This window comes from Callithrix jacchus, chromosome 4, assembly GCF_049354715.1.
Source record: "Callithrix jacchus isolate 240 chromosome 4, calJac240_pri, whole genome shotgun sequence".
Lineage (NCBI taxonomy): Eukaryota > Metazoa > Chordata > Mammalia > Primates > Cebidae > Callithrix > Callithrix jacchus.
Genome location: NC_133505.1, coordinates 63,587,762 through 63,696,139, shown reverse-complemented (window position 1 = coordinate 63,696,139; position 108,378 = coordinate 63,587,762). Strand labels below are relative to the sequence as shown.

Below are 108,378 nucleotides of genomic sequence, written 5' to 3'. Positions count from 1 at the left end.
TTGGCTTTTGTTGCCAATGCTTTTGGTGTTTTGGTCATGAAGTCCTTGACTACTCCTATGTCCTGAATGGTTTTGCCTAGATTTTCTTCTAGGGTTTTTATGGTGCCAGGTCTTATGTTTAAGTCTTTAATCCATCTGGAGTTAATTTTAGTGTAAAGTATCAGGAAGGGGTCCAGCTTCTGCTTTCTGCACATGGCTAGCCAGTTTTCCCAACACCGTTTACTAAACATGGAATCCTTTCCCCATTGCTTGTTTTTGTCAGGTTTATCAAAGATTGTATCATTGTAGATATGTTTTGCTGCCTCCAATGCCTCTGTTCTGTTCCTTTTGTCTATATCTCTGTTTTGGTACCAGTACCATGCTGTTTTGATTACTGTAGCCTTGTAGTATAGTTTGAAGTCCGGTAGTGTGATGCCTCCTGCTGTGTTCTTTTTGCTTAAAATTGACTTGGCTATGCGGGCTCTCTTTTCGTTCCATATGAAGTTTAAGGTAGGTATTTCCAGTTCTGTGAAAAAGGTCATTAGTAGCAAGAGACCTTTCTCTCTTGCTGCCCTTAGCATTTTCTCCTTCATTTCAACCCTGGAGAATCTGACGATTATGTGCCTTGGGGTTGCTCTTCTTGCGGAATATCTTTTGGTGTTCTCTGTATTTCCTGGACTTGAATATTGGCCTGCCTTGCTAGGTTGTGGAAATTTTCCTGGATAATAACCTGAAGAGTATTTTCCAGCTTGGATTCATTCTCTTCGTCACATTCAGGTACACCTATCAAACATAAATTAGGACTCTTCACATAGTCCCACATTTCTTGGAGACTTAATTCCTTCATTTTTGACCTTTTTTTCTCTAATCTTGCCTTCTCGTTTTATTTCATTGAGTTGATCTTCGACCTCTGATATCCTTTCTTCTGCTTGGTCATTTCAGCCGTTGAGACTTGTGCATGCTTCGCGAAGTTCTCATGTTGTGTTTTTCAGCTCCATCAATTCATTCATATTTCTCTCTAAGTTGTCCATTCTTGTTATCATTTCCTCAAATCTTTTTTCAAGGTTCTTAGTTTCTTTGCATTGAGTTAGAATGTGTTCTTTTAGTTCATGGAAGTTTCTCATTACCCACCTTCTGAAGTCTGATTTTTGTTATTTCATCACACTCATTCTCTGTCCAGTTTTGTTCCCTTTTTGGTGAGGGGTTGTGGTCCCTTGTAGGAGGCGAGGTGTTTCAGTTTTGGGTGTTTTCCTCCTTTTTTGCACTGGTTTCTTCCCATCTTTGTGGATTTATCCACCTGTCGTCTGAGTAGTTGCTGACTTTTCAATTGGGTGTCTGAGAGAACATCAGATTGTTAATGATGAAGTTATTTCTGTTTCTTAGTTTTCCTTCTAACAGTCTGGCCCCTCTGCTATAGGACTGCTGAGGTCCACTCCAGGCCCTGCTTGCCTGGAGAACACCTGTAGCAGCTGCGGAACAGTGAGGGTTGCTACCAGTTTCTTCCTCTTCTATCTTTGTCCCAGAATGATACCCGCCAAATGTCAGTCTGATCAGTCCTTTGTGAGGTGACTCTTTAGATATATGTGCGTCAGGGAGATGCTTGAGGAGACAGTCTGTACTTTATAGGAGCTCAAGTGCTGAGCTGTGAGCTCCATTATTCATTCAGGCTGCTAGGCAGGTACGTTTAAGTCTGCTGAAGCAAAAACCATAAAGTCCCTTTTTATCTTCAAGTGCTCTGTCACAGGGAGTTAGGGCTTTATTTATGAGTATCCATTGCACTGTCCTGCCCAGCAAGGAGGCAGTCTAGTCACTGCCTGCTTGCAGAGGCTATGCTGAGCTGCTCTGGGCTCTGACCTGCTGCCATGGGCTCTGCCCTGCTGTTGTGGGCTCTGCCCTGCTGCTGTGGGCTCCACCCTGCTGCTGTGGGCTCCACCCTGCTGCTGTGTGTAATTCCCTGTAGTCCTGTTTATATGGGTATGGTTAGAACTGCCATGGTGATGGTGGCCTGCCTCTGTAATGGCGGACTCTCGATGTTATGGTGGGTTGCCTCAGCAATGGTGGGTTGCCTCAGCAATGGCAGGCTGCATCACCAATGGCAAAGTACCTCCATAGGGGTGGAGTGCCTTGGTAATGGTGGACACCCCTCCCCCACCGAGCTGCATTGTCCTGGGTTCAGCTGTGCTTGCCATGAAACTCTCAACCCCAAGCGTTTCCAATTGCTGTTTTGTTTGTTTTTGTGGGGGTGGGACCCACCGAGCCTGATCACCTGGCTCCCTGCCTCAGAGCCCTTTTTTTTTTTTTTTAAGTTGAATGGTTGACTCTCTCCCCAGTGTTCCAGTTGCCTGCTGAAAGGGCACCGGGATTTGCGTGATTTCCCATGTAGCAACCCATTTCCCCGGCTGAAACAATGTCACTGCCCGGGACTCTCCTGGCCTGGCTTACTGTTTAAGTCCCATTTAATCAGATGAATGTGCTAATCTGCCTTCACAAATCTCAAATTGTCGGTTTAACAGGGCAACCAGATGAGCGTATTTTGTACGGAGTGCCGCTGCACTGCTGCGCCAGCTGAAACAGCTGTGCCAGCCCAAACAGCCATGCTGGCGGCCCATGGGGCTCCTACACCTGGGAATCTCCTGGTCTGTGGGCAATAAAGATCCGTCTGGAAATGTGGCATCCACTCACCCTCTGCGCTTTCACTGGGTGCTGCAATCCTAAGTTGCTCCTATAGTGCCATCTCATTTTCTGTATTTTTAAAACTTCCTTGTATGTATCATGATCCTACTCTGTCAGACCAGAGTTGTAAAACCATACTCAAGTTATAGTGTAAAAACTGTGGAGGATATGTTACAGGAAAATACCACAGTAGGTAGAAACTTTCAACACTGGAGAAATTGAGGGCAGGCCTGTCCCAAATCCTTCCCAAGATTACTTCCTCCTTCCCCCTCACCATCCCATCCCACCCATGATTGATCCTACCATGCGTTTGTGGTCAGGGAAGAAATGAAGAACGACACTCACACCTATGTAAGTTTCCAGGAAATTCCAGTATAAGAGGGTCTTACTTCTTGCCTCTCAGCAAAGCTGTGCATTGATATTGATTATATTGCCAAATCAGCATGGCACTGAGACTTCAGCAGGAAAGAAGCCATAGCTGAGGGAGGGGCTTGAAGTTAGATTCAACCAAATATGTCAATGTGCAGAGAAAGTAGCTATTTCACTCTCCAGAGGAATGCAGGAGGCTTGAGATCCTCTCTAAAGAGCCAGAAGAGTCATAGACAAAGGAGCCACTGTATACAGAAGCTATAAAACTGGAAGTCATGAGAAGAAACCCTGGTATCAAATTATCAGGGTGGGCGAGCCACTCCTTAGCAGACTTTGCTGCAGTATGACCAGAGAGCAGACAAGACAGTCATTCCATAGCAGAGACCACCAAAGATCCAGAAGGCAGCGTGCACACCAGAGCATGCTCTTCATTCACAAAGATACCCTCTTAAGGAGGGAGAAGAGTAAAAGAGATGAGAGTTCTCCAATTGAAAATTCAAAGTTAAAATAGCTGATTAATTATTCTACAGGGATTTAGTTAATATGAATAAATGTTTAGGTTAACTTTCTTGGTAATTTTAAGATATTTTTCTAATCATCAGGAGCATCAAAGCCTTCTGATACCAGATTATGAATAAATATACAGATAAATATTTGCTATCTTTGGGTACTTCATGTAATATCTTATAAAGTAGTAGTATAATGTTTTGATCCTAATTTTATACATTTCTTTGATTACATAGAACTAACTATCTCAGATGTTCCTGTGTTAGCTAAGTTATAAATTAAATTAGAGCTGCCACTTTAGTAAGTATAGAGTCTTAACAACACACATACACAAAATCAACAAGTAACATATTGGAAAGCAGCAGAAGATGAGAATTTGGTGATATAAAACACACTTACAGAGAGAAAGATCTATTTGTAAAATTATGCTTCTCTTCCTAAAATGTTTACTTAAAATTTTTTTTATTCTTTATACACTGTCCCTCAAAGAAGATAGAAAACTAAAATTGAAACCGGTGGCAAAAGCCAACTCTTCCAAGTGCTGCCTGTCCAAATGGTCATTACTTCAAATACCCCAGATTAAGGGTAGTATTGTTTTACTTTAATGCTTGGTCCCTAATGATTATAATAATCTATCATCAAACTCTGGTTACAGTTACCAAATTTATAAATGTCTATACACAACTATGTAAATTAGTTATAATAGTTCCTTTTCTTATTCTTTCCTGCTCAATGATTTAAAGACACACAAAATCCATTTTGGATGTGACTGAAAAGCAACAATAATTCTTAATAAAACTTATTGTTATATAATTATGAATTTAACCCATGTTCACCCACTGTAGCAGTTGCAAATTTATAATAATTTCTAAATGTTGTTTCTTATTTGTTCAAAACCGATGCATTTCTCTAACAGGAGTTGCACCAGGTATTGCTGATACACTGGTGAGCAAAGCAGAATAGGTCTCCGGCCTCATGTAGCTTGAGGGTGCAGAGGGGAAAAGGGCTTAATCAAATAACCACACAAATATATGATCACACACTTAATAATTGTTTTAAATGAGAGGTATGTGGTGCTAGAAGCGGGGCTACTAGTCACAGATGCCAGTGACAATTTCTCCAAGGAAGTGACCATCTAAATTCTGAATGATACATGGGAATTAACTCGTGGAAGAGAGAAATGAGTATTCTAAATGGATGATAAAGCTAATATGAAGGTTTACTGGTAAAATAATACTATTAGTTGTAAGGGATGAAAACAAATACCTTATGGCTGGAACCCAGGGAGTGAGTTGTAGCCTCATGGCAGATGAGTTTGGGGGAGACAGATGCCAATAATCACATAGAAATTGCTTGAAGAGCAACAATAATAGCTAGTATTTACAGAGCTCTTGTTCCACACCAACACTGTTTTATGCATTTTGTATTTACCAAGTAATTTTATCTTCACAACTTTATGAAAGAAGTACTATGTTATTTCTTTATTATACATAAGCAACAAAGTCACAGTTTAACTAACTTGCCCCAAATCACCCAGCTAATCATTATGAAATAATTAACTTGAACCCCAGGAAGTCTTGCTCTGGGGACTGTGCTTCCAATCACGAAGTTATGCTAGTTTTAGTTTTAGAACTATGGTAAGTAATTTACTCAGCAGCTTGAAAGCACTGAAACATTTTAAGTAATACATGGACAGGTAAGAATAAAATTGTCTGCCATGTGCAGTGGCTCATGCCTGTAATCCCAGCACTTTAGGAGGCCAAGGCGGGCAGACTGCCTGAAGTTAGGAGTTCGAAAACCATCTGGCCAACATAGTGAAACCTCATCTATACTAAAAATACAAAAAAAAAAAAAAAAAATTAGCCAGGCATGGTGGTATGTGCCTGTAATCCCAGCTATTCAGGAGGCTGAGGCAGGGGAATTGCTTGAACCCAGGAGGCAGAGGTTGCATTGAGCCAAGATCGCTCCCTCGCACTCCAGCCTGGGCAACAAGAGCCAAACTCTATCTAAAAAGAATTGTCAGATTGGAGGGACAAGCACATACATGGCCAGAAAAATTAGGGAGCTATTATATTACTCTAAACAAGAAATGGTGAAAACATGACCTAAGTTCCTATTTTAACTAAAACTTTTTATTTTTCTTTAGAAACAAGCACCAATCAGCAGGCCAGAAGAAATCGTTTTTCTTGCTCTAGTAGCAGGCTTTGGAAATGCTTAGTAAACTGAACCTTTTAATATATTGCTGACCTTCAGCTGCCTATTTTCAGTTGAACAAATCCATTATAGCCAACCATAGGGCATCAGAGAATCAGGTAATTTTCATCCATTTGTATTTTCTTTTGAAATAGGATTTTGTATTTATGTTTGAATGTGAGTATCACTTGCAGATTTTCTTTTAGTACTAAGAATAGTGCTTCAAACCATATAATTGTGCAATACCTACAAGGTCACAATTTGCAGGGGATTGGGACATTGCTTGTTTCTCCTTCTCCCTTGAAAACTTCCTTTCTCCTTCCCATGAGGAAAGAAGAATTCATGTCTAATGATCTCTCCAGCTAGGGGCAAGACTGGCCACTCTGAGTTCTTCAGACCGCCACAACATTCCAGCTTGCATTACATCAATCATTCCAAGATCCTTAGTTCACGGTGATTTCCAGGACAAATCCAAGAGAGCTTCAAATGCTACAGGAAGTCTCAGCTTTCCAGACCAACCACTGTTTTGTGCTTATTTCTTCACTTTTTGTTTCCTAGTAGGATCCTGTCTTCCATTCATTCCTCTTTGCCCTTTCAGATTCTGCCACTGGGCTTCAGGAATTTACTCTCTGTTACCTGCAAACTCCCTTACATCTTTAGCCTCTTATGGGTACTTTCTCCTTGCTCTCATTCAATTATTCTGCATCATTGGCTCATGATACAGAGTATCATCTAAATTTCATTTATACAAAGGAAATAAGTTCAAAACGTGTATTTTAAATAAGACAACTACAATTAATAACAATATGTTGAATAATGAAAATAGTTGAGATTAGTTTTTAAGTGTTCTGCCACACACACAAAAATAAGCACGTGAGGTAAAGCATATGTTAAACAGCTTGATTTAGCCTTTCCATGCTGTGTATACATATCGAGACATTGTTATCATAAATACATACAATATTTACAGAAGAAACACAAGAATTGAGTGGTAGACTGAGTCAAACACTGGAGTCATTAATAAGAAGGTATTATAGGAAGCATATTAAGTGATATGGTTTGGCTGTGTCCCCACCCAAATTTCATTTTGAATTGTAGCTCCCCTAATTCCCACATGCTGTGGGAAGGACCCAGTGCAAAGAAACTGAATTATAGGAAAGGGTCTTTCTCATGCTGTTCTAATGATCGTGAATAGGTCTCACAAGATCTGATGGTCTTATAAAGGGGGGTTCCCTTGCACACTCTGTCTTGCCCGCCACCATGTAAGATGTGATTTTGCTCCTCATTTGCCTTCCTCCATGACTGAACTGTGGAACTGTGGGTTAATTAAACCTCTTTCATTTATAAATTACCCAGTCTCAGGTCTGTCTTTATTAGCAGCATAAGAACAGACTAATATAGTAAGTAAAGTAGATAATGAAAAAAAAAATAGCTAACCAAGTTTAATGACATTCTCCTCAATGATGTGGGGTATTTTGAAGTAGCAATAAGGGGAAACATTTTGGAAGCAGAAAAGAAAATCAAGAAGAATATAAAACCCACCTCAAGGTCCTGACATAGATGAGCTGTAGGAGGAAACGCCACAAAATTAATGGGACTATGGAGTGAAGTGTCCAGGCACCAGCCATATTGTAGTTGGCCCAGTGCTATTGTTCTTAAACATCGGTCCTCATCAAAATTACCCTGGGGGTTGTTAAACACAGCTTTCTGGATTCCACTTCCAGAGTTTCTAATTTAATTGGTCTGCTGGGGTAAGAATTTGCATTTTTAACAGCTTCCACATGATACTGACACTGCTGATCTGCAGGCCAAGTTTTGAATATCATTGATTTAGTGACTTTCAACTCTGTCTGCTCATTATGATCACCTGAGAAAGTTTTAGACTCACTGATACCCATGCCTCTTCCTAGACATTCTGATTTAATTATGTGTCATGGTCTAAAGCATTGTGTATTTTTAATCTGAGGATTGACTTCTCTTTATTCCCTTCAATCTCCTGTCTCTGGTAACTACCATTTTACTCTGTTTCTAAGTTTGATTTTTTTTTACTCTCCACATGTAAGATTGTGCAGAATTTGTCTTGTTGTACCTGGCTTATATCTCTACTCTTATTATCATCCTTAATGGATTTAATATTTCCATAGAAACCCTAACCTCTTAGTGCTTGTCCACTTTATTTACATGTAATATTTTTTCTTGATGCGCCCTCTAACTCAGGTGACCATTCTAACACTTCTAGTGACTATAACTTCTGAAATTGATTTTACCCCCATCCCCATTTTTCCAGCTCTCTCCAACTGTTAGCGGTGGAAGAGATCCAAGTTACTTCCAGTTACCAGCAGTGAATCCACACCAGTTCCACAGCAACTTTAGTCCTTGCCTCCTCAGAAGACAGAATTCAACTGAGGGGCGTAAACCAGAAAGATACCAAGGCAAGTTTCAGAGCAGGAGTGGAAATTTAGAAAGGCTTTAGAACAGGAAAGAAAGGAAAATTATTTTGAAAGAGACCCAATCAGACACCTGAAAGTGGAAGAAACAAACAAGAACAAAAGAAGACAGCAAAAACGAGCCTTTAAATTTGATCTTAGGACTTAGAGGCTCACCTCTTCACCATGATTCTTTCTTTAGGATGGCTTTCTGCATGCCGCATGCTTTCCTTACCTTTTCAGATTGAGCAGGCGCCTTGTGTTCAGGAGGTTATATGCAGGCCCCTCTGAGGCTTTCATCCCTTTCCAGTGGAGTGTGCTCCTCACAGAATATACTCCACCATTTTTATCTCACGCATGCCCAAGGAGTGTGCTTTCCCCCAGGGCCTGCGTTCAATTAACATTTTAATGTTAACAGGTGTGGACCATCAGGAAATGGCTTTTCCCTGGTGCTGCCAAATTATCATTTTAGAGAAGTGGACATTTTTACTCGGTGGCAGGAGAGCCCTCTCCTGCCCTGCTCATGCCTAATAACCATCTATACCAAAACCAGCTTTTTCCTTCCAACAACTCTTGATTTCTAGTGAGACCACTATGCCTTGCCGCCCAAATACCTTTAACCATCTATGACCTGTTTGCTGTCTTCCTATCATCCGCCAGAAAGGCTCAGCATTAAACCACACATTTGTAGATAACTTCTGCTGCTGCAGCTTCTTCTCTTCATCAGATTTACTTTGAAATACTCCAGCTGTGGTAATATCTAGCTCTCTGTATCTAATGGAGAAAATCATTCAACTATACTGACATATTTTGTGTTTCTAACTAAAACTCTCAAAAATGTCAGATGATTTGAGAAATTATAATGATTGCCTAGTAGAAAATTCACATACTTGTCTCACTAATGGCTTTATACATATTAACAAAGTAATTCCTTTCAAATCCTGTAAGGTAAGTGCAATTAATTTCCTTCTTAAGGAAATTAACAGGGAATTTCCCTGTTAGTAGAGAAGACTGAGGTTCAGATAATTTGGATAGTTGATCTAAATCATAAATTCATAAGTGAGTCAGTGGGGATTTGAATGCAGGCAGGCTTAGCAATATTGCCTCTCCTATACTCCCTAGTAAAGTTATTCCCCAAGATAACCATTTCACAATCTACCTCTTCTCCCATCTCTAACATCTTCCTCTCAATTCTGTTGATGACCTCATACTTTACAGAAATTCCACATAAACACCCCATTGTAATGGTCCTCTTGAGTGCAAAACTTCTCACAAGACTTGTAAGTATTCATTGCCTTCATTTCCTCATTCCTCAGTCTCTCTTCAATCTGTGGCAACTGGGCCTCTGTCTCCACCACATCAATAAGATCTGTATAAGATCTCAGTGACTTACTACCAAAGCCAAAATTAAATTCTAGACCTTATTTTATTCAATCTCTTGGCAATATCCAATATTATTGAACCTGCCCTCCACCTTGAAAAGCTCTACACTTTTGGCTTGTTTCTGATAGCCTTTATTTCTCATTAGCCACCCATTTACAGTAGCCTTACTTTCAAACTTTCTCATATTCTTCTTCCAGACCACTATGTGTTGGAATCATCCAAGTCATTTTTTGGTCATTTTCCATCTTTACTTACTTTTTTTTATTATGTAGTTTCTTCCATTCTCATGATTTTAAATAACATTCATACACTAATTTGAGGTAGACTTTATTTTTTATTTTTATTTTTAGACAGTCTCGCTCTGTCACCCAGGCTGGAGTGCAGTGGCAGGATCTTGGCTCACCACAACCTCTGCCTCCCAGGTTCAAGTGACTCTCCTGCCTCAGCCTCCTGAGTAGCTGGGACTACAAAAGCCTGCCACCACACTTGGCTAAGTTTTTGTATTTTTAGTCAGGTTGGGGTTTCCTCATATTGGCCAGGCTAGTTTCAAACTCCTGATCTCACGATCCACCTGCCTCGGCCTCTCAAAGTGCTGGGATTAGGGGCATGAACCACTGTGCCCAGCTGACGTAGACTTCATTGTGGGTCTCCACTTTCATATAACAAATGCCAATTAAAAATATTTGAACAATTACATCTACCTTAAAATACAGCTGGATACAAACAAAAACAAAAAAAAGACCAAACACATATTTTCCTTTTCTGCTAGTCACACTCTACTCCAGGCGCACACACACACAAACACACACACACACACACAAATTCTGTGTAACCACATTGAATTCTAGGTTTTCCCCATTTCTTATATCTGTTACATCAATAAGCATTCCTGGCTTTATTTCCCTCAAATATATTTGTGAAGGATAATTGGGTATTAAATCACTAAAAGAGTTGTGCTAAGCCAGGTGCGGTGGCTCACACCTGTAATTTCAGCACTTTGGGAGGCTGATGTGCATGGATCACCTGAGGTCAGAAGTTCAAGACCAGCCTGACCAACATGGTGAAACCCTGTCTCTACTAAAAATACAAAAATTAGCCAGACATGATGGTGGAGTGCTGGTAATCCCAACTACTCAGGATGCTGAGGCAGGAGAATCACTAGAACCTGGGAGGTAGAGGTTGCAGTGAGCCGAGATTGCACCATTGCACTCCAGCACAGGAAACAGAGTGTGACTTTGTCTCAAAAATAAAAATAAAATAAAGAGTTGAGCTAAATGTGTTAGCTGTTTACAGAGCATTCTATTTATTGCCTGTTGCTAACTTTCCTGAGCTTGTTCCCCTCCTGGTAAGAAAAAGGAAAACAAGTTGAAATAAAAGGAAGAAGAAAAATAGAAAAAGATTAATACTGGCCAGGCGCAGTGGCTCATGCCTGTAATCCCAGCACTTTGGGAGGCCAAGGCGGGTGGATCACGAGGTCAAGAGATCGAGACCATCCTGGGCAACATGGTAAAACCCCGTTTCTACTAAAAATACAAAAACTTAGCTGGGCATGGTGGCGCGTGCCTGTAATCCCAGCTACTCGGGAGGCTGAGGCAGGAGAATTGCCTGAACCCAGGAGGCGGAGGTTGCGGTGAGCCGAGATCACGCCATTGCACTCCAGCCTGGGTAACAGGAGCAAAACTCCATCTAAAAGAAAAGCAAAGCAAAGAAAAGAAAAGAAAAAGATTAATACTTATGAAGAAATAAATTTGCAGTATTTCTAAGATGATCAAGTGAATGAATAATTATATAGAACATTTTGTCTCCTTTGTTACCTAGTAGCATCATTAAAATAAGAACAAATACAGTGAAATAGAATACTTCATATGACTCCATATGAAAAATAATTCACTATACAATAAACAATACACCTGTATTTCAATATTGCTGCCAATAATAAGGACTCCCAGTTCTGTTCACTTCTGCTCACAACTACCCTATACCACACCCCCAGTTCCATCAAGTTTCATGCAATCATGAAAATTCTAGATAAATATATCTTCCAATCTATCATTTCATTCTGTCAAACTCCTCAAAGCTTATGTCCATGTTCTTTCTCTGTTATTGAGATATTATGGGAAGTTACACATTTTGCTTTCCTTTTCTACTATATATCTTTAAATTCTAATATTTTATTCCTATCACTTTTTATTTGCAAAGACTAATTTTGATTCATCCAAGAGAATAGGGTATCTCTGAGGACTGTGCCTAACAAAAAACTATTTTATGTTTTCACTTTGTAGAGTTTTATTTTCCATTGTTTACTTTTATATATCGTATCTCATCGTTGGCTTCTAAACACTCCCCTCCTATTCTTAATGGTACTTGGCATATCCTTTTTACTGCCTGGGAACATTTATTCTGTTGCCTTGTCTGAGCTATTAAGAAAAAGATATCTAACCAATAGATGAGTAGTCTAAAGAGTATTTCTATGTGGAATGCACTTCTCAGAAAACAGGAGTGTATTAGTCCATTTTCCTGCTGCTATGAGCATACCCAAGACTGAATAATTTATAAAAGAAAAGCAGTTTAATGGACTCACAGTTCCAAATGGCTAGGGAGGCACCAAAATCATGGTAGAAGTGAAAAAGGAGCAAAGGCACATCTTACATGGCAGCAGGCAGAAGAGTGTGTGTGGGGGAATTCCCCTTTATAAAATAATCATATATTGCAAGATTTATTCAGTACCATGGGAATAGCAGGGGGAAAGCCAACCCCCATGATTTAATTACCTCCCACTGATTGCCTTCCATAACACATGGGTTGATGGGAGCTACAATTCAAGATGAGATTTGGGTGGTGACACAGCCAAACCACATGAAGGAGCAACCCAGACAGTAGTGATTCCTCCACTAGTCACTGTATTCTGCAACTTAACTGTCAGCTCCACTGATTTTAATCTCTTTCTGTCTCAATAAATGAATGATCCACAAGTTTCTGGAAAAGTTTTCATTAAAAGATGATATTTACTTTGTTGACACAAAACAATTTATTTTTAAATTTATTTATTTAACTTTGTTCATTAATAAATAGAAAATCCTAAATTAATGGAGCTTGAGCATTTCCATAGAGGTATACATAGAGAAACACTGTCTCAGCTGTGGACTATTTAGTTCCAAATAACAAAATGAAAAGTAGAACCTAAACCAAAACTAATCTGATTTATTTGTTTGAAGCCATTTTACTTCACAACTAATTGATGAAGGTAATCTAGAGTTTTTTTTTAGCAGAAACTATTGGCTACCTACCCAAAAGCCCTCTCCTGTTCATCCTTGCTAATAGATTTTGTTTGAGAGTCCACCCTTCTCCTAGGTAATTCATGGAAAATTTTTACTAAGTCAATTATAGTAATTTGAATTCCTATGTTTCTATGTCTTCAAATACATCCTGAACTGTACCATCAACTCACCAACTGTAAGCATGGTAGAAAAGAAAAATTTGAGTCCTTGAAGATATCACTCAGCCATTAAGTCAACCATCCCTGGAGATGTTTTGTCCTGGACTTCATGTTATTATTCCAACTTACACATGTGATTCAGATACGTAAGTTAATAAAAATTATATTTAGAGAATAATATTTATAACAGATATTTCTTGGTCCTTTTTTAAAGTATAAGAATTACATAATTACAGCTGGCAGTGGCTGGTGATAGAGTTTAGAAAATAAGATGGAATTTCTGAAATCTGATATATCTGTGCTCAGTTACCAATTTTCTGCTCTGAAGCTTGGGAAATTGCTTAATTTCTTTAATTATCAGGATTTTGTTTTTAATTCTGTAAATAGACAATTGGCACAAAGTTTTTGTCAGGAGTAAACTACATAATGCATGTAAAGTATGTAGAATACTCTTATACAGTTTAGTTGCTTTTACTATTTTCTGGAACCCCATTGATTGAAATAATTATATTGTAACGAGTATGTGATGTTTGTAGATATGTGTTCCACCTTTGAATTTATGACTATTCTTTTTCTTATGTTTACAATGCCCTTTTAATACCTTCTGCTACTCTTAAGAGGCATATTATCTTCCATATTCACTGAATTAGAATTTTCAGCCAGAAAAGTAAAAAATATATTTGTTTCAAAGCATTAAAAGAATGTAACACAGGTAATTAAGCATTCACTAAACATTTAATTATATGGACCTTATAAAAATAGACTGCAAAACCAGTCACATAACTTCTGAAAAACCAGCAAGGAAACTTACATTAGAAAATTTTAGTGAAATCTCAAAAACATTTTAATGTTAATTTTGTTTGTTTGCCATCCTAAATAAATGTTTATTTATTATTTATTATTATTTCTTCCAATATTATTTTATGAAAATTAACAGACGGCTTTTGGGTAACCATGAGAATATATTCTCCTTAACCTCTTTTAATAACATATACCCATAGAAAATAAAACATGTGAGTTTAATGTTAAAAAGCACTAAGCTGTGAATAAAAAACTTTGCTTAATATATACTATATACATATATCCAAAGCAAACTGGGTTTACAAATAAAAATTATACTTGAAAAATGGCTGCTTTATATTTATAGTTGCTTTTACCTAGACATAAAATATTTAGAAAATATTTTCTTTATTGCCACTGGTGTAGATTTTAAAATTATATGCAAATATTAAATAATCCATTATACTCAAGATAGTTATGTATTATACTTCATAACTATTGGATTAACCTAATTATATGCACTAGATGGAGAGTTTTATGAAGTTTTATGACTTTACTACCTATATTTAAATCTGACAACATTGCCAAAGTATAATTTTAAGCCACTGTGTTTTAAAGGCATGTTTTCTTTTTAGTAGAACCAAGATTATAAACAACTGTGTTATGGTAACTCTTATTAAAAATACATTTATGGCAATTGACTTGCCTGAGGAGGTTTTGGAAACACCAGTTCTACTACCCTAAGTTTTGGGGTGCAATCAGTGTGGTCTGAATAGACATTGAAATGTCAAAGAGGCACTTTGGGAACAATTCGAGAAACTCAAGTGCAGTAAATTATTACAGCCCAGATGGTATTCATCTCAGAGTTCTGAGGGGGAACAAGTTGTGAAAGAGCAGAGCAAGCAGACACGGATACGCAAAAATTGCAATGTTGGTTCCCACAGGGTACATGCCAACCTGGTACTGCCTTTATAGCCGTGATACCATCGTTTGACCGTCAGTCACTCAGATTTAATTCTTGCGTTTGTTGACCTCACAGTTTGAAAAAGTTAGAATATTTTTATTCTAAAAAAATAAAAAAGAACTATTCATTCATTTGTATTCATTTCTCTGTACATGACAATGAAAAGGGATACATGTTTTAATAACCCCAAGATCTGTTTCTCAGGATTCTCACAGGAAATTCAAAAGTAGGAACAGATGCAAGCCTCGGCTTTGGCATAACCACAAAGTCCCTGTTTTCCTATGGCCCTAAAGCCCTTTCCGGAGAGACCTTTCTGACTCACCTCTTGGAGTTCCAGCTGGTACTGCTCTGCTGACTCCTGAGTCCCAGGAACACTTGTGGGTGTTTATGGAATGGATTCCAGGAAGGAAAAGAGGCTGTAGGTAAATATGCAGAAGGAGCTAGGGGTACAAAAGCTTATAGAGAAGGAGACCGCTTTGGAGGGAGTTTCATCAATGTTCAAATCCTTCTGCAGAGAGGTCCATGGTCTGTGCCACCAGGTGATCTGCCTATCCTTTCCTACATCATTTGTGGTTTTTGTTTTGTTTTTTTTTTTCCCCAGAAATCACAATGGTAAACTTGCTATCTTATCTGGGATGAGAGAGACATAAGGAAGATATTGGACATCTTCAAATTTAGTGGTTCTAGCTTGATCCCACTTAGCAGTGCTAGAATCATATTTTCCAGTTAACCATTAGGTGACTCAACATGGATTTGTCATTGGTGTTAAGAAGTCAATTGGTCTAAACTTAAAATATTTACCAGTGTCAGGGAACCAGGAAGCAGATGGCATACTCCAATTAGAATAAACTGCAAGTTACCTGAAATTGGATGACTCTTAAGAATGCTTGATTTAGGTAGTCTTTATACAGGTGTGGATAGTTGAAAAACCTCAAGGCAGAGAGTCCAGTAACTCAGGTCTGACAACAACTGAGCTGTTAACATCACTAAGCCTACAGGGAGAAGGACTGGAAAGGTTTATTGGAATCAAGGAAAGATGTGTATAGAAAAGGGCACACTGATAGAAACAATTAAAGGAAACAGCCAGCCTGCGGGGACATCTCAACAAGGATTTCTCCTCCATTTTCTACCATTTCTCACTATAGACTGAACCAAATGGAAGCCTAGGACAAAGGAGCCTATATTGCATATACGTCAGCCTCCTAGGGGTGTGTGAGAGGTGGGGGAAGATTGAAACAGACCCTGAAATAACTAGCATATTGCCCTTTCCCATTCCACGTTCCACTTGTATGAGCCAGTTTTCTAACTGGCACCATGCTTTACCTAATGGCACAAAAGTATATTCAACACTCATTCCTACCATGAACCTTACAATCTCAACTCACACAAGTATCTGACCCCAAGTCTCCACTGATTCTAAATTATGAGATTTATGCAGTGCCTTCCATTCTCTCACATCAAGGCTAAGTTTTCTCTTCACATCACTCTACTATCACTGCAGCCTGTTCACTTCTTTATAGCATCTATCACTTTCAAAAATCACCTTGTTTACTTTGTTTATCAAATTTCCCAGAAGACTGTGCTCAGGATTATGTCTCCAGTTCCTAGTACAGTGACTGATACATAGTATATGCTCAGTAAGTAAGTGTTGAAGGAATAACTTAGTGCAATAAATTAGTGTCTCCAATACGTGTTAGCTATTTTAGTACATTTTTAAGCAGTCTCTTCAACATCAGTTTTAATCCTCTCTAGTCCACCATTTCTATATCTGCTAGCATAACGTTTTTTATTCAAAAATCTTTTAAAAATTATTTTGCAGCACTTTGTAGCATTCCAACTGAAGCATCTCTGTCACTGTACACTTAGTTATTGAGCATACACTATGTGCTAAGGAATAGCAAAACAAAGATGAGCAAACAGACTCAGTCAAGGTGCTTACAATTTACTAAGCAAAAATAATAAATGAAGCCATGGCAGTGAAGTAAGTGTAGCAGTCTAAGTTGGGTGAGCACCGGGTGCTGGGAAGCATTGAACAAGGATCCTTGACCTACAGGGAAGGATAAGTTAGGAAAGGCTTCCCAGGGGACTGAAGAGTGAAAGACAATGAAGATGGGGACCGTGTCCTGAGAGGCCCACACTCTACATTTATAGTGTCACTTTAGCCTGGTATCTTAGTGTCTTAGTCCTGATGTTTACTAGCTGTATGTCCTTCTCAATTTGGACTCTGCTCTAGAGACAGGTGGCTATTCAGTGTGCCCTCAATTCTTCATGCTGATTCCCCCTTCTGAGATTCTGCCTACTTATTCTTGTTCTAAGAAACAAGATTGTGTTTCCTAGGGAAGCCATCCCTTTCACAGTCTGTTCACCCCTTCTCTGCTCAACACAAGTATGTTTCTAGAAGCAACTTGACTTCTTTTCTGAGTTTTCCATAGAACAGTGTGTGTATTCCCAGACATTACCACACCTAAATTAAATGGCAGTGACTGGGAGATGGAAATCCCTGCATTCTCTTTCCTTTAATACTCTGCATAGCCACTAGAATGTACAGAACTTCTTGAGAGCCATCTGTGACTCATCAAATCATTCTTTCCTGTTTTAAAAGATAAACGATGCCTTCTCAATTACTTTGAGTAAACATAGCCAAATGTTAACTTCAAATTTAATTCAATGTAGACTGTTTAATCTGAAGTGTAGTGAATAGCATAGAAATGAGACCAAATGAGCAGAAACCATTTAAATTTTAATTGTAAATATGCCACAGTTATAATATCTTCTGGTTATTGGATATTTGTGCTTCTGTGCCACTATAGATAATGCAACCTCATGGTTATTCTGAGTAACATGCACCAGTATAATTGCAGATGATTGAAAACAAGTATTAAAATTCTAACTAATAAACATATTTTCTAGTAATTTTCTAATCACAGTTATACTCTGATGTCAAACCAGGCTAAAAGTCACAGTATAGGAATATTATAGAAAGTAGCAATGATGGTGTTACTTTATTATTGCAGAAGTTAGCCTAGAAAGATTTAATTCACTATTTAAATTTAATTATCTATCATAATTGAAGTACACATTGACTTTCTTTAAGCCAGTGTCGTTGTTTTACATTTTATAAGAGTAAAATGTAGATATCAAGCTCAAGAAGTAAAAGTCAACAGTATTCAAATTACAAAATTCAAACATGTCACTTCCAATTTTTTAACATTTTTATTTAATCAGATATATGTAGGAAGTCAAAGTCAATGCTAATACGCTAGCGAAGGATTTCAAAATTGTTCAAAATATACAAATAACACAGAAACTGGATATATGTATTAACATTTTCTTTTTGGCAAGTTAATGGGAACTTATGTAATTGATCAAAAAATCTGCTAACAATATCATATTAGTATGTGACTAATTAATATGAGTTTATATTAATCATAAAGCAAATTATGCAAAATGTGACTTGGGATAACATTTTTTGCCTTCAAGGGTAACTTTATTTCTATTCCAGTGTTGTAAAAGATACCTCTGTATATTTTTTCTTGAGTATTAAGAAAAAAGTAACATCACCATACCATATTATACTTAATAAACCAATATTAAAAATTAAAACCAATATTTTCATTTTAAGAAACCAATGATCTCAATAAACCAAAATATTTTAAATTAATGTTTTATCATTTGCCTTCTCGATGATAGATGGAGTAGTGTGTTGCTCAGCTGCTGGACTTGCTTTAAAGAAACTGATTGTTGGCTGGGCTCAGTTGCTCATGCCTGTAATCCCAGCACTTCGGGAGGCTGAGATGGGCAGATTACCGGATGTCAGGAGTTCAAGGCCAGCCTGGCCAATATAGCAAAATGCCATTTTTACTAAATATACAAAAAAATTAGCTGGGCATAGTGGCTGGCACTTGTAATCTTAGCTACTCCGGAAGCTGAGGCAGGAGAATTTCTTGAACCAGGGAGGCAGAGGTTGCAGTGAGCCGAGATCACACCACTGCACTCCAGCCTGGGCAACAAGGGTGAAACTCCCCACAACCAAAAACATAAAAGAAAAAGAAAATGATTGTTATGGGTCCATGACTCCTAATGAATTAGAGTTCTCCAGGTATTTGGATCGGTGAAGGATCTCTTGTTTTATTTGATATCTTGGAAGTTCTGTATAAAAGTAAAAGTAAAAGTTAACAACATGCCATGTTAAGGATTTCACAAATGTGCTTGTGTGTGTGTGTTTGCTGGAGTCTGCACCTGGAGGAAAAAATTAATTAAGTTCCAGAATGTAAAGTCCTGATAGTAAAATATTATATGATCTTTCTAAGGAGCATCACATTTCTAACTATGATGTCCAAGTTATCATTTTTTTAAAAGTCTTTTTTTCACAAATATTTAAAATTTTAGTTGTTTCTCTGCAAACTTCTTTGAAGGCTTATTGCTGTTTTAATATAGCATGAGATGAAACAAATGCAAGTATCTTATTCTTTACAGAAAATAGGTATTCACACAGATTAGGCCTGACTGTCAGGTGAGCGTACAATGTCTGAAATAGCAACCATCTTTCTTTCATTAGGGGGCATTATTGTCCAGGTGTGGGCAACACAGGTTTTGTTGCCAATAATGCTTGTGTTTCAGTTTGTACCTTTTATAATGACTTTAACTTTGGTCTCTTTTACCTTAGGTCTGGAGTTTTCAGATTACACAGTATGGTAAATTTTAAATTATAAGGAAATAAATTGTAACTAAATACAAATATATTTAATTGTACAAATAATTTGCTTTAAAATACACATTAGAATAAATTCAAAATATTTATCCATAATAATGCCCCCAATGCCATCTAAAAAAGGAATATGTCTCCTAAGCAGGTGAGAAAGGAGATGAAGCTACAATGAATACATAGGGAATTATGAGTAGTCAGTCTATACCTTGTTTATTTGTAGCATAACTGTAATATGTAAAAACCAATGGGATATGGAACAGGTGTAAACTTTACACATTCTGTATGTAGTTAAGAAGTAAAGATTGAGAAGCATTAAATGAAGATTTTTTGCTAGGCCAGAAAACTTTCCATATTTCTTTGAAACAATGTTTGCCCTGGAATATCTAGGCAGGCATACTAACTAAACAGTGTTCTCAAGGACTTGAATTCCAAATGCTATTTTTCTCTCTTAGCAATTGTCTCCAATTATTTGGCTTTCAAACCATAACTTAGAACCCATGAAATATCTTCTCATACAAATATGCCTCTTAAGGCCTTGGAAAAAAGGTGTGTTTTGGTACTGGTTTCAATTAACATGAAATTAAATGCTTAGAGAGGTTGGATCCAAACAGTGGATACATTTTGTTTAGCTGGCACTGCATTTAAAAATAGATAAATTAGGATTTTTGTATGTACCTGACCTCTTAGTATCACCATACAACTTCTCATGTCAGTCTTTTATTTGCCTGATTGTCAAGGACTTTTTAAGTCTGAGATCTCTGGAGGAGCGAGATATGTTTACATGTATTGTATAGTTGACTGAATTAATCTTTCTGGGTGTCAAATGTCATGAGGTAAATCTCCAATGAATACTTCTGTTCCTCTGAAGACCCAGTCTTACTGATAGAATATAGTTTGTGTATGTACTTTCATGTATATATGGCCTGATACACACTTATGTATATTTCTTCATTAATATGTATGCTACTCAAATTTTATAGACATGTTCCCATATGTATAAAGAATAAGCAAATGGACATGATTGATCTTTAAATATGAGGTTTTTGTTTTTTTAATTAAAGACATGTCCACACTCCTTTGTGTATAGTTGTAAATGCCAAATAAGTGGAAAAATTTTAAACCCTAGACATTTAGAAATCTAGAGGTTGATGTATATCTCATCTCAATGTCTCACATGCCTGCTGGAGCATTACAACATTCCAGCAATAAAAGCAGCCAAGATTTGGAGAATAAATTAACGTCAGGCAACAGTAATATCTTTCTAATGCACTCTGTGCAGCCTTATTAAATCTCTTTCAATAATTGCCTATTAAAAACAAATAAAATGTATTAACATATAAGAAATTCGAGTAAAGAATACATCTTTGGGTAAATATAAACTCTATACAGTAAACAACAGGTCAGTTATGTGAGCCTATCAATCATGCAAATAATTTGGATAATGAATGCAGCAAAGTCCAATTTGAATTTGGTAGGGAAGCCAAGGGGAAAGACTGATAAGAGATTAATTGGAGGGAACATACAATGCATATGTGCTTATTAAATGCAACATAAAAAAATCTCCTATGATCACATTTCCCTTATGTATGAAGACTGAAAGTAACGTTTCCATGGACCTATGCCACATAAAACTTGATTTAGTATGTCTTAACAGAGAAGATTTCATTCTCAGGCTTTTTGTAAGCTCAGTCATTGTGCAACATACTTTAACACAGCTAAGTGACTCCCTTTCAGCCCTTTCCTCCTGATTTATATTGTTACCTAAGCTTGACCATAACCAAGAGAAGGACTCCACAGGTGACTGTCATGCACATGGCAGCATAGATTACTTCTCCTAATAAAACAAACAAACAAACAAACAAAAAAGATTAAGAAAAAAATAAGCACTGGATTTTTACTGTAAATAAATAATATAAATATGATAAAGGACCAATTTTTAACTGACCATTGAAGGGGGAATGAAATCCAGTTAAAGTGATTTTCTTTGCATGTTTTCTTGTATACAGTGCCATGCCTTTGACATTAGACAGGGTTGGATAATCTGAAATAAAATCATTAAAATGAGATGAAAGCATTTACATATCATACATTATTTTCATTGTATGGGTTACAATTTGCTTCATCTTATAAGGCAGCAATTTATTTCTATTACATTATTTTAATTTGTTAGATTTGAATAAAACTAGAAACAATGTTCTTAAATTTTAATAGCTTGTTTTTCCCTTTTAATCAGATAATTTTCCTTTTGACTTTTTTTTAAAAAACGAAGATTAGTACAATGCCTATATTTTATAATGTAACTCATTGTATCTTATATACAGATGAAAAATAAAAGATAGTAAGTTTAGACCATCCTTTGGGAAATTGAAAAATATCCTTTCGTTATGAGAGTGATTGTTTTAATGTGTTTTTAAGAATATTTCATTTTCCTCAGACTTACTATGTATATAAATTCCCATAAAAGATAGTCCCTAAACCAGTCTCTCCATGTAGCTCTACACTCAGATACTGGAATACCTAGTTTGCTTCTTTCCCCTGTTCTGTCTCCTTTTCTTTTTCTCTCCATTAGCTAAACTGTCAGTTTCTCCTGTTACCTATTTCTGCCTCCCTTCAGAGCATTCCTGCCCATTCTGAGGCGCTAGTCTTCTTGGCCATGTTTCTGAGAAATACAGTCCAACCAGTTTTCAATAGCCTCACAACTCTAGAAATCATACTTGAGTAGCTAGGTCATAAAAAGAAATCCTTCCCCTACGGGCAGTCTTTTCTCTGGCTTTTCTACTTTAAAGACAGAAAGATGCAATTGTTAAAATTAACTGACAGATCTCTTTTAGGTGATTTTTTATTGATAACTTCAAAGTGAAATCACTGCTAGTTTTGACTTAATTGGACTCAAATATGAATTCAAACATACCAACAGTTTAGTAACCAATTTATGTAATGAACATTAAAGTTGGTGTTGAGCCAGTAAGAAAAATGAGATAAAGCTTCCACTTTAGAGAGATTTTGCTGTCTTCTGTTACAGATGTTTGATGCAGTTTTGAGACCTGACTCTGAGTAGACAGTTGTTTTATAAAAGTGAATGTATCAAACAGTAGGGTTTTACATCAAGTGAAAACTGGTGACAACAGTTTCTGAGCAGGAAGGGAGATAAGAAAATCAACAGTCATGCATTGCTTAATGTGGGGATACGTGCTGAGGAATGCATGCTTAGGCAATTTTGTCCTTGTGTGAACATCACAGAGTATACTTACACAAACCTGGATGATATAGGCTACCACAGGCCTCAGCTATATAATATGGTCTTTGCTCTTAGACTGCAAACATGTACAGTGTGTGTTATTGGACTAAATACTGTAGGCAACTTTAATGCAATGGTAAATATTTGTATATTTAAACATCTAAACATAGAAGAGATACTATAAAAATACGGTATTATAATCTTGTGGGACCAGTGATGTATAGTCTGTCATTGAACAAAATGTCCTTACGAGGTACATGATTGTATTACCAAATGTTCCATTCAGTTATCTCTCCACCCAGGGCTGCTGGTGTTCAGAAGACAGCTTACAAGGAGCCAAGATTTGAGCACTATGTTAACAATAATCAGTAGACAGATGGGTTGGAGATTCAGAACAGTAATAAACCTCCCACAGTGGGTCAGAGAGAAGCAGCCCAATATAAGACCAAAAATGTAACCAAGGATTTTGTCATTAGAAAACTCATTCTCAAGCAGTCTGAACTCAAATACAGTTAAGCCATTTTTTTAGTCAAATAGTTTTGGTCTCCAACTTGCATATTGGATTATCATCTATTTAAGAAGCCTCTACCATGGATGATCCCTACAATACCAGCACTTTGGAAGGCTAAGGTAGGAAGATCACTTGAGCCCAGGAGTTTGAGGCCAGACTGGCCAACATAGCAAGATCCCATCTCTAAAACATTTTAAGATTAGCTGGGCAAAGTGGTGCACACCTGTAGTCCTAACTTCTCTGGAGGCTGAGGTGTGAGGATCACTTGAACCCAGGAGTGGGCAAGCTACTATACAGTCCAGCCTGGGTGAAAAAGCAAGACCCTGACTCTAGAAAAAAAAAAGGCATTTCTTCTTAGAATGAAAAATAAACCACCGCATATTCTCACTCATAGGCGGGTGATGAAAAATGAGAACACATGGACACAGAAAGGGGAGTACTAAACACTGGGGTCTATTGGGGGGAAAAGGGGAGGGCCAGTGGGAGGGGGCGGTGGGGAGGGATAGCCTGGGGAGAAATACCAAATGTGGGTGAAAGGGAGAAGGAAAGCAAAGCACATTGCCATGTGTGTACCTATGCAACTGTCTTGCATGCTCTGCTCATGTACCCCAAAACCTAAAATCCAATAAAAAATTTAAAAAAAAATTTTAAGTGCCATATTCATATAATAAAATATGTTAAACAAAAATCAAGAAATAGGAAAAAAAAAAAAAAGAATGTAAACGTCACTTTGGGAAGCTGAGGCAGATGAATCATGAGGTCAAGAGATTGAGACCATCCTGAGCAACATGGTGAAAGCCCGTCTCTACTGCAAATACAAAAATTAGCCAGGCATTGTGGTGCATGCCTGTAATCCCAGCTACTCTGGAGGCTGAGGCAGGACAACTGTCTTGAACCCGGGAGGCGGAGGTTGCAGTGAGCCCAGATCGCACCAGTGCACTCCAGCCTGGCAGCACAGTGAGACTCCATCTCTAAAGGTAGAGCTTGTGAATTATTTTTACTTTTGTGACTGTAAAATAATTTTTTATTCACCATAAAGTTGAAATTAAAAAATTGAGAAATTTTAAATAATACTTTTTAAATAAGAGGTCCTTTAAAAATTAATTTTATCACATTGATTATATGGACTTTTAGCAAAACAAATAATCACAATAAAATTATATATTTAAATCAATTCAGAATATGAAGAATCAACAGTTTTACTTTTTTTAAGTCCTATGGCCTTTAAAAAAAAAAAAGTTGTGGCTAGATTTATAGCCTAAATATATATTAGATGATTATTTAAATGATACTACAGCTTTTCATTATGAAATTCTATCCCTAAGTACATTTAGTCTGGTTGGGTGTCACAGTTCATCTTTGCAAAATAAAAAAATTATTATTTGAAAAAAAAATAGTTCTTTTTAAAAGATATATAACTGCCTTAAGTGATTGTTAAACATTCACCTAGCACAGTTTAGAAAGAATCATCTCATTTACTAAATTCCTCTCACATGGAACTCATTAACAATGTTATAGTAGATCAGTGACAGAAATGTTAGCTAATGATCCCAGTGAAAATTTAAATGTGTCTAGCAATCACTCCACAATCTTAAATATTGCACCCTAGGAGGATACCGAATATCAGTGAGAGAGATTAATGTTACTGAGGGTTTCTTGGCTACTGAGGCCCACTGGGGTTCCTTTCCTGCCTTTTATAAATAGTGAGGTTTACAGCATTTTATAACCATGAAATTAAAGTCGGCAAAGTTGATAACTAACCTCAGTCCTACACCATCTGCTATATTTATAGATAAACACTGTCAGTGACTTGTTTATCTTAACTTGTACCCTGGAGAAATTAAACACGATTATGAACTATATTGTAAAATCCCTGCACATTTCATGGGAAATCAAGATTAAATTAAATCTTGCATTAGGAACAAATTTAGATAGTATTCTCCTCAAATGAGCTATGGAGAGGTGAGCATTCGTATTTTTTTTTTTTTTTTCAAAATCCTGTGCAATAGTAGTTGAGAGTTCATGGAGACTGAAACGCTGCTTGTATAATTGATATGAAAAGGTAAAAGCATTGTAAAAGTTATGGTAGATCAGAGACAAAGCAGTGATTTAGAAATAAATGTCAGAATACTTGAGATAAAATTTGAAATAGAGATTAAACATATCACCAACTGCAAATTTACAGACCTTCATTTCATTTTAATTAAAACATAATTTAGAAGAGTCAGCCTAGGGGGAAAATGCCTGTATCTAGAATGAGTTAAATGGGAAAAAAACTAAGTTCACAAAATTGATCAGTAATTTTTACTTAGAATTATAAAATACACAAGCACTAGGCGAGCTTCTAATAAATAAGATGAATGAAAATAGTTTGTACTGTAATTTATAAATTTCAAAATTTTATATTTCACATGTGGAGATTTTCAATGTATGGAATATTTTTACCGAAAAAATATATGTAAGTGACAGTACCATTGTAGATAGGTTTTGATGCCTTCATTTGACATTGAGTAACTCACTAACGACTACCCTTTGGAAAATGTTACCGGGCTGGCTTACATATATACATTTTTTTCATAGGCTGATTGAAAACAATGAAGGCAAGAGAGTTAGGAAAAATAAAAGAGATACCTTTTGGAGAGTCTTCATAGTCATTTGGAACAATGAGATAATCCAGAAAGTTTTATAAATTACTGAATTTTGAAATGGAAAAGAAATGTATAATTGCATTGTCTCTTCCCTGCACACATATTTGCAAATCTACATGAGAAAGCTCAATATAATGTATGAAATGTGTTGTTAATTATCCTTACAAAGTAAGCTTTTTGTGAATTGATACTATGTCTGTCTAATGTACAATATAATAAGGCTATCACAATACTGTGCTCATGCAATTATCTAGGAGGCCAAAAAGTGTATATTTGCAACATTCACATTTGAAATAGCACATCTGTCACCGTGTAGTGTATGATTGTTTATGTTTAGTTTTTTCTTATCTTTAACTGGCATTAGTCAAGTGTCTTCACATAACTTGGATATTTTTCACCATTTCTTAAAATGTAAATTTAGTCTCCCAGCTGCAGTCCACATGGTCACCCAATTAGCAAAAATTTGTTAAGCAATTATTTTGCCTAAGGTTAATTCTTACGATCAAGTTTGTTTACTGATGTGCAAAGAATTAATCATCTTGGCCACTGGGCTAGAGATATCTAAAATAATTAAAAACTTTTGTGAATTCTCCTGAGCCTTGGTTTTCATATATATAAAATAGTATTACCTATGTTTGCAAGATTGTTTTGAGGATTAAAATGTATTAAAATTATTATTAGGCTAAAAGCTCTTGGGGAACTCCATCAGTAAGAATGCACAATTATAAGGAAAGAAGGGAAACGAGGATAAAATATGGGATTCCCTTTTGGTTCTTTTTCTCATTTTTCTTCTTTTCCTCCTCCCCCTCCTTTTCTCTTTCCTATCTTTCTTCAAAGTATTTAGTGAGCATTGACTATTAACAGACAGTGGAGATTTTTAAAAAAAGGTCCACATGCACTTTTTCAGTATTGATGAATGTGGTGTGAAAATACACCAGATTGGATGTTTTTGCGGTCACTACCCAAAGACCATTCAAAAGCTGAAGGCTTAGAAAACATTTTGTTACCTCTAGTTCTCCTTCCTTTCTCATTAGTACATTTTCAAGCCATCTTGAAATGATCTCATACTACTGCATTAAACTGTCAATATGACAATTACCTTTTTCCTTTTGTGACTATCTTTCAATAGCCAAATGTCTTGAAGGAGTTGTCTCGATATTTGTCTCTATTCCTCAACCCATTTCACTTTACAACCCTTCCAAACAGGTTTTTTGCTTCACTATTCCACTGAAATTATTCTTTCAAGATCAGTTAAGGCCTACCTGGCTATTTCAAATATTCGTCTTCATTGGCTTATCCTGCTGTCTTCAACTTCAAAAGTTTTGAGTTCAGCCCTGGCCTTTCCTTTTAATAATATTCAGTCCTGCCCCTCCCCTTTAGTAAGAAGAAACCTAATAATCTCACTGAGTGATGTCAATTTTCCAATGATTTTAAGTGAACTACAGATTCATATTCAACTACCTTCTTGATATTTTTGCTTGTATATCTTATAATCATCTTAAATTTAACAAGTTGTAAACTAAATTTAGGTTTCCTCTTACTATACTAACTTCTCTCACTGTGTTTCTTTCTCATCTCAGTAAATGATACAGCCCATCCACATCATTCCAATAATCTGGAAATTATCCTAGATTTTTTCTTCTTCTTTCAATCGCATATCCTGTTAGCCAATTTGTCTTGTTATCTTTATGTAAATAGATATCTTTATTCTTCCTCATTGCAAACTCCACTGAACTAGCTAAAGTGATCCTTATATTCCAACAGAGGTGCTTCAACAAATATCCCCAATAATCTCAGTGTTTTTTTCTGTTTTCACTTCTGCCTGCCTCCAGTGAAAGCAATCAGGGTGATCTCTTAAACATCCAAATGAAATCATTTATATCCCCTACTTCAGATTTTCAAATGGCCTCTCACTGAACTCAAATAAAAACCTAATGCCTCTACCATGTCTAGAAAGTCTTACATGATCTAAGCTCTAGAAATCTCCTTGTTACGTTAAATCTTGTCTTTGCCCATTTCATTCCAGCCACCAAAAGGCTTCCTTCCTCCCTCCTTCCCTCCTGCCCCTCCTTCGTCTTTCTCTTACTTCCTTTTAGTTTACCAAGCATATTAAGTATTTTCTTTACTGCTGGAGCACTTACCCCTTATTATTACCTCTTTCTAAAGCAAACTCCTTCTCTTTCTTCAGGTTCTGCCTAAAGACCACCTCCTGGAAAAGATTTTCCCAGGCCATTTTACTAGAGTAGAACCCTCTGTAATCTTCTGTTTTCAAGGGGACACAGTAAATTCCACATTTTTTTTAGAAAAGGCAGAGTTTTTATGCTCCATAAAACACTAGTTCTGCAAAATACTTTTATGGGTTAGGCAATCAAAAGAACCCAGAAGTAAATGAGTTTAGAAAATTCTGGGTTAGACATAATATATGAATTTTTGCTGCAAGTGTTTTTCAGTTTTTTTAACATAATACTGTTGTATAAATTACCTAAATTCACTTTCTCCAGGGGATATATTTTAGAGTCCAAGAAAACAAATTAGAAAACATGGATGTATGTGATTAAATGGCAAGGATTTATAAAATTTGTGCAGGCATAAGATGTTCATTGAGGATCTTTATTTTTGCTTAGTCAATAAAAGGCAAGAGAATGCCATGCTGAAAATAGTGTGTTGATAAATTTAAGTACTAATTTATAATCTTTACCTCTACTGCATACACATATACAACTGCCAAGCACCACAATTTCTCTTCGTCTCTATTTCTGGAAGCCAAGCAAATTTTTCTTTTTCTTTTTTAGTTACTTATGTTATTCTATTGTTAAAAAATTTTTAAGTTCAAGGGTACATGTATAGATTTGTTACATAGGTGAACTTGTGTCATGGAGATTTGTTGTGCAGATTATTTTATCACCCAGGTATTAAACCTAGTACCCATTAGTTATTTTTCAAACCTTTTCTTCTTCCCACCCTCCACCCTCCCGTAGGCCCCAGATGTGTTGTTTCCCTCTATGTGTCCATGTGTATTCAAGCAAATTTTTCACCCTGTGGTTTGAAAGATGCTTGACTTTTCAAACGCTACTCCTATTGTTCCTTAGAGAGCTCAATGTTATGCAACATCAATCCCTTTTGCTGCCAGTTAATCTGACGTTCTTCAATTTCTCAACATGACTCCATGAGATATGGAGAATTTAGAATCTGCTGTCTATTCAGGAGACCCATTACAGCAGAACCAGAACTGAATTCATGGATCATTTATTCCAGTTACCTGTAAATGTCCACAGAACCATGTGATAGTTTTTGGCACCGCATTTGGACCCAAGTAAAGATTTCCTATGTAAATAATTACTTCCTACTTCAAAGCTAGCATAATGACAATCAATATGGGGAAATATTCATAAAACGATATATGAACTTGCTGTCATAAAGTTCTTGATCTAGTTTCCAGTAAGGAGAAAAATGAATAAAGCAAGTTTGAATTGATAAGCGGCAACCAGGTAAATGGTACATTTTGAGACCTTGTAAGAAATAAGAATAATTTGCACTCTGGGTGCCTTTGGAAATCAGATGAAGGAGTTTAGATGAGGGAAGGATGAAAGTAGGAAGAAATGAGAGCAATGAATATCTTCTATACACAAAAGTGACCAAGGCAGAGTTTAAGAATTAGTCTAGTCATGATATATAGGATGTTTGAGTGAGTGAAATCTAACTAGAAAGCTACAGCAGAAATATAGACACAGAAGACAAAAACTAAAAATAGGCAACAGAAGCTGGAATCGAGAAGAGAGAAAGTGCAGGTTATATTTAAAACAAAGAGATTTTCATTGGAAAGCAAAATGATGCAGAGCATAGTAGCAGAAGTGTTAACATTGATATGAATGAAAAACCAGCTCTACTTCACCCCCACTCAGTCATTTTCGGCAAGTTATTGAGATTTTTCCCTCATGTTTTTATCTTTTTTATTGAGATAAGATACCATCTCATGCCAGTTAGAATGGCGATGTTAAAAAATCTGGAGACAACAGATACTGGAGAGGATGTGGAGAAATGGAAACATTTTTACACTGTTGGTGGGAGTGTCAATTAGTTCAACCATTGTGGAAGATAGTGTGGCAATTACTCAAGGATCTAGAAACAGAAATTCCATTTGATCCAGCAATCCCATTACTGGGTATATATCCAAAGGATTATAAATCCTTTTATTATAAAGACACATGCACACATATGTTCATAGCGGCATTGTTTACAATAGCAAAGACCTGGAACCAACCCAAATACCCAGTGATGACAGACTGGACAAGGAAAATGTGGCATATACACACCATGGAATACTATGCAGCCATAAAAAATGATGAGTTTGTGTCCTTGTAGGGACATGGATGAATCTGCAAACTATAATTCTCAGCAAACTGACACAAGAACAGAAAATCAAACAGCGCATGTTCTCACTCATAGGTGGGTGTTGAACAATGAGAACACATGGACACAGGGAAGGAAGTATCACACACTGGGGTCTGTTGGTGGGGACTACGGGAGGAACAGTGGGGGGTAGGGAGGTTGGGGAGGAAAAAAAGGGGGAGAAATGCCATATATAGGTGACAGGGGGATGGAGGCAGCAAACCACATAGCTATGTATATACCTAAGCAACAATTCTGCATGATCTGAATATGTACCCCAGAATCTACAGTACATTTATATATATATAACCTTGCTTTGTTGCCCAGCTTACACAATCATACTTCACTACAACTTTGAACTCCTGGGTTCAAGCAATCCTCCTGTCTCAGCCTCCTTAGTAGCTAGGACTACATGGCCATGTCACTATGCCCTACTTACTTTTATTTTTTCTAGAGACAGGGCCTTGCTGTTATTGCCCAGACTGGCCTCAAACTCCTGGTCTCAAGCAATCCTCTTACCTTGGCCTCCCAAATCTCTAGGATTACATGGGTGAGCCATCATGTCTATCCCTTTGTCTTAAAATGATATAGTGCCTACCACAAAACTTATGGTTCAAAATTAAATGAAACAATAGGTGAAGAAACTTTGAAATCATGCTCAAAAAATTGTATCGTCATTAAGCATTAGACAATGTTGAGTTTTATTTGATATGCAAAAATGAAGAGCATTAAATCAAAGATTATTCCCAGGACCTTAAGATGACATGATGTTTTAGAAAATATTTGGAAAGAAAGATGAAAAAATAATAGAAGAGAGAACTAAGTCTGTCCCGTCTTTTCAACCTGGCCATGCAAATGCAGTAACAGTGGCTGTGGAATTAGAAAAAACTTGAGTACAATCCTAAATGAGTCATCCACTAGATGCACTAGTCTATAATAGTTTATTTAACCTCTGAGCCTCATGTTTCTCCTATATAGAAAGGGAATTTGAAAGGATTGTATTTTTTTTAAATAAAGATTCACTTCTCTTTTGCTGTAAAGATATATACATCCACTATCCAATGCCCTGTGAGTTGGAGCATCATTTTCTATGGGAGGTGTATATTTACTACTCCACTGATATTGGGCTTCACCTTGACTTGCTTCTGTCAAAAATGCAAGCAGAAAGAACACATATTATGTTCACGCAGACATTTAAGAGTAAACTTGTTGCTTGTTTTTATCATTTCCATAAAAATGGCATATTCCCAATAACAACTGTGCCTTCAGCTTGAGTCTAGAAATGGGAAGCAGAACCTCAGCAGTCACCCCCACAGGTACCTACATGTAGCATGACCTAGAAATCAATCTTCGCTTTTGCATGCCACTGAAATTTGGCAATTGCATGTTAGTGTATAACATAGAAAAAGCTAATTCAGGGGAGTAATATACCACAGATGAAAATTTTGACAGATTATAGGTGCTTAAAAACACTAGCTGTTTCTTTTCTCTTCTCTTATATACCTGTCAATAGACTTGCAGGTGAAAAAAAGAAGAAAAAGTGAAAAGGGTTTAAAGAAAGATGAGAAAGGAGGAAAGTGAACTTGGAGAAAGTTTAGGAGAGCCTTGAAGAATATTTCCACCTTGGAAATGGGAATGATTTCCCTTCTTTTTTGGAAAATATTAGGCAGTGAGATATGCATTAAATGCAGTCACTTCTTATTTATTATGCACTAGTGTTAATTTAAAGTCCACCATATTTTCAAAAGTATGGGACGTAACATCACTATCTCTACTGAGATTTAAATTATACCACATCAGTTAGGGCCACATTCCCTTTATTCATAAACACCTTACAGTACTGCATTACCATATGAGGTATTAGTGCCTTCTGTAAATGTGGATTTTCCAGCTGATGTATCACTTTACATATGCTCACAAATACATAATTAGAATTTGAAATAGAAATAGGCTCCTAGGAAAAATACATAACAGAGTGTAGTAAAGAATAGTGTAGCACAGTAGAAAGAGCTCAGCCTTTGACTTCAAACCATGGCTTGAGGACCTTGCTCTAAAATTTCTACTTTTGTCTTTCCTGCTTTTTCTTTTCTTTTCTTTTCTTTCTTTTTTTTTTTTTTTTTTGAGATGGAGTTTCGCTCTTGTTACCCAGGCTGGAGTGCAATGGCGTGATCTCGGCTCACCGCAACCTCCACCTCCTGGGTTCAGGCAATTCTCCTGCCTCAGCCTCCTGAGTAGCTGGGATTACAGGCACGCGCCACCATGCCCAGCTAATTTTTTGTATTTTTAGTAGAGACGGGGTTTTACCATGTTGACCAGGATGGTCTCGTTCTCTTGACCTCGTGATCCACCCGCCTCGGCCTCCCAAAGGGCTGGGATTAAAGGCTTGAGCCACCGCGCCCGGCCCTTTCCTGTTTTTTTTTTTTTCTCTTTTGTGCTCCTGTTTTCTACCCTAGGAAATTTTAGAATAATAATACTTATTGTTTTGTGGGGATTAAATGAGGTAAGACATGTAAGGTATCTTGCAGAAGGTAAACATGCAACAGGAGTTTTTTTGGTTTTTGTTTTTATTTTAGTTAGGAAATTATGTTTTGCTAGTGTAACCACTAGTAAACCATAAGTATTGCCTACGGAGCAATGAAAGAGTCTTGATGCTATTGCTCTAGGTTTTTATTTAATAGGGAAAGGGAAAGTAGAGATAAGTACTAGGCATCCATAATTTCAAAAACTTTTCTGTGCCCTTTCAATATGTGGTCAGACACATAGAGGGGAACAATACATGCTGGCTGGGATCTTTTGGAGGGTGGAGGGTGAGAGGAGAGAGAGGATCAGGAAAAATAACTAATGGGCACTAGGCTTAATACCTGAGTAATGAAATAATCTGTACAAAACCCCCACGACATATAATCTGTATAACAAACCTGCACATGTACCCCTGAACTTAACATAAAGTTTAAAAAACAATAAACAACATTAAAGATATTTATACAGTCAGGATGTAGACAACCCGTAGAGAGAGAAAAACTCATGATTTTGGAAATGAAGAAGAGAAATCAGATCATAAACAACATTATAGTGTGCTAGTAGCATTGAAGTTCATAGTTTGTGAGTGAGCTGGGGAAAGGACTGGAAGAGGGAGGGGTTGGGGAGTTCTATGTTTAACAGGTAAACTCCTTTGACAATCAGCTGGTGGAGAAGAACCAAACATGCTAAGCCAGTTTTACCAAGTGAAGAAAAAAATATTTGGATCAGTAAGAGATGTTACCACCTCAAAAGTTCCCTTTTGGCTACCTGGCAGTATTAAAATAACAAAAACAATTAAAAGGAACAATATTTCCATTTTAGGGTAGGGGTGCTGGAATGGCAGTTTGAGCCAAAGAACAGTGAGAGAGAAATTGACTGAGTCGAAGCAGTTGTGTGGAAGTGTTGGAAGTAGCTATTAGGGTTGTAGACATATGCTTAGTGTACATTTTCAATGTAATAGCTACCATATGTTCTTTCAACAAAATACCATTGTAAGGTTTAGACTATCTGTTAAACTAGAAAGAGCTAGTGAATAGAGATGCAGGGACTGAATCATGTCTGGCCTGGAAACTGAAAACATCAAGAGTAGCATCTTTCTACACAGAGCCCAGTGACATGCAGCAGTGTGTCACTAAGAATAGTCACCATGTGAGAAAACCCTACCAACAGAATTATGTGGCTTTTCTTGTTTTAGATAGCCTTCACTCCCAACTAAAGCAGACATGCAGTCAGGAACTAGTGGACTCCAGCCTTCTTTGGTAACGGAGTTGTTTTGAAAGACACTATCGTGTGTCTATAGCAAGTGTCTGGCCACCTGACTCAGGTGCCAATGCGGTAGTAGAACATCAGTCCCAGACTTATGGCAAACTTGAAATGCATTGGTGCTTGGGAAAGCTTAGTCTCTAGATTCAGTGGCAAGCAAGGGAAACCACTGCACCCTAAGGCAGAAGCTAGAACAAAGGACAGAGACAATAGGAAGCAGTATCTGTCTCAGAGGCACAAAACATTACCAAGGGTTCATATGTGCTATGCAGCAGCTTTCATCCACTCTACATTCTTCTATCTAGTTTGAAAACTAATTTGTTTGCTATGATTTGTACAAAATGCCCTAAATAAATGCTTTCCAAAGAGTAATGGGTGAGCAGAATAAAAGTTATGTTATGCTCATTTTTACAGCTTATTAACTACAAATGTGATATTAAAATATTCTTACAACTTTTAGCCTGAGAAATATTTATTGATGTTTGCAACGTTGTAAAGGATTTTCTTGGACTCATGAAAGGAACACAAGCAGATGAGATGAGAAAATCTGATACTAATGGAAGGTGAACTCTGGCATCATCAATGGATTCTTTACCAATCTCTACTCATTACTCACCTATCTCATCCAAGGAGCTTTATTTGTCTAAGTACCAAACTTTCTTTTTTCTAAGGAGTCCCTCTTTAAGATGATATCCTAGCATGTAGGTGCCAGGGCAGTAACTATTAAGTGCCCACATATGGTGTTTTATGGCAATACATCTGATGCTATTATATTGTTGTCACAAGAATACTTGGATCTTTAAACCAAGAATACACATGCTCATAATAAATGATTTTTATGACTTCACATACACAATCATGAAGCACAGAAAGTATAAAGGAAAGACTGCTTGTTTAATGCAGCTTTGGCACTAACCCTATTCCCAATTATAGGCAACAAGAGGATTGTATGAAGCCAACGAAAGTATAAGGGTGGAAAATGGAAAAGATAACACTCTGATTTCATATACTGAAGGCTGTTATCTTTCAAATTGCAACAGTATTGTTTTGTTGTTTTATTTCCCTCCATGATCTGAAATGCTCCTTTCTTCTCTAGCAATACTAATATGTGAATTGTCTCACTTATCAATGGCAACTCTTTAATCTTTATGTTTTGGCTTTGAGCAAACAACAAAGGTAATCAAATGATGCTTCATACAACATTTCATGTTGCGTGGCAGATTTTTTTCCCATCCCTTGACAACACCTATGCCTTTAAGAGATTTGGGAGAAAGGGAAGGTGGAAGACAGCTGTTCTCCTGTTGTTTCTGCTGAGGGTTTGTACACTTCAATATTTCCAGATTACAGCCCTGTGAAGCATTTACTGCAAAATAGGAAGCCTTAGCCAAATATTCAGGGTTTCAGGTCTGCACACAAAATTCAAACCAGCTGGGTTTTAATGGGAACTTTTGAGTGCAAGTAAACCTAGTGGTGAAACTAAAGCCAGCATTTTTGTCTCCACTGGAATGGGCTACATCTTTAGGAACTATTCCTCCATGTCTCTTCTCTTAAGGGGGTTTTGAATTTTGAAAGGTCCTAAGATAAAATCTTCCAGATAATTTCTTAGAGTATCTGGTTGAAATCTTAGCCAACAAAGGTGGAAGATGCAGACAGATATGATGCCTTTCTTAGTCAAATCTTGAGAGAGATGAGGGGAAGCCAGATTTCTCTCAGTAATCTAATTTTAAGTTGCCCAAATTAAAACAGATACAGATTCCCTATGTACATGTACTTACAGAAACAGAGCCAACAGACACATTCACTGAAATTCACACACATTTACAATAGTGCCTGGTCAAAATGGCAAATGATGTTTAACTTACTGGATTTGTAGATAACAAAAGTTCAACATGGTATTTTGAATGCTCCTTAGGTGAAAATTATTGTTTTCCTTGCTTAAAAATATGCAGTTTTATAGATTCAAACACGTAAGTACTAGAAGCAAAGAAACATGTCTTATTGTGATCATTTACTGAGTCTGGACACATTATTAGCTGTTTAGAATTTTTTAAACAAAGCAATAAAAGATAAGTAATCTGGAACTAGAGAAAACTCTTTTATCCCAAATCTCAGTTTAGCTCTCTGAATTTTTCCGAGTGTAAAGAAATAAATAATAAGACTTTCTTAAATTTTAGTATAATAATAGGAAAGTTGTTGGTTGGTTACTGGTCTTTTTAACATTAAAAAATTGTCACCCCAGAGGTGGCCATATAGACAGTCAGTCTGGAGTTTGCTTAAATGGCCCTGAACTTAACCTCAGTTGCCTAATCCAAAACTATCAGAACACAACTAATATCAAAGATAATCTATTTCTGTGAAATCCTTACTAGAATTTAATATGTGAGAAACATGAATGCTAGGGAGAAGACAACTAATTTCCTCTATACCACCTGCTGGAAGTAGGGATCAAACTTGCCTCCTAGACTCTTATAGGTGCCTGCCACCATGCCTGGCTAATTTTTGTAGTTTTAGTAGAAACAGTGTTTCCCCATGTTGGCCAGGCTAGTCTTGAACTCCTGATCTTGTGATCTACCCACCTCGGCCTCCCAAAGTGCTGGGATTCCCAGCCTAGATGTTTATTAAATTTACATTTTTAAGATACATCTTTTATAGCTTCAATTTTCTTCATGTCATTATTTTATAATGTTGAGATAAAGTGGCAAGCAGATCCGTGAAAAGATTCCTTACTGTTGGTCAGATAGGATAATTATTTTTAAGAGTTTGTCCAGATTGTTATACTAATACTATTAACACAAAGTTTTGATGATATGCTTCTGGCCATTAGCCATTCACTATTTCTGTAGTTTCTTTGAGGAAGGTAGTAGTGTGCTCAAAGGGAAATACTTGATAGTTCTGGTGCTTTCTGTTAGAAGTGATGGCAAATGTAAAGCCAATTACACAGGTAGACCTTATCTATAGGCTCCACCTCTCTATTCAAAAGTCTGATGCCTTCCAGGACAGTCCCAAGTACATCCTCAGCAAGGGTGGAGCATTCTTCGTAGTCTAACCTGGAAGCCGAGTGTGACATTTTTGCTGTGTTTAGGAGAAAGTTAGGAAAATCTAGAATGAACTCAAGGGACAGAGACTTTCCTGTTTGCAAAGATCTGATGCGCATTCTAATTGCCATGACCAAAGGACCTCTAAAGTTGCAAAAGTTACGATGGAAAATATGACTTACTGAATGTATTCAGGTTTGACATTTGATGTTTAAACAAATAACCTTATCCAGCTGATCTCCCCCACACACACATCTGTTGGTTGCTCTTTACCTCCAAGTCTAATTTTATTCAATGTGAAACACAAATTCTTCACTTTCTAAACACAGTGTGCTTGATGCTGAAAATCTAGTGATGACACTGAGTGTTGAGATGTTTTCTGACTCTATCAATGTGGACAGTAAAATTGTGGGGCCAATGGGAATTCTTCCAGTGATCCAAGTCTACTTTTTCATGTTTATAACATGATAATCTTGATACTAATGCCTCTGGAATATGGTTTATTTACACTTAATAAAAAACAAAAAACAAGGCTTTTCTGTTGAATCTGGGGATGTTTTAAAAGGGGAAGCAATATCTTTAGCTGTTGCTTTAAAAGGGCAGGAGATTATTATGATACTTTAAGTTCTGGGATACATGTGCAGAACGTGCACATTTGTTACATAGGCATACATGTGCCATGGTGGTTTGCTGCACCTATCATCCTGTCATCTACATTAGGTATTTCTCCTAATGCTCTCTCTCCCCAACTCCCTACCCCTGCTGGTGAGTGATGTTCCCCTCTCTGTGTCCATGTGTTCATTGGTCAACTCCCACTTATGAGTGAGATCTTTTGTTCCACTGACTTGGTAAGCAAATTTAAAAACATTGTGATGGTATCTCAAGGACACTAGTGTTGAACCTCTTCCTATGGAGGTAACAGTAGTGCATGCTATGTTTATGATTTAAGTAAGTGAGCATTGCCAGAAGCCACCTGATTTTCAGAAAAGAATCAATGAGGACTCTAAGCCCGTGTTTCATAGAGTGTGGTACCTGGACAAACAATTTCAGCATCACTTGGGAACTTGTCCTAAGTGTAAATATCCCAGTTTTCAAGCCCATTGGATTAGAAACTGCATCATGTCAATCAGGTTAGTCTATTTCCCAGTAGAAGACAGGAAGGTATGCACAGTCATACATAGCTTAATAATCAGGAGCAGAATACATTCTGAGAAATGCATCATTAGGAGATTCTGTTGTGCAAATATCAGAGAATGTACACAAATCTAGGTGGTACAGCCTACTACACATCTAAGCTCTATGGTCTAGCCTGTTGCTCCTAGGCTACAAACCTGTACAGCATATTACTGAACACTGACTACTGCAGGCAACTACAACACAATAGTATTTATTAAGTACCTAAACATAGAGAAGGTGAAACATACTCTAACAAGGTAGAACACAGTAAAAATATAGTGTTAGAATTTTATGGGACCACGATCGTATATGCAGCCTCACTTTGGCAGAAACATCATTATGCAGCACATAATTGTATATGAGATTGGATAGTAAATTAATTTTTTAAATGTCCTCAAGAAATTGTTAAGCTAATTGCTATTCTATTCAAAATGTGATTCTTAGACCAACAGCATCAGCTTCCCCTGGTTGCTTGTTAGAAATGCGTATCTCAGGCCTTACCTCGGACCTAATGAATCAGAACCTACATTTTAACTGGAAATCATGTGATTCTTATGCACAGTGAAATTTGCAACTAATAGACCCAGTTAATTATCTTCCATAAAATTACTCAAAGATAACACAATACTTAAGAAGTCACTTAATCTAAGAAAATAAACCGTACATCATCCAGAAATTTTCTTCCCATATTAACTGTTTAACATCATAATGACTCAAAAAGTACTGATTTGCTTGATTTTTCAAACCCCTCAAAATCTATAAGAACACTATAGTGTTCACTGAGTTTAACTGTGTTCCAGGTATTTATTTCCTGATATAATATTTGTACCAACATTCTCAGTTAGAAATGTTTATTGTGATTTTCATTTCACAGACTAGAAATTGAAGGAAAGTGAGAGAACTAACTTGCTTACAGTTACTTATCCTGTAAACGATGAAAAAATTATTTGAATCCAGACATATTGGTGCTACATGCTCTCTATAGCTGTGGTCTTATAATAAGGTCTATTTACATTTCCAAGCACAAAACTCGACTTCTAGAGTCATTGTTGCTGATCAATGTTTTTAATCAAAATGTAAGTGTCAGGCTGAGGAAGTAAAGTGGAAGAATGGAAACTGTTTATTTCAGATGTGAGAGCTAAAAATGGTGTTAAATATAGTGATTTATCCCTGAGGACCCAACCTAAAAAAGGATCTAGAATTCTAAGCACATATATCAAATAGCATAAATCCTAAAAGTTGCAGAGTTTACTATGAACCAACATTTTTATGTTGGATGGTATTTAAACTAAACCTAAATAAGCATTTATTTGCTTTTATTATTTTTATGGCGAACTTAAAACACATGCCTATTCTCTACAGAATTCAAAATAATGCAAAGAATAAAAAACAAGATCCTTAAGGAATAATCACTTATTTCTAAGATAGAAAACAAACATTTATAAGTGAATGTCTGTGAATTTGATAGACTACAAATTCACCATGGAGCCATTTTAATCCATAAAATATCAAATACTGGACTGTTTACAGGTTATGTTATAAATATGAATACAGAACAGAGAAATTCTGCTGAATGTTCCTTGGAAAACCAAGAGGCTTTTTTAGCACCTGGACTGAATTTGAAGGAAACTGGACTTGAATTAGAGTTTTGTGTAGAAACCAAGAAAAAGTCAGTGGTTTTGGCTAGATGAAGCGATTTATTTAAAGCCAAAACATAACATAAAGATTCTGAAATACTAATTTATACAAATTGGCTATACTAGAAGGTGATGTATGTGCATTTATATATATATATATATATGTATGTATATATGTGTGCATAGACAGGGAGGGAAAGAGAGAGGAGTTTTTGCAATGGAAATGTCTTTCACAATTCACTTAGCTCACTTTTATTTATAGTCTGTAATCTTCTTTCTTCAGACAGTGATCAGATAATAGTAAAAATTATAGCAAGTATTTATAAAAGTGAGTTTGAGCTTTTATTAATTCATTTGGCACAATCCTTACATTATTTTGGTAAAATTAAGTTTAAAATTTTATGTACTAAGGAAAAAATGTAAGACTATGTACATGCACCTCCATATATAAAAGGGTGTATTTAAAGTACTTTCTATAAAAATGCTCACTAATGGAATGTTATTTTTAAATCCAGACCTTCACTGGGAATAGACAGATGAAATATTGTAAGGCAGGATGAAATGCAGCCAAATAAATCATCTACCCATTGAATGCAGACAAGCAAGATGAATAAACCAATCTTGCTAGCATCTTGACATCTAACATGAGGGATCAATAGACAGATGGGTGAGAAGTATGGCTAGAAAAAGAAATGAAATGGTAGAAACAGGTACAGAAAGGTTCTTTCTAAAGCTTCTTAAAAGACATCAGACATTTCAAAGAGTTTTTATGTTAATATTTCACAAAAGCCAGCTGGTTCTGCAAATCCATTGGGAACAGTCTTCTGTCATTAATAGATACAGTTCACCATATCCATCATTAAAGGGATGCACACATTTAAAAACAAAAATGTGTTACGATCAGTTGCTTATTTACAATGTTGACACCACTCAAGGATCATCTGTAAAACTATTTCCTACCACTCAGACTTTTTGAGAGCAGATGTAAAAAAGGAAATGTGTTGGAAAATATAAGGAGTTAGAAATGATTTTATTAAAGTCAACAGTAGCCGCCTGGTCCTGTTAATTCCTAATTCTTTTGCTCAAATATTTGAATTAAAAATTCCAGCTTAAATGGAAACACAAAGAATCAAGGCTCTAACTAGAGAAGTAGTATTATCAGGAGGCTTCCAATAAAGCAAAGAAAAACGACCAAACTCAAGACCAGTGCTGCCATAGAAATATGATAGGCTTTTATTCATTTACTCATTCATTCATTCGCTACTTATTGAGTGGCTAATTTGTCCCAACAATTGTTTTGGGCACTGGAGTGAAGCAGGCCACCTTGGGAGCTGCACGATATTAGTCTTATTAGTCTTTCCTTTCTGAGCACAGACATTCTTATTTTCTGAGAGGTGTAAGTGAAAAGAGACTCTGGGATGTATAGCTGGTGACTGGGTTTTTCCCAAGTGTGTATTCCCCAACTTGCTTGAAAATTACAACCACCTGGATGATTTTTTAATACATATTTCTGAGCTCTACCTCAGTCCTACTGAATTAGAATTAGTGGGGTTGGACTAAATACCTGTATTTTCAATACTCTCTATATATTTCTGAGGATTAGCCAGATTTGACAACCAAAAATTTAATGTCAAGTAATACTCCTTAATATTTTGGAATTGTCTTTGTGACCATATGTTTCTTCATAATAATAGAAAGATTGTTACTAACAGGGTTGGGGAATTGGCTGGCTTCAATGAAACCTTAATATAGAAATTCATAGCACGTTGTTGATGGAAACAAATCAGGACAGCCATTAAGGAAAACAGTATGAAGTTACCTCTAAAAATTAATAATAGAACTACCAAATGACCCAGCAATTCCACTACCGTGCATATATCGAAAGGAAGTGAATTTAGTGTGCTGAAGATATATCTGCACTCCATGTTTACTGCAAAACTATTCACAACAGGCAAGATATGGAATGAACCTAAGAAAATGTGATCTACATACACAATGGAATACTATTCAACCATGGAAAGAAAGGAAATTTTGTTATTTGCAACAACATGAATGAAACTGGATAACATTATGCTGAAAGAAAAATGCCAGGCACAGAAAGACAATTATCACATGAACTCACTTACATGTGGGATGTAAAAATGTTGATCTGATAGATGTAAAGAATAGCTGGATGGTTTAAAAGCAAGGGTTGTTGGGAAATGTTGGTCAAATAATGCATAATTACAGTTAAATAGGAAAAAAAATTCAAGAGATCTATTGTACATTATGGTGACTACAGTTAATGATGACCTATTATATTCTTGAAAAATGCTGAGAGTGTGAAGGTAATGTATTCTCACCACAAACATGGTAACTATGTGAGGTTATGTGTTTTTAGTTAGATTTAACCATTCCACAATGTGTGTCTGCATATGTGTGTGTGTGTATTTCAAAACATTATCTTGATATGATAAATACATATAATTTATGTATCAATTTGAAAAATAAACAAATCTGGGGAAAATGTAAAACATAAAAAATAAATTCCTAAAATTTTGTAGCACTATTCATTATAGTCTTTGTAAGCCATCAAATAAGCCTAATGTTTCAACTCATAATCCAGGATCAAAGTAATGGTTTTAAAAGCAAAGTTTTAAAGGAGGAAACAACAGACACTGGGGTCTCCCTGATGGGGGTGGAAGGAGGAGGGAGAGGACCAGAAAAGATAACTTTTGAGTACTGGGCTTAATACCTGGGTGACAAAATAATAGGTACAACAAATCACTATGACACATGTTTACCTAGGTAATAAACCTTCATGTATACCCCCAAACCTAAAATAAAAGTTAAAAAAATAAAATCAGAGTCTTTAACATACACACAGTATTTGTTATTTAATAATCACTTTATACACTTAATCTCATTCAAGCTCTCAGGATGGAATATGGAATCTCTGGCAAGAACTCAATAGGAGAGTTACAACACAGACACGTTGGGCTCTGAAGCAAGGCTATTCCATCTTTGTTAGAAGGCTCCTTGCCATTTGAAATTTAGGTCCTATTGGATATTATCAGATCTGTTAACTAATTGATTCCCTGAAAGACAAGCCCAGTATATCAATATTTATACAAACACATGTAGAGGTGGCTGTAGAAGACAGTGGTAAAAGGAAATCTTTCCCACAGGCAGAACATGAGCAGTACATTTGACTGTTACTTTATTTGGAAAGAGAAGTGGCTAGAAGTAAGATTCATGGTCAGTGGAAACTTGCTTGGTCAAAGGGATAAAAAAAAAAAAGACTTGGAAGATTGTAGAAAAGGGAATGAGGGAAAAAGACTTGTGGAGGGACCCATGGTAGTGGCATGATTGGGCATATTTGTATATCTCAGAGTTTTGCTTGCAGGTAGATAGTATCCATAGCAAAGAAGACCCTCCATGACCATAATTGTGCAATGAGCTAGAAAACTATAGTCATGGTGGCAAGGATTGCAGCTGCGCATAGACCTGAGAGAATGCATTTCCCCTCCCTAAGGTTGATCAGTCAGTGTTCTGCCAATGTTGAATGGCAAACCTTCCAGCAACAACAGATACGTGTACTGAGATCTTATTTTAGCAGTTTGACGGCAGATTCATAATACTATAACCCTTCTACTTGAAAGAGGTAGTGATGCTTTCCAACTAGGATTTATACCTACTTTGGATATGGATTTGTCTTCCTTCCTCACCATCAAAATGCTTCATAGAATGCCTAATATTTTTGTGCAGTTACAACCTAAGAGTGCTTCATCTTGGACATTGTACCAGCCTTCTCATTTTTCTCTTCCCAGTGCTTTTCTGCTACTGCAGCATGAAATGCATACACTGTATCCAAGTTTTAGGAAATCAAGCTAGTTGGGTCACCCCAAAGAAGTAAGGGACAGGATCCAAAGGTCAAATGCTTTTGCCTTTTCTCTCCTATGAATAAAATTCTGTATTTCACAAAGCATTTTAGAAGGTTGCAAAGAAGCAAACTACAGTTACCTGAATTAGAAAACAACTCAATATTGCATCTTTGTACTTGACACCCCGTCTCACTTACATGTGCTTCCAGATAAACTACTGCACACAAGTCATTGCTTTATGCTTTGTCCTCTGTCATATATGCTAGCCATATTCAAAAATAGTTTTAGACCTTTCAGCATCTATAATAGAGTGGTATAAGTGATATTTAAATAGGAACTGTTTTAGAAAGACAGATTGTATGCTTTGTTGGAAATACTGTGGCAAAGACTGGCAAGCCGCTCACCAAACTCACTGTTTTTCCTCCTAGGTGTTGAGCTAAACTACATTTCCCAGCCTCCCAACAGATAACTAGAAACAGAAGTACATGTGCAATGCACTTATCACTAGCCTCTAAAAATCTGCAGTGTAATGTCTTTTTCTGAATCTGCAGGATGAATAAAGCAGCATTTGTGAACTTAGAAGAGGGTGCAGCCATAAAGTAGAAACATTTGGAATCACTAAAGAGCTGTATAACACCTAAATTTCTCTAACTCACTCAACCCATCCTACCTCTTCTCTATGTAATTATAATTTATGTAATAATTAGAAATTAATTATCTCAGCCTACTGGTATTTGATGTGTTATCAGTGATGGCTTAGTGATAGCCTAGCCTGCATAAAAATTGACAACTTGAAGTAGGGCTGCTGCCACAGTATAAACCTAAGATATGTAGAACTGTCTTAGCAGTCAGGTAGTAAGAAAATGCCTACTGGTGGCTGGAAAGCTAGAGACCCTTTTTTATTTTGAATTGGCAAATTATTGGTACAACTTGCAAAGGGGAGATCAGATATCCACCCAGCCAGTAGCACAAGGTCAGGTGGTTTGAAAGAGCTGGAATGATAGTATGAATGGCTCACTCTTGGCTGCAATGAACAGGGTTTTACCAAAGAGAAATGAGCTCAGGTAGAAATTGGCTGGTTTTCAAGCAAAGGTCAAAGGCATTAAAATAAGGATCCCCCGATATTTAAAAAGCTGACTACTCATAGGCCCCAAATAGTAAAAGATAAGATTGAAAAATATCCAAGAGCAAATAAATACCAAAGCTAGCAGAAGACAAAAAATAACTAAGATCAGAGATGAACTGAAGAAGATAGAAACATAAAAAACCTTCAAAAAGTCAGCAAATCCAGGAGCTGAGGTTTTCTTTGAAAAATTAATAGATAGATTACTAGCTAGACTAATAAAGAAGAAAAGAGAGAAGAATCAAATAAATACAATCAGAAATGATAAGGTGGATATCACCACCGACCCGACCCCAGAGAAATACAAACAAACATTATGGAATACTATAAACACTGCCATGCACATAAACTAGAAAATCTAGAAGAAATAGATAAATTCCTGGACACATACACACTCTCAAGACAGAACCAAAGAGAAATGGAATCTCTAAATAAAGCAATAGCAAGTTGTAAAATTGAGGCAGTAATAAATAGCTTACCAACCAAGATGTTATTAACACCTGAATCTTACCAGAGATACAAAGAGCTGGTACCATTTCTAAGAAAATTATTTCAAAAAACTGAAAAGGAGAGACTCCTCTCCAACTTATTTTATGAGGACAGAATCATCCTGATTCCAAAACCTAGAAGAGGTACAACAACAACAAAAAACTTCAGGCCAATATTATTGTTGAACATTGATGCAACAATCTTCAATTAAATACTGGCAAACTGAATCCAGCAGCACATCAAAAAGCTTATCCACCACAATCAAGCTGGCTTCATGTCTGGGGTACAAGTTTGGTTCAACACACCCCAATCAATAAATATGATTCATTACATAAACAAAAGTAAAGACAAAAACCACATGCTTATCTCAATGGTTGCAGAAAAGGCCTTTGATAAAATGCAACATCACTTTATGTTAAAAACTCAATAAACTAGTTATTGAAGGACCATACCTCAAAACAAGCCATCCATGACAAATCCACAGCCAAAATCATACTGAATGGGAAAAAGCTGGAAGCACTCCCCTTGAACACCTGCACAAGACAAGGATGCCCTTTCTCAGCACTCCAAGTCAACTTAGTATTGGAAGTTCTTGCCAGGGAAATCAGGCAAGAGAAAGATACAAAGGCATTCAAACAGGAAGAGAGGGACTAAAATTATCTTTGTTGATAGAGGACATGATCCTATATCTAGAAGACTCCATTGTTTTAGCCCAAAAGCATCTTAAGCTGATAAGCAACTTCAGCAAAGTATCAGAATACAAAATCAATGTGCAAAAATCACTAGTATTTCTTTTTTTTTTTTTTTTTTTTTTTTTTTTTTGAGACGGAGTTTCGCTCTTGTTACACAGGCTGGAGTGCAATGGCGCGATCTCGGCTCACCGCCATCTCCGCCTCCTGGATTCAGGCAATTCTCCTGCCTCAGCCTCCCGAGCAGCTGGGATTACAGGCACGCACCACCGTGCTCAGCTAATTTTTTTTGTAATTTTAGTAGAGACGGGGTTTCACCATGTTGACCAAGATGGTCTCGATCTGCTGACCTCGTGATCCACCCGCCTCGGCCTCCCAAAGTGCTGGGATTACAGGCTTGAGCCACCGCGCCCGGCAATCACTAGTATTTCTATACACAAACAATAGGCAAGCAGAGAGCCAAAATATAAACAAACTTTCATTTATAACTGCTACAGAAAGAACAAAATACCTGGAAATACAGCTAACAAAGGAAGTGAAGGACATCATCAAGAACTACAAACCACTGCTCAAAGCAATCAGAGAGGATACAAACAAATGAAGAAACATTCCATGCTCATGGATAGGAAAAATCAATATAATGAAAATGACCATACTGCCTAAAGTAAGGTATAGATTCAATGCTATTCCCGTTAAACTACCACTGACATTCTTAGACAGAATTAGAAAGAAACTGCTTAAAAATTCATAAAGAGCAAAAAAAGAGCCAAATAGCCAAGATGGTCCTAGGCAAAAAGAACAAAGCTTGAGGCATCATGCTACCTGACTTCAAATTATACAATGAGGCTACAGTAACCAATAGAGTATGACACTGGTATAAGAACATACACATAGACACATAGAAGAGAACAGAGAGCTCAGAAAAAAGACCACACACCTACAACAATCTGATCTTCGACAAACCTGGCAAAAACAAGCAGGACAGAAAGGTCTCATTATCGAATAAATGGTGCTGGGAGTGCTGGCTAGACAAATGCAGAAAACTGAAACTGGACCCCTTCCTTACACCATAAACAAAAGTCAACTCAAGATGTATTAAAGACAAATGTCAAACCTAAAACTATGAAAACCCTAGAAGAAAATCCAAGCAATGCCATTCAGGACACAGCCATGGGCAAATGGTATTTTATAATGAAAACACCGCTTCTCGTTGAATCCGCAAACGGTGAGTCAGAGCGGCATTTCCAGACTGATCTTTGTTGCCCACAGAATGGGGAAACTCCCAAGTATAAAAAAGACACGGGACGCCAGGCAGTAGGTCTGCCTGGCAAAGCCGGCAGCCGGGGCGGCGGCCGGCCCTACCCAGCAATCCCCACAGGGCGCGCTTGTCCGGGTGCCCTGCTGAACTGGCAACCTGAGACTTGAGAGGGCTGGACTTGAGACTGAACGAGACTTGGACAGTAGGCCAGCCCAGGGGATTGCAGGGATTGGGACACCCAGTGGGACGAAAAAAACCGCGATTTCAAACTATCCCGAGCAGACGGTCCGAGACGCTCTGTGGGGGAGGGGCGTCCACCACTACCGAGGCAACCCGCCCCAACTGAGATACACGCCCACTGCTGACGCAGCCAGCCGTTGCCGAGGCAACCCGTCCCTACTGAGATACACGCCCACTGCTGATGCAGCCTGCCGTTGCTGAGGAAACACGCTACAACTAAGAGACTCCGCCGCAGGGCGTGGCGGAGACCACAGCAGAGCCCGCAGGAACAGCGCGAATCACACAACAGCAGGGCGGAGCCTCGGCAGCCAAACAGTGGCTAGTCTGCCTTCTAGCTGGGCAGGACACCTGATCGGACATCCAAAAATAAAGCCCAAACCCCTCAACACAGAGCATTTGAGAAAAAAAAAGGGTTTTTTTAATGAGCTCTGTTGCAGCAGAATCAAACATAGCAGCCTAACAGCCCTGAATGAACAACAGAGTGCACAGCTCAGCAATTAAACCCCTATAAAGTACAAACTGTCTCCTCAAGCAGCTCCCTGACCCCTCTATATCCAAAAGACTGACATTAGGCAGGCATCATCCTGGGACAAAGATAGCAGAAAAAGAAACTGGTAGCATCCCTCGCTGTGCCACAGCTACTAGAGGTGCACCCCAGACGAGCAGGGTCTGGAGCAGACCTCAGCAGTCGTACAGCGAAGGGGCTAGACTGGTAGAAGGAAAACCAAGCAACAGAAATACTTCATCATCAACATTCTGGGTGTCCACTCAGAGACCCAAACGAAAAGTCAGCAACTACGCAGACGACCAGCAGACAAATCCACAAAGATGGGAAGAAACCAGCGCAAAAAGGAGGAAAACACCCAAAACCAGAACACCTCGCCTCCTAGAAAGGACCAAAACTCCTCACCAGCAAGGGAGCAAAGCTGGACGGAGAATGACTGTGACTAAATGATGGAATTAGACTTCAGAAGATGGATAATGAGAAACTTTTGTGAGCTAAAAGATCATGTATTAAATCAATGCAAAGAAACTAAGAACCTTGAAAAAAGATTTGAGGAAATGATAACAAGAATGGATACCTTAGAGAGGAATGTGAATGAATTAAAGGAGCTGAAAAACACAATAGGAGAACTTTGCGAAGCAAACACAAGTTTCAATAGCCGAATTGACCAAGCAGAAGAAAGAATATCTGAAGTCGAAGACCAACTCAATGAAATAAAACGAGAAACCAAGATCAGAGAAAAAAGCACAAAAAGGAATGAACAAAGTCTCCAAGAAATGTGGGACTATGTGAAAAGACCTAACCTACGTTTGATAGGTGTACCAGAAGGAGACGAAGAGAATGAATCCAAGCTGGAAAATACTCTTCAGGACATCATCCAGGAAAATTTCCCCCACCTAGCAAGACAAGCCAACACTCAATTGCAGGAAATACAGAGAACACCACAAAGATATTCCGCAAGAAGAGCAACGCCAAGGCACATAATCGTCAGATTCAACAGGGTTGAAATAGAGGAGAGAATACTAAGGGCAGCCAGAGAGAAAGGTCGGGTCACCCACAAAGGGAAGCCCATCAGACTTACAGCAGATCTCTCGGCAGAAACTCTACATGCCAGAAGAGAGTGGGGGCCAATATTCAACATTCTTAAAGAAAAGAACTTTCAACCCAGAATTTCATATCCAGCCAAACTGAGCTTCAGAAGTGAAGGAAGAATAAAATCCTTTGCGAACAAGCAAGTACTCAGAGATTTTGTCACCACCAGGCCTGCTTTACAAGAGCTCCTAAAAGAGGCACTACACATAGAAAGGATCAATCAGTACCAGCCATTCCAAAATCACACTGAATGCTAAAGAGCTTCAACATAATGAAGAATCTACAACAACTAACAGGCAAAACAGCCACTTAGCATCAAAATGGCAGTATCAAATTCACACATAACTATATTAACCCTAAATGTAAATGGACTAAATGCACCAATCAAAAGACACAGACTGGCAAATTGGATAAAAAGCCAAAACCCATCAGTGTGCTGTATCCAGGAAACCCATCTCACATGCAAGGATACACAAAGGCTCAAAATAAAGGGATGGAGGAAGATTTACCAAGCTAATGGAAAGCAAAAAAAGCAGGAGTTGCAATTCTCATCTCTGATAAAATAGACTTTAAAGCAACAAAGATCAAAAGAGACAAAGAAGGCCATTACATAATGGTAAAAGGATTGATACAACAAGAAGAGCTAACGATCCTAAACATATATGGACCCAACACAGGAGCACCCAGATACATAAGGCAAGTTCTTAATGACTTACAAAAGGATTTAGACTCCCACACAATAATAGTGGGAGACACTAACACTCCATTCTCAATACTAGACAGATCAACCAGACAGAAAATCAACAAGGATACCCAGGGCTTGAACTCAGACCTGGAGCAAGCAAACCTGGTGGACATTTACAGAACTCTCCACCCCAAATCCACAGAATACACATTCTTCTCAGCACCACATCACACCTACGCTAAAATTGACCACATAATTGGAAGTAAAGCACTGCTCAACAAATGAAAAACAACTGAAATCATAACAAACAGCCTCTCGGACCATAGTGCAATCAAGTTAGAACTCAGAATTCAGAAACCGACCCAGAACCACACAGCTTCATGGAAACTGAACAACTGGCTCTTGAATGTTGACTGGGTAAACAACGAAATGAAGGCAGAAATAAAGAAGTTCTTCGAAACCAATGAGAATGAAGACACAACGTGCCAGAACCTCTGGGACACATTTAAAGCAGTCTCTAGAGGAAAGTATATAGCAATAAGAGCCCATATGAGGAGAATGGAGAGATCCAAAATTGACACCCTATCGTCAAAATTGAAAGAGCTAGAGGAGCAAGATCAACAAAACTCAAAACCTAGCAGAAGACAAGAAATAACTAAGATCAGAGCTGAACTGAAGGAGATTGAGACATGAAAAACCCTTCAAAAAATCAATAAATCCAAGAGCTGGTTTTTTGAAAAGATCAACAAAATAGACAGACCACTAGCCAGATTGATTAAAAATAAAAGAGAGAACAACCAAATAGATGCAATAAAAAATGATAAAGGGGAAATCACCACAGATTCCACAGAAATTCAAACCATCATCAGAGAATATTACAAACAACTCTATGCGCATAAACTAGTAAACCTGGAAGAAATGGATAAATTCCTGGACTCCTGTGTCCTCCCAAGCCTAAACCAGGAGGAAGCCAAAACTATGAATAGACCAATAACAAGGTCTGAAGTTGAGGCAGCAATTAAGAGCCTACCACACAAAAAAAGCCCAGGTCCAGATGGGATCACAGCCGAATTCTACCAGACACACAAGGAGGAGCTGGTACCATTCCTTCTAAAACTATTTCAAACAATCCAAAAAGAGGGAATCCTTCCCAAATCATTTTATGAGACCAACATCATCCTGATACCAAAACCCGGCAGAGACCCAACGAGAAAAGAAAACTTCAGGCCAATATCCATGATGAACATAGATGCAGAAATCTTCAATAAAATATTGGCAAGCCGATTGCAACAGCAAATCAAAAAACTTATTCATCATGATCAAGTAGGATTCATCCCGGGGATGCAAGGCTGGTTCAACATACGCAAGTCTATCAACGTAATTCACCACATAAACAGAACCAAAAACAAAAACCACATGATTATCTCAATTGACGCAGAGAAAATCAACAGCCCTTTATGCTAAAAACCCTCAATAAACTCGGTATCAATGGAATGTATCTCAAAGTAATAAAAGCTATTTATGACAAACCAACAGCCAATATCATACTGAATGGGCAAAAACTGGAAGCATTCCCTTTGAAATCTGGCACTAGAAAAGGATGACCTCTCTCACCACTCCTATTCAATATAGTACTGGAAGTTCTAGCCAGAGCAATCAGGCAAGAAAAAGAAATAAAGGGTATTCAAATAGGAAAGGTGGAAGCCAAATTGTCTCTATTTGCAGACGACATGATAGTATACCTAGAAGACCCCATTGCCTCAGCCCAAAAACTCCTCAATCTGATAAACAACTTCAGCAAAGTCTCAGGATATAAAATCAATGTGCAAAAATCACAAGCATTCGTCTACACCAATAACAGACTTAAAGAAAGCCAAATCAAGAGCGAACTGCCATTCGCAATTGCTACAAAAAGAATAAAATACCTTGGAATACAACTCACAAGGAACGTAAGGGACCTCTTCAAGGAGAACTACAAACCACTGCTCAACAAAATCAGAGAGGACACAAACAGATGGAGAAACATTCCATGTTCATGGTTAGGAAGAATTAATATCGTGAAAATGGCTATACTGCCCAAAGTAATTTACAGAATCAACGCTATCCCCATCAAGCTACCATTGACTTTCTTCACAGAACTGGAAAAAACCACCATGAACTTCATATGGAACCAAAAGAGAGCCCGCATAGCCAAGTCAATTCTAAGCAAAAAGAACACAGTGGGGGGCATCACACTACCGGATTTCAAACTATACTACAAGGCTACAGTAATCAAAACAGCATGGTACTGGTACCAAAACAGAGATATAGACCAATGGAACAAAACAGAGGCACCGGAGGCAACACAACATACATACAACTATATAATCTTTGATAAACCTGACAAAAACAAGCAATGGGGCAAGGATTCCATGTTTAACAAATGGTGTTGGGAAAACTGGCTAGCCATGTGCAGAAAGCAGAAGCTGGACCCCTTCCTGACACCTTACACTAAAATTAACTCCAGATGGATTAAAGACTTAAACATAAGACCTGGCACCATAAAAACCCTAGAAGGAAATCTAGGCAAAACTATCCAGGACATAGGAGTAGGCAAGGACTTCATGAACAAAACACCAAAAGCATTGGCAACAAAAGCCAAAATAGACAAATGGGACCTAATCAAACTCCACAGCTTCTGCACGGCAAAAGAAACAGTCACTAGAGTGGATCAGGAACCAACAGAATGGGAAAAAATTTTCGCAGTCTACCCATCTGACAAAGGGCTGATATCCAGAATTTACAAAGAACTCAAACAGATTTACAGGAAAAAAACAAACAAGCCCATTCAAAAGTGGGCAAAGGATATGAACAGATACTTTACGAAAAAAGACATATATGAGGCCAACAATCATATGAAAAAATGCTCATCGTCACTGGTCATCAGAGAGATGCAAATCAAAACCACATTGAGATATCATCTCACGCCAGTTAGAATGGCGATCATTAAAAAATCTGGAGACGACAGATGCTGGAGAGGATGTGGAGAAAAAGGAACACTTTTACACTGTTGGTGGGAGTGTAAATTAGTTCAACCATTGTGGAAGACAGTGTGGCAATTCCTCAAGGCCTTAGAAATAGAAATTCCATTTGACCCAGCAATCCCATTACTGGGTATATATCCAAAAGACTATAAATCATTCTACTATAAGGACACATGTACACGAATGTTCATTGCAGCACTGTTTACAATAGCAAAGACCTGGAATCAACCCAAATGCCCATTGATAATAGACTGGATTGGAAAAATGTGGCACATATACACCATGGAATATTATGCAGCAATCAGAAATGATGAGTTCATGTCGTTTGTAGGGACATGGATGAATCTGGAGAACGTCATCCTCAGCAAACTGACACAAGAACAGAAAATGAAACACCGTATATTCTCACTCATAGGTGGGTGATGAAAAATGAGAACACATGGACAGAGAAAGGGGAGTACTAAACACTGGGGTCTATTGGGGGGAAAAGGGGAGGGCCAGTGGGAGGGGGAGGTGGGGAGGGATAGCCTGGGGAGAAATGCCAAATGTGGGTGAAGGGGAGAAGAAAAGCAAAGCACACTGCCATGTGTGTACCTACGCAACTGTCTTGCATGCTCTGCTCATGTACCCCAAAACCTATAATCCAATAAAAAATTTAAAAAAAAAGAAACCACAAATGATTGCAACAAAAGCAAAAATTGACAAAGCGTATCTAAACTAAAGACTTTCTGCACAGCAAATAAACTATCAGAGTGAACAGACTACCCACATAATAGAAGAAAATTTTTGCAATCTTTCCATTTGACAATGATCTAATTCTCAGATTCTATAAGGAACCTTAATAAATTGACAAGAAAAAAACAAACAACCCTATTAAAAAGTGAGCAAAGGACATGAATTACACTTCTCAAAAGAAGACATTCATGTGGCCAACAAACATATGAAAGAAAGCTCAACATCACTGATCATTAGAGAAATGCAAATCAAAACTACCATACAACCACTGTGGAAGACAGTGTGGCAATTCCTCAAGGATCTAGAAGCAGAAGTACCATTTGACCCAGCAATCCCACCACTGGGTATATACCCAAAGGAATATAAATAATTGTATTATAAAGATACATGCACATGTATGTTCACTGTGGCACTATTCACAATAGGAAAGACATGGGATAAACCTAAATGACCATCAGTGATAAACTGGATACAGAAAATGTGGTACTTATGCATTATAGAATATTATACAGCCATAAAAATGAGATTATGTCCTTTTCAGGAAAATGCATGGAATTGGAAGCCATTACCCTCAGGAAACTAACACAGAAGTAGAAAACCAAGCACTGCATGGGCTCACTTATAAATAGGAACTGAATGATGAGAACACATGGACACACAGTGGGAAAAATATACACTGGAGCCTGTCGGGGGTGGTGGGAGGAGGAAGAGCATCAGGAAGAATAGCTAATGGATACTGGGCTTAATACCTAGGTGATGGGATGATCTGCGCAGCAAAGCACCATGGCACATGTTTACCTATGTAACAAACCTGCACATCCTGCATGTGTATCCCAGAACTTAAAAATAAAAGTTGAAGGAAAAAAAAATAAATCCAGTCATAAAGGCCTAGTATTTCTGAGTTAAATAAATTGATTCAATAATGGAACAAGTATCAGTTTAAGGGTATTATCTTTTTACACAAGTCTATTGTTTAGATTAGCTTAAATTATTTAAAGAGAGAGCGAGAGGCACAAAGGTGAGGAAGGAAAGAAATAAGGCAAACTTGGGAATTAAGTCAAGAATTTTTTTTATTGTGAATACTGGCACATGTAACTGATAAAAAGCAAGTACATGAGAAACCTAACACATTTTTTAGAGATTATATTGCCAAAGGAGCCACCAGTCTGCTTGCAAATGTCTGTGACTATTAAACTTTAAAACAACTTTCAATCCTCCAAACTATGAACAAGATTTGGCTATGAGCATTCCATGTTCCCTGAGGTGGGCATAGTCACCCAAACCTATTTCAGACATGGTCATGGAGAAAAATGGCCAAGGAAGAACCTTTCAGAGGATAAAATAGTCATAGAGGGTGGTTCTTCACAGATATCTGATTCATGGTCTCCTTGCTGAAATCCACACTGCCAGAGAGGCTGGCTGCACAATGCCTATGATATAGGAACTCACTGTGTGGTATTATTCTCCCATTTTTCCTGATTTTGACTAGAAGGTTTTTTTGAAGTTATACTGTCCCTGATACTACATGTAGGTATAAAGTGGGGGTTTGGGTGTGTCAGGAAGATGGCAGGTGGTTGCCTGTCTAGTAGAAGGTGCCACAACACTTGGTTTGCACATTTTTCAACCTGCGGGCCTTTGAGTTGGTGGCTGACACTGAATAAAAATTTGACAAACATTAAGATGTCTCCAGTGGAAAACAAATAAGCATATTCTCCATGGGAACATAAAATTGCAATGGATATTTGGGAAAAGGAAGGGTAAACTGTGGCAGATACTTTCTTGTTTATTAACAATTACAGTTGCGGGACAGATAACGGGGAGAAAAGCCAGATACAGTAAGCACCTCAAGTAAAGTAAATAAATTTTAAAAAACCAACAATAACAACAACAACAATTATGTTTGCCTCTCCTCCTGGCACAAAGCTAGACTTTAGTTCCCTGTCTTCCTGGAGATAGGTATGGTCATGTGGCTGAGTTGGGGAGAGTGGGCCATGAGTGTGTGTAACGTGCACTGTTGCTACCATCAAATCATAAAATGCTCTTTTATGACTGTGGCACATTCTACATTTTGTACTTCCCTATCCTCACCTGAGTAGCGAAGACTCAGAGGTCCTATATGGAGGTAGAGCTGCATGTTGGAAAGAGGCTGGTCCTCTAAATGACCATTGTTAATAATGATTGGACTTAACGCTCCCAAGGAATAAACTTCCATTCTGTAAAGCCACTGAGGTTCTGAAGCTTATTTGCTATATCATAATCTCAAAATCCCAAATAATATATCAAGTAGGTAGACAGACAATTGAGTTGGTATCTTAGAAAAAAGGTCTTCCTTAAAGATTGTAAGTCAATGTAAGAAGTGATGATGCTATGGCCACAGATGGGATCTCCTTGGGGAAGATTATAGAGTTACGTTAGTAGAGAATCTACAACTGAGTCTTGAAACACAAGTATTAATTAGCCAATTGGATAAGCCTACAAGGTAGAAATAAAAGGAGCACTCAGGGTGATCAGAGGAATAGAAGCCAAGGTGTGAGGGTAGAATATCAAGAAAGAAAAGTGTATTAACTGTTCTTGAAGGTAGCTTGAAATCCAAATAAGACAAGGACCTCCAGGACCTCTGAAATGGATGTGGTTGATAACCTACGGGAAAGTTGCTTTTGTGAGTGGATCTAAACCCAGAAGCCAGACTAGAAAGTATGAATCAGCCTGTAAGAGAAGAATGAATTGACACAGTGAACCCAGGCAACTCTTCTGAAAAACTCATCTGTGACAGGGAAAAGATAGGGTATAATTAATAAGTTGGGTATATTTTGTCTGTTTTTTTTCTTTTTGTACAAATAGAGATTCTTGAATGTGTTTGCAAATGAATACTTTAGTTCTATTGCTGGTAATCTAACAATATTAGAACCATGACCAATAACTCTAAGACAATTACTAAAAAGTACTGAACATATTTCAGATGAGATCCTCAAAAGTAGGGTAGCATTTAATAAAATTTAACATTCATTTATTGTTTAAAAGTGATTTTCATTCCATGAATAGAAGAAAATTTCTTTATTCCAATCTGCAGTTATCTACAAAAAACTTGTAATAAATGTCAGACTTAATGGTAAATGATGAGATAATTCTCTTCCAGATCAGGAACAAGGCAAGGTTGCTCACTATCTCCATTTATATTTCACATTTTTTCTGCAGGTCCTAGTTGTTTTAGAGAATGGGGGAAACTATGATATGCCAGGTAATCACTTTGTCATCAGGGTCCTTAAAGAGGTATGTAGGTCAGTAACTCTTCACATATCCATACAAACAGCTCACACAGGCAAAGTGTGTCATTTACCGAGACCAAAGAAGCAGGATATTTTAAGCACAGTATAAGAGTAGGTAAGAATTAACAGAATATTTCCAACAAGTCACTGAAAAGATGTTCCATATTGTTTATACTAAAAATATAAATTAAAAATAATGAAATTTTTCTCATTAAGAATGTATTTAGAACAAACTGGGTTTTTTTTGTTTGTTTCTAAGAAATTTTAAAATGCACAAATCTTATGATCTAGTAATTCCACCACTTGAAACCTATTCTATTGAGATGCCAGTAAATATGTGCAATAACATTTATTGCAGCAATGTCTGTAAAAATAATTGCATGCAAACAAAATATTCACATCAATAGTTGTAGATATATTATATGATGTGATCTGAAAAACTAATTACACTACCATATATGTAAATACTTGAAAATGAGTCTACCATGTTTTTTAAGTTTAAAAAGCAAGCTGTAAAGCAGTAAGTATAGTTTAATGGCCTTAAAAATGTGTGTGTGTGGGGTGTGTGTGTGTGTGTGTGTCAGGGTAAATGAGACATGTTTGGGTACATACAAGGTATTCAAAGTATGCATGTATTACAAGAAAAAGTTCAAAAGAATATACACCAAGCCTATTAACATTGACTATCTCTTGAGAATGGGATTATTTCTGTATTCTTTGAATTTGTTTAAGCATGTATCACACTTGTATTGCTGTTTTCCATCCCTTGTACGATTTACTAAACAGAAGTTTTCTGCTTTTTCTTTTTATTTTTCCAATTATACCTTAGGTTCAGGGGTACATGTGCAGATCGTGTAGGATTGTTGCATAGGTACATACATGGCAAGGTGGTTTGCTGCCTCCATACCCCCTTCACCTATATCTGGCATTTCTCCACATGTTATCCCTCCCCAACCTTCCCATCTCCTCCTCCCTCCCATAGCTCCCCACAACAGACCCCGGTGTATGATGATCCCCTCCCTGTGTCTATGTGTTCTCATTGTTCAACACCTGTCTATGAGTGAGAACATGTAGTGTCTGATTTTCTGTTCTTGTGTCAGTTTGCTGAGAATGTTTTCCAGATTCATCCATATCCCTACAAAGGACACAAATTCATTGCTTTTTATGGCTGCATAGTATTTAATGGGATATATGTGCCACATTTTCCTTGTCCAGTCTGTCACCCATGGGCATTTGGGTGGTTTCCAGGTCTTTGCTATTGTAAACAGTGCCACAGTGAACATATGTGTGCATGTGTCTTTATAATAGAATGATTTATAATCCTTTGGGCATATATATATAATACACACACACACACACACACACACACACACACATACACACACACACACACACACACACACACCCAGTAATGGGATTGCTGGGTCAAATGGAATTTCTTTTTCTAGGTCCTTGAGGAATAGCCACACTATCTTTCACAATGGTTGAACTAATTGACACTCCCACCAACAGTGTAAAAGTGTTCCTATTTCTCCACATCCTCTCCAGCATCTGTTGTCTCCAGATTTTTTAATGATCACCATTCTAACTGGCGTGAGATAGTATCTCAATGTGGTTTTGATCTGCTTTTTCTTAATCCTCTTTCTCTTCTTCTTCCTCCATCTTCCCTCTTTTCTCTCCTACTTCTTTTCCTACTTCTCCTTCCTCCCCCTTCTCCTCCTTCTCTCCTTCTACTTCTCCTGCTTCTCTTTCCTTTTTTCTCTTCTTCCTTCCCTCCTCCTTCCTTTCCCTCCTCTTCTGTCTGCTTTTTCTTTTAATTATTTAAATGAAGGAGATGAGTCTTTAGGGGCAGAATGGTGATATTTCATATCTCTTTTAGTTGACTCTACAACAGGTATTTAAAAAATGCTCTGGGAAATGCAAAAAGAACATTTCTATCAGCTTAAGGTGTATCTTCCCCACTCCTTCAGTATAATGAACTAAACACAATAATGGAGTCTTTCATTTTTTGTGTGTTTATTGAAGTACTATATGAATGCTTTAGAAAAATGAAAATTGAAAATTACTTCCCTTGTCTTTACTCACCTAGGAAGACCCTAAACTGTAGGAAGTTTTTGCTCCAAATATTACCTACTAAGACTAGGAATTTCAAATGATAGGTTTATAGAATTAAAGGAAACTCAAAGGCCTTTGGTCACAGTTCTTGGTAGATTTGTCCCTTGCTATCCATAGGAAATTAATTCCAGGACTTCAATAGACACCAAAATTTGTTCATATTTAAGTCTATTTACAAGTCTTCAATTTGTCTATTAACAAATTCCTCTCTCTGCCATGTCTCTCATCTCTCTATTAGCTCTAAGTGCCACAAATTTGTACTGTGCTACAGAATATTACAGACAAGTAAGTTTGTTGTGAATCCAGAGGTTAGCAGGTAAGAGGAGGTTGGTGACAGAATACATGGTATGTTCAGGATGTTCTTCTGCCTGAGTCTAGTCCTGTGCACAGGAACAGACAAGGGCTCTTCAGTGCATTTTCAAAGCTTAGTTCTCAGAACAGAACTATGAAGTTTGAACTAACAGGGCTTTGGAGGATACAAGTTGTTTTTGCTGTTTTTTCCCTTTATCATTTCACAAACAGGAGAACATAGTGGGCTCCAAGTCAATCAGCCAGGGTCATGACTATACCACACCCCAATGTAGAAACCCAGGCTATTTAATCTCATAAATTTATCTGCAGATAAATTTATGTTCCAGGAAAGTGAACAACATTTTAGTAAGTCTTAAAATCAGTTTAGTGGGTAGTGGTCAGCATTAAGGAACAATAGAATAAAGCAATAAAACTTTGTAACAAAGAGTATATTGCATAAAAAAGGGAGTACAGAGCTAACATAATAAAGTAATACAGAGGTAAATTAGTTTGACCTCTGTATTACTCAAATGAATAATACAGAGGTCAAATGAGTGGCCAGAGGTCAAATGAGTTTGAGAAATGATACATTTAATTAAGCAAATGTGACAAACCAAAAAGCCTCCCTTCATTGTCCTCTCAGTTCTATTCAGTTCTGACCCTTTCAAGTAAAGAAAGCAGAAGCTAAAGGGTTTTGAAAACATACTGTAATGATGGATCTTTTGAAAATGCATGAAAATGCTAGGCTGATATGAGAAATCAGGGCAAGGATGAGAGACATACTTTCTTCAGAAAACATCCTTGTGCTACTTCCATATATTTGAGGTAATGGATAAAGATTTGTTAGAATTGGCAAGGCCTAAGGATTTGGTTTTTGGTTTTGTTTGGAATTTTTGCTATTAATTCAAGTACAGTCATCACTCAGTATCTATGAGTTCTGCCTCCATGGACTCAACCAACTTTGGATCAAAATGTTTGGGAGAAAGAACCAATTTTAAAATAACAGCACAATAATAAAATATAATATGAATGTAAAAGATATATCACTATTTACATAGCATTACATGGAAATCATGTATTAGGTATTATAAGTAATCTAGAGGTTATTTAAAGTATATGGCAGGGTATGCATAGGTTATATGCAAATAGTACACCATTTTATATCAGAGACTTGAACATGAACAAATTTTGGTGTCTATTGGAGTCCTGGAATTAATTTCCCATGGATAGCAAGGGACAAATCTACCAAGAACTGTGACCAAAGACCTTTGAGGTTCCTTTAATTCTATAAACCTATCATTTGAAATTCCTAGTCTTAGTAGGTAATATTTAGAGCAAAAACTTCCTACAGTTTAGAGTCTTCTAGGGTGAGTAAAGAAAAGTGAAATAATTTTCAATATTTATTTTTCTAATGCATTCATATAGTACTTCAATGTTTATGGACATTAAATATCCATCTTTAGTGCCTCTTCAAATATTTTGCTCTGAAAATGTTATAGTGGCCAAACAGTATGAAAATTTAACACAATTGTAATTATGTTTGAGAAAAACAGGAACTAGAATGTTTAGGTTTAGAACTAAGATGTTTAGATCTGTATTTTTAGAGAATTTATGCCAAAGAAACTGAGTCATTAATAACCTAAGAGTCAATATGTTTCTTCATACAATTTAACATAGAGAAAAAACCTATAAATAATTATTATTATGTAACAGTATATATTACTATTAGTTTAATTTGGTTAATACCAAATTGGTTATTTGATACTTTACTGCTGTAATCTTATGAGCCATTCATTGTAAATACTTTCAGTTTCAACAGAACTAATATTAATAAGAGAGGAAAATTAGAGACTATGACTTATACAACACTGAAATTCTTCTCTGTATCATGATTTCAGCTGAAATATATCTGTAATGCTAATTATAGAAATTGTGGTGAATATTCTGCAGAAAACACTGTTGAAATCAAAACCATACACTCTGAGTTGTGTCTCTATTACCTAATATACAACAAATCACAATTTTATTACATTAGGTAATGTGCATCTCTAAGAATCTATAAAGAAAAATAGAAATATAAATCTATAAATACATATTTGTATACAGATATAGATATAAATACAGATGTAGGTATAGATAAATATCTGTCAAACACTTTCAATAAATATAAAGATTTGGTTCACTATGAAACAGTAAATACCCATTATTTCCTTCTAAAAACAGTACCTGCAGATATGGTAGTTACAACTAGGATCTAGTGTGTAGGGGGCTGTGGAAGTTTGGGGACATAGATGGTTGCATGATGTAACCCTGAAGATGGATAAGAGAGGTTTTGAATTAGTACATGATCAGATCTTTAGGTTCTTTCCTTAAGACTCAGAAAGGTCCTTCTTGACAATTTGGTCACTTTGAGATGCTGAAAAAATTATTTAAATTCCTAAATATCAATTTTCTTGTCCCTAAATTAAACAATAACTTTGAAAAATATGTTTTTCATCTCACATTATAGGTTGATCAGCAGATATGTTAAAGACCAAGGGGAGAAAAACTAAATTGAAGACTTAATATATTGTACGTAGGTCAGGACCGCCAATTATAGTAGGTTGTTAGAGTAATGATTCATGATGAATCTGACCTTGAATATTCATATCCTTATGTAGTCCTCTCGCACAGTCACTCTGAGGTTCACCCCTGTGATCTGCTTTGTCCAGTGAAATATTTGCAAATGTGAGAGTAGCAGATACTAGATAGCTGCATAATAGGGTTTCGTCATTAGGAAGTCTTCTGCTGCCATGTAAGAGTTTTTGGCTATACTGCTGAAGATGTCATATGGAAGAGAACCACACCATCCCAGCAAAAGGTGTCTGCTAATACCATCTTGGACCAAAACAGGCTCAGCAATGTCTATAGGTACCAAATGAATATAGGCACATGAGTGACCCCCAAAAAGACCACCAGAAGAGCCATCCAGTTGAGCCAAATCCAATGTGTAGAAATGTGATCAAATAAATGGTCATTGTTTTAAGCCATTGTTTTATAACAAGTATAGATACTTGTGGTTTGTTATGTAGCAACAGATACTTAATATGTCCATTTATCTCATAGAGTAAACATTCTATGCTTTGACATTGAAATCAATAAATGATAATTAAGAGTGACCTAAATTTTAAAAATGTACTATTTTCAGGTGAGTAAAATAGCAAATACACAGAACATAATTAGAAAGCAAATTTTCAAATGCAATAAGAAAGACAAAAATATCTTTGTAAATAGATTTTCTGTGCTGGATTACCACTTTGTACTGTATAGGCAAAAACAAAATATATACAGATAGAGAATTTTGTTTGGGGAACTTACTGAAACATGATTTTCTATGAAGCATGTGCTGGAAAATCTTGCACAAAGATTCCTCACTTGGTGTAATGGTCCTACAGGTACATTGCACTTGAAGGATCGTCCCAAGGATATCTATGTAAGCAGCTTTGCAGTCATCATTTCCTGAACAAGTGAGGTCCTGTTTGCTTAAGGCACTAATGCAATTCTCATCTTCATGGCACTTTCTAGTCACACGCGGCCAGCATTTTGACTGAAATGTTCTATAGTGCCTCCTAGAGAAGGAGTGAAGAAAAATAATTAAATTTCAAATAATATTTCACATTAACATGTGATCCCCTATCACCTAATGAATGACATACAACACAATGCCTTTGAGATGCTAGTACGTAGTTGAAAAGTAAATTTGTAATTTGAAAAGTTCCCATAGGGAGTATGGGAGAAATTGTAATCTTGTGAATTATTGTCTTTTTGTGTGTGTGATGAAAGACAGAGGCTAAGTTGAGAATTCCCTGGATGGATTTTCCTTTATGACTAATTTTGTTCCATGTATGATGATTTGAGGTATGAACTACTTCAGAGATTATTGGCAATTTTTTGTGCCAAATATAGTTTTGTGGCTAGTCTTTGGCCACTGTGTCACACCAAGTGATTTCAAACGAGTTACTTGACCTTTCAAGTCAGTTATCTCACAGGATGGGAGGTGTTTTGTACTTTCTCAACAGACTAAGCAGACTAATTAGAATTTACAATATGTTGTGAGATATTAGTTTTCTATGTCTTTGATTATTCCTGTAATAACATTGAATAAAAGTCTGGATAATATACACTAATTTCATTTTTGAATTTTTAATAAGAATATACTTTTATTAATGGATTCAAAAATAATAATCTTTCAATTTAATATTTGTCACCTAAAATTGCCTTTTAATCTTTCTTGAGTAGGATGCCATCAAATATGTATGAAAGCCCTATGAGTATATGACATTTTCATGAGGTTATTTGTCCACATTGGTGCTACTATGTTAAAAAACCAAAGCTGCATTGTTTTTCATAATTAAATATTTAATTCATCTTAGAGTATAAGCTTTTTAATATAATAGTGAACTTTCATTAATGTATATTAAATTTATAATTAAGGAAATACTACAAATTTTCTAAACATATATTTTTTAGGCCAGAAAAACAAACATATTCCGTCAATGCAGTTAAGGGTTACATATAAGATATTTTTCTAAATGTAACTTTTGGAAGTTTTGACTGTCACTTAGATAGAGAATACATCTGTACCTATCTGCTATTTATTCATTTTAAATATGTGTTTTACTAAGTTGAAATTGCATAGTTTAGCTACTTACAGATAAGTAGGTAAATTTTCACTCAGAAAATTAACCATGAAATGTTGCCAAAATGATAACTAAATAATAATTAATTTAAAAAATACTACTTTGGTACACTGGATACCAAAATCATTTGAAATGTAAATGGACTAAATTCTCCAGATAAAAGACATGATATGGCTGAATGGATTAAATGGATTAAAAATTTTAAAAGCCAATGGTCTGTTAACTCTAAGAAGCATACATCATCTATAAAGAAACACATAGAGTGAAAATAAAGGGATGAAAAAGATGTTCTATGCCAATGGAAAAAAAAAAAAAAGCAGGAGTAGCTACACTTTTTAGACAATAGATTTTAAGACAAAAACTATAAAAAGATACAAAGAATGTAATTATGTAATGTCAACAGGTTCAACTCAGCAAGAGGATATAACAACTGTATATACAACCAACACTGCAGTACCTAGACATGTAAAGCAAATGGTATTAGATCTAAAGAGAGAGACTTCAACATCTCACTTTCAGCAATGGACAGATCATCTAGACAGAAAATAACAAAGAAACATCAGGCTTAATCTGCACTATAGATAAAAAGCACCTTTAGATATTTACATACAATAGCTGAAGAATATACATTATTCTCCTCAGCGCACAGATTATTCTAAGTGATAACCCATATGTTAGCTCACAGAGCAAGTCTTAAAAATTTTAAAATAATTGAAATCACATCAAGTATTTTCTCTGATGACAATGGAATAAAACCAGAAATCAATAGTAAGAGAAACTTTGAACGCTATGCAAATACATGGATATTAAACAATATGCTCCTGATTTATCAGTGTGCAAATGAAGAAATTAAGAATAAAATTTTTAAGTTTACTAAAACAATGAAAATGGAAGCACAGCATACCAAAACCTATGGGATATGGCAAAAGCAATATTAAGAGGAAAGTTTATAGCAATTACCACTTACGTGAGAAAAGTAGGATAACTTCAGGCTGGGCACAGTGGCTTATGCTTGTAATCCCAGCATTTTGGGAGACCAAGGTAGGCAGATCACAAGGTCTGGAGATCAAGACTATCTTGGCCAACCTGGTGAAACCCCATCTCTACTAAAAATATAAAAATTAGCTGGGCGTGGTGGGATGTGCCTGTAATCCCAGCTACTCTGGAGGCTGAAGCACGAGAATCGCTTGAACCAGGGAGCTGGAGATTGCAGCAAGCCGATGTCACACCACTGCACTCCAGCCTGGTGGTGAGTGAGACTCTGTCTCAAAAAAAAAAAAAAAAAAAAAGAAAGAAAAGAAAAGAAAAACTTTAAATAAACAACCTAGAAGTGCATCTTGAAGAACTAGATAATCAAGAGCAAACTGAATCCAAAATTAATAGTAGAAAATAAATGTGAATAAATATCAGAGAAGAAATAAATGAAAGTGAAACAAAAAAAAATTACAGAAGATTAACAAAATGAAAAGTTGGTCTTCTGGAAAGATAAAATCTCCAAACCATCAGCCAGACTAATAAAAAAAGACAGAAGATCCAAATAAATAATCAGATATTTAACAGGAAACATTACAACTGACAACACTAAAATTTAAAAGATTGTTAGAGATTACTATGAGCAAATATATGCCAATACATCAGAAAATCTAAAATAGAGAAATAAATTTGTAGACACATAAAACCTACAAAGATTGAACTATGAAGAAATCCAAATACTTAACAGACCAATAAAAAGTACTAAGATCAAAGCTATAAAAAAAAAAGTCTCGCAGCAAGAGAAAACATAGGACTTGATGCTAAATTTTACCAAAAACTTAGAGAAGAATACCAATTCTACTCAAAATACTTCCAAAAATAGAGGCAAGAATACTTCCAAACTCATTCTATGAGGCCGGTATCACCCTTATATCAAAACCAGACAAGACATATAAAGGAAAATAAACTATAGGCCAATTTTCCTGAAGAACATTAATGCAAAAATCCTCAACAAAATCCTAGCAAACCAAATTCAACAACACATTAAGATTTTTCATCATGAACAAGTGGGATTTATCCTAGTGATACGAGGATGGTTCAACATGCAAATCAATCAATTTGATGCATCATATCAACAAAATGAAGGACAAAAACTAAGGATCTTTTCAATTGATGCCAAAAAAGCATTTGATAATGTTCTATATTACTTCATGATAAAACCCTCAAAACCTGAATATAGAAATAATATACCTCAATAGAATAAATGCCACATATGATAGACCAGACCCATAGCTAGTATCATATGGAATGGGGAAAAATTGAAAGCTTTTCCTTTAAGATATGTAATGAGACAAGGATGCCTTCCATCAGTGTTATTCAACATAGTACTGGAAGTCCTAGCTGAGCAATTAGACAAAGAAAAAGAGGGGGGAGGGGCACCCCAAATTAGAAAGGTAGAAAAATTATCCTTGTTTGCAGATTTATATAATTTTATATTTGAAAAGACCCAAAGACTCCACCAAAGAACACTTAGAACTGATCAACAGATTCAGTAAAATTGCAAGACATAAAATTAACATACAAAAATCAGTAGCATTTCTATATGCTAACAGCAAACAATCTGAAAAGCAAATCTTGAAAGTAGTTCCATTTACAATAGCTACCAATGAAATGAGACCTAGAGTATGTCTAAATGTCCAAAAGAGACAGTAAATTAACTAAGCTACATCCATGCCGTTGGGATACTCTCTAGCCATTCAAAAATTTGAGAGTTTTCTTTTTTTTATTTCTTCTAAAAAAATGGGATACATGTGCAGAACATGCAGGTTTACTACACAGGTATATGTGAGCCATGGTTGTTTGCTGCATCTTTTGACCCATTCTCCAAGTCCTCTCTGCTTACCCCCTACACCCAACAGGCCCCAATGTGTGAATTTTCTTATATGCAATTATGGAAGGATCTTTAATCCACATTTAGGGAAAAATAACAAAAATAATGTAGAGAAGTATATAATATGATGCCATCTGTTTTAAATAAATTAAATAAAGAATACATAACTATTTAAAAGTATTTAGAATATTTTCCAAGCAAATACCTTATTACTTTTTGAGTTAATATATAAAAATATCATGTATTACAATTTTCTGTAAATACCCAGGCTTTTGTGAAATTGGCAAGACATAATCTCACCTCCCAGAGGTTATCTATACTAGAGAAAATTAATTGAGAAAGGGCATGCCTCTTAAATTGTCCTCCTTGGCTTTTAAAAAATAAAGAAATTTCAAATTCCATCATGAATTGAAAAATCTGGAACAGGGACAGAAATATATATACACGTATATATATTACATTATATACATATATGTGTATATGTATACATATACATAAATATATAATTTCTGTATCTGTTCCAGATTTTTCATAGATAGATAGATAGATAGATAGATAGATAGATAGATAGATAGATAATTTTTTTTTTTTTTAAGACGGGGTTTCACCAGGTTGATCAGGCTGGTCTTGAACTCCAGACCTCAGGTGATCCACCCACCTTGGCCTCCAAAGTGCTTGGATTACAGGCATGAGCCACCATGCCTGGCCCAGAAATTATATTTTTAAACTGAAATGCCCTGCTTTGCCTATATACAGGCTCTTCTGAAAAAAAAGGCAAGTATCATAAAAGGCTTAATATTCTCATTGAAGAAGTGGTTTTCCACTTGGAGATGTTTTTCATCTGAATTACATTAACAATAATTTAATACAAATGCTAGAAATCTCCCTAAGGCAAAATTTGCTTGGGAAAATGATAGGATTTGTCTTTTCACATTGACTACTAATATTATATAATATTTCTGTTACCTCTCTAAAGTACTCATTAAGGGACTATTTGCACATAGTAAAAGGAAACTGAAGACAGTCCTTACTCTTGAATTAATCTAAGAAAGAAATTACATGTGAGGAAATATGTATATGTACTTTACAATATAAAAATTAAGTGTACAATATTCAAAAGTGAGAGGAAGGGAGATGACATTGTTTGAATGCTTATCCCATTCCAGACCCCACACCAAACATTTTGAAAAGGTGATTAAACCTGGGAGTCTTTGTTGGGGAAAATTATGAACTCTATGTCAGTTCATCTGAGAAGGTGTTGATACCAAGGGGAAGTCAGTGTAAGAGTGTGTGGTTCAGAGTCTATCACAGGAATTCTCAAGGACTGTAGAAGCAGAGCCATCACTTGCTATGAAAATATTTTCTTTGATGTGTATGCTCAGAAACAGCATGCTTTGAAGGTTGAATGCTAACGGCTTCCAGATAACTAGGTAGCATATCTAAAGCCCTGGCACTGGAATCAGGCAAAGCTGGGTACCCACGTGTGAATAAATCTGATATTTTTATAGTGATAGCTATTGAAACAATGGTGTCCTCTGGCCCTGGCTGGTTAAATATTAGGTTTCTTTATTGATGTAGGAATATGATAGTTAGAAAGACAGAATAGTAATAGTTTTAGTTCATTTGATGTGAGAAAAGTAGTGTAATCAAATGTGTTTACCATATTTCATTGATTTTAGGTGATACCACTATTTTATATACCATAACCAAAAAAACCCATCTGTTGGAACTTAAATTATGACAAATGTCTTTGTCATTTACCTTAGTATTTATTTCAAATAGGTTAGGGATGTGAAAATATGTAAAAAGAAATCACACCTCTCTAATAAGGATTTTTGAGATGATAAATGCGCATAAGCACCCAGCATCTACTGCCAACGATTCTGCATACATTAAAGACTCTTCCTTGCAAGATCAATGGACAGCACAGATATGACCAGAAGAATCTTTTTGTTTTTGTCACTATTCCTGGACTTGTTCATTAACAATCTTCTCTGTCCCTTTTCTCTTAATGTTAAGTATTACTTTGCTGTGGAATGTTTAACCTATAATACTTACATATTGATTAACTATACTATTATGTATGGTTTGCAATATTGACTGATTTGTGGAGTGGCTTGAGCCTGTGTGCCTATGGCTCTGACGATAAAGTGAATGAGAAGTACTAAGGAGATTGCCTCTTTGGGAACTCCATGTAGCTCGTGGCTTTTGTGATTGAACAGTATTAATTAAAGCCTAACATTGTGAAAAGATATGACTATGTGTGGACCTGGTTATCTCTGACCTTGCACCACTCTTGTGAGTATTTAAGCTACCTTCTTCTTCCTGATCTCCAGCCTGAGACAGAAAGAATTTATTTCGAAGTTTGAAGGGTCTTTTTGCCATAATAAGATTTATAAAAGCTGTATGTAATTAAACCAAAAAATAATTTAAAAAGCTGATATATGTCAGGTATATTAACCAATTCATTAGTCTAACTTGAGTATGTAATTTTTATAATACTATTTCATGGCTACCACATTTTGACATACCGAATTTTTTATTTCAAAAATCAATTCTGCATTTGAATTTCAAAGACAATACTGTACATATACCACAGATTCAAAAAAATATGAATTGTCTGGCTTTATTTACACTGTATTGGATCATGGTGGGAACTCTAGCTAATGTAACGAGATCAAGTGTTAGGACTAGACTGTAACAAATAAGGTGCCAAAATAAGAAAGTAAGGAATGAGTGTTTTTACCCACCTGCATAATTCATCATTTTGGCAGCTGTGGATTACACTGAGGCAAGTAGGGGGTGAAACCATGTTCATTGCACATGGCTTGCTGTGAAGAGCTTCTTTGGACTGCTGACAAGGTATATCAGACTGAGTACAGTCACAAAAAGCCAACATCTGGGCAATGTTAAAAGGTATATTTTGATAGAAGAACCGTATGGCTGCTTGGCAATGTTTCACATCACACGGATTTCCATTTGCTGAGCAAGCTTTAAGGTAAGAGGCCAACTGTGCATTACAGACCACATCCCCTACACATGCCTCTGCCACTTCCAAACAGGACCACATCCTTTTGAATTCTGAAAGGAATGATATGCCCAGGTTGTGGAAAAGTAAATACAAAACTGTACATACAAAATCTATAAAACACTGTGAGAAGTCTATGAGCAAAATACAATGATGTACCAATGTCCTATTTTTGACAAACATTACATTTTTTAGAACAAGTATAAATTTACTGAGAAATAGTAGACTTATTGGAATCATCTTTCATCTATATGGGATATTGTGATCCAGAGTGACGGGAAGTGTGTAGGGCCAAAAATGAGCTGAAGAAAAAAATCTCCTGGTTCAGGGTTTTCAAATGTAAACAATAAATCTTCAGATATTGCATTTGAACTGTATAGCTTATGGTTAGCTCATTGGCTCAAGGCAAAATAATTCTTGTTCTGCTGTACGTTTTTGTGAGGGGAATCTTGAATAGAGGCTCCACCCAGTTATTTTAGCATATATAAATGTTTATATTTCTACATATATACAAGTATGCACAAAACAGTTGGTCCCAAATAACTTATATGATCACAAATATCCATGAAATGTAATCATTATCTAGTATTTGGGTTTTTGTTTGTTTTTTGAGACAAGGTCTTATTGTATAGTGGCACGATATCAGCTCACAGCAACTTCCATCTCATTGGCTCAAGTGATCCTCCTGCCTCAGCCTCCCAATGAACTGGGATCACAGGCACACATGCCCCCATGCCCAGCTAAGTTTTGATTTTTGTTTTTGTAGAGACAGGGTTTTGCCATGTTTTCCAGGCTGGTCTAAAACTTCTGGGCTCAAAGAATCCACCTACCTCAGCCTCTCAAAATGCTAGGACTGCAGGCCACCACACCCAACCTACTATTTGGTTTTAATTATTAAGTATTTCTTAGCACATCTATAAATTGATAATGAATGGGCAAAGTAGTTGCTTTAATATCATCATTAGGAGAAGAAATGAAATGATTTTGTTGCATTTTGTTATATTAGAACTGTTAAACCACATAATTTATTTTGTATTAATGTATCTTTAAGAAGTCTGGTAACAGCATTTTAAATTATACTGTCAAGTGTTTGCAATGCCGATCAAAATAATAACATATAAACATTACCATGATGGGAAGGTGTAGTTAGATTCCATTTGAATTTATCCTCTTTCATGTTATCTAGAAGGAAAACAAAAAAACTATTTCATTATTGAACAATTTTCTAAATTTCCTAGGAATAATGTGGGCTACATTTATAAGTGAATAAAGTCCACATATATTCAAGCAAAAGTACATACAAGGTTATCTAACACTTATTTAACCCTTGCTATTCAAAATTAATATGGTATAGATGAAGAAAATAAGCCTCTGAAATATCATTCAAGTGAGCTGAACATCCCTACTCTGAGGATTCAGTTACTTCAAGACTTAAACAAATGCTAGTGACTAGACGGTGTGCAAAGAGTAAACAACAGTGGACACTGACTGGGGAGACAAAAACAGAAGGCATATTTTCTGAGCACCATCTCCCACTGCCACCCAACATAAAAACCCTCCTAAGTAAGATAGTTTGATTTAGTTTGAATACAATTTTAAAACCAATTTCATCTCTGATTATCTTACCCTCCAACAGTTCTTATGAATTAAAATTATAGTATTGGAAAATTTCATCAATGGAAATGAACTCAGTGTTCATCTAATTTCAAGATATTTAAAGAAACATTGGTTGGTTCCCTACTATGTACCAGGTGACAAACTGAGGATGCAAATCTGCAGTCCCTGTCATCAAGCATCTCATAGCCTAGAAGGAAATACAGACATATAAAATTAAACCAAAAGAAAACAGAAGGAACATGAATGTATTGGTAAAGTGGCAAGGGAATCAGATGATATGATTTTCATTTTAAAGGGAAAATTATTATGTTTTCATTGGATATTAAGACATTAATTTCTATTATGACATAAATGTCCCTTCATGATTGTGTACTAATCTGAGCTGTTTGTTCATATTTCCTACCTACTAGTCTAGTACACATATCACAAGAAACTTACTTCTGACTCCAGGTGTGTTACAGCCTTCCAGACTCCTTATTTTTTGTCCACGTTATTCTCACTAGGCATTGTTTTTCATTTGGTTAATTGATCAAGCCTCAGCTTGAGAATCACTCTTTCTTCTTGATGCCACCCATCATCCTATCTCTCTGAGGAAGATCTGGAGGTTCCAACTTCTGTGCTACTATTCCATATTTAATAAAATCCCAATAAGCAGATTCCTTTAAATCCTATAGCTTTTGTAAAAGGTACATAAGTCTAGGCTGAACATTTTTTATGGATTAATACCTCTGAATTGGTCTGATCGGTAAGGTTGTGCCACTGACTAGAATACTTTCAAGAAACTACTCTGTAGGCATAAGTAAACAGAAGCTTCACTCACTGTTGTGGATGAATGTTTGTCCCATACCCCCTGAATTCATATGTTGAAGTTGTAATTCCCCACGTACAGTTGAGTGGTATAGGTGTCTTTAGGTTAAACAAGGTCTTCTCTTTCACTGGCATCAAAAATTCCACTCTTTGTAGCTTCTTTTCCCATCTTTAAAAACTTCTTTTTGGCTTCTTCAAATAGATCATAAAATTGTTCTGAAAATATTTTTCTCCTCTCTTTGTGTTTTCTCCTAGACAGCCTTATTCTCCTTTATGTTTTGTATCTACGTATAAACTTCTGTATATCTATTTTAGATTTATCTCCTCAAGATCCCTGCTTTCCAATGCCAGCTTGATGAGACATGTTCCTTAACATTTTTTAGACTTTTTTTTATCATTGCAAAGTTAGAAAAAAATACTAATATTCCTGACTCGAATATTCTAAAGCATGTCTCAAATGCAATGTTTTCAGAATACAACTCATCACTTTTGTCCACAGTCCTGTACAAGTTATCACTTCTTGGCTCAGTGTGTAGCAATCTCCTTGTCCCAGGCTAGCCACCTGGAGATTATTCTTAATACATTTAAACTCCTCATATCCAACTGGTCACCAATTCCTATTGATTATTATTCACAAATATACCAGGAGTTTTATTATAATTCTCAGGATCAGTGTGTTAGTTCAGGCATGCATCACCTCTATCTCAAATTATTTTGATGGCTTTTAACTGGTATTCCTGACCTGCATCTTTCTCTGCCCACCCCCCGCATTCCTACCTTACTGCCTGTAATATCTTTTGAGAAACTGATGATATATTCCTCTATTTAAAATATGTGGCACATATACACCATGGAATATTATGCAGCAATCAAAAATGATGAGTTCGTGTCCTTTGTAGGGACATGGATAAACCTGGAGAACATCATTCTCAGCAAACTGATAGAAGAACAGAAAATGAAATACTGCATGTTCTCACTCATAGGTGGGTGTTGAACAATGAGAACACATGGACACGGGGAGGGGAGCCCTACACACTGGGGTCTGTTGGGGGGAATAGGGGAGGGACAGCAGGGGGTGGGGAGTTGAGGAGAGATAGCATGGGGAGAAATGTCAGATATAGGTGAAGGGGAGGAAGGCAGAAAATCACACTGCCACAAGTGTACCTATGCAACTATCTTGCATGTTCTTCACATGTACCCCAAAACCTAAAATACAATAAAAAAAAAAAAAAGAAAAACAGAAAAATGGAAGTGCAAAAGCAAATGGAAATGCCACAAAGAGTTTCTACTATTTTCTTAGGGTAACTTTTCTTACCAATTAATTCCATATTTTAAGTAATGTTTTTGCAAATGTAATTTTTATAGAAATATACTGAAGAAACATTATAATTTTAATAATTATTGAATTTCTTAGACAAATTTCATAATCTTGTCATATAGCCAATGTATACTATAATTAAATGCTTTTAGAAGTGAAAAAAATAATAATAAAAAAAATGTAACAGCTCCTCATAACAACAGTTTGAAGTCTAATCTCTTTACAAAGATATGTAAGTTCAGTTTTCCTCCTTTTCATAAATATCTGTTTTTTTTCCCCAGGGTTATCAAATACTTTTCCATTCTGCTAGCCAGCTTAACAAGAGATTTGTTGTTCCCCCAAATGTTCGCCTCTTCATTCTATTTCTTCTGATTAAAATACCCATTTTATTTTGCCTCCCTAATGAAACCTAACCTACCCTAAAAGGCCCAAGTCTGACAATTGTGTGAAGTCTTCTGAGTCACCATTATTTTGTACTCTATGGCTTTTAGTACTTTGTCTATGTGTGTGTATGTGTGTATCCTTATCATGTGTGTAGCAATATATCACATCATATAAGTGACATTGTGTTTATGGTGTGTATGTGAGCATCCTTACAGATGACTATACCATGTATCACATTGTACAGGTGATATTTGGCCATTATTTTAATTAACAATTGAGATCATACAAAATATATTATTTAATGATACTGAAATTAAATCAGAAATCAATAATGAAAATAGCTGATAAATCTCAGATATTAGGAAATTAAACAAACTTCTGCCTGGGCACAGTGGCTCATGCCTGTAATCCCAGCATTTTGAAAAGCCGACGGAAGTGGATCATCTGAGATCTGGAGTTCAAGACCAGCCTGGCCAACATAGCAAAACCCATCTCTTCTAAATATACCAAATCAGCTTGGCATGGTGGTATGTACCTGTAATCCCAGTTACTAGGAAAAATGAGGCAGGGGAGTAGCTTGAACCCAGGAGAAGGATGTTGCAGGGAACAGAAGAAAATATTTTGACATAAATAGAAATTAAAACAAGATATCAAAATATGTGGCTATAGCCAAATCAGTACTTGGAAGGAAATTTATAGTATTAAATGCTTACATGAGGAAAGAATAAAATCTCAAATCAGTGGTTCAAGGTTTTAGGTTAAAAGGCAAGAAAATGGGGAGCACCTTAAAATCAAATCAGACATACACACAAAGAAACAGTAAATAGCAAAACTGGAAAGATACAAATTATACAAATTATCAATAACTAAATAAAAAGGACATCACTGCAACTGCTACAGACATTAAAAAGAACAATTAGGAAATACTAGCAGCAACTTTGTTGAGAGATAGAAACCAAAAAGGAAGAGTGAATTGAAAACTTTAAGAATAAAAATACAAAATAAATTCAGCATATGGAAGACACAAACTACCAAAGCGTACCCATGAAGAAGTAGATAGCAAGAATAGTCTTACAACAAGTGAACACATTGAATTTATATTTTCTAACCTTTTAATGAAGGATGGGCCAGATATCTTTCCTGGCTAATGAAATCAACCATGTAAGGAAGGAATAATATAAATTCTTTTTATACTTTTCCAGAATATGAAACAGGAGGAAATCCTTCCCAGTTCATTTTACAAGGTCAGCATAAATTAGATACCAAACAACACAAAGACATTATAAGAAAACAAATTAACATGCCAATATACTTCATGAACATAGTTATTTAAACAAAATATTAGCAGTTAAATCCAGAAAAACAAAATGAGTAATAGACCATGATTGAACAGAATTTAGCCTTGAATAAAAGGGCTGGAACAACAGTCAAAAATCAAATAATAAATTTCACCATATAAAAAACTAAAGGAAAAAAATGTGATCAGGCTTGGCAGGACATGGGGGAGGAGAAATGGAGAGAAGTTGGTTAATGGGTACAAATCCACAGTAACATAGAAGGAATAAGTTCTAGTACTTGATTGTACAGCAGAAAGACTATAGTTAACACCTATTTACTATATATTTTGAAATAGCCAGAAATATTGGAATGTTCCCAACAAAAAGAAAAGATGAATGTTTGAAGTAATCAACAGCAATGAAGGAAAAAAGCATTTGCAGAATTCAGCATTTATTTATCCATTTATGATTGTAAAAACAAAGAAAAACAGAAATATAAAAGGAATTTCCTCGACCTGATAAAGAGAACCTGCAAAGTGCACATGCACACACACACACACACACACACACACACACACAATACACACACTCTTTATGGTACAAAACTGAATGTCTTTTTTCTAAGACAGGTGAAAAGGCAAGATGCCCACTTTTAACAATTCTATTTAATATACTGAAAGCTCTAGTTAGGGTAATAAAGCAAGGAAAATAAATAAAAGACTGCAGATTGGAAAGGGAAACGTGAAACTCTATTATAGATGACAAGACTACTTATGTAGAATATCCTGCAGATTCTTCCAGAAAAAAAAAAGAACTAATAGTTGCATTTAGCCAGTCATAGAGTAAGGTCCATATACAAAAGTCGATTGTATTTCTATATAATCACTATAATCAATCGAGAGTTAAGATGTAAAATAAATTACCATTTACAACAGTACCAAAAAGTGAAGTGTGTTTGTAGAAGCCTAAAATAAATGTGCAAGAATTATATATTAAAAAAAATGAATTAAATCAATAAAGTTATAAATAAATGGAGAAATATATCATTTTAATGAATCTGAACACTCAACATAGTAAATTCGTTTATAATTTGAAGGTAAATCCAGTTAAAAGGTCAGCAGGATTTCTTTGCAGACATTGACAAGCTGATTCTGCAATTTTTGTGGAAAGAAAGTGGACCAACCAGGTGGTTCACACCTGTAATCTCAACACTTTTGGAAACTAAGGTGGGTAGATCACTTAAGCCCAGGAGTTGGAGACCAGCCTGGCCAACATGGAGAAAGCCAGTTTCTATTAAAAATACAAAAATTACTCTGGCATGATGGCACACCCCTATAATCCCAACTACTTAGAAGACTTTGGCATGAGAATTGCATGAATCTAGGAGGCAGAGGCTGCACTGAGTCAAGATTGGGCCACTACACCCCAGCATGGGTAAAAGAGCAAGGCCCTCTTTCAAAAACAGTAACTACAACAACAAAAACAGGTAAATACTTTTAAAAGGACAAATAAATAGAATAGCCAAAATTATTTTTTAAATAACAGTTGAAGGAATCACACTACTTTAAGACGGTGAAGCTACAGTAAGACTGTAGAATATCTGCAAAAGTACAGAATTAATTCAATGGAGCAGAATAGAAAGTCTAGAAGTACAGCCACCAATATATGGCCAAATGACTTTTGAGAAAACTAGAACTGGTATTATTTTCCACAAACGTGAATTGAACAATTATATATCTGCATGAAAAATAAAATCTGACTTGTATCTTGTACTATACAAAAATTAACTCATAGTGTAACATAGGTCTAAATATAAAACCTAAAACTGCATTATTTCAAGATCATATGAGAAAATCTTTGTTAATGTGAATTAGCGAAATGTTTGTTAGATGCAACATCAAAAGTATGATCTATGAAAAAAACAAACTGAATTTCACCAATTTTTTAGATTCTGATTTTTAAGACACTCAAGGAAATAATGACACAGACTAAAAAATAAAAAGCACATTTTCAGATAAAAAAAATCTATTTGATATACTGAAACAACTCTCTGGCTGCCCTTAGTATTTTCTCCTTCATTTCAACCCTGGTGAATCTGACAATTATGTGCCTTGGGGTTGTTCTTCTTGCAGAATATCTTTGTGGTGTTCTCTGTATTTCTTGGACTTTAATATTGGCCTGCCTTGCTAGGTTGGGGAAATTTTCCTGGATAATATCCTGAAGAGTATTTTCCAGCTTGGATTCATTCTCTTCGTCACATTCTGGTACACCTATCAAACGTAGGTTAGGTCTCTTCACATAGTCCCACATTTCTTGGAGACTTTGCTCATTCCTTTTTGCACTTTTTTCTCTAATCTTTGTTTCTCGTTTAATTTCATTGAGTTGATCTTTGACTTCTGATATTCTTTCTTCTGCTTGGTCAATTCGGCTGTTGAAACTTGTGCATGCTTCACGAAGTTCTCATGTTGTGTTTTTCAGCTCCTTCAATTCATTCATATTCCTCTCTAAGTTGTCCATTCTTGTTATCATTTCCTCGAATCTTTTTTCAAATCTTTTTTCAAGGTTCTTAGTTTCTTTGCATTGATTTAGAACATGTTCTTTTAGCTCACAGAAGTTTCTCATTATCCACCTTCTGAAGTCTGATTCCATCATTTCGTCACACTCATTCTCCATCCAGCTTGTTCCCTTGCTGGTGAGGAGTTTTGGTCCTTTGTAGGAGGTGAGGTGTTTTGGTTTCGAGCGTTTTCCTCCTTTTTGCACTGGTTTCTTCCCATCTTTGTGGATTTATCCACCTGTCGTCTGAGTAGTTGCTGGCTTTTAGATTGGGTCTCTGAGTGTATGCCCAGATTGTTGATGCTGTAGTATTTCTGTTACTTAGTTTTCCTTCTAACAGTCTAGCCCCTCTGCTGTACAGCCAGAGAGAAAGGTCAGGTCACCCACAAAGGGAAGCCCATCAGACTCAGCAGATCTCTCGGCAGAAACTCTACATGCCAGAAGAGAGTGGGGGCCAATATTCAACATCCTTAAAGAAAAGAACTTTCAACCCAGAATTTCATATCCAGCCAAACTGAGCTTCATAAGTAAAGGAAAAATAAAATCCTTTGCGAACAAACAAGTACTCAGAGATTTTGTCACCACCAGGCCTGCTTTACAAGAGCTCCTGAAAGAGGCACTATACATAGAAAGGAACACCCAGTACCAGCCATTCTAAAAACATACCAAATGCTAAAGAGTATCAACAAAAAGAAGAATCTGCATCAACTAATAGGCTAAACAGCCAGCTAGCATCAAAATGGCAGTATCAAATTCACACATAACAATATTAACCCTAAATGTAAATGGGCTAAATGCACCAATCAAAAGACACAGACTGGCAAAATGGATAAAAATCCAAAACCCATTGGTGTGTTGTATCCAGGAAACCCATATCACATGCAAGGATACACAAAAGCTCAAAATAAAGCGATGGAGGAAGATTTACCAAGCAAATGGAGAGCAAAAAAAAGCAGCAGTTGCAATTCTCGTCTCTAATAAAACAGACTTTAAAGCAACAAAGATCAAAAGAGACAAAGAAGGTCATTACATAATGGTAAAAGGATCAATACAACAAGAGCTAATGATCCTAAATATATATGGACCCAATACAAGAGCACCCAGATATATAAGGCAAGTTCTTAACGACTTACAAAGAGACCTAGATTCGCACACAATAATAGTGGGAGACTTTAACACTCCACTGTCAGTATTAGACAGATCAACCAGACAGAAAATTAACAAGGATATCCAGTGCTTGAACTCAGTCCTGGAACAAGCAAACCTGATAGACATTTACAGAACTTTCCACCTCAAATCCACAGAATATACACTCTTCTCAGCACCACATCACACCTACTCTAAAATTGACCACATAATTGGAGGTAAAGCACTCCTCAGCAAATGCAAAACAACTGAAATCATAACAAACAGTCTCTCAAAACATAGTGCAATTAAGTTAGAACTCAGAATTCAGAAACCAACTCAGAACCACAGAGTATCATGGAAACTGAACAACTGGCTCTTGAATGTTGATTGGATAAACAATAAAATGAAGGCAAAAATGAAGTTCTTCAAAACCAACGAGAATGAAGACACAACATAACAGAATCTCTGGGACACATTTAAAGCAGTCTCTAGAGGAAAATATACAGCAATAAGTGCCCACATGAGAAGAGTGAAGAGATCCAAAATTGACACCCTATCATCAAAATTGAAAGAGCTAGAGGAGCAAGATAAAAAAAACTCAAAACCTAGCAGAAGACCAGAAATAACTAAGATCAGAGCAGAACTGAAGGAGATAGAGACACGACAACCCTTCAAAAAAAATCAATAAATCCAAGAGCTGGTTTTTTGAAAAGATGAACAAAATAGACAGAACACTAGCCAGACTGATAAAAAAGAAAAGAGAGAACAACCAAATAGATGCAATAAAAAACGATAAAGGGGAAATCACCACAGATTCCACAGATATTCAGACCATCATCAGAGAATACTGCAAACAACTCTATGCACATAAACTACTAAACCTGGGAGAAATGGATAAATTCCTGGACATCTGTGTCCTCCCAAGCCTAAACCAGGAGGAAGCCAAAACTATGAATAGACCAATAACAAGGTCTGAAGTTGAGGCAGCAGTTAAGAGCCTACCACACAAAAAAAGCCCAGATCCAGATGGGTTCACAGCTGAATTCTACCAGACACACAAAGAGGAGCTGGTACCATTCCTTCTGAAACTATTCCAAATAATCTGAAAAGAGGGAATCCTTCCCAAATCATTTTATGAGACCAACATCATCCTGATACCAAAACCCAGCAGAAACTCTACAAGAAAAGAAAACTTCAGGCTAATATCCATGATGAACATAGATGCAAAAATCTTCAATAAAATAATGGCAAACCAATTGCAACAGCACATCAAACAACTTATCCATCATGATCAAGTAGGATTCATCCCGGAGATGCAAGGCTGGTTCAACATACACAAGTCTATAAATGTAATTCACCACATAAACAGAACCAAAAACAAAAACCACATGATTATCTCAATTGACACGGAGAAGGCATTCGACAAAATTCAACAGCCCTTTATGCTAAAAACCCTCAATAAACTCGGTATTGATAGAACGTATCTCAAAGTAATAAAGCCTATTTACGACAAACCAACAGCCAATATCATACTGAATGGACAAAAACTGGAAGCATTCCCTTTGAAATCTGGCACTAGACAAGGATGCCCTCTCTCACCACTCCTATTCAATATAGTACTGGAAGTTCTAGCCTGAGCAAGCAGGCAAGAAAAAGAAATAAAGGGTATTCAAATAGGAAAGGAGGAAGCCAAATTGTCTCTATTTGCAAATGACATAATAGTATATCTAGAAGACCCCATCCTCTCAGCCCAAAAACTCCTGAAACTGATAAGCAACTTCAGCAAAGTCTCAGAATATAAAATCAATGTGCAAAAATTACAAGCATTCCTATACACCAATAACAGACTTAAAGAGAGCCAAATCAAGAACGAACTGCCATTCACAATTGCTACAAAAACAATAAAATACCTAGGAATACAATTTACAAAGACTGTAAGGGAGCTCTTCAAGGAAAACTACAAACCACTGCTCAATGAAATAAGAGAGGACACAAACAGATGGAGAAACATTCCATGTTCATGGTTAGGAAGAATTAATATCGTGAAAATGGCTATACTGCCCAAAGAATTTACAGAATCAACACTATCCCCATCAAGTTACCATTGACTTTCTTCACAGAACTGGAAAAAACCACCATGAACCTCATATGGAACCAAAAGAGAGCCCACATAGCCAAGTCAATTCTAAGCAAAAAGAACACAGCAGGAGGCATCACACTGCTGGTCTTCAAACTATACTACAAGGCTACAGTAAACAGCATGGTACTGGTACCAAAACAGAGATATAGACCAATGGAACAGAACAGAGGCATCGGAGGCAACACAACATATCTACAGCCATACAATCTTTGATAAAACTGACAAAAACAAGCAATGGGGAAAGGATTCCCTGTTTAATAAATGGTGTTGGGAAAACTGGCTAGCCATGTGCAGAAAGCAGAAACTGGACCCCTTCCTGACACCTTACACCAAAATTAACTCCAGATGGATTAAAGACTTAACCATAAGACCCAATACCATAAATACCCTAGAAGAAAATCTAGGCAAAACCATTCAGGACATAGGAGTAGGCAAGGACTTCATGAACAAAACACCAAAAGCATTGACAACAAAAGCCAAAATAGACAAATGGGACCTAATCAAACTCCACAGCTTCTGTACGGCAAAAGAAACAGTCACTAGAGTGAATCGGCAAGCGACAGAATGGGAAAACATTTTTGCAGTTTACCCATCTGACAAACGACTGATTTCCAGAATTTACAAAGAACTCAAACAGATTTACAGGAAAAAAACAAACAAGCCCATTCAAAAATGGGCAAAGGATATGAACAGACACTTTACAAAAGAAGACATACATGAGGCCAACAAACTTATAAAAAAAATGCTCATCATCACTGGTCATTAGAGAGATGCAAATCAAAACCACACTGAGATACCATCTCATGCCAGTTAGAATGGCGATCATTAAAAAATCTGGAGACAACAGATGCTGGAGAGGATGTGGAGAAAAAGGAACACTTTTACACTGTTGGTGGTAGTGTAAATTAGTCCAACCATTGTGGAAGACAGTGTGGCGATTCCTCAAGGCCTTAGAAATAGAAATTCCATTTGACTCAGCAATCCCATTACTGGATGTATATCCAAAGGACTATAAATCATTCTACTATAAGGACACATGCACACGAATGTTCATTGCAGCACTGTTTACAATAGCAAAGACCTGGAACCAACCCAAATGCCCATCGATGATAGACTGGACTGGGAAATGTGGCACATATACACCATGGAATATTATGCAGCAATAAAAAACAATGAGTTCATATCCTTTGTAGGGACATGGTCGAATCGGGAGAACATCATCCTCAGCAAACTGGCACAAGAACAGAAAATGAAATACCACATATTCTCACTCATGGGCAGGTGAGGAAAAATGAGAACACATGGACACAGGGAAGGGAGTACTACACATCAGGGTCTATTGGGGGGAATGAGGAGGGACAGCACGGGGTGGGAGCTGGGGAGGGATAGCCTGGGGAGAAATGCCAAATGTGGGTGAAGGGCAGCAAGGCAGCAAAACACACTGCCATGTGTGTACCTATGCAACTATTTTGCACGTTCTGCACATGTACCCCAAAACCTAAAATGCAATAAAAAGGAAAAAAAACAACTCTCAAAACTCAATGCATAACCAAAACCAATTTAAAAATGGCCAAAAGTTTGAAAAAAATATTTTACCCAATAAGATAGATGGCACATAGAACATAAAAATATGCTCAAGATTATTATTAAGTATAAATTAAAACCTTAATGTGATGCCACTATATATATTAGAATGGCAAAAAAGTGCTATTGGGGACATGAAGCAACTAGAACTTTTATACATTGATGGTTACATTAAATCTGAATTACAGTTTAGAAGCTTTTGGTAATATTAAGTATATACTTACCATGTGACTCCACAATTTCAAAATTGTGAAATAAAACTTATGTTTGTATGAGTCTTGTATGTGAATATTTACAGTAGCCTTATTTTTAATCCCTGAAAACCTGGAAATAATGCAATTTACTTTCAATAATGAACAGATAACCAATCTTTGGTATACTCAGACAATGAAATACTACTCATCAAGAAAAAACAACTTGTGCATGAGAAAAATAAATGGATATTTAATGTATTATGTTAAATAAAATATACTGAATTAAAATGACTACATGTTGCATAACTTCAATTGTTGATATTCTGGAAAAGGCAAAATTATAGAACAGAAAATTGTCTAATCAGCTCACCAGGAATGATTAAATGGGTTGGACGATGAGATCATTCCATGGAGATGAGAGGTAAATCTACCTCTTACAAAGTGAGAGAAAGTTGATTATAAAAGAAGAGGTTAGCACTCTATGATAACAGGTGCATTCCTCAGCTGTTTACTTTTCAGAGTACATAGGGGAATTAAAGACTAAAAACTGTTCACTTTAGAACTGTTTGATCTTGCACATCTCTTGGAACATCTTTGTTGTACCCTCAAAGGTACCTCCAGCCTAGCTGATCACCACTACTCCAGTATGTTAGCCTGATTAAATGTTCCTATGCAAAGGCAAGTAACTCTAGCAATTACATTTTTATTTCTCCCGGGAGACTCTGAGTTCCTTAACAACAAATATAATATCTTATTTGTCTTATATCATCCAGGTGTTGTGCAAAGCCACAATAAACCTCACAAATATAAGAATTGAGTGAGTCAATCTATAATTCTAATGACTCAAATAAAGCTTAAAACTGTGGTTAGCAATTAAAGAAATATTTCATGTGTTTACTGAGGTCTAATGCCTCACAAAATCCCAAGGTACATCAAAAACTGTGTCAAAAAACCTCATGTACCCTACAAATATATACAACTACTATGTACCAACAAAATTTTTAAAATAATAAAACTTTGAAATGAATTAATCAAATTATGAAAAAATTAATCCGATTACATAGATGTTAATTTTGAAACTGTAGCTTTTTTCATGATTATAAACATTTCTTATAACAAAATATTACCTGATTTATTGATACATTTTTTTCCAAGCAGTTTGTTCACAGTACAAGAGAAGTCATCAGTGCAGAGACACTCTTTAAATTGGAAATTGCTTTCCACTAAGTACCGGATACTCAGGTTACAGTATGATGAATTCCTCATCTTGCAGATGTCACCTGGATCTCACAATCAAAAACATAACATTATAGATATTAATCTGATTATAATTTTGGATTCTTCCTCCCCAAAGTACTTTTAACATATTAATCTGAATAATTAATGTAGTAAGATTATCTGGGGTTACTACAGGACATCCGTGTAAGTGACTTTTTAAGAAAAACATCTATTTTCATTGAATATTTTCCATAATGTACTTTCTATACTACAATTTTCTGCATTTTAAAATAGCTTTGTTCTTACTTAGAATGTCATTTCTTGCTTTTCAGTAAAAACAAGTCTATTCCTACCCGAGGTGACCGGAATGCTCTTTAATGTTTTGTCTGCTTATCTATTTTATCAGCTATTTTGTCTTAATCTGATATTTTATTTTCATTTCATTCTAAGACTATAGTAAGAGACGTGCAGGTGGTTTTAAATTTATCATTAAAAAATATATGATTCTGGCACATAGAACTAAGTATTATTGAAAAAGTGAATGAGTCTTTCATAATTAGCAATATTTGATTTTTCTGCATTAATTTAAAAATATATATTCCTCTACCTGAAAATCATCTTTTATTATTTTGACTAAAACTACTTCAGTTTATTTCAGTTATACCTTTGAGAATATGTATATTTCAGCTTTATATATAAAATAATTATGCAAATCTTACTGCAAACAACTTGCTATTTGTACACTAAAATTAATAAATAAGTTAATACCTAGGAATAGATCTCACAAGGAACGTAAGGAACCTCTTCAAGGAAAACTACAAACCACTGCTCAACGAAATAAGAGAGAACACAAACAGATGGAGAAACATTCCATGTTTATGGTTAGAAAGAATTAATATCATGAAAATGGCTATACTGCCCAAAGTAATTTACAGAATCAACACTATCCCCATCAAGCTACCATTGACTTTCTTCACAGAACTGGAAAAAAACACCATAAACTTCATATGGAACCAAAAGAGAGCCCGCATAGCCAAGTCAATTCTAAGCAAAAAGAACACAGCAGGGGGCATCACACTACTGGATTTCAAACTATACTACAAGGCTACAGTAATCAAAACAGCATGGTACTGGTACCAAAACAGAGATATAGACCAATGGAACAGAACAGAGGCATCAGAGGCAATACAACATATCTACAACCATACAATCTTTGATAAAACTGACAAAAACAAGCAATGGGGAAAGAATTCCCTGTTCAATAAATGGTGGGAAAACTGGCTAGCCATGTGCAGAAAGCAGAAACTGGACCCCTTCCTGACACCTTACACCAAAATTAACTCCAGATAGATTAAACACTTAAACATAAGACCTGGCACCATAAAAACCCTACAAGAAAATCTAGGCAAAACCATCCAGGACATAGGAGTAGGCAAGGACTTCATGAACAAAACACCAAAAGCATTGACAACAAAAGCCAAAATAGACAAATGGGACCCAATCAAACTCCACAGCTTCTGCACAGCAAAAGAAACCGTCACTAGAGTAAATCAGCAACCAACAGAATGAGAAAACATTTTTGCAGTTTACCCATCTGACAAACGACTGATTTCCAGAATTTACAAAGAACTCAAACAGATTTACAGGAAAAAAACAAACAAGCCCATTCAAAAATGGGCAAAGGATATGAACAGACACTTTACAAAAGAAGACATATATGAGGCCAACAATCATATGAAAAAATGCTCATCATCATTGGTCATTAGAGAAATGCAAATCAAAATGACATTGAGATACCATCTCACGCCAGTTAGAATGGCAATCATTAAAAAATCTGGAGACAACAGATGCTGGAGAGGATGTGGAGAAAAAGGAACACTTTTACACTGTTGGTGGGAGTGTAAATTAGTTCAAACATTGTGGAAGACAGTGTGGCGATTCCTCAAGGCCTAAGAAATAGAAATTCCATTTGACCCAGCAATCCCATTACTGGGTATATATCCAAAGGACTATAAATCATTCTACTATAAGGACACATGCACACGAATGTTCATTGCAGCACTGTTTACAATAGCAAAGACCTGGAACCAACCCAAATGTCCATTGATGATAGACTGGACTGGGAAAATGTGGCACATATACACCATGGAATATTATGTAGCAATCAGAAATGATGAGTTCGTGTTGTTTGTAGGGACATGGATGAATCTGGAGAACATCATTCTCAACAAACTGACACAAGAATAGAAAATAAAATACCACATATTCTCACTCATAGGGGGGTAATGAAAAATGAGAACCCATGGTCACAGGGTCTATTGGGGGGAAAAGGGGAGGACCAGCCGGGGGTGGGGGAGCTGGGGAGGGATAGCCTGGGGAGAAATGCCAAATGTGGGTGAAGGGGAGAAAGGAAGCAACACACACTTCCATGTGTGTACCTATGCAACTGTCTCGCATGTTCTGCACATGTACCCCAAAACCTAAAATGCAATAAAAAATAAAAAATAAATAAATAAAAATAAATAAGTTACAATTTGTGACAACTAAATATAGTACTTTGACAACATATTTTAAACTGCCTTATAAAATGTAGCAAGAAGTTTAATCATCAAAACAAATAAATTATTTTTGTCACCCTCTGTCCTCATCTTAAAATTGTTACTTTGAGCAAATAAATTATGCCTTTGAACTTATACTGTATAACAGTGTTCTACTGTATAAACTATGTTCTACCATATGGTCAGTTTATTTTATTTGCTTTTAATAAAAGGAGTTTTATTATGAGGCTCCCACTCAATGCTTATTTATCTATTTGAATATTCAAAATATATATATTTTTTCTTTTTAAGAAAATACCAGTCACTCTCCAATCTTCACATTCTCACATTCTCTCCCCCACTCAAACGTTTGTAAGGTAGGACAAGTTACAAACCAAAACCATAGTTTTACTTGTTCTTGACATAGAATTGAAAATACTGTATATATGTTTCTAGAATATAAAATGTACATTATACATGGACAAATACACAATTATTATAGCAACTTTTATTTTCTCTACTTTATCATGACATATAATCAAAATTATCTTTCGTTTGAAAAAATGCTGTCAGGGTTCTGAGAAGCGTGCATAAAATTGTAGCATTATATATGGTGAGATAGGTAAGAAAATATCTGAAATCTTGAATAACATTGCTCTCAGTATCAGTACTTAAAGCCCATTAGTAATTAAGAAAATCATTTTGTAATTAAATTTGCTAATGCATAATTAAAAGTGAATTTATTGGATGTCAAGATTGAGTAAGATACTTAGAGAAAACCATAGTGCCTCGGATAATGACAAAATGTCAAATCTTATATTTATTTTCATAAAAATAACTCATTTGAGTGTATTTTTAGTAACTTGTTTACCTGAATCACTGCAGGCATCTTCCATTACTCTCCAAGCATGCTTACATCCATTTGTGTCATGTAAGCATTGCTCTCTTAAATATGTGCAATTATTGCTTTGGGAAGTGTATTCATTTTCCAAGCTTAGGCCCACAGCTTGAATAACAACAACAACAACAAAAACAAGTTTGTAATGTCAGCATGGCATCCATTTTCTGCAAATCTAGGTTATTAATGATAAAAGACAGAATTATGGAAAATAACATGTAGTGAAATTATTGATTGTCAGAATAATCTTAACCTCCTCTTTAGCTGTAGGTCTATAATTGTTCTTAAGATTTTCAAATGAATAATTTAATTTTTTCATTTTACCTTCTCATCATCTCTTTATTCTTAACTTATAATTTATTTTTGTTACTATTGTTCCATTAAAACTATTCTTAAAAACTGTCTCTACCCCTTTAAAATCCAACTTAGAGGTTTTAAGACTTTATGTCACCATTGAGCATTTTGCTGACTTTTTGTTTTTGAAACTCTTCCTTGGGCAGTCCAGCCTTCTTGTTCTCTTGATATTTATCTACGTTGTATTTTCTGTTCACAGCTAAAATTCTTCCCAGATCATTTTATTCTTCTGGCAAAGCATAATTTTAGCTTGGGTTCTCTTATCGGACCTTTTCTATTTTCATTTTATATATTCTCTGCAGAAAATTCCATGTACTCTTAGGGTTTGAAGTAAAATCTTTAGTCTGATGATTCTCAAATGTGTAATTCAATCTCAGTACTTCCAGTGCTCTAGTCAGATATGTAATTGTTCTCTCTACTTGAATGTTTCAGAAACACTTTCACAGGGTCTTCATCATCCTTGTTCTGCTGTGGACCACTCTACTTCATCTACAATTCATGCCACAATTAACATAAGCCAATAGAAATCCTGGTTTTGTGGTAGACTATTTTCCATTGTCAACTTCACTCTCCCATATTCATTCTTGCTAAATTTGGTTGACTTTCACTTTGAGCATTTTTTTAACTTATTAGTTCGTCTCCAGTTTTAATCTTACTCAGAACATTATTCAGGTAAGTTATGACTCCTAACCTACCTAATGCACTATTCTAGTGCTGCCATTTTTCTGTTTATATCCTTCAAATGATTTCTCATATCAGGGCTCTCATATTCCTCACCATGCGCAATCTGGAAGGCCTCAAGCATTTATCGTTTCCCAAATGATCCATGCCACATACTTACCATCTGGTCCTGTTAAGTATTCCCTTTCTTTTTCTTCTGGAATAACCCTTTTTGTTGTTTAAATCTGAACACAATCGTTATCTATTTTCAGGAAACTTTACCTGAATTCCATACTCCCCTTTTTCCACACTCAAATTGAATTTGACATCTTTAATCCATTTTACTAGAACCGTGGGGATCCCCCAGTTACAGAAGTTACTGTTGTGCAGTGTGTATATTCATGTGCTTATCTCCACCACTGTACTGCATAGCTTTACCTGGGCAGACATTAAGGACAATGTATAACTGTATTTTCACCACCAAACACAATGATGACCTATGAGTATCCAATACATGTATACTGACTTATACTTAACTTATTAGTTGTTTATATATGAGATATATAACTGATAACATCTAAAAATAATACCTTCCAGATATTTACAAGTTATTTTTGTTAGAAAAGAAATGTTTTCAGCAAGTTTTCTAAAAGCAATCAAGAAAATAGAAATATTAATTTAATATGTCATACAAGTTAGTCAAATTGACTCTGCAAATTAAGTGACACTAGCCAAACCAATTAATAGAAAAACATATGGGGATCGCAATTGTGTCACAGAGACAGTTATAATAACTGTCATCAAGAGAGTCAAGCTATAACTAAAGCCAAACTATTTGAATTTTTAAATGCTGTTGTTAATTACGAATCACCTGTGACAATGTAGAGTGATAGACTTCAAGTAAGGCCTTAAAATCTTTTTCTTTTTAAATCTTACCTCTTTCCAAATCTCATCTTATAAGAAGAATCCAAGACAACTGATTGGACCATGTGTACTACTTGCTGGGTCACTGCATTTGGAGATTAGGCCCATGGGTGTAGCTTGGTAACATTTTTCTTGCTGAGGGCTGGAGTGGAAATGGACATATCAGCTTTCTGTTTTCTCTTGTGATCATGGACAACCTCATTTAGTCAAGCCCTTGTTTTCCTTAGTTGACAATCCCAGAAACAGAAAAAGAGGACTCTTTTGATCCTATCCCAAAGTTACTTTGCCAAATCCAGTTTTCCAAAAACGCAGAAATAGGAATTTGAAGTCATAAACTCAACTTATAAGAAAATGGTATTTTATTTGCCATTAATCATTATATCTCGTGAAAAGCTCTCTCAGGTATCTTATAAGTGATAATCTTCTGGATATATCATCAAAACTTCATCAGTACTTCAGAGTAATGATCACATAGAAATTCTACATGTTATTTTTCCCAAATATGTTTTATTTCCTTTCACATTTTTGTTTTTATAATAAGCTACTTAATTGATTATTTTATAGGATTTTTTGCATCTTCTACTGAGACAAATTATTGAATCAGCTAAGAAAACCACCTCAATGATTTGCTCCACAAGAATTAAAAATATAACTTTACCTTTCCAAAATCTGCCTTATTCATTCCTGACTATGATTTGTGGTTTTGTATTTAACCTAGGATTTTTTTAAGACTTCTCCTGAAATGATCAATGAAAAATAACTTCTATTTTTAAATTATTAAGATGGATAGTGCTGCAAATTTTATTACTATTTTAAAGAAGTATAGGGTTCATTGTCCTATTAAATACTCTCAGTTTTTAAAGTTCATCGTTTTCCACATTTCTTTGCCAATAGATATTTTCCTCATTATAAGATCCATTTAGGTAACGTTGGCAAGCATTCTATAGTATAATACGGGAAATGTTGATACAACCTATAAAATAGAAAAATTTTAGTTCTAACTATGTTAAGAAATTATTTCCCTCCTTCATGAAACCTGGTGTCAAGTTAATTTAGAAATAAAAGATGAAAATAAGAAGCCATTGCCTTTTCAACTATGGTCATAATGAGGCTATAATGTATTTTGTGAGCTTCATTATATTGCTGCCTGATCTATAAAAATTAAAGTTTCCCATATTTCTCTTTACAACAAAAAAGTAAATACATATTCAAAATCTTTACAAAAATAAGAAAATACATTAAGAATAAGTACAAAAGGCAAAATTCTGAAATAATGGAAAACTATTACTTAAACCAAAGACAAACTGAAAATATAGAAGGGAGTTCTCTCCTTCTTAAGTTTCCTGACTTGATTTGACTCTCCTTTTATGTTCAACACAATTTGAAGTAAACTGCTTTGCTTTCTTGCCCACAATTATGCCTTTATTCAGCATGTATATGCCAGTAAACATAAAATGGTATATGTTTAAAATTACTATCCAGCTAAGACTACAATTATTTCTTTTCTGAATTCAGTTTATAGATTCTACCAAATACTAAAGAAGATATAAAATATTCTCCAGTCACACATCTAGCAAATAGATTTTCATGGATTCAGCATTAAATAAAGATAAGTTATTTTTCATCAACGTCTTATAATACATTCATAGGATCCAATAAAAGAGAAATAAGTTCACGCTTCAGCTCTAGTTTATAAAAATTAATCAAAATATGAAGCACTTTGATATAATGTTTTACTTCACTAAATGACTGTTAGCAAATATTAACACTGTACGAAATTGAATGGTTTAAATTCGTCTTATTTTTGTTTAATTTCAAAGCAAATAAATAATATAGATAACAGAAATTTTTCATCTTATAACTTGTAAACAGATACTGGAAGGTTTTATTTCTAAAAGGTTCTAACACGTGTGAATTCCATTAATCCTAATAAATGGCTCAAAATTATTGGGTCACTTTATACACAGAAACAGTCTGAGAGATTAATGAAATTTTCATTCTGCATTATCTATAGAGTTAGAAATAAGTAAAAGTGAGTGTACATTTTTGCAAGAGGTATGAATCATGTTAAAGTATAAATCTGTAATGTACTTTATATTATAAACTTCTGTTAAGTTTAAGCGTGATGGTGTTCAGTTTACAAATAATTAGTATTATTAGTAATTCAGATAAACCAGAAAGAAGCACCATTCACTTACCCAACAAAATGAGCACTATCATCCTGGACCACTCACGGCTGTTCACCTGGAAAAAAAAAGGCAGATGTGTTTCTTCTGACAACTTTCTTAACAGTAACTGTCCAGAATAAGGCAACAGCATCTGTGTTTGCTTCCTAAAACCGTTACCAATTCAAGTCAGCTTCCTACGTCATCATTTCTTCACCAATGTTTCCTAAGCTGTGAACTATTCTAATTATATTCAAATTCAATTATTCTCCTGAGTGTGCTGGTCTTGGCTATTAGGATATTATGAGCTAAGAAAGCCCATGAGCTAAATACTAAAAGAAATGATACATAATCTGCACATTCATAAAAAAGATTTTAACTAAAATACTACACTACTTAAAAGCCTCTCAAATATGACTCAAAATTTTCAAAGACACAAGCATATTCAGTTTCCACATTTTTAATTAGCCTCATGAAGGCAATTTTATGTCATTTGAGGGTATGGAAAAGCAGAAAGGCATAATAGCCCCGGAAAATGTATGCAAAATTCAAGTTCTACTAGAATTAGCCTGATATACATCATACATACTAGGAAGCTACTTCCCAAACAAGGAATGTTGTATAAGATGTGCCACAAACCCCAGTATGCTTAAAAATTAGGCCACTTCAGCTATAGTATCTCATATCCTCCAATTACAGCTACAGTGTAAAAAAAAAATACTCTTTCCAGTGATGCAGAAATTCTGTGTTCCACTGGAAGGATAATCATCCATATTGGTGTTCATCACTTGACAACTATTTCTTTTCCTAGTTTCAAGAGGGACTTATTTATCTAATGTCTTAGTTTGGCTATGCCCTTCCTCAAGTAAACTTACAGCACATTACCTTCCCTGGGGTGTCATGAGACTTCTATTTTTAAATCATCTGGAGACCTTTCTATATGCATAAAAGATATAAAATACTACTTCAGCAAGAAAGTAAGAAGACATAGGGATGAGAGAAAGGTATTAGTGCAGTTACATAATTGAGTTTTTGATTGCATACTGTTTATGCTTATTTTATACTAGTAGAGAAGTTATATTTTGTTTTCAGCAAGCATAATGAAAAGAACACAGACTCTAGAGTCCAAGAAACAAAAATTATAACAATGTTTTTCTCTATAGATCTAAGATAAGTGACTTAACATTGGAAGTTATTCACTCCTCTGTAAAATGTATTGATTGTATTAATGTTTGCTGTAATATAAAGTATGTATATGAGGGGCTTACATCACAAAAAAATTACATCTACTGGCTTAATTATTACCCAATAGAAGAATTATAATATCATAAAACTAATCAGTCTTTTCTTCTTTTCAAGGGATTGAGTGGCTAAACTTTTCTAATGATGTCTACCAAGATAATTGTTCTTCTTGATATAAGTCAACTTAAAGGGACTTAAGCTAAAGACAGAGTTGGTTCCTACCATAATTGAAGAGTCCAGGGGAAGAATTAATTTCAGCCGTATTTTAAACTCTCTCTTCTGGGTCTATGTTGTTTGTTTCCGCCTGTCTCTTAGCTGTTTTTATCTCTACCAGTTCCATTCCACGAATGTTCTTTCCTTCTGGTGGGAAGATGACTGCCAAGCCTTTGGCTAACAGCCTTCTGTCTTAGAAAGCAGAATTGAAAGTGTTATTCTTTGCTTATTAAAGTTGCAGAATTAAGTTACATCAGTTCTAGATGTGTCAAGTGCCCATCAGTTTTACAAAAGGAACTTACTTTATGTCCCGTATCACAGATACAGGGTTATAGGTGGAGTTGGTCCTATTCAAAACACAGAAACTGATGGTGCAGAAGGGGTGAATCATGAAGGAAAATTACAGTATTAGAAGAAGCAGCTGAAGGGATCTTGGGGCAGCAATAGCCACATGCTTAGTAAAGCATCTAAGTGCTGAGTTTAAGAAGAACAAACACACAAAAAATAAACTTATGAAACAAATGAAGAGAATAACATAACAATGTTGTGTTCAAGGAAGGTGATACAGAATGCACTCCATTCTAGAGTGCAGTGATACACAGAAACTGAACGTAAGACACCGAGTGAATGGTGCTAATCTTTGCCAAACAAATACAGCTGCGGGGGTTTATAACTTACAAATATAGAAAGCACTTGTGAGCATATAGCTGCTTTTCCAACATGAAATAATATCAGCTGTGTTACCAGTTAATGCCTGTGCATTATGCCATTTGTCTTCTTTGCATATAGAATCCTTCCCAGAATAATATTTTAAGGGCAAAAATTTTTAAAGATTACAGAGGAAATTAAGTATGTTAAAATGTACTTGTCAAAATATGTTTTAAATTTGTGATAAGTAATATATATGCTTCCTTATTGCAGAAGTCAATATCAAGCTCCAAGTGAGTCTAAAAATACTGTAATTTCAGTGAAGTAATTATCATAGATCCTAGTTTGAGAGAACTTCCACAAATGCAGTGTCATATAAAAATAAATATAATTTCTATTAGTGACAAAGATAGCACAGGAAGTACTGAATTCAATAAGTTTAGTAAAAAGATAACACAATTTTATGCCAGGCAAATTATAGACACCTCAGATTAATAAACCTTCAATTAATGTCACTGAAAATAATACTCTCAATTACTTTAATGAAAGCTGCTATTGAATCACACACTTTAGAGAGAGAATCATCAATTTTGGTAATTTCTAACTATTTGTGCCTGATTTTAAAATTTATTTTATGTTTCAAGTAAAATATTGTAATACATAAACACAATAAAAGAAAGTACAGTTGCTCTGGTGGGAATTATCATGATTAGTCCTAAGCTCTACTTATTGGGTTTTGCCATCACATCCACAGCTGCTACCGAGGCATCCAAAGGCTCTGAAATTCTAATTCAAAATTCCCTAAATTTATGTAACTGCTTTTTAATAATTTTTTTTAGCTAAGGTATAATTCTCATGACAGTTAAATGCACTGGACGTCACACCTTGGCAAAAGACAGCAGTATTTACTAAAAGACTATTGTATCAAAGACTTTACAAAAACAAAAATGAGGAACAGACTAGGGTCTGTTTCATGAATTGGATACACTAGGATGCAAATTAAGCTACATATAAAAAGTGAAAAAAGAAAAATTGTTAAACAAAATTCTGATAAATTAGTGAAAAAAACTTCATATGAAAAGGCATTTCGTTTTGTCACATAAAATTTTTTAAATCTTTTGTTCAATGACAATAGACTCTACCCTGTCACCTCTGCATTAACACTGTATTTGCCTACTTAAAACTTTGGCAGGATACCACTGTCTGGAGGAGTCTGTTCAGATCTAGCCAACCTAAAATTGACACTTCTGAAAAGAAGACATACATATGATCATGAGTTTCTTGGCTAAAAGACCTATAAATAGAGTTCTAAGACATTGAGTAATAAAAATAAACATGATGCAGTATTTTTTTGAGAAATTAAAAAAAAACAACGCTTGTTTTTTATTGGAGGACCTCACCAAATAATAATTATTATTATACATAAGTATACCTAGTAATATTATATAATATTGTAAGGTTTAACATAAGTATGCCTAATAATATATTATAGTATTATTATTAGGTATACTTATGACACCATAACTTACCCATCAAGCTCCTCACTAATAACCTGATGAGATGTGGCCAGGAATGGAAGGACAGGGCAACAAAAATTGGCAGAAGCTAAGAAACCACAAGGAGGCAAGACTCCGAGGTTTGTTCTGGGAACTTCAGATGGACTAACATTACTGAGACCCAGTGAATGAAGAGGAAAAGATAAGTGCTAATTATGGGTGGCCTTTTACACTTTACCAAGAAGACTAGAGTTTAACAGAAGAAAGAGAAGCTTTTGGTGAGTTTCAGAAGGGAGTAACCTGATTGGGTTTTGAAAAACTGCTTGAGCAAAAATTGGAAGATGGTTTGGAAACAAAGAAAACTGCCTGTCATAAGGCTGTGTCAGTAGTTTAGGGGACAGACATGGCAAGGTCTGAACCAAAAGTAGTAATGATGCAGAGAAAATAGTAGGTCCAAGAAATTTAGGAAGTTAAAATTTACATGATCTGGTGACCATTTGAGATGGTGGGAGTGGGTTGAGGAGAAGGAGAAATGAACTTTTGGTTTGTGTAATTTGGTGTTGGCTGCCACCATTTATCAAAGCACAAGACTCACAATTCAATGCTCTATATACAAAATCATCCAATTCATTGAAGAAGTTAAAAATTATGATTAAACAGTCATTCCTTTAGGTCATGTCATCATTTGGTAAGATAGGCTGGCTGTCTACAAGAGAACCAAAACAGCTCCAAAAAAATAAGATTGCCTTAGAAGACTATTACTGTGTAAGGTCTGGCCCTCAATCTAGTGGTAAAGAAAGAATGGATTCATTTATTATTTATTTATATATTATATTTTAAGTTCTGGGGTACATGGGCAGCTCTTATCTTGCAGGACTGTTGCATAGGTATACACGTGCCATGGTGGTTTGCTGTCTGCATCCCCCCGTCACCTACATCAGGCATTTCTCCCAATATCATCCCTCCCCAACCTCCCCACCCTCCGCTGTCCATCCCCTATTTCCCCACTAGCAACAGACCCCAGTATATGATGTTCCCCTCCATGTTCTCATGTATTCTCATTGTTCAACCCCCACCTATGAGTGAGAACATGTGGTGTTTGGTTTTCTGTTCTTGTGTCAGTTTGCTCAGAATGATGGTTTCCAGATTCATCCATGTCCCTACAAAGGACACAAACTCATCGTTTTCTCATCGTTTTTTATGGCTACATAGTATTCCATGGTGTATATATGACACATTTTTCTTGTCCAGTCTATCCTCTATGGACATTTGGGTTGGTTCCAGGTCTTTGCTATTGTAAACAGTGCTGCTACAAACATACTTGTGCATGTGTCTTTATAACAGAATGATTTATAATCCTTTAGATATATACCTAACAATGAGATTGCTGGGTCAAGAGGAATTTCTATTTCTAGGTCTCTGAGGAAGTGCCACACTGTCTTCCACAGTGGTTGAACTAGTTTACAATCCCACCAACAGCGTAAAGGTGTTTCTATTTCTCCATATTCTTTCCAGCATCTGTTGTCTCCAGATTTTTTTAATGATCGCCATTCTAACTGGTGTGAGATGGTATCTCAACGTGGTTTTGATTTGCATTTCTCTAGTGACCAGTAATGATGATAATTTTTTTCATGTTTTTGGCCTCATAAATATCTTCTTTTGAAAATTGTCTGTTCATATCTTTCACCCACTTTTGAATGGGTTTGTTTTTTCTCGTAAATCTGTTTTAGTTCTTTGTAGATTCTGGATATTATCTCTTTGTCAGATGGGCAGATTGCAAAAATTTTTTTCCCATTCTGTTGGTTGCTGGTTCATTCTACTGATAGTTTCTTTTGCTGTGCAGAAGCTCTTTGTTTAATGAGATCCCATTTGTCTATTTTGGCTTTTGTTGACATTGCTTTTGGTGTTTTAGTCATGAAGTCCTTGCCTATGCCTATGTCCTGAATGGTTTTGCCTAAGTTTTCTCCTAGGGTTTTTATGGTGTGAGGTCTTATGTTTAAATCTTTAATCTATCTGAAGTTAATTTTAGTGTAAGGTGTAAGGAAGTGGTCCAGTATCAGCTTTCTGCACATGGGTAGTCAGTTTTCTCAACACCATTTATTAAACAGGGAATCCTTTCTCCATTGCTTGTTTTTGTCAGGTTTGTCAAAGATCAGATGATTGTAGATGTGTGGTATTACTTCCAAGTCCTCTGTTCTGTTCCATTAATCTATATCTCTGTTTCAGTACAAGTACCATGCTGTTTTGATTACTGTAGCCTTGTAGTGTCGCTTCAAATCAGGTAGCATGATGCCTCCAGCTTTGTTCTTTGTGCTTAGGATTGTATTGGCTATGTGGGCTCTCTTTCGATTCCATATGAAGTTCAAATTGTTTTTTTCCAGTTCTGTAAAGAAGGTTGATGGCAGCTTGATGGGGTTAGCATTGAATCTGTAAATTACTTTGGGCAGTCTGGCCATTTTCACGATATTGATTCTTCCAAACCAGGAGCATGGAATGTTTTCCCATCTGTTTTTGTCTTCTCTTATTTCCTTGAGCAGTGGTTTGTAGTTCTCTATGAAGAGGTCCTTCACATCCTTTGTTAGTTGTATTCCTAGGTATTTTATCCTCTTTGTAACAATTGTGAATGGGAGTTCACTCTTGATTTAACTCTCTGTCTGTTATTGATGTATAGGAATGCTTGTGATTTTTGCACATTGATTTTGTATCCTGAGACTTTGCTAAAGTTGCTTATTAGTTTCAGGAGATTTTCAGCAGAGACAGTAGGGTCTTCTAAATATATAATCATGTCATCTGCCAAGAGAGACAATTTGACTTCCTCTTTTTCTACATGAATACCCTTTATTTCTTTTTCTTGCCTGATTGCTCTGGCTAGAACTTCCAATATTATATTGAACAGGAATGGTGAGAGAGGGCATCCTTGTCTAGTGCCAGTTTTCAAAGGGAATGCTTCCAGTTTTTGCCCATTCAGTATGATATTGAATGTGGGTTTGTCATAAATAGCTTTTATTGTTTTGAGATACATTCCAATGAGAGCTAGTTTAATAAGAGTTTTAATATGAAGAGCTGTTGAATTTTTTTGAAGGCTTTCTCTGCATCTATTGAGATGATCATGTGTTTTTTGTCTTTGGTTCTGTTTATGTGATGGATTATGTTTATAGATTTACATATACTTTACCAGCCTTGCATCCCAGGGATGAAGCCTACTGGATCATGAGGGATAAGCTTTCTGATGCTTTGTTGCATTCAGTTTGCCAGGATTTTATTGAAGATCTTTGCATTGATGTTCATCATGGATATTGACCAGAAGTTTTCTTTTTGAGTTGTGGTTCTGCCAGGTTGTGGTATCAGGATGATGTTGGTCTCATAAAATGAGTTAGGGAGGATTCTTTCTTTTTGTACTGCTCAGAATAGTTTCAACAGGTATGGTACTAGCTCCTCTTTGTACATTTGGTAGAATTCTGCTGTCAACCTGTGTAGTCCTGGACTTTTTTTGGTTGATAGACTATTAATTGCTGCCTCAACTTTAGACCTTGTTATTGGTCTATTAAGGGAGTCAACTTCCTCTTGGTTTAGTCTTGAGAAGGTGTAAGTGTCCAGCAAATTATCCATTTCTTCCAGATTTACTGGTTTATTTGCTTAGAGTGGTTTGGAGTAATCTCTGATGGTAGTTTGTATTTCTGTGGAATCAGCAGTGATATCTCCTTTATCAATTTTTATTGCATCTATTCGATTCTTCACTTTTCTATCAGTCTAGCTACTACTTCTGTTTATTTTGTTGATCTTTTTGAAAAAACCAGCAATTTATTGATTTTTGAAGGGTTTTCTGTGTCTCTATCTGCTTCAGTTCTGCTTTGATCTTAGTTATTTTTTGTCTTCTGCTAACTTTTGAATTTTTTTGATCTTGCTCCTTTAGCTCTTTCAATTTTGACAATAGAGTGTTATTTTTAGATCTTTCCTTGCTTCTAATGTGGGCATTTATTGCTATAAATTTACCTCTAGACACTACTTTAAATGTGTCCCAGAGATTCTGGTATGTTGTGTCTTCATTCTCATTGGTTTTGAAGAACATATAAATGGAAATATTATTGATATTGTGAATTTATTTACCTACTAAAGAAGCTAAATGCTAGCCAATATCTTAATGTAGGTATGCTAACATCAAAATGGGGGTTAAAAATATTAAAGGGGATTGGTTCCATAATTCATTCTATGTAATCTGAATATTTAATGGTATCAGGTTTGAATAACCCCCATGTATCACTTTTCATAAGGAAGTATATGTCATATTCTTGCTTTTTGGCAAAAAATAATATACTCAATCATACCAGTCTAACTTGCCTGAGACAGTACTACCTCCTTTCAACTAAAATTGAGCAACTCTCCAGGGTTGTGTTTTGTTGATGTTTGTGTTACTCTTTTAGATGGGTCTGATTTTCAGAAATTTTGTTACATCTGTAAGACCATAATTAAGACCAGCTATTAAAAGAATTCTTAATCCAGTTAAACTTCCTTAACTCATTTGCTGCTCTCTGTTTCCCATTTTCTATAACTATTAGTGTCTACTGCACATTCTAATTATCAATGTGAAAAGATATTATGTACCTGCTGATCTAGCATGGTTAGTACTAAATGAAGGAAGACCTACATCTTACCAGATCACCTCAAAACATTACACGTTTATACTCCAATTTAATATGTTTTAGTCATTTTATTATAGGACATAGTAACCTTTGAATTGTGGCCAGACATTGCCAATATTGTCTTTCAGAGAGATGACTGAATGGGGGTCATCTCTCTGAAAGACAATCCTGCTGAATTCCAGATTGGGAAATTTTGTAAGGCCAGTTCTCCAAAAAATGCATTGGAAAGGGGGTCTGGACATTCCGTGGGGGAAATGTCTGACAGTAACATATAAGAATTGTTAGGGCCGGGTGCGGTGGCTCAAGCCTGTAATCCCAGCACTTTGGGAGGCCGAGGTGGGAGGATCACGAGGTCGAGAGATCGAGACCAACCTGGTCAACATGGTGAAACCCCGTCTCTACTAAAAATACAAAAAATTAGCTGGGCATGGTGGCGCATGCCTGTAATCCCAGCTACTCAGGAGGCTGAGGCAGGAGAATTGCCTGAACCCAGGAGGCGGAGGTTGCGGTGAGCGGAGATCGCGCCATGGCACTCCAGCCTGGGTAACAAGAGCAAAACTCCGTCTCAAAAAAAAAAAGAAAAAAAAAATTGTTAGTAAGTTGCGAAGGCTACTGAAAACAGATCTATAAATGTTGTAATGTTTTCCTTTTCAAATGTTTCCTTTCAAAATGTTTTTCTTTTCAAAATAATTTTTCCATTGTAAAGTTCTGGTACACATATATATCATTTGAAAAATAAAAGTATTCATATTTAAGACACCCAGATATATTTACAATTATTTTTTGAACTTTCTTTAAATTGTTTTCCTTAGACTGATGTCAGCAACATGGCAGAATACAAAGCTCCTGGCACTCCCATACTCACAAACACACAGAATGAACATCTCAATTAATTCCTTCTGAGAGAAAGTCAGAAATAATTTGAGAGACCCCGGCCTACCAGGCGAGAGAGAAAACATGCATGGCTGTGTGCATTGGCTCACGACTGTAATCCCAGCACTTTGAGAGTCCGAGGTGGGTGGATTACTTGATTTTTGTAGTTTGAGACCAACTACAACATGATGAAACCCTGTCTCTACCAAAAATACAAAAATTAGCTAGGCATGGTGGTGAGTACCTGTAGTTCCAGCTACTCAAGAGGCTGAGGCAGGAGAATTGCTTGAACCCGGAAGGTGGAGGCTGCAGTGAGCCAAGGTCTTGCCATTGCACTCTAGCCTGGGTGACAGAATGAGACTCTTGTCTCAAAAAAGTAAAAAGCAAGCAAAAAACACCTCAAACATGTACTTCAAATGGATAGATAAATCTGAGGTGTACTTGAACATGGACTCTCTTCCAAGAATTTCACCATAGAACTAGAACCACTAACACTAGATTCTCCCTGTGGAGAGAATTGGGATCTTACATATAGCACCCCAATTATAAGGTATCCAACAGTTTGGCTTTAATTCACCAACTTTGGGAGTTAGAGAGAATTAGGCATACACAAGTTTATCTAGACCACAGGAAAACATGGCAGTTTTATATGTGTGTGCAAGCACTTTTTCAGGAGCTTTAATCCTGTGAATTAGTACAGAGATGGGCTTCAAAAATACTACTACCTGTTTCTCCTGGAAGAGGTTTACAGCATACTCTCCTGATGGCTACTTTACAGTCTGGTTTCTAACTAACATCCAGCTCAACTCAGCAATAATTATAGCTCTCCGAATTCTCTCTGGAAGGAGTGTGTTCACCCAAAAAATGCTCTAACTTTTACAGCATTTACCAGAAATATAAGATCCCAAAACTTCTGGCTCTAAGAGTAGAAGAGATGAGGGAAATAGGTATTTTTTTTCTCTAGCAGCTTACCGCACACCCATCCAGTGACAACTAGAGAGCTTAACCTCTAGTTTGCATCACAGAGCTAAGAGGCAGACTAACAGCTCTCAGGAAGTCTGAGCAGGAGCTCGGTATGCCCGCAGCCTATTTTTCCTAAAAAGAGTTTGTGCACATACCAAGTGTCACAACTTCTATACTTCTATTTATTCTTCCTATTCTTTTATAGTCTACCCATTCTTCTTAAAAACAGTTTGCTTGCAAATTAAGTGTCACAACTTCTATAGCTCCCACCCAAGGGACTAATGTCTTAACAGCCTAAGTTTGGGAATAGTGGAGCTTTGCATTCCTAACTTTCTCTGGATCACAGATAACAAAGAGGTAGACAAAGAATGGGTCCACTTCCAAAAGCTATCTTCCCAGAATCAAAAAGTGCAGCCTGAACACCAATACAGGCAATTTCCATAGAGCCTCTCCCTGGCTTCGTGAAGAGAGAGTGGTGAAATAACACCTACACCCAACTTCAACATGAGGATAAAAGGAACTGGATCACATATCTCCATTTTTCTGTCTTACATTTTTCTGTCTACATTTTAAAAGTCTGGCTTCTATTTTACTGGTCACAGACAACTGATGAGACATGGCATATCCCAATCTCCTGGAAGCTACCAATAACAGAAACAGTGTCCTTGACAAACATAAAGCTTTGAGAGGCATGTTAAAATTTTTTGTCAAATGGCCTGGTGATGTTTTTCTTCTATACACGTTTTGTTTTGTAAGACTGGGAAAGGCAGCTGTCTTATCTAATGTGTGGAAAACAACAGAGTCAAGGAAACTAAAGAAACAAGAAATATATATTCCAAAAAGAAGAGAAAAATAAATGCACAGGAATTGACTCAAGTGAATGGATGAGATGTAATTTCCGTAACAGAGAATTTTAAATAATGATTATAAAAACTCTCTTAAATAATGATTATAAAACCTCTCACTAAGGTCCACAGAGAAATGCAAAAACAAACAGAACTTCACCAAAGAGAAAGCATAAAAAGGTATCAATCAAATCATAGAACTGAAGAGTATTAAACTAAACTGAAAAAAAAAATCAATAGAAAGGTTCACCAGCAAACTAGATTAAGAAGAAGCAAATATCAGTGAACGCAAAGTCGCCAGAAAACATCCAATCTGAGGCTGAAGAAGGAAAAAGAAGAATGAACACATCTTAAGAGACACATTGACACCCTCAATGAGAACAATATACACATTATATATATGCAGAAAGAGGAGAGAGAAGCACAGAACATATTCAAAATATAATGGCAGAAAATTTCCCAATACTGGGGAAGAAAACAGACAGATACTGAAATCCAAAAGAACACCAAATAAAATAAATCCAAAGAAATTTACACCAACTACATATACATCATTAAATACTGTGAAACCATAAAAAAAGAACAAAATGTTATCTTTTTCAGCAACATGGATGAATTACTGGAAGCTCTTAAGCTAAGCAAATTAACACAGAAACAGAAAACCAAATATTGCATATTCTTACACCTAAGTAGGAGCTAAATATTGGGTACACACAGGCATAAATATAGAAACAGTATACACTGCATGCTCCAAAAATGGAAAATGAGGAGTCCAAGGGATAAAGAAACAAAGCAAAACAAACAGAAAAGCTTCCTATTAGATACTATGTTCACTACTTGAGTGGTGGAATTAACAAAAGCCCAACATCACACAATATGCCCTTGCAACAAATCTGCATATATACCCCCCCGAATCTAAAATTTTTTAAAAGAGAAAAGATACCCACAACAAGGCATATCATAAAAAAACTGTCAAAGAGAGAGTATGGAAAGCAGAAAGGGAAAACTGAATTTTCACATATAAGAGAACCCTGATAAAATGATCACAAATTTCTCAGCATTAACCTTAAAAACTCAAGGAAGTGAGATAATTAAAATTCTGAAAGAAAAAAACTCTGCCAATCAAGAATAGTATACCCAGAAAACTTGTCTTTAAATAATATGAAAGGGTGTTAAAGACTTTCTCAGAGAAACCAAGGCTGAGCTTATCACCATTAGACCTGTGTTATAATAAATGCTAAAGGGTGTTCTTCAAATTGAGGAAAAAGGATATGAAATAGAAACATGAAAAACGTATGAAAGTATAAAACTCACTGTAAAAGTAATGGCATTTTTCAAATCCAAAAAATTCTAATATTGTAATGATGGTGAACAAATCATGAATTTCTCTAGTATAAATGTCAAAAGGCAAAATTATTAGAAACAACTACAACTACAATAATTTGTTATGTACACATATTATAAAACAATGTAAAGAATGACATCAAAAACATAAAAATTAGGAGGAGGAGTAAAACTGTAGACTTTATGTAAGTGATCAAACTTAGGTTATTATCAACTTAGCATAACGTGTTATATTTATAAGATTATTTATGTAACCACAAAGCATGATCCTATCATAGATAAACAAAAGATTTTGAAAATTTTGAAATATATTACCACAAAAAGCAATCAAATCACAAAGAAAGCAAGAGATAAGGGAAAAAAAAAGGAAAACAACTTAAAAACAGAAAAATGGAGATAGCAAGTTCTCATCTTTCAATAATTACTTTTTCTTTTTTCTTTTTTTTTTTTTGAGATGGAGTCTTAGTCTATCACCAGGCTGGAGTGCAGTGGTGCAATCCTGGCTCACAGCAAATTCCATTTTCCAGTTTCAAGCAATTCTCTTGCCTCAGCCTCCCAAGTATCTGAGACTACAGACATGCACCACATTGCCCATCTAATTTTTTTTTTTTTTGTATTTTTAGTACAGATGGGGTTTCACTATGTTGGCCAGGATGGTCTCGATCTCTTTACCTCATAATCTGTGCACCTCGGCCTCCCAAAGTGGTGGGATTACAAGCATGAGCCACTGCATCTGACTTCAATAATTATTTTAAAGATTAATGGATTAAATTCTGTAGTCAAAAGACATACAGTATCATGATACATACCAAACAAGATCCAACTATATGGGCCTACAGAAAACTCACCCTACCTTAAAGGACATTCACACGTTGAAATTTAAGGGATAGAAAAAGATGTTCCAGGCAAATAAAAGAGAAGAGGGGTAGCTACACTTAATTTACAACAAGTAGACTTTAGGTTAAAAAAAAAAACAGCAAAAAGGGATAAAGATAATATAATATAACAAGATAATATAACAATTATAAATATATATGCACTCAACACTGAAGCACTCAAATACATAAAAAATCAAAGGTTAAGTGATCTAAAAAGAGACATAAATGCAGTGCAATAATAGTAAATAATTTTAATATTCTGATTCCAACATCAGAACTATTATCTAGACAAAAAAAATAGTAAGAAAACATTAGACTTGAACTATACTTATACCAACTGAGTTAACAGGCATATACAGAACATTTCATCCAACAGCAACAAAATATACATTCTTCTCGAGGATACATTGAACATTCTCTAGGATAAATCAATTGATAGACCACAAAAACTGTCTTAACAAGTATAAGAAGATCAACATCATATCAAGTATCTTTCTCAATCACAATGATATGAAACTAGAAATCAATAATAGGAGGAACCAAGAAAAATTAACAAATACATGGAAATTACCCAACATGCTCTTGAAAAACTATTGAGTCAAAGAAGAAATTTAAAAATCAATTTAAAGAATATTTAGAGAAAAACAAAAATGGAAACACAGCATACTAAAACTTAAGGGATTCATCAAAAGCAGTTCTAAGAGGAAAGTTTGTAACACTAAATGCCCGTATCAAAAGAGAGAGCCAGAGAGAGAGAGATCTTAAATAAACAACTTAATGTTACCCCTCAAGGAATTAGTAAAAGGAGAACAAACTAAGCCTAAAGTTAGTGGAAGAAAGGAAACATTTCAGAGCAAAAATTAATAAAATATAAATTAGGAAAACAAAACAAGAGATCAGTAAAGCTCAGAGTTGGTCTTCCAAAAAGGCAAATAAGATTGACAAACCTTAGCTAAATTAACTAAGAAAAAAATGGAGGTAGTTCAAATAAATTAAATCGGAAATTTAAAAAAGACATCATGATTGATAATACAAAAATACAAAAGATATGAGACTGCTATGAACAATTACATGCAAATAATTTGGACAATGGAGAGGAAATGGATAAATGCTCTGATACATAACCTTCCAAAACTGAATCATGAAGAACAGAAATATAAACAGAACAGTAATGAGCAAGGAAATTAAATCAGTAATGAAAAGTCTGCCATCAAGGAAAAGCCCAGGAAAATTTATTTTCATAAGTTAATTTTACCCAACTTTAAAGAAGAACTAATACAAATTATTTTCAAACTCTTTAAAAAACTGAAGAGAAGGAAATATTTAAACAATCATTCCATAAGGCCAACATTAGCCTAAGACCAAAGCCAGACTAAGACCAAAGCCAGACACTACCTGAAAAGAAAATTACAGGCCAATATTACTGATGAATATAAATGCAAAAATCCTCAACAAAATACTAAAAACTATACTCAACAGTACATTAAAAGAATCATTCATCATGGTCAAATGGAATTTATCCCAGCAATGAAAGAATGGCATAACATATGCAAATCAGGTGAGGATTGTTAAGGGGTCCAAAAATATAGTTAGATACAATGAATAAGATCTAGTATTTGATAGCACAACAGGGTGACTACAGTCAATAATAATTCTTTGTATATTTTAAATAACTAGAAGAATAAAATGAAATTTCCTAACACAAAGAAATTATAAATGCTTGAGATAATGGATACTCCAAGTACCCGGATGTGATTGCTACACATCATATGCCTGTATCAGAACACCGCAGGTACCCCATGAAAATATTACCTATTATATACTCATAATAATTATAAATAGCTTTTTTTTAGATTCACTCTTCTTCTAGGTCTGCAGATGTGGTTTTCTACCTATCACAAAATAAATTAACAGAAGTAAAAAAAATGTTTTTAATGTGATTCACCACGGTAACAGAAAGAATAAAATCAGTATTATCACCTCAATAGATGAAGACAAGCATTTGAAAAAATTTAACATCCTTTCATAATAATATTTGGAAAATCAGGTATAGAAGTAATGTTTCTCAACACAATAAAGGCCACATATAACAAGCCTATGGTGAACAACATACTTAGTGGTGAAAAGTTAAAGGCTTTTTCTTTAATATCAGGAGCAAGACAAAGATGTCTGCTTTCACCGTTATGTTCAACATGGTGCTGGAGGGCCTAGTCAAAACTATTAGGCAAGAAAACAAAAGCATCTAAATAGGAAAGGAAGAAATGAAAATGTTTGCTGATGACATGATCTTATATATAGAAAACCATAAAGACTCCTCCAATAGAATTGTTAAAGGTAATTAACAAATTTAGTAAATTTGAAGAATACAAAAATCAAGTTACATAATTAATACTATTTCTATACACCAACAATATACAACCCAAGAAAGAAATTTTTTTAAATAATCACATTTAAAATAGTTTCTTACACACACACACACACACACACACACACACACACACACATTTAGGACTAAATTTAATGAAGGAAGTGAAATGTCCATAAACTAAAAACTATAAAACATTGTTAAAAAAACTGAACATGACACAAATAAATGAAAAGCTAGCCCAAGCTCATGGATTAGAAGAATTAATATTGTTAAAATGGTCACACTACCCAAAGCAGATCTAATGCAATTCCTATGAAAATTCCAATGCATTTTTCACAGAAATAAAAAAATTGTATAATGTATATGAAACCACAAAAGAGAGCAAATAGTCACAAATAACAATTTTGAGAAAAAATAAAGCTGAAGTTATCATACTATCAGACTTTAAAATACATTAAAATCCATAGTAATCAAAGCAGCATGGTACTGCATAAAACCAGATATGATAATTAATGGAATATGATAGAAAGCCCAGAAATAAACCCACATACCTATGGTCAATTAAATTTTTATAAAGGTACCAAGATCACACCATGGGGAAATGACAGACTTTTCAATAAATAGTCTTGGGAAAACTGGATATCCACACATGGAAGAATCAAAATGAACCCTTATTTCAGCCCTTGTACAAAAATTATCTCAAAATGGATTAAAAACTTAATATAAGACTTGAAACTATAAAACTACTAGAAGAAAACATGGGTAGGAGCAGAGATTTCTTGACCCCAAAAGCACAGGAAATGGAAGCAAAAATAGACAAATGGAATTCCATCAAACTAAAAGGCTTCTGCACAGGAAAGGAAACAGTTAACAGGCTGAAGATACAACCCACAGATTGGGAGAAAATATTTGCAAATTACACATTGGAGAAAAGGCTAATATCTAAAATATGCATGGAACTCAAATTCCACAAAAATAAGGAAACAAATAATCCTATTAAAAATGGACAGAGGACTTAAATAGACTTTACTCAAAAGGCAACATAAAAATGGTCAATAGATATATGAAAAAATGCTTAGCATCTCTAATAATCAAAGAAATGCTAATTAAATCACAATGAATATTATCTTACACCTGATAGACTGGCTATTATCAAAAAGATGAAAACTAACAAGTGATAGTGACAATGTGGAGAAGAAGGAACACTTGTACATTGTAGATAGGATTGCAAACTAGTAGAGTTATTTTGGAAAACAATATGAATGTTACTAAAAAACTAAAATTACCACGCAGTCCAGCAATTCCACCTTTGAGTATATATTCAAAGGAAT

At 35.9% G+C, this 108,378-nt stretch overlaps 1 protein-coding gene across 1 annotated transcript; it reads right to left on the bottom strand.

Moving 5' to 3' along the window:
• Positions 1–18,169: 18,169 nt before the first annotated feature.
• On the bottom strand, positions 18,170–87,576 carry GFRAL (GDNF family receptor alpha like; the record flags this gene model as incomplete). Its single annotated transcript, XM_035297796.3, has 8 exons — positions 18,170–18,859; positions 21,180–21,252; positions 21,364–21,459; positions 62,567–62,817; positions 69,502–69,832; positions 70,908–70,961; positions 83,909–84,067; positions 87,408–87,576. Coding segments are annotated over 8 exons (1,197 nt in total), but the record flags the coding sequence as incomplete, so codon positions are not given.
• Between the last annotated feature and the right edge of the window lie 20,802 nt (positions 87,577–108,378).